Source organism: Caenorhabditis remanei, chromosome II (genome assembly GCF_010183535.1).
Source record: "Caenorhabditis remanei strain PX506 chromosome II, whole genome shotgun sequence".
Taxonomy (NCBI): Eukaryota; Metazoa; Nematoda; class Chromadorea; order Rhabditida; family Rhabditidae; genus Caenorhabditis; species Caenorhabditis remanei.
Genome location: NC_071329.1, coordinates 2,118,410 through 2,233,255, shown reverse-complemented (window position 1 = coordinate 2,233,255; position 114,846 = coordinate 2,118,410). Strand labels below are relative to the sequence as shown.

At 38.8% G+C, this 114,846-nt stretch overlaps 27 protein-coding genes across 27 annotated transcripts; 16 read left to right on the top strand and 11 right to left on the bottom strand.

The window, feature by feature from the left end:
- Positions 1–9,886: 9,886 nt before the first annotated feature.
- GCK72_004034 (uncharacterized protein) lies at positions 9,887–15,885 on the top strand (the record flags this gene model as incomplete). The annotated part of the gene is made up of 3 exons (XM_003098353.2): positions 9,887–9,992; positions 15,126–15,187; positions 15,775–15,885. 3 exons carry the CDS (start codon positions 9,887–9,889, stop codon positions 15,883–15,885), a joined length of 279 nt encoding a protein of 92 aa, XP_003098401.1.
- Positions 15,886–15,959: 74 nt separating this feature from the next.
- Positions 15,960–18,283, bottom strand: GCK72_004033 (uncharacterized protein; the record flags this gene model as incomplete). The annotated part of the gene is made up of 5 exons (XM_053724415.1): positions 15,960–16,055; positions 16,127–16,205; positions 16,259–16,331; positions 17,905–18,019; positions 18,161–18,283. 5 exons carry the CDS (start codon positions 18,281–18,283, stop codon positions 15,960–15,962), a joined length of 486 nt encoding a protein of 161 aa, XP_053588609.1.
- A 10,461-nt stretch (positions 18,284–28,744) lies between these two features.
- Positions 28,745–29,368, bottom strand: GCK72_004032 (uncharacterized protein; the record flags this gene model as incomplete). Its single annotated transcript, XM_003101549.2, has 1 exon — positions 28,745–29,368. The coding sequence occupies one exon, from the start codon at positions 29,366–29,368 to the stop codon at positions 28,745–28,747; it is 624 nt and encodes a 207-aa protein (XP_003101597.2).
- Positions 29,369–29,685: 317 nt separating this feature from the next.
- Positions 29,686–32,856, bottom strand: GCK72_004031 (uncharacterized protein; the record flags this gene model as incomplete). The annotated part of the gene is made up of 4 exons (XM_003101513.2): positions 29,686–29,914; positions 30,972–31,819; positions 32,373–32,689; positions 32,739–32,856. 4 exons carry the CDS (start codon positions 32,854–32,856, stop codon positions 29,686–29,688), a joined length of 1,512 nt encoding a protein of 503 aa, XP_003101561.2.
- Positions 32,857–33,900: 1,044 nt separating this feature from the next.
- On the top strand, positions 33,901–38,366 carry GCK72_004030 (uncharacterized protein; the record flags this gene model as incomplete). The annotated part of the gene is made up of 7 exons (XM_003101557.2): positions 33,901–34,068; positions 34,475–34,810; positions 36,655–36,761; positions 36,805–36,923; positions 37,806–37,957; positions 38,007–38,169; positions 38,221–38,366. 7 exons carry the CDS (start codon positions 33,901–33,903, stop codon positions 38,364–38,366), a joined length of 1,191 nt encoding a protein of 396 aa, XP_003101605.2.
- Positions 37,751–38,372, bottom strand: GCK72_004029 (uncharacterized protein; the record flags this gene model as incomplete). The annotated part of the gene is made up of 2 exons (XM_053724414.1): positions 37,751–37,986; positions 38,309–38,372. The coding sequence occupies 2 exons, from the start codon at positions 38,370–38,372 to the stop codon at positions 37,751–37,753; spliced, it is 300 nt and encodes a 99-aa protein (XP_053588608.1).
- A 371-nt stretch (positions 38,373–38,743) lies between these two features.
- Positions 38,744–39,061, top strand: GCK72_004028 (uncharacterized protein; the record flags this gene model as incomplete). The annotated part of the gene is made up of 1 exon (XM_053724413.1): positions 38,744–39,061. One exon carries the CDS (start codon positions 38,744–38,746, stop codon positions 39,059–39,061), a length of 318 nt encoding a protein of 105 aa, XP_053588607.1.
- Positions 39,062–39,519: 458 nt separating this feature from the next.
- On the top strand, positions 39,520–47,015 carry GCK72_004027 (uncharacterized protein; the record flags this gene model as incomplete). Its single annotated transcript, XM_053724412.1, has 12 exons — positions 39,520–39,608; positions 39,654–39,929; positions 42,703–42,905; positions 42,957–43,032; positions 43,089–43,463; positions 43,509–43,593; positions 44,234–44,332; positions 44,383–44,495; positions 45,657–45,860; positions 45,908–46,106; positions 46,154–46,223; positions 46,723–47,015. The coding sequence occupies 12 exons, from the start codon at positions 39,520–39,522 to the stop codon at positions 47,013–47,015; spliced, it is 2,082 nt and encodes a 693-aa protein (XP_053588606.1).
- Positions 47,016–47,970: 955 nt separating this feature from the next.
- On the bottom strand, positions 47,971–48,324 carry GCK72_004026 (uncharacterized protein; the record flags this gene model as incomplete). Its single annotated transcript, XM_003101522.2, has 1 exon — positions 47,971–48,324. One exon carries the CDS (start codon positions 48,322–48,324, stop codon positions 47,971–47,973), a length of 354 nt encoding a protein of 117 aa, XP_003101570.2.
- Positions 48,325–48,784: 460 nt separating this feature from the next.
- Positions 48,785–49,159, top strand: GCK72_004025 (uncharacterized protein; the record flags this gene model as incomplete). Its single annotated transcript, XM_053724411.1, has 1 exon — positions 48,785–49,159. The coding sequence occupies one exon, from the start codon at positions 48,785–48,787 to the stop codon at positions 49,157–49,159; it is 375 nt and encodes a 124-aa protein (XP_053588605.1).
- Positions 49,160–51,212: 2,053 nt separating this feature from the next.
- GCK72_004024 (uncharacterized protein) lies at positions 51,213–51,929 on the top strand (the record flags this gene model as incomplete). The annotated part of the gene is made up of 4 exons (XM_053724410.1): positions 51,213–51,229; positions 51,278–51,563; positions 51,620–51,800; positions 51,856–51,929. The coding sequence occupies 4 exons, from the start codon at positions 51,213–51,215 to the stop codon at positions 51,927–51,929; spliced, it is 558 nt and encodes a 185-aa protein (XP_053588604.1).
- Positions 51,930–53,363: 1,434 nt separating this feature from the next.
- GCK72_004023 (uncharacterized protein) lies at positions 53,364–53,699 on the bottom strand (the record flags this gene model as incomplete). The annotated part of the gene is made up of 1 exon (XM_003101536.2): positions 53,364–53,699. The coding sequence occupies one exon, from the start codon at positions 53,697–53,699 to the stop codon at positions 53,364–53,366; it is 336 nt and encodes a 111-aa protein (XP_003101584.2).
- A 162-nt stretch (positions 53,700–53,861) lies between these two features.
- On the top strand, positions 53,862–54,191 carry GCK72_004022 (uncharacterized protein; the record flags this gene model as incomplete). The annotated part of the gene is made up of 1 exon (XM_053724409.1): positions 53,862–54,191. One exon carries the CDS (start codon positions 53,862–53,864, stop codon positions 54,189–54,191), a length of 330 nt encoding a protein of 109 aa, XP_053588603.1.
- Positions 54,192–54,320: 129 nt separating this feature from the next.
- Positions 54,321–54,662, top strand: GCK72_004021 (uncharacterized protein; the record flags this gene model as incomplete). Its single annotated transcript, XM_053724408.1, has 1 exon — positions 54,321–54,662. One exon carries the CDS (start codon positions 54,321–54,323, stop codon positions 54,660–54,662), a length of 342 nt encoding a protein of 113 aa, XP_053588602.1.
- A 3,124-nt stretch (positions 54,663–57,786) lies between these two features.
- GCK72_004020 (uncharacterized protein) lies at positions 57,787–61,031 on the top strand (the record flags this gene model as incomplete). The annotated part of the gene is made up of 4 exons (XM_003101553.2): positions 57,787–57,870; positions 59,013–59,202; positions 59,330–59,385; positions 60,402–61,031. The coding sequence occupies 4 exons, from the start codon at positions 57,787–57,789 to the stop codon at positions 61,029–61,031; spliced, it is 960 nt and encodes a 319-aa protein (XP_003101601.2).
- An 892-nt stretch (positions 61,032–61,923) lies between these two features.
- GCK72_004019 (uncharacterized protein) lies at positions 61,924–62,575 on the top strand (the record flags this gene model as incomplete). The annotated part of the gene is made up of 2 exons (XM_003101545.2): positions 61,924–62,180; positions 62,233–62,575. The coding sequence occupies 2 exons, from the start codon at positions 61,924–61,926 to the stop codon at positions 62,573–62,575; spliced, it is 600 nt and encodes a 199-aa protein (XP_003101593.2).
- A 159-nt stretch (positions 62,576–62,734) lies between these two features.
- Positions 62,735–63,336, bottom strand: GCK72_004018 (uncharacterized protein; the record flags this gene model as incomplete). The annotated part of the gene is made up of 2 exons (XM_003101550.2): positions 62,735–63,114; positions 63,282–63,336. 2 exons carry the CDS (start codon positions 63,334–63,336, stop codon positions 62,735–62,737), a joined length of 435 nt encoding a protein of 144 aa, XP_003101598.2.
- A 393-nt stretch (positions 63,337–63,729) lies between these two features.
- GCK72_004017 (uncharacterized protein) lies at positions 63,730–64,104 on the top strand (the record flags this gene model as incomplete). Its single annotated transcript, XM_003101554.2, has 1 exon — positions 63,730–64,104. The coding sequence occupies one exon, from the start codon at positions 63,730–63,732 to the stop codon at positions 64,102–64,104; it is 375 nt and encodes a 124-aa protein (XP_003101602.2).
- Positions 64,105–64,257: 153 nt separating this feature from the next.
- Positions 64,258–64,925, bottom strand: GCK72_004016 (uncharacterized protein; the record flags this gene model as incomplete). Its single annotated transcript, XM_003101502.2, has 2 exons — positions 64,258–64,612; positions 64,663–64,925. 2 exons carry the CDS (start codon positions 64,923–64,925, stop codon positions 64,258–64,260), a joined length of 618 nt encoding a protein of 205 aa, XP_003101550.2.
- Positions 64,926–66,552: 1,627 nt separating this feature from the next.
- GCK72_004015 (uncharacterized protein) lies at positions 66,553–68,248 on the bottom strand (the record flags this gene model as incomplete). Its single annotated transcript, XM_053724407.1, has 3 exons — positions 66,553–67,367; positions 68,020–68,180; positions 68,232–68,248. The coding sequence occupies 3 exons, from the start codon at positions 68,246–68,248 to the stop codon at positions 66,553–66,555; spliced, it is 993 nt and encodes a 330-aa protein (XP_053588601.1).
- Positions 68,249–69,564: 1,316 nt separating this feature from the next.
- On the bottom strand, positions 69,565–70,146 carry GCK72_004014 (uncharacterized protein; the record flags this gene model as incomplete). The annotated part of the gene is made up of 2 exons (XM_053724406.1): positions 69,565–69,769; positions 69,821–70,146. 2 exons carry the CDS (start codon positions 70,144–70,146, stop codon positions 69,565–69,567), a joined length of 531 nt encoding a protein of 176 aa, XP_053588600.1.
- Positions 70,147–70,179: 33 nt separating this feature from the next.
- On the bottom strand, positions 70,180–71,128 carry GCK72_004013 (uncharacterized protein; the record flags this gene model as incomplete). The annotated part of the gene is made up of 2 exons (XM_003101510.2): positions 70,180–71,005; positions 71,061–71,128. 2 exons carry the CDS (start codon positions 71,126–71,128, stop codon positions 70,180–70,182), a joined length of 894 nt encoding a protein of 297 aa, XP_003101558.2.
- Positions 71,129–71,645: 517 nt separating this feature from the next.
- Positions 71,646–73,822, top strand: GCK72_004012 (uncharacterized protein; the record flags this gene model as incomplete). Its single annotated transcript, XM_003101505.2, has 2 exons — positions 71,646–71,879; positions 72,521–73,822. 2 exons carry the CDS (start codon positions 71,646–71,648, stop codon positions 73,820–73,822), a joined length of 1,536 nt encoding a protein of 511 aa, XP_003101553.2.
- Positions 73,823–74,718: 896 nt separating this feature from the next.
- GCK72_004011 (uncharacterized protein) lies at positions 74,719–76,555 on the top strand (the record flags this gene model as incomplete). The annotated part of the gene is made up of 8 exons (XM_053724405.1): positions 74,719–74,772; positions 74,823–74,911; positions 74,961–75,018; positions 75,745–75,839; positions 75,891–75,981; positions 76,035–76,174; positions 76,234–76,390; positions 76,433–76,555. 8 exons carry the CDS (start codon positions 74,719–74,721, stop codon positions 76,553–76,555), a joined length of 807 nt encoding a protein of 268 aa, XP_053588599.1.
- An 8,240-nt stretch (positions 76,556–84,795) lies between these two features.
- Positions 84,796–88,914, top strand: GCK72_004010 (uncharacterized protein; the record flags this gene model as incomplete). Its single annotated transcript, XM_003101516.2, has 4 exons — positions 84,796–84,888; positions 87,020–87,182; positions 87,227–88,380; positions 88,816–88,914. 4 exons carry the CDS (start codon positions 84,796–84,798, stop codon positions 88,912–88,914), a joined length of 1,509 nt encoding a protein of 502 aa, XP_003101564.2.
- Positions 88,915–102,684: 13,770 nt separating this feature from the next.
- On the top strand, positions 102,685–105,908 carry GCK72_004009 (uncharacterized protein; the record flags this gene model as incomplete). Its single annotated transcript, XM_053724404.1, has 2 exons — positions 102,685–103,037; positions 105,677–105,908. 2 exons carry the CDS (start codon positions 102,685–102,687, stop codon positions 105,906–105,908), a joined length of 585 nt encoding a protein of 194 aa, XP_053588598.1.
- A 3,370-nt stretch (positions 105,909–109,278) lies between these two features.
- On the top strand, positions 109,279–110,486 carry GCK72_004008 (uncharacterized protein; the record flags this gene model as incomplete). Its single annotated transcript, XM_053724403.1, has 3 exons — positions 109,279–109,374; positions 110,151–110,289; positions 110,344–110,486. 3 exons carry the CDS (start codon positions 109,279–109,281, stop codon positions 110,484–110,486), a joined length of 378 nt encoding a protein of 125 aa, XP_053588597.1.
- Between the last annotated feature and the right edge of the window lie 4,360 nt (positions 110,487–114,846).

Genomic DNA, 114,846 nt, shown 5'->3' with positions numbered 1-114,846 from the left:
CAGACATGTTTTTGAAAAAAGTTCAAACTTAAAGCTCCGCCCCCAGAACAGGAATCGATATTCTTTTTTTTCACGACAAACCACTTTGAAAAGTCTTGAAAATTTCATTATTCAAGTTTTTTTGGAACGGACATCAGGACACATTGACAGACATCTTAAACTCAACAAATGCTCAATTTAGCTACTGGACATTTGGACATCCGGACACACAGACAGAATTTAAAAAAGTAGTTGGTTTTCTCATCGATATGTTCTACTATTTATACCAAAATTTCGCGCCAAAAAAACTTTCAAAATGACGAGTGCTCCACACAAAACTAAAGCAAAAGTGGCTCCCCATCATTCGTATATATACTTGAAAAATTTCAACAAAAAACTTTTTCAAAAAACTAGTAAAAAGTGACATGATTTACGGCCGTTTCGTGTTTTCAGTGTGTGTCAGATTAGTAGTATACATGTCTCTTTTCTTTTTTCATGAGAAAACGAAAAAAATTTGGCTGGAAAAGGACTGACATCATTTGGTAGTCAAGTCATGACTAGTACTGGTGGGAATGGGGGCAAAAATAATGAAAAATAATTTTGAATCATGGGACATGTGGGAACACTTTTTTTTAGGAAAAGGGGTGGGAAAAAAGTATAGAATAATAACAAGGTGTCATTTGATACGAATAATAATAAGGGGAAAAAGAGAAAAAAATACCAGATTTTTTGATTAGATCGGAGGACTGGAAAGTGCAAAATTAGGGCAAAATACGCATTCGAAAAATAAAAAAATTCTTTACGATTGAAAATTGGCCAAGTGGTGGTCCCCTGGTTTCAAATTTCTGGTATGCTACAGACCAATTCTAGATCTCCATTTTTGTAGTTGACCACTTTTTTATACGGGCGGTCCCTAGAGAGTTATAGCACTCCGACCCACCAGAGGTTTCAGCTAGATATGAGTAACTTCGGAGCCCTATAACTCTATGGAGACCGCCCGTGCAAAAAAGTGGTTAACTACAAAACTAGAGCTCTATGGTTGGTTTACACAATGAATTTAAATTCAAAGCTCAAAAACTTTAGATGAGACTGTTAACGGGCTCTCAAAGTACTAAATTTTCAAGAAATTGTTAAGATTGCTTGGAGAAAGTCGTTGACTTTCAAACCCTTGTATCTTGTCTCAAGTTGAACTTATCAAAATTATTTAAACAGATTCAAAATCCTTATAATTTCAGCTTTTTAGAAATATACATTTTGCTATAACAATGCTTTAAAAAACCCAACTTTTAGGACCTAACCACTGAGAATTTGCTGCTTTTCAAATAATGAGATATAGAAAAGTGACTAACTTTTAAGAACCCGCCACTGCTTTACTAATTACTGTAATTATTCCAAATTTATATTTACTGTGTAGATCAAGCCTAAACCTCCATTTTTGTAGTTGACAACTTTTTTGTACGGGCGGTCCCTGGGGCGCTCCGAACTACCCGACCTCAGGAGGTACCAATGGGGTGTCACCAGCTTTCGAGCGCCATGTCTCCCTGGGGACCAGCCGTACAAAAAAGTTGTCAACTACAAAAATGGAGCTCAATTCTTGTTCCTTAACATACTAAAACCTCAAATTTAAAACTTTAGAAAAAAACTCGAAAATCGGGTGAAATCGCATTATCACCACTAGTGCTTTATCACATGAAAAAAATCAAATCTGAATAGGCATTTAATTGAACAAAATTTTTGAGAAAAAAAAATTAGAGCTATTCAAAAAATGCAATATTCAAAAAAGAGCATTGAACCAACATTCAAACATCTTGGATAGGCTCCGCCCACTTTTTGCAGGGTCACACACTATCATAGTACCTGCAGAACTGTGATGACACCAACACCTAAAAAGAAACCACGCGTCAGAATTGCAAAAAAAGGGGGCGGAGTCAACGTGAAAACACCGAAACTGCTAGTTTTACATAATTTATGAAAGTTTTTAAAAAGGCTAAAAAGGTGTCGTCGTCGTTGCTCCCACAATAAGAGACCGCCATCAAAAATTTGTGAGCCGCGACGCGCGTGCTCACGTATGATCTACCTACCAACAAAACGGAAATGAGATTTCGGGGGATTAAGCTAGAAGTGGGCGGAGCCTATTATCACGAGGCGCAGTTTTTGACGTTTTTCCGGGACAAGGAAGCAGAGTAACTGAAAGAGGAGACTGTGCTGCAATTTTATGTTTCATGCATTTTCGATTAGGAATTTCGTTCGTTTTTTTTGGAAATGAGAAAAAAAAACAAAAACAACACACAGAAAAATGGGTTTCGGAGGAGGTGTGTCATCCTTAATCTTGTCGGAAATTTTTTTGCAAAAAAATTGATAGCCCCCTGCAAAAAGTGGGCGGAGCCTATCTGAGATGATTGGTTGTTGGTTAAATGCTCCTTTTTGGATGTTTTTGAAAAAAATAGACTCCGATTTTCGGATTATGTCAGGGTTTTAAGTTTGAATTTTTGGTATGTTATAGAACAAGAACAGGTCTTCATTTTTATAATTGACCACTTTTTTTAACGTTCGGTTCCTGGGGAGATATAGCGCTCCGAAGGTGTCTGCGAGAGGTGAGCAACTTTGGAGGGCTGTATCTCCCTAGGGACCGACCGTATAAAAAATTGACTAACTACAAAAATATGGTTCTAGACTTGATATACACAGTCAATATAAATTCGATATAAAAACAGTAATTAGTGAAGCAGTGATGGGCTCTCAAAAGTTAGTCATTTTTCCAACTTTTCAAATACTCTTATTTTTGAATATGAGCGAATTCTCGTAGGTGAGGGCTTAAAAGACGGATTTTTTAAAGCAATTTTATAGCAAATAACTGTTTTTTCAATTGTCAACCTCAGATTTTCAGCCTAAAATAACTGAATGCTCTGCCGCGGACCGGGATAAAGTGACAAAAGATGCAAACTGTCTAGAAATCTATTCGAACCCGGCGCGCGGCACATTAATGACTACCAATCCGGCCCGTTGTAGGTCATGAATATAGAACTCGTTGAGATCTACATTTTGGTATATTTTTCAGCTCATAATATTCATTTTGACGCGAGTTACGCGGCGATCTGGATGAGCAAGAATGATAAAACTGATATGATTATCTTTTTCAGCATTTTCAACGGAAATTGGAAAAAGAGGCACGTAGAACATCCAAAGTGATGTCTTCATATAACTTATAAAACACATTTCATATATTCTATATCTATATGAAGAGACACCATAAATGAAGCCATAAAACAAACCAATATCACATTCACACGCTCTCACAAGCTAGTGGGAAATGTTAGTCAGCAGTTTCAGATGTCTCTTGGAGTCGAGACTCCCATTATATACCCTTTCCCAAAAAACATCACCAAAAACCGTCCCGAAAAACTAATTTCATTGAGTCTCCTCGGAATATGACGTGGAAAGTCTATGAGAGTTAGAGAGAATATGGGGAAGTGTACTACTTGTCTGAAATTCTCCGAAAGATATATCTGGAATTTCAGAATTTCAGAATTTCATGAGGGCAGAAAGGCGGAAATTCTAAGGAAATGTTCATGACGGATAGGAAAAACAAGGAAAAGTTAATAAGAAATTGAAATTAAGAATTCATATCGAGGAGTGTCTTATATGAAAAACAATGGACATAATATGTACGAACGGCGGTGAGAAGGAAAAACGTGAAAAAATTAAATTGAAAAAATTCAGAAAATTCTAGATCCGGGATGACACACCAGACCCGAGACCAGGAGAATTCAACATTTTTTGCGATTTTTTGACTTTTACCGCCGGTATCTCGAGAAATTGGAGTCTTATCAAAAACGGTAAACAACAAAAATGTAGCCCGCAACTTTTTCTATATTTACGAAAAAGTTGATAAAATCGGTCATTTCCAGAGACCCTAGACCCTAGACCCTAGACCCTAGACCCCTAGACCCTAGACCCTAGACCCTAGACCCTAGACCCTAGACCCTAGACCCTAGACCCTAGACCCTAGACCCTGCCTAAAAACGCCTAAAACTTGAAGCCCAAGTTTCAAGACCTCCTACAGTAATCCCGTCACAATCACAAAAATGTCTTTTTATTTACAAATATATGTATATTTTATTAGTCACTACCACCACTACCAAGCTAGCAAAAAAAATGACATCAATCATGTGTCTGAATAGAGAGTAAATCAGAAAAAAAGAAGATTTATATGTGTGCACACTGACTCCTCTAATCCCCCATTCTTCAACAATACATTTCTAATCAAGTGATTTATGAGATGATAGTATTGAAATAGGCTGAAAATAACTTGAGACTTTTGAACTCGTGATTTGGTCTCAGAATTTTTTAGAATTTTCAGGTTTTCAGGGATTAAAAGAATTTGGGGGGACGTCTGCAATTTTCAGACTAAAACCTCTGTAACTCTGTCGAATATTGTCCTAGAAAAAATCTGACACCAGATTCAGAATCCTCACGTCTTCAGCCTTCCGATGGCACCCAAAATTGACTACGAGAAGTACTGTCGGATTACTGTACCCGCTAATTTATCGCGAAGACTTTTTGCGCTGGAAAATGTCGAGCCGAATCCTTCAATCGTCTGGTACCGTTTCGAGGGATAAATTGTCAAGTGAAGTGTGCCGACTGAAAATTTTCTGGTAGTTGAAAACGTGAGGATTCTGAATCTGTATTCAGATTTTTTCTAGGATGAAATCTGACCGAGTTACAGAGGTCTCAGTTTTTTTACTCAAAATTCCAGAATTTCAGACTGAAATTTCAGAGCGTCATTACTCAGTCAATTTTCACCCCAGAAAAATTTCAAATATAGATTCTGAATCCTCACGCCTTCCGCTTTCTAATTATATAAATTTTGATGCAAGTGTGCTCTATTGACAACCCAATTTTTCAGTTTTTATATCAGTTTCTTTATGTCCCGGTTTCGAAGTGTCCCTCCATTTCAAAACGCCCCATGTGCTCCCGTTGAACTTTTAATTTCCCTCTCGTTTTTTGACAGACACACAACATCTTGCCTCTGCAGAAATAAATAAAAAACACACATTTTGTTCATTTTCCCGGTTTTTTTTTTCTTTTTCTTGCTCTTTTGACTCTTCATTTGCTCACTAATTCATGGTTGACGTCAGAGAGAAATAACGAGAAAATGGCCTCAAAAAATCAAAATAAATTAGCAAAACATATTTTCTACTAATACAAAAAAAGAAAAAAATCTTCCGTTGCGGGGAATCGAACCCCGGCCTTATGGGTGAGAGCCATAAATCCTAACCACTAGACCACAACGGAGCGTGGAGAACCAGGTCGGTGAGGGCGTATAGGAAAGTGGGGGAAGTCGCATCTGGCGCACTACCTCATGTCTTCCTTCGGTGACCCAAGTTTCCTACTTGGAGGTTTCTAGGCCACGGAAGTTAGGCCATGATGGTTTTCGAAGGTTTTTGGGGTTAAAAATCGCTCTTAGAGCGCACTTTTCCAAGCTCATTCCTCCCCGGAAGCAAATTTCCAACATTCCTTCTTGTCTTCTTCTTCTTAATCCCTTTTCCCATTCAACTCCATAAAAAAAGAAAAAAGAAGAAGTGGTGCTGTCCCCCCTAGGGGAAAGGACATTCGACGCAAAAAGTGGGTATTAGTTGGTGGGGAGAGGAGGAGAGAAAACGGAATGTCACCTAGAAAATAAAAAAAAGGCTTTCTTTTTTTTCTTCACTTTTTTTTGTTGTTGGAGATTCTGGAGTGGTGGAGCTAACAAGAAAGCTAAAACATGTATGTGTTATGCTCACTGTTCGTTTGTTTAATGTGGGAAGAATTACTTCCGTGTTAATTTTTTTTTTTGAAAATTCGCTGACTTTTTAAAACTGACCAATTTTGAGATCCCGTCACGACTTCCGTAATTACCCTAATTACCCCAAATTTATATTCGTTGTGTAGACCAAACCTAGATCTCCATTTTTGTAGTTGACAACTTTTTTGTACGGGCGGTCCTTGGGGAGATATGGTCTTTTAAAAGACGGGAACGTTTCTACCCTTGCCAATCGTCTCCCCGCCTCATTTCAGAACCTCTAGACCGCCCGTACAAAAAAGTGGTCAACTATGAAAATATGAAATTAGATGTAATATATTTATAACATAATAAAAACTCAATAAAATGCTGTTAAATCATGAAAAAATCATGAAAAAACCCTAAACATCCTAAAATATGAAAACACGTTTTTTTTGTAATTTTTGAATTTTGGTACTTTTCTAACTATGCCAGTTAACATTACACAAACACAAATTTTTGATATGTTGTAGATCAAACCTAGATCTTTATTTTTGTAGTTGACAACTTTTTTGTACGGACGGTCCTTGAAGAGTTATAGCGCTCTGAAGTTGCTTAACCGAGAGGGTTGGCGTTTATATCAGTTAGCGATTTTTAAAGGCTATAACTTTCTAGGGACCACCCGTACAAAAAAGTGGTCAACTACAAAAATGTAGATCTAGGTTTGATCTACACAACGAGTATAAATTTGAGGTAATTGGGGTAATTAGAAGAGTCGTGACGGGATGTCAAAGTCTCCCTAACCAAAAGTCCAGTTGTATGCTTTTATTTTTCTGTTGCCCCATTCACATCTCATCTCTTTTTTTTTGGTTGAAAATATTCCAGAAGACTCTCCAGACAAACAAACAGATGAAAAATAGGCATAGAACTACTACTGACAATTCTTTCTCTTCTTTTTTTTCTCTCTCTCTCTCTCTCTCTCTCTCTCTCTCTCTTTTTCCGCTCCACACAAAAAGTTAGAAAGTTAGTCACCAGAAAGCAGAGTTGGGCTAGAAGGCGTCAATTCGATTTCTATATAAGTTATGTATACTCGATTTGTATCTCCCCATTTTTTGGTTTCTGGGGTCTCTTGGTTTATAAAATTTTTTGGGTCTCCACCGAAAAAAATATGGTGCATCGACTAAAAAATTCGCAATTTTTTGTTTTTTTAATAGTTTTATTGGTGTAAAATACTCTTAAGGGGGGGGGGGGTGTACCCTAGGGTCTAGGGTCTAGGGTCTAGGGTCTGGGGTCTCCTCAAGTTCAATGCCTTTCAGTCTTAGACTTAAAATCTTAAAATCTTAAAACAAAATTTCGCTCTATTGATAACTATTATCGAAATAAAAAAGTTCCGACATTTTTTCCTCGTCGGTGTTTGCGGACTCAAGCCAAAATTATCAAATTTTGGCTTGAGTCCGCAAACACCAAGGAGGAAAAAATGTCGGAACTTTTTTGTTGCGACAATAGACGATTTTACAAGGACATGTAAATACAACGGCTCTTGTTTTGGGAGGCGGAGCTTAAAAGTTTAATTTAAAAAACATTTAGTTCTAACAAAGCGTATTACCGCTAGATTTCCAAACTACAAAATTTGACAAAACTTCAAAAACTATCAATTTCACTGGTCCACGAGGACTACACTGTGTTGTTATCAGTAGAGCGCGGTTGCAACCCGAAAAATTCAATTTCCTTTTTTCAAAAGAATCGCAAAAACATTTTCGGATATCCGTTTCTTTTCTTTTTTTTCTCTTTTTTCAAAAAAAAAAGAAGAAGAACGAACTTTGTGCAGCAACCAACAAAGAATTATTACACTTTCTCTATTTTTCTTTTTCTTTTTTCTCCCTCTCTTCTGGAGTAAAACAGAAGTTGAAAAGAAACTTCCTCACGTTTTTTTTTCAACAAGAATAAGATAAATAGTTATAAATTCTGAAAATTTTAGTATTTTTTTTGTAAATGGTGTATGTAGCCATGATTAAAACATGACTTGACTCATATCAGCAACATTTTAAGTACTCTTGTGATCTGCTGATGGTTTGTGATGCATATTTCAATATTCTGAGTTTTTACTCATATTTTAAGCTTTCCAGTTGGAAAGCTGAAATTGTCAAGGTTCTAAATCTCCTATAAAAACTAAAATAAGTAAATCGTAAAAATCGTTAATTTTCGACCCGATGCACCATTCCTTGCATTGTTGCATCATATTTTGGTTACTTTTTTCAAAGCTGCGTAACTCTGTCAGATTTCAATATTTTCAAGTTTTAAAAACAGATTCAAAATCCTCATAACTTCAGCTTTCTAGTCGTATAAATATCAATTTGACAAGTATTCATTAATAATGGCTAAATTTAGTCCCAAACTGACAAGGCTTCTTGGAAAACCAGAAATCTTCCAAACGTTGTAACTAGGTCAGTTTTCAATTTTTCAAAATTCTAAAAACGGATTCAGAATCCTTAGAATTCCAGCTTTTTGATTATGTAAGTATCAATTCAAAAAGTTTTTATAAACCATGTCAGATTTCAGTCCAAAATTAATAAACTGTACTGACCTGGCTTCAAAACGCAGGTACTTCTCGACCAGTATGAAATTTTTCAAAAATTTGAAAAGATATCAGAATCATTAGCTTTTCAGCTTTTTATTCATATAAATATATTGTAAATATTTTGAAAATTTTCAAATCTAGGGGGTCCTAAGGTCATAAGCCTATCATCTATACTTCTGCAAAAGGCACCCTGCTTAACTATGCTCAAAATTTGATCTACCCGACAATTTTTAAATGAATAGTATATCATTAAAAAGCTGAACTTCTAAGGATTCTGAATCTGTTTTCGTATTTTTAAATTTTTAAAAATTACGTGAGATCCAGGGATTTGAAAGTAGGAGATTTTTCGAAAAATTTTCAAAATTCTCCGATTTTTTCAAACCCTTGTATCTCGGTGGCGTTTGCTTGTATATCAAATTTGGAACCATATTTAGAATCCTTAGATTTTCAGCTTTCTATTCATATAAATATAAATTCAAAAAGGTTTTATGTTGAAAATCGGTTCCGGGCGTCAGAACCCTGTCACTTTCAAGCCGTTGTACATATCTCAGTTCCGTCTTTTCAACTTTTGGCATACTAAAGCACAGATTCCTAAAATGATACTTACATAATCAAAAACCTGAAATTTTAAGGATTCTGAATCTGTTTTCAAGTTTTGAAAATGTCAAAAATTACGTGAGATACAGGTGTTTGAACATTTTGCAAAAAAAAAAACAAAAAAAATTCCTGAACTTTAAAACCTCGTAACTCGGTCAGTTTCCAACATTTTCAAAATCAATTAAGTGATTCGAAATCCTCATTTCTTCAGCTTTCTAATCATATAAATTTCAATTTGAAAAATATTTAATAATCGTGGCTAAATTCAGTGCAAAACGGGCCACTTTTTTTTGTTGGAAACCCACCTAATTTCGAAGCCTCGTAACTCTGTCAAATTTCAACTTTTTCAAATTTTGAAAATAGATTCAGAATCTGCATAAGCGCAGCTTTTTTAATTATATAACTTTTTTCAAAAAATTTCAATTTTTCTTGGTGAAAACACCTCAATACCTCCTCCAGCAAGTAGTTCCCCACCTACCGTAACCGTTAAACACCTGACACCCGAAAATTTGGATTCTACGTCTAATTTCATATAAATATGAAAAAATTAATGAAATTTTACACCTGTTTCCATTTAGGCCATACACAACACCTCCCTCTTTTCCACCCTATTTTTTTCCTTCTGGATTTTTTTCTTTGATGGGAAATTGTATTTATTATTATACTATTATTCATCTGTTTTTCGTATCCTTATATATGGAAAAAAAGGAAAAAAATCTCATTTGTATTTCTTTTTTCTCACGATCACCTAGCAACTGGTCGGCGGGAGAAATAGGAAAATACGGGCGGCTCCTGACAAAAATTATTGGAGTCATCGATATTTTGGCAAATTTTGAGAGAAAGTGCGCTCCAGCGAAATAAAACTTAATTTTCGATAGAGCGCACTTGCACCGTCTTATTTCTCCTCATTTTTTTTGTGGATTTTTTGTTTCAATGTCCCCCCGCATTACCGTATCCCATATTTCCAGGAAATGGGAGATCAAATCGAGTTGGTCCGCAACGGTGGGAACTCCTCAGAGCAGAGACCACCTTTAAAGGCGCAGCTGAGCAGGCAGACGACGTTGGGAACTGGACATGGTGAGTTTTTATTAAAACTCTGTTTTTACAGAAAAAATCCGTTTAAAAATAGCAAATTTTTGACCCGATGCACCATATTTTGGTTACTTTTTTCAAAGCCGTGTAACTCTGTCAGTTTTCAACTTTTTTGAAATCTATTAAGTGATTCAAAATCCTCATTTCTTCAGCTTTCTAATCATATAAATTTAATTTGAAAAATATTTAATAATCATGACTAAATTTAGTCAAAAACTGGCAAGTCTTCTTGTGAAACCCGGAACCATTCCAATCTTTGTAACTCGCTCAATTTTCAACTTTTCTCAAATTTAAAGACGGATTTGAAATCCTTATTACTTCAGCTTTTTAACAGTATAGCAATTATAAAGAATATTTTTCGAATTAGTACCCAAAATTAGCCTCCAACATCGGGGATGAGTTTCTTCACCCTCCCCTTTCTCTCTCCTACGGTCTCTATCCCCTCCGCTTTCATATACGCCCTCCCCTCTCCACTCCGGCGTGCAGTCATGTCCGAGTGGTTAAGGAGATTGACTAGAAATCAATTGGGCTCTGCCCGCGTAGGTTCGAATCCTGCTGACTGCGGATTTCTTTTTTTTCTTTTTTTTTTTCTTCGGTTTTTGGTGTATTTGATCACTTAATGATCACTCAACAACCTAGATGAAAAGAAAATGAAAAGAGAAAAAATGTTGAATGACAATGTAAATATTTGACCACTCTGTCTAAGCAATCTTACTCTCTTCTTTTTTCTTTTTCATTCTGATTTTTTGATACTACTATGGGTGCCGATAAGGAGAAAGAAAAAATGATGATGGCTATGAAGAAAAGTGAGTTTTTTGTATTTCTTAAATTAAAAAAAGGAAAAGTGAAAATATGTAGAACGATAAATTTTTGGTCCTACATTTCGTTCAGAAATATTGAACTTTGACACCGAATTTGGGATCCCGTCACTAGCACAATTATTTCAAATTTATATTGATTATGTAGATCAAGTCTAGATCTCCATTTTTGTAGTTGACAACTTTTTTGTACGGGCGGTCCCTGGGGAGATACAGTACTCCAAAGTTGCTGACCCTCGTCGCAGACACTTCTAGTGGTCTCATGGTTCGGAGTCCCATACCTCCCCAGGGACCGCACGTACAAAAAAGTTGTCAACTACAAAAATGGAGATCTAGATTTGATCTACACAATGAATATAAATTTAAAATAATTACAATAATTAGGGAAGCAGTGACAGACTTTCAAAAGTTAGTTTTTTTTAAGTTTCAAATTTTCTGATTTTGGAAAAAGCGCTAATTCTCCCTGGTTAGGCACTAACAATTGGTTTTTAGGGGATTTTTATAGCAAAATGTTGTTTTTTTCATGCTGAAACTCCAAAATTTCAGTCTCAAATTAAAAAAAGGATAAAAACAATTGTACCTGCCTAACCAGTACCCAACTTTGGCCTTCTGCTTACCAGGAAAAAAGGTTCCAAAAATAATTTTTCATAATTTTTATTTTTATTTCTAGAAAGCTGAAATCATAAAGGTTTTGAATCTGTTTTCAAAATTTTGATAGGACCAAGTTGAGCCAAGTTACGAGGGTTTGAGTGTCAACGAAGCTTAGCAAGATTCAAACCACTGTGTCTCACGTCGATTTCAACATTTTTAAAATTTGAAAACATATTCAGAATCCTTGTAATTTTAGCTTCTTAGTCATATAACATTTGTAATGAAAAAGTTTTGGTAAGTAAATAAAATGGCGGCTTGCACAAGGTCTCCCAAGGCACTCTACCTAACTTCAACGTGTCATATCTCCCCAGGGACCGCCCGTAAAAAAAAGTTGTCAACTACAAAAATTGAGATCTAGATTTGATCTACAACATATCAAACATTCAAAATCGTAGTACAAAATGGGATGATGTGACGGAATCTCAAAATTTGAAAAAAAAGTCAAAAAAATTTTTTTTTGAAAAATTTGAATTTTTTAAAGGCGCATATCTCAAAAGTGGTCGGAGCAGTCAAAAAGTGGTCAACTACAAAAATGTAAATTTAGGTTTTATCTACACAATCAAGATATATTCGAGGTGTTAAAATGCTATAGAACGCGAGTGGCGGGCTGTCAAAGTTAACTCCTCTCTAGTCATGTGTTCCAATAAAAAAACCTATTAAACTAGCAGCTGTTCTTCACAAGATATGTCATCCCTTTCCCAATTTTTCAATTTCGAAAATTTCTCTCAATTTCCATTTTTATTTTGGAACGACTTATACGAAAAGGACCCTTTTCCAATTTTCTTCCCCCTCTCCCTCGGTTTTTCTAATTTCTCTGCGTCTCTCATGTTCACACACTCTCTCACTTTGAGTTTACCTCTATTTTCCGGAAGAAAAGAGAGTCAAAACATCTGGATGAAGACGAGAGATATGTGTTTTTGGGTTCTTACCCAATTTCTTTTTTTTCTTTTTTCCAAGGCTCACTTTTTTAAATGGAAAAACCTAAGGAACACTTTTAGTAACTTTTGACCCTGAATTTTGTGTACTTACCAAAAGTTTTAATATGAAAATGTTATATGACTGGAAAGCTGAAATTACAAGGATTCTGAATCTGTTTTCAAATTTTCAAATTTTTGAAATCGGCGTGAGATACAGTGGTTTGAAAGTCGTCGACACTCAAACCCTTGTAACTTGGCTCAAATTGATTTTAGCAAAATTTTGAAAGCAGATTCAGAATTCTTATGATTTCAGCTTTCTAGAAATATAAATAAACGTTATGAAAAATTATTTTTATAACTTTTTTTCCTGGTAAGCAGAAGGTCAAAGTTGGGTACTGGTTAGGCAGGTACAATTTATTTTATCTTTTTTTTTTAATTTGAGACTGAAATTCTGAGGTTTTAGCATGAAAAAAACAGCATTTTGCTGTGAAAATTCAGAAAAAATCCGCTAAAAATCAATTGTTAGTGCCTAACCAGTGAGAATTAGCGCTTTTTCAAAAATGAGAAAATTTGAAACTTTTTTGGAATGACTAACTTTTGAGAGGCCGTCACTGCTTCACTAATTACCGTAATTATCTCGAATTTATATTGGTTTTGTAGATCAAGCCTAGGTCTCCATTTTTGTAGTTGACAACTTTTTTGTGCGGGCGGTCCCCGGAGAGCTACAAACCACCCGACATCAGGAGGTACGAAATGGGGATCAACGGGTTGCCAGTTTTGGAGTACTGTATCTCTCTAGGCACCGCCCGTACAAAAAAGTTGTCAACTACAAAATTAGAGATCTAGGTTTGATCTACAAAAAAATATAAATTTGAGCCTAAAAATTCATAGATGAGACTGTTAGCGTGCTTTCAAAGTACCCTATTTTCCAAGATTTTTTTTCCCTTAGGTCCTCTTTTTCCCTTAGGTTCTGGACCACCTATTTCCATTTCCCTCCATTTCCTTCATGTCATCCATAATTCACAAACCCAAAAAATATATATACAGAGTCCAACGACTTTCATTTGACATTTACTGGAATTTTTTCATTTTTTGAGTTCCGGAAGTCCGACTGACTACATACATACATACTTCATGCCTTCTAGACACGCGACTAGAAAATACTTTTTTTTTGAAACTTTTGGTTTTTTTAATCGTATTTTACAAATATGTATAGGTTGTAATTTTCAGAAACTTGAAGTTCTGGCGCTGCTGAAAAAATGAGCGGTTCTGGTGAGAGAATGATGGGAAGAAGTAGGTTTACTGAATAAACAGGCCGAAATGGGTCGGCGTGTAACTCGGTTCATACTGAGTTTTATGAGCTGAAAAACAAGCCAAAATGTAAATTTCGGCGAGATCTGTATCTGTGACCGGCTCTATTCCACTTTGGATGTCCTTCAGAGATGTTGGGAAGTGAAAATTTTCTTATCCGGAAGTCGGAAGTTGGAAGTGATTTTTCTTATCAGGAAGTCGGAAGTCGGAAGTCGGAAGTCGGAAGTAGATTTTTTCGCAAACATATCCATGTTTCTGACATGAAATATATGTATTCATATATATTCAAAACGAGGGATAATCCCCTTTTCCAGCAGTCCCCCCCATCTCTGCTCTCATTAATCCTGAAAGCTCTTTCCTCCCCCCCCCCCCCCCCCTCCTCCTCCACACGAAATAGCATGAGAAAATGAGAGAATTAGAGAAACCAAGAAGATACATCTTCTTGTCATCACATGATTACTTTTGACATATTCTCTCTACGGAAAATAGAAAAAATTCCATTTTCTTCTTGTAAAAATGGTTCAAGGTGCCGGGCATGCGGCGCGTAGACCTACTCGTGAGTTTTTGAGCACGAATTCGTAAAAATTTTCGAAATGAAAATTACATGGTTAGAAAACTGAAATTCTGAGGATTCTAAATATGGTTTTAAATTTGATCTACAAGCAAACGCCACTGAGATACAAGGGTTTGAAAAAATTGGAGAATTTTGAAAATTTTTGAAAAATCTCCTACTTTCAAATCCCTGGATCTCACGTAATTTTTAAAATTTTCAAAATATGAAAACAGATTCAGAATCCTTAGAAGTTCAGCTTTTTAATGATATACTATTCATTTAAAAATTGTCTGGTAGATCAAATTGTGAGCATAGTTAAGCAGGGTGCCTTTTGCAGAAGTATAGATGATAGGCTTATGACCTTAGGACCCCCTAGATTTGAAAATTTTCAAAATATTTACAATATATTTATATGGATAGAAAGCTGAAATTCTGAGGATTCTGAATATGTTTTCAAATTTTCGAAAAATTTCATACTGGCCGAGATACACCGGTTTTAGAAGTACCTGCGTTTTGAAGGCAGATCATTTAATTTCGGATCGGATTTTGACATAGATAATAAAAACTTTTTGAATTGATATTTACATAATCAAAAAGCTGAAATTCTAAGGATTTCGAATATATCTTCAAATTTGATTTACAAGCAAACCCCACTGAGATACAAGGGTTTGAAAAAATCAGAGGATTTTGAAATATTTCCGAAGTTCAAACCGTAGTATCTCAACGGGTTTGAATGGTAGATCAAATCTGTAAACAGATTTGGAATCTTCAAAATTTCAGCTCTCTAAAGATATATAATTTGTTTTTTTAAAAACATTTGAGTAGATTTAATTTTGATCATAAAGTTGAAAAATAATTTAATTTCCAGAAATCACTCTTGGCACTGATCAGGATCCTTATAACAAGGAGGAGCTCGTCAACACTCTGAAGGTGAGTGAAATCTGGGGATTGGGACGTTTTGAAACCGGGGACACTTCAAAACCGGGACACTTTGAAACCGTGTTGTTTCAAAACGTCCCGGTTCTAAAACGGCCCTCAATTTGAAAAAAAGAGATAACTGAAACTTCTGAATCCGTAAAATTTCGCAAATTCAAAAAACAACGTCCCGGTTTTAAAACGGGTGCACAATATCGGAAAACTAGTCGTTTTGAAACCGGGACACTTTAAAACCAGGAAATTTCGAAACCAGGATGAGCGGTTTCAAAACATCCCGGTAGTTTTAGAACAGGAGAAAAATCCGGTTTTGAAACGGGTGGTTTACAAATGTATTAAAAACTGGAACGTTTTGAAACCAAGTTGAGATTTTTCCGATTTAAAACAGCCAGTTTGAAACTGTCCGGTTTCCAAATGTCCCAAAGTTCCGAAACCAGGCGATTTTGAAACCGCACATCGAAGGATCTTAGTTTTGAGGTTTCAAAATGTGTCGGGTTTTAAAGTGTCCTGGTTTTGAATCGGGGGTCGGTCAGTTTCAAAACGGTTTCAAAACGTCCCAAACCAACAATTCCGCCTTATTCTAGGGCCGTGAACTCGGACTGTTCGTCGTCTTCTACATCTGTGCCGTCATGTTCATCGTCATGACTTTCGAGTTCTTCAAACCAATCTTCTTCACCAATAATTACCCCAATTAACACCAACCCAATTAACAATCAATTAAACGGGTACTCATTTTATTATTAACCTTATTACATTGATTTCAATAGAATTATAATGTGTATTTGTCCAAAAATTGCATAACTGTCTCGAAATTCTTCTCCTTATCCATTTTACGGATCATTCCAGCCGGGTTACGGTCATGGACCTGGAAAATAGGATTGGGACGTTTCGAAACTTTTTGGGGACGCTTCAAAACCGTCTAATGCTCTAACCCACCACATATGCAATATTATCATCGTCGAAAAACAGTTCACCCGTCGACCGAACCCTGTCTAAGACACGCGGCCAGATTGGTCTGAAATTTGGGAGGGACGTTTCGCAACTGGTTTCAAAACGTCCCTAACTCACTTCCCCGCCACATATCCTATCGGCTTCATGTAGTCACCCTGCCGAATACGAGAGTCGAACGTGTTACGGGTTTCTGGAAAAAAAAACATTTTTTTTCAAAAATGATTTTTTTTTGAAAATGTTCAAATTTTAAGATTCCGTTACACCATCCCATTTTATTGTACAATTCTGAATTTTGGATAAATTGTAGACCAAGTCTAATTCTTTACTTTTGTAGTTGACCATTTTTCGCTTGCTCCGCCCAGTTTGGAGATGCGAGTTTAAAAACTCACAATTTTCGAAAAAAAAATTGTTTTGAAAATTTTTAAATTTCAAGATTCCGTGATACCATCCCATTTTATTCTACCATTCTGAATGTTCGCTACGTTGTAGATCAAGCCTTGATCTCCATTTTTGTAGTTGACCACTTTTTTGTACGGGCGCCACCTAGGAAGATACAGTACTCCGAACCATCAGAGGTGCCATTTGATGGTTCGGAGTACTGTATCTCCCGAGGCGCTGCCCGTACAAAAAAGTGGTCAACTACAAAATTGGAGATCTAGATTTGATCTACAACGTATCAAAAGTTCAGAAATTTAGAAGAAAATTGGATGGTGTGACGGAATCTTGAAATTTAAAAATTTTCAAAAAAATTTTTTTTTTGAAAAATTTTTATTTTTAGAGGCGCATTTCTCAAATGTGGGCGGAGCTGTCAAAAAATGGTCAACTACAAAAATGAAGATCTAGTTTTAATCTACAACAAACCAGAAATTCAGAATTGCAGAATAAAATCAAATGGCGTAACGGGATCTTAAAATTTTCAAAAAAAAAACTTTTTTAATTTCAAAAAAAATTTGAACTTTTTAAAGGCGTATATCTCAAAAGTGGGCGGAGCTATCAAAAAATGGTCAACTACAAAAATGAAGATCTAGTTTTGATCTACACAATGAATATAAGTTTAACATAACAGAACATTCACCTTGCGCATACTTCAAGTGGTCCAGTAGGTCCTGTCTAGTTAGGGAATGGGTTACTGTAACCAGTAGCAAAGTCAAAATTATTGAAGAAATCGATAATCGTTGCATATTTTTAGTGGAAGGACTGGGAATGATGTTAGTCGAGAACAGAAGAAGATTCTCGATTTCTATCTTCCTGGCGAGGAGGGGGGGGGGGGGCACTGATAAGAAAACTGGCTATGGATAGCCATCGGGGTCTCGGAGATATGTATTTTATGAAAATAATAGAAAGTGAACGATTTGAACTTAAAAATTTTAGGATACAAGGGAGTCAGACATGAAGCAAGTGCGCTCTACTGAGACGCTATATTGATACTGAGAAAAGTTGAGAGCGAAGTTCTTTTCTTCACTAATTAACTAATATATTCAAGTTTATATGCATTTTGTAGATCAAGTATAGACCTTCATTTTTGTAGTTAACGACTTTTTGAAAAAGGAAGAATTCGAGTATCGACTGAGAGAATTCATCCGTTTTCCTTCGACTTTCAGTATTCTTCATCTTCTCTGTCTTCCAATTTCGACGGATCCACTTTCAGCCGTTTAATCTCTTAAGCATTGTCGCTTTACACTTATCAATTCTCCATCTCCACTCTGAAATAATTTCTCATTTCATTTTCAGCTATATCCACCTCACCTGTAGTTATTAATAACCGCCAGTGATTTGATCGTCAGTGGTTTGTTTTTGCTCCTCGTGTCGTTGGAACCACGTCAAATATTTAGTGTGGAAGCGCCAAGATAGTTTCTTGAGGGCTTTTGCAGCAAGAAGCTGAGCTCGAGTGCCATTTAATTGAAAATAAAGAACAATGTATCGGAACAAAACGAAGATAATATTCAAGGTTATCGGATGTATTTGGAGCCGTCTGAAACGTTAGAAATTTAAACAACTTTCATGACAAACAGTACTCACTTGTCCATACCAGCTTGACATCTTTGACGAATAGATTCTCGGTTTCTCACTGTCCAAAGGAAAAGTTGCTTTCGCGAAAGCCAGCTCCAACGCAGCCATCTGTCCGTCGAATTCTTGTGTCATCGATGTGCGTCCGAGAGGTGATGCCTCCAGCCAAGCATGAATTCTCCAATTGAGCCATTAAACGAGTCACGTGCACTTCCATTATGGCTTCGTTCGTGCTTCGAAACTCTTTTCCGCCTTAAATAATCATTTTTAGACACACCTCCCGGAAAATGAAACAAATATGTTTCATATTGAAAACCTTTCGCTAAAAACGGACAAACCAATGCTTTACTACTTAAAATTTGGCTTATTACCAAACTAGATAATGCGTGCGCTGTTATTGCTAAAAACGCGTGTCCGGGTTGTAATAATTTCCGTGCGTCTCATTGGCCGCCTCCGCCCCTTTTTGTGGACTAACTTTTCAAAACGCACCGTGTTCATCTGATTGAATTCCTCCAGTTTCCAGTTGCCTTCATCAGCATTCCTTCTGCTTTGTCTTCGTTGTCTTCCTATACTTCTGTCCTCTAATTCGCTCATAATCGTAATCACCGGATCATTCCGCGTGGATGTAATCATCGCGAATTGTGCGTGCAGAACTTACTCCAAAACGCATGGAACAGTAGACAAGCCACTGATCCGGAGATGTCTGATTAACACGCGTGCGAAGACCTCGCGTAAGAGGATCTTCGACTTTGCGAACGGGTTTCGCATATCTTCTGTGCGTGCAGAACTTACTCCAAAACGCATGGAACAGTAGACAAGCCACTGATCCGGAGATGTCTGATTAACACGCGTGCGAAGACCTCGCGTAAGAGGATCTTCGACTTTGCGAACGGGTTTCGCATATCTTCTGTGCGTGCAGAACTTACTCCAAAACGCATGGAACAGTAGACAAGCCACTGATCCGGAGATGTCTGATTAACACGCGTGCGAAGACCTCGCGTAAGAGGATCTTCGACTTTGCGAACGGGTTTCGTATATCTTCTGTGCGTGCAGAACTTACTCCAAAACGCATGGAACAGTAGACAAGCCACTGATCCGGAGATGTCTGATTAACACGCGCGCGAAGACCTCGCGTAAGAGGATCTTCGACTTTGCGAACGGGTTTCGCATATCTTCTGTGCGTGCAGAACTTACTCCGAAACGCATGGAACAGTAGACTAGCCACTGATCCGGAGATGTCTGATTAACACGCGTGCGAAGACCTCGCGTAAGAGGATCTTCGACTTTGCGAACGGGGTTCGCATATCTTCTTTGCGTGCAGAACTTACTCCAAAACGCATGGAACAGTAGACAAGCCACTGATCCGGAGATGTCTGATTAACACGCGTGCGAAGACCTCGCGTAAGAGGATCTTCGACTTTGCGAACGGGGTTCGCATATCTTCTGTGCGTGCAGAACTTACTTCAAAACGCATGGAACAGTAGACAAGCCACTGATCCGGAGATGTCTGATTAACACGCGCGCGAAGACCTCGCGTAAGAGGATCTTCGACTTTGCGAACGGGGTTCGCATATCTTCTGTGCGTGCAGAACTTACTCCAAAACGCATGGAACAGTAGACTAGCCACTGATCCGGAGATGTCTGATTAACACGCGTGCGAAGACCTCCCGTAAGAGGATCTTCGACTTTGCGAACGGGGTTCGCATATCTTCTGTGCGTGCAGAACTTACTCCAAAACGCATGGAACAGTAGACTAGCCACTGATCCGGAGATGTCTGATTAACACGCGTGCGAAGACCTCGCGTAAGAGGATCTTCGACTTGAAAAAAGCTAGAGTGCTTGTTGAATACACTCATCGTGGCCTTTTTCTTCAAGTTTCCGAGAACTATTTTTCGTCGGTTCTGAAAATGAGAATATTGAAAGAGATTTTAGAAAGAAACAAGAAAGATTATAAGAAAAGACGCGAGGAAATTACAAGGGAACCCCAAGACCATGCAAATGCTTTTTTGGCTGAAACTTTCAGGATAGGTTAAGAATGGTCTGAAAAGACGTTCCTGAGATTTTTGAAATCCGCCCGACACTCTCAGCCGAGTTATGAGCTCTCAAAGTTTGGCTCAGATTTAACACAGGAAACCTCATTTTCTCGCTCGGAGAAAGTTCCCAAAATGTCACTTCCCTCCCTTTGCCACGTTTTCGTCTGGCCGAGTGGCCGAGGGGATGTGCGCTGGGGTGGTAATCAAAGTGTTGGGGGTTCGTTTCCCCTTTTGGTTTGAATTTTTTTGTTTTTCTTGATAACACTTTTACCACCGTTTTCGACATTTTTTTGAGTTCTTTTCTTTGTTTTCTAGGTCAAAATATCACAAAAATTCAAATTTCAAAGTTTCAAAATGTTTTATTTTTTCATAAAATCTTCATCTTGCGGCCAGATAGATAGCCAAATTTGAGTTTTTGGTGAAAAAATGAAATTTTTTGAAACTTCGAAATATGAGTTTTTGTGATATTTTGACCTAGAAAACAAAGAAAAGAACTCAAAAAAATGTCGAAAACGGTGGTAAAAGTGTTATCAAGAAAAACAAAAAAATTCAAACCAAAAGGGGAAACGAACCCCCAACACTTTGATTACCACCCCAGCGCACATCCCCTCGGCCACTCGGCCAGACGAAAACGTGGCAAAGGGAGGGAAGTGACATTTTGGGAACTTTCTCCGAGCGAGAAAATGAGGTTTCCTGTGTTAAATCTGAGCCAAACTTTGAGAGCTCATAACTCGGCTGAGAGCGTCGGGCGGATTTCAAAAATCTCAGGAACGTCTTTTCAGACCATTCTTAACCTATCCTGAAAGTTTCAGCCAAAAAAGCATTTGCATGGTCTTGGGGTTCCCTTGTTAGTGAAACGGATTTCAGCGAAAAAAAACATTTCATAGAAAATAAATAAAGTTTCGGATGAGCAAGCAGGAAAATAGAGTTGAAACTGGTGTTTGGCAGAACATACGAGCAAAGTACAATATTACAGCAAGCGAGAAAAAAACTTTGACAAAAAGAACTAGAAACGGCAGAAAACGGAAGAAAGCTGTTGCCAAAAAAACAACAGAACTTCAACGATTTAAAGCAGAAAACTAAAGTTTTCGATTACAATGAGGATAAATCTACAAGAACTTTGAATTTCAAAACTTTAGAGCTGAGAAAATGAGATAAACAAAAGGCATTCGGACGAAAACTCAAAAATTCGTGACTGCGAGAATGATCCCTGGGATAAAAAACTGGGAAAACTTTGCAGTAACGAATCCATAGCATCACGACTACCAGACGCGGCCACGCGCCCACTAATCAAACGTGAATCGCGAGTCACACGAATCATCCGTTTACGAGTAATAGGAAAATTACTCACAGCTCGCAAAAATGGAACTTGTAATATGCATAATCGCGAAACTATACGCTAATCTATTCCGCTCATTTGAGGAAGTCTTCCACCAACTCTTCCGCTCATCTCTGATGACGAATGGCTCACAAGGGAACCTTTTTCATACACCGGTTGAGAATTGGCTGAAACTTCGCACATATATACTTTCTAACCTGCTCTATCACATGCCGTTCTCAAAAACTGCGCAATACGGCTCGTTGGCGAGAAAACTGGGTCTGAAAATGCCTGAAAATCTCCGTGTCAAATTAAACGCGTGACGCCCCTTTCCTTTTCTCTATAGAAAATATGAGCATCGGTGGTCCAGTGGTAGTGAGGGGGTGTCTTGGTCGGAAGGGTGTGTGTTCGATTCTCGGCCACGTTATAGTTTTTTTTACATTTTTGTTATGATTTTTCAAAGTGCTCTTATTGGGTCTGTATAGCCTTTTTCCGAGATTTGAAAAGTGTAGCAGACCCAATAAGAGCACTTTGAAAAATCATAACAAAAATGTAAAAAAAAACTATAACGTGGCCGAGAATCAAACCCACACCTTTCCGACCACGACACCCCCTCACTACCACTGGACCACCGATGTTCATATTTTCTATAGAGAAAAGGAAAATTAAGAAAGGGGCGTCACGCGTTTAATTTGACACGGATATTTCCAGGCTTTTTCAGACCCAATTTTCTCGACAACGAGCCGTATTGCGCAGTTTTTGAGAACGGCATGTGATAGAGCAGGTTCGAAAGTATATGTGTGCAAAGTTTCAGCCAATTCTCAACCGGTGTATGAAAAAGGTTCCCTTGTCAGATTCCTTCAACTGCAGCTTTGCCAAAGGAACAAAATGAGATAAGCTCGATAAAAAATTTTCTCGTGATATTTCTCGAAAAACTCCTATACCACACACTGATAGGAAGGAACGGAGATTAGTGAAAAAAGAGACAACAATTTTTGATTCACTTTCAAACATTTTTCAGTTTACACTTTCAAAAGTGATGGACACTTCTGACAATGAACGATTTAAAAGCAACGGAGAAGCAGCGAAAAGTAATAAGCATTATTTTAAAGCTCTTTAACTAAACTCGGCAAACCCTGAATTAAAAACGATCGGCGAAACGTTAAAAACAAAGAAGAGTCTTGATTGGAAGGATAGAATATCACAAAAAAAATTATCGAACAAAATGCAAAAAACAGTTTGAGTTTGAGAGATAACCAGTACTATCGAAAAAATAAAGTTTTGAAAAGGATTTTCAAAAAAAAAATCGCGCGCTGAAACGCGCAAGCGCATAAAGTTTTGGGCGGAGCTTAAACTGCAAGCTTAATTAAGCGGCGCGGTTCTAATTCCAGTTGTTTTTTCCAAATTAAGAACCGCGCCGCTTGCAGTTTAAGCTCCGCCCAAAACTTTATGCGCTTGCTCGTTTCAGCGCGCAAATTTTTTTTTGAAAATCCTTGTCGAAACTTTATTTTTTCGACAGTATACACCTCAACGAAAACTCAAAATATCAAAATTTCGAAGTTCTGCATTTTTAAGTGATCGGCATCTCAGAAAACGAACATTATGATCATGAAAAGCAACAGAGAAGCAGTGGTCAGTAATTAATATTTAGAAGGTATATATTCTCTGATTAAAATCAGCGAAACCTGTGTAAAAAACGGTCGGTGACGCGTAAAAATGAGATAAACACGATCGGAAGGAACGAAAATTAACAAAATAGTAAGCAAAATGCACAAAAAGCGTCGAAATTGAGCAATTTTCAGAAAATTTCAGCGAACACTATCAAAAAATATAAAAATTTTGAAGGCCCGCATTTTTGCGTGACGGTGTTTACGACCGTGTCGTCACAATGTCTCATATCCTACGACAACTTCTCATTATTTTCTGTTTCTACTCTAAAAGTGATAAACATCTTAGATAATGAGTATTATGATTATAAAAACCAACGAAGAATCTGCGAAAAAGTAATAATCAATATTTTGAAGCTCTCTAAATAACTAAACTCGACAAAGACTGAATTAAAAACGACCGGCGAAAATTCACAAATCAGTGAAAAAAAGCAGAATAAGCGTAAAATTTGAGCAGTTAAATTTCAATAAAAACTCAAAAAAAATGCCAAAATTCTTTTTAGCTAGTTTTCAGTTATAAAAAATGATCGATACTTCTGACAACGAGTATGATAATCATTAAAACAACGAAGAAGCAGCGAGAAAGAAGTAATCAATACATGACTATCAATAAAAACAACGGAGACGCGGCGGACAAAAATCAATAAATTTCAAAATATTCTCTGATTAAAACCAGCAAAAACAATGAAAAAACGGCCGGCGAAACGTTAAAAATGAGTAAATCTCGTACGAGAGGAGTGAAAATCGAAAAATTAGTGGAAAAAATGCACAAAAAGCGTCGAAATTGAGCAATTTTCAGAAAAATTCAGCGAAAACTTTCAAAAATCATCAAAATTTTGAAAGTCCGCATTTTTGCGTGACGGTGTTCACGCCCGTGACGTCACAATCAGGGCTGTGCGAAAAAATTTTCGGACGAAAAATTTTTTCGGTGGTTTCCGAAAAATTTTTCGTTCTAAACTTTTCGAAAAAGTTTTTCGGACGAAAAATTTTCGGATAATTTTCGAAAAAAACCGTTCGAAAAATTTTGGAAATTTCTCCTAAAATTTCAAATATAAGTTACAAAAATAGTGATTTTTCGATTTTTCCTGAAATTCTGTACTCGAAAACAGGTTTCTATCAGTCTTTCTTCGAAATACTTACAGTTTTCACACAAATTCAAGATTTTTGGCCCGAAAAACACATTTTTCAGACAGTTTTCTGGAAACTTTTTTTTTCGAATTTTCCGGTTTTTTCGGTCAAAATCTTTCGAAAAAAAAAGTTTTTCGATTTTTTTCGGTCCGAAGTTTTCGAAAAAAATAAGTTTTTCGGTTTTTTCGGTACTGTCGAAAAAATAAAGTTTCGACAAGGATTTCAAAAAAAAATTTCGCGGGCTGGAACAAGCAAGCGCATAAAGTTCTGGGCGGAGCTTAAATCTGCAAGCGGCGCGGTTCTTAAGTTTGAAAAAAACAACTGAAATTAGAAATGCGGCGATTGCAGTTTAAGCTCCGCCCAGAACTTTATGCGCTTGCGTGTTCCAGCCCGCGAAATTTTTTTTTGAAATCCTTGTCGAAACTTTATTTTTTCGACAGTATATTGTCGCAACAAAAAAGTTCCGACATTTTTTCCCCCTCGGTGTTTGCGGACTCAAGCCAAAATTTGATAATTTTGGCTTGAGTCCGCAAACACCGACGAGGAAAAAATGTCGGAACTTTTTTATTTCGATAATACACCTCAACGAAAACTCAAAATATCAAAATTTCGAAGTTCTGCATTTTTAAGTGATCGGCATCTCAGAAAACGAACATTATGATCATGAAAAGCAACAGAGAAGCAGTGGTCAGTAATTAATATTTAGAAGGAGCGAGAAGAAAACGTAAGAATATCGAAGCAAAGCACAATTATTATTCATTTTTTCGCAATAAAAACCCGAAAAATCGTTGAAAATCGATAAAATTGATGATAATATTGCTTGAAAATAGGAGAAAAATATTTGATTTAAATTTTCCCGCACAAAACTACTGTCGCACTCGTTTCGGCTGTGTCCATTTTCGTGGCGAAATATCGGGGTCGCGGAGTTGTCGTATCCTAGGCCAGGACTGTCAGCCTCTCAGATTGGGATAATACCAAGATTTCGAAAAAAAAGTTTTTCGAAAATTTTTCGGAAACTTTTTTTCGCACAGCCCTGGTCACAATGTCTCATATCCGACGACAACTTCTCATTATTTTCTGTTTCTACTGTAAAAGTGATAAATATCTCACAAGGGAAGTTCATGAAGAGGCGGGTTGAACTTTTTCTAAAAATTTTACCCCTGGTACTTTCGACTCTGCTGATTCCAAAACTACAAAAAAAATCAGCGAAATGCTCACGTGGACCGAGTTATGAGCCGTCAAACTTTTTGGTTTTTTTCCTATGGTTAAGAATTTCCCGTGAACTTTTCACATACCGAAGAGTGTACGGAAACATATCCTCTACATTTTCATCGGTGGTTTGGTAAAGTGGTAGAAGGTTCGGCTAGTGGGTGGGAGGTTGTGAGTTCGGTTCTAGTCTATGCCAACGTTTTTTGGTTTTTTTTCTATATTTTGGTTTTTTTTTTCAAGTCATAATATCTAGTTCCAGTCAACTTTTTTTGAATATTTTCAACATTTTTTACTTGTTTTAGTATGTTTTCAAACGTTTTTTAACAAAAATATCACATTTTATTTTTGAAGACATAATCACAATTCTGCCATCAGAAGATAGTGAGAATTTTTTCCAACATTTATTCTGGCTCAAACACATATGTGTTGCTCAATTATCATCTCTTGAAAGCAGATATTTGTGGAACAGAACGGGCACTGAATCATTGAAAGCCTTTTGCATCCTGGTGATTCGCATTTTCCGTAGACTTTGCGATTGAAACAAAAGTCTGTTGGTTTATCAGCTCGAGGTGGACAACTATCAACATATCCACCAGCATACCACGCATATAAGCGCCACTCTTGAAATATAGGAGAACCCAACATCCAATAGTTTGGCTCAGCATCTGGAAATGAAATTATGAGTCGGAGTTCCACATTATCTGTTTACCAGTATGATGCTGTTTCGTTGATGGGGAAGAAACTCCGGGTGATTTCGTTGAGCATACTCCGTTAAGTTCTTCATGAACTTCTTGAAAGTTCGGAAGATCCCAATATCCAGAGGTTGGATTTGTCCAGTGGCACCAGGAGGAATAATTATGAGTTTGATCTTCTTCTGTGGGGGTCGGACAGAGTCGATGATGTCATTTCTCCTCCAACATGGCCAAGAGTCACCCATACAAAGAATATCATCCTCCACATCATCGGCAAATACTACACTGTCAAAAAAGTCAGCCATCAGGTCCTTTCCCATAATATGACCCTTTGCCGCTCTCAATACCAAATTGTCGGTGTCCACTGGTGGATTGTTTCTCGGAAACTCCCCAGTGGGTTCAGCAAAGACTACGTACAGCTTAGGATGTAGCAGTCCATCCAGTCGAATCATTGGCAACACGGTATAGCTATGCGAAATCCCAGTAGCTGAGCTGGTTACCACTTCGACTGTCTGGACGCCTGTAAAAACTGAAGTAATGGAATCGACTTGAAAGATTAGTACCAGTGTTTGTCAGGGTCCTTTTGGTGTAGAGTTCCTTTTGGAAACCGCTTTGGTCCATATTGTAGACGCGAAGTGGGTCGTACTTTTGGAATTCTTCACGGGCGTGCTTCACGAATGCATTCATTTTTTCTTGTCACGAGAGGTCAAAGTCAAAAAACGAAAAAAAAAATATATATTTAGGAAAAATGTTGGAAAAAATTCTCACTATCTTCTGATGGCAGAATTGTGATTATGTCTTCAAAAATAAAATGTGATATTTTTGTTAAAAAACGTTTGAAAACATACTAAAACAAGTAAAAAATGTTGAAAATATTCAAAAAAAGTTGACTGGAACTAGATATTATGACTTGAAAAAAAAAACCAAAATATAGAAAAAAAACCAAAAAACGTTGGCATAGACTAGAACCGAACTCACAACCTCCCACCCACTAGCCGAACCTTCTACCACTTTACCAAACCACCGATGAAAATGTAGAGGATATGTTTCCGTACACTCTTCGGTATGTGAAAAGTTCACGGGAAATTCTTAACCATAGGAAAAAAACCAAAAAGTTTGACGGCTCATAACTCGGTCCACGTGAGCATTTCGCTGATTTTTTTTGTAGTTTTGGAATCAGCAGAGTCGAAAGTACCAGGGGTAAAATTTTTAGAAAAAGTTCAACCCGCCTCTTCATGAACTTCCCTTGTCAGAAAATGAGTATTATGATTATAAAAAGCAACGGAGACGCGGCGGACAAGAATCAATAAATTTTAAAATATTCTCTGACCAGCAAAAACAATGAAAAAACGGCCGGCGAAACGTTAAAAATGAGTAAATCTGGAAGCGACCCAAAAACAAACTGCGAAGGAAATTTAGTCGTAATAAACAATTAACAATCAACGATTTTTATCAGAAAATGTGCAGAAATTTCTGGAATTTTCTAGTAAAATCTATTATATGCATTGTTGGGTAATCGTATATTTTTACAGTCTCACATACTGTATACGTTAATGTAGGTCAATCGAATCAATCGATATTCTATAGGGCTGACCTATCTCACTCCATTCACACATTCCCATTGTGTGTCTCACTACTCTTCCATTCTTCTCGTCATACACATCCAAATCGCAATGCCACCACCACCATCAGCTCTCGTCCCATTCTCTACTTCCCCAACTATCCTGACTGGCCACCCGCGTACCGATCTCGCCACTCTACTCGATTTAGCCGAAGCTAAACAAGCCGTCTTCCGGAAACAAGGCGTGTCCTATCGATTCGTGCTCAATGGGAATTTCTATAATGATTTGTGGAATCGATTGGAGACGTTGCCGTTGGATAGGAAACGACGAGCCTCATTGGATAGCATCCCGGAGGCGAAGAGACGGAAGACGATTTTCAGCACGATTTGGAACAATTTGAGAGCCATTTTCAGATTTTTTGATTTAAATGTGTGACTATTAGTCACTGACTAATGATTTTAATTGTAATAATTTGTTTTAATAAATCTTATTAATTTCGAAAAATTTCTTGCTATCGAGCGTTTGGGGAGGACCGCTATTAATGTGGTGTTTTGAAACCAAATTGTCTCGGTTTCAAATCTCAAAACTTAAACATTTCACAATGTGTGAATGGAAGGCTAGGTCAACGTCATAAAATATCGATTGACCTACTTTTATATCTAAGACTGTAAAAGTATAAGATTAGCAAACAGTTGTCACGGAAAATTGCAGAAATTCTGCACATTTTCTGCCGAAAATCGGGGGAAATAATGGGAAACTAACAAAGTTAGAGATTTTCGAAAATCAACTTTGATTTTTCCCAGAATTCAATTTTTATGTGTTTTTTGAGTTCTGTCCAATTTCAACTTCCAGAAATGTAACCTTGTGTTTTTCTTGGGAGAGTTCAGTTTGGGGGATTCTTCTGTAACCTTCTTGACTATGGTTACAGTAATGTGTCAACCTTCAACTTTTGAAAAAAATTTTTTTTTCAAAAGTGTTCAAAAGAGATCAGACAGTAATGTCTATAAGATCATTCCAATTATCAGATGGATTTCCGAAGAAAATGTTATCCAGAGCGACATCGATCTCATTGAGCCCATGAGCTTCATCAAACTCCTTGAGCCAGGCTCCAAAATCTTCAATTGGCTCCAAGTCTGTTGGATTAAGATTGGCGGCTGGAGCATCGTATTCTTTGATTTCCAGCGATCCATCGTCAATCGGCGATGTCTTAGAAGTTCCTGCTCCTGGATTCTGCCATAAGATCTCAGCTGGATCCATCAATAACATTGGCTTCTCAAAAAGTGAAATATCGAATGGTGATCCAGGTGATGCTCCTGAAACTGCTTCAGATCCCAACTCTTCATATGCCTTGGCCTGCTTTGCAGTTGGCGGAGCGAATTCTGAATCCTCCGAAGCTCCACGCTTCAAGGATTCTGGAGTCTTCTCAGAACAATTTTGAAGTCTCTTCCAAAGACTATGGTATAGCTGACGATTCAGCGTGTTTTTTTGGAGCGGGAGCTCTTTGAGCTTCCCGTAGATCTCATGTTTGGCTATTGCCATATCCATAAGCATTGTGATATCCTTTCGTTCGTTTCCAGTGAAATATTGATCAATTTCCAGGTGTGAAAACATTATGACTGAAAAGTATACTAATAAATAATAGAAAATTGCAATAAAACGCAATAAATCGTAATAAAAAGTGGTAAAAATAAATAAATGTGACGGTGCGACGCTGAGAATCAATATTTCGTATACACAAAGGTCCCACCACGAAAATTCCATGGGAGCCTTTTCACCGTAAACCGTACCCAGATGACCCTACCCAGATAACTAATAACAAATAAATCTTATTTTAGGTTACAATTATAAACATATCATTGAGGGGCGTTCTAGATAACTAAACAGGAAAAACTACATTAAAAATACAGAAAATTATCAAAATAAATAATTTAAAATTTGAAACCAAAAACATGCATAAGTTTGGATTTCAAATTATTCTGCGATGAAATATTCGAAGATCGACGGGACACTTCCATTGAGATATTCGACGTCGTGTTACTGTCATCCGACTGTTGATGTCCTCGCATCGTGGCGTCCTCCAGGGTGTCCGCCGCTTCGTACTTTCCTTGCCTACGGTAGACGGCCGCCAAATTTTTGACGGATGTGATGATGTCAGGACTGGAAATAAGAAATTTGAATACCAAAAGTCCTCGAATTGATTCATTGAGACTGAAAACAGGTTTTTCGACCAATTTTTGAAGAATTTATGCCAGAATTTTCAATTTTTCAATAGTTTTCTCAAGAAAATTGCAAAAATAACTTTTTTAAACCAAAAATTAGCTGAAAAATGCACACAGAATACATTTTTTCCGAAAATTCATGCTAAACATTCAATTTTTGGGGAAACGACACCAAAAAAAGTTATACTTTCAAAAAAAAACCGTCAAAATTACAGAACTCGCTTCAAAATGAATATTTCCGAACCGAAAATATACCAAAATGTAGATCTCAGCGAGTTCTATGTCTCTGATATAATACGGGCCCGATTAGGATTTACTACTGCACCTCGGACCAGTCGTATTATAGCAAACACATAGAATTCGTTGATATCTACATTTTGGTATATTTTCGAATTGGAAATGTTCATTTTGAAGCGAGTTCGGAAATTTTCGCGGGTTAATTTTTGAATATATAACCTTTTTTTGGTCGTTTCTCCCAAAAATAGAAAGTTTAGCATGAATTTTCGGAAAAAAATGTGCCGAAAATTCAGTTTCGTGTATTTTTCGATCGATTTTTGGTTAAAAAAGTGATGTTTACTTTTTTTTTCTTGCGAAAACTATCGAAAAACTGCAATTTTCAGCATAAACTTCTGAAAAACTGTGATTTTCCGATTTTCCTATCTACAATACTTTCTGCCTCTTTCGGTGTTAAAAATCAGATTTTCAGCTTATTAATACGAGTTTTTACCAAAATTTCCAGACGATTTTTGGCAATTCGTATATTTTGGGTAGTAAAATCTCGTTTCCAACTTCAAAATGACAATTTTAGCCAAATTTTTTTGCGAAAACAATCAAAAAACGGTAAATTCTGACACAAATTCTTCAAAATTTGGTTGAAAAACCCGTTTTCGAGGACTTTTGGCATCTATTTTAGAGTGGAACTCAGATATTCGTTTACTTTATGACGTAAAATATCGATTTTACAGTCAAATTTCAGGCGAAACCCCTCCACTAACTTATCCAAATACTCCAACTGCCTCGTCTCCATCACCTCCATCTTCTCCCCTTTCTCCATCTTCCTCTGCCTCTCCTCAGCCACCTCCCACAACGATTTCCCCTCAATTCCACCCGATTTCTTGTGAATTTTCGTCAGAATCGTCTTGTACACGCCCTGCGCCTCCTCATACTTTCCCTGCTTCAACAAGATCGACGCCAGCTGATTCTGAGTTTTCAGGGTGTTCATGTCATCAATGACGTCAAGTCTTTCCAGAATTTTCAGCGCTTTCCGGTGACAATCCTCAACTTCTTCATACTTTCCTTGATGAAGACATAGCAACGCCAAATTGTTCAACTGTTTCGCCACATCCGGATCGTTTTCTCCAAAAACCATCTCTCGAATCTTCAAAGCACGTCTACAGTACCCCTCAGCCTCCCGATATTTGCCACGCTTTCCGAAAACTATCGCCATATTGTTAAGAGTCGACGCGACCAACTGATCCGTCTCGCCGAAACATTTCTCGCGAATCGCAAGCGCCTGTTCCAGATATCCACTCGCTTCCTTATACTTTTGCTGGTCACGATACACCATTGCGAGCACATTGAGCATCGTCGCCACATCCGGATGCTCTTTTCCACTTGTGCTCATCAATTCCTCTAGTGCTTGCTTACAAAGTGGACCGGCGATCTCTGTTCGACCTTCTCGAATATACTGGATGACGAGAGCGTTGAGAGTTTGAAGACGGCTCGGGGCGGAGTTGGATTGCTCATTGTTGTGGTTGTTCATTTCCTCCTCCGGGTCGAATCCGAGATCCAGAACGTCAATGATCGGGATTCGAGAGCTTTCGTCGGCGAGGCTCGCGGTATTCTGGAAAAATGAGATTTGAGGCTGAAAATTGGCAAAAAACCGATTTTTTAGCAAAAAATCGCTTATTTTACAGATTTTTAGTGCGAAAACCCGTTTTTTGTTGGTTTTTGAACTTTTTTCAGCTTTTTCTTGTTAAAAAACGTAGAAAAATCGATTTTTTGCTGGAAAAATTGAGATTTTAGAGTTGAAAATTGTAAGAAAAAAAAAACTGGAAACCCAATTTTTGAGCAAAAAAATCGCTCACTTTACAGATTTTTAGTCTGAAAACCCGGAAAAACGCTGGAAAATCAATTTAACATGAAAAACCGATTTTTCAGCTTCTCCTTATTAAAAAGCTCCGAAAAAACAAGATTTCCAGGTGAAAAACGCTAAAAAATTGATTTTTCAACAATTTCGTGACAAACTTCCATATTCTTAAAAAAACCATTTTTTAGTGAAAAATGGCATTTCCAGGTGAGAATTTGTATATTTTTCGGATTTTTTCTTTCGGAAAACCACTGAAACTGCTGAAAATCGGAAAAATACCGATTTTCGCGACGAAAAACCGCCGTACCGTGTCACAAATCACATTCTTCATCGAATCCAAGAATCTCAACTGATTCAGCTCTTCCTCTAGCCTCGCCACAGCAGATTCCGACTCTTGAAGTCGTTTCTGAGTGTATGAGAGCTCCTCACGAAGCCATCCGTTCTCCTCGTTCAATAACTTCTGGAGATCTCGCGTCTTCTGATTTCTGAGGTCATCTGATCTCATCATTTGAGCGACGAGCATCATCAACGACGTCTCATCGATCCCGGTCATCAATTTCTCGAAATTCTCGTTGACTTGAGCGTTTTTCTCTCGAGGCAGAGAGATTTCGTCGTCGTTGAGACCTAAAATCAATTCTATAATAAAAAATATATATATTTCAGACGGTTTTACCAGAAGTAATCGCCTCCAAAGTCCTTGAAATCGTGGAATGCTCGTCTCGAAGCAACGAGAGGCCTTGTTGCGCGGTTTTCAGGATCGTTGTCATTTCTTCAGTTGAAATTGTAGTCATTTTACCTGAAATTTTATAAAATTGAGCTGAAAAATCACTAAAAATAACGGAAAATAGAGATTTTTACGATGAAAATCGGAAAAAATCGTCAAAAATTCAAATTTTCAGCTTTCCCGCCGCCGTAAATCAAACTTGGCACGTTGCCAACTTCTCCCACCTGCACATCTAACTCCTGCCACGACCAAAAGTACTGTAGAGATTTTGATTTACGGGAGGCGCGAATTTCCGAATTTTCTTGTTTTTTTTTCTGGAAAAATGATTTTTTGTTCATTTTTTGTGATTTTTAACTTGAAAATAAAGATTTTTGTTAATTTTTGACAATTTCAAAGCATGAAAACCGTCGGAAAACGTCCAGAAATTAGCTTTTTTCCAGTTTTTTATAATAAAGAGATGTTGAGTTTTTTCCGCGTGAAAACATGCAAAATACAGTGCTATTTTTGGTCGAGAGAACGGTTTTCCAGGGGTAATTGTGATTTTTGCAATTTTTGCATCGAAAAATTGAATAAAATATGATTTTTGTCGATTTCTTGGGACTTTTAACTTTAAAAATAAAGATTTTAAGCTAGTTTTTGACTATTTTGAGTATTTTTTACCGGAAACCGTGGGAAAACTCCCTGAAATGTGTTTTTGAAAGAAAGTATGATTTTTTGGTGAAAATGTGATTTTTGAGTTTTTTCCGTCGAAAAACCGAAAAATAATCGGTTTTTCCTGTTGAAAACTGATTTTCCAGCGTTTTTTCGGGTTTTCAGACTAAAAATCTGTAAAATGAGCTATTTTTTTGCTCAAAAAATTGGGTTCCCAGTTTTTTGAAGAAAAGAGCGAAAATTAAAAACAAATTATGACTTTTTATCGTTTTTATGCGACTTTTCATGCTTTTCCCTCAGAAAACTGTTGGAATCTCTCGAAAACTGTCAATCTTCGATCGTTCCCCGCTAAAATCTCATTTGATCTACTTTTCCCCCGCCAATTTTCATTTTTTTCTCTTTTTTTCCCCATTTTTCCCCTTTCAGCACTCATTATCCCGTTTCCAGGCGTCGAATCAACATGTCATCGTATGAAGAACGACAAAGGAAGCGAAGCGGTGAGGATATCACCTCAGATGACGTCTCACTGCCGAAAAACGTGCCGACGGGCGGTTCGAATCGTCTGGAACAAGTGAAAATCGTGATTGAGGACGAGTTGCAGCCGTCTGATAACTCATTGTTTGGAAAGGTGTTGATTTTCAGAGATTTTTAATGATTTTTGATAATTTTTCTATAAAAATGATAGCACAGTTCTTACAACTGCGCCCCATCGCAAACGAGAGAGCACACAGATTTTCATAGTTTTGACCTATTTTCGCTATTTACCATAATTTTTTCGGAAAATTATTACGAAAAATAGCGGAAATAGGTCAAAAACTGTGAAAATCTATGTCGACGCGAGAAAAAAAACTCTGCGTCTCTCTTTCCGATACTCTCTCGTTTGCGGTGGGGCACAGCACAGTTCTTACAATGTGCGCTCCACCGAGATGCCCTTGAAAAATGTGCGTCTTTTTCCTCTAAGTCTCTCAATTTTGCACACAATTTTCTTTGGTTTCGGTAGAGCGCGGTTTAAAGAAGCAAAAATCCTTTCTCAGTACCTCCTCCACGGCTCTCCAATTAACGACGACCAGGCGGAATTCAACGAATTAGTCTACGCGTACAGAGTCCATCAACGTATGATGCAACTGTCCTTCTCCACCATCGAACAATTCCTCGAAGAGCACAACGAAGGGCAGAAACTGCGAAAATGGGAGCCAACTGATGTGAAGAAGCTGTCGGAGGTTGAGTTGGTCGGACTCCTCTACTGGATCGAAAAGCAACGGCCATATAAGGAACTGCCGAGTGAGGACAAGTCGGCGTTGCTCATGAGATATTCTGTTCGCAAACTCAGCTTGGACCATTTTTACAGTGCATCGAAGCATCCAGTACATGTGAGGATATAATCCTATTGGGAAAAAACACCAGAATTTGGAATTTTTTCGCGTACAAGACTTGAAGTGCCGCATTGAATTGTGGGCGGAGCTTAAATCTCCTGATTTTTTTTTAATTAAAAGGTATTAGCAGTCCACCAGAGTTGCGCGGAAGTGATTTTTTTCTAAAACGGAAGTCGGAAGTCGGAAGTAAAATTTCTAATCCGGAAGTCGGAAGTCGGAATCAAAATTTTGAAAACGGAAGTCGGAAGCCGGAAGTCGGAAGTGAAAAAACGCCCGGAAGTCGGAAGTAGATTTTTTCGCAAAGATTTTAACTCCTAGAAAAAGTTCATAAAATTCGCGAAAATCAGTGGAAAATTAGTTTTTGGCTGAAGAAAAGCTCATTTTCTGTCTTTTTAGACCATTTTTCCTTCTATTTCTGCGAGATGTACTTTTCCGAAATCCCACAATTATGGAATGACGGAAGTCGGAAGTAAACATCCGAAAACGGAAGTCGGAAGTAAAATTTTGAAAACGGAAGTCGGAAGTCGGAAGTAAAATTTTGAAAACGGAAGTCGGAAGTCGGAAGTGAAAAACAGCCCGGAAGTCGGAAGTCGGAATTCCGCGCAACTCTGCAGTCCACCCTCCTCTTACAACTGCGCCCCATCGCAAACGAGAGAGTATCGACACGGTTTTTCTGAGTTTTTGACCTTTTGTCGCTGTTTTTCATGATAATTTACGAGAAACCATTTCAAAAATAGCGAAAATAGGTCAAAAACTGTGAAACTGTGAAGAGTTGCACGGAATTCCGACTTCCGGGCTGTTTTTCACTTCCGACTTCCGTTTTCGGATGTTTACTTCCGACTTCCGTCATTCCATAATTGTGGGATTTCGGAAAAGTACATCTCGCAGAAATAGAAGGAAAAATGGTCTAAAAAGACAGAAAATGAGCTTTTCTTCAGCCAAAAACTAATTTTTCACTGATTTTCGCGAATTTTATGAACTTTTTCTAGGAGTTTTTGAATCTTTGCGAAAAAATCTACTTCCGACTTCCGTTTTCAAAATTTTTCTTCCGACTTCCGGCTTCCGACTTCCGTTTTCAAAATTTTGCTTCCGACTTCCGGATTAGAAATTTTACTTCCGACTTCCGGATTAGAAATTTTACTTCCGACTTCCGTTTTAGAAAAAATCACTTCCGCGCAACTCTGTTGTGAAAATTTGTGTCGGATACTCTCTCGTTTTCGATGGTTGCGCAATTGTAATAAAAATATTGGGTTAATAATGACTTTCGAGAGAAATTCGATTTTTACATTAAAAATACACAAATATACTGCAGAAAACAATGCAAAATCGATTAAAACACGAATTTTTCATAAATTTCAGTATTATCGGAACAAAAAGTTCTTTAATTTCGAAGGTAAAAATTTTGAAAAATACCACTTTTTCATCAAGTTTGATAAGGAAAAAAGAGTAAATTTGATGGAAAAGTGGTATTTTTCAAATTTCTTTCCCGCGAATTTAAGTAAATCGAAAAAAAAATTTGAATTGAAACTTTGCCCTGAGCTTGCGGAAGTAAATCCCAAAGCGCGAATTTTGCGAGCCGTTGAAAAATTTCAAAACTTTTTGTTCCGATAATAATGAACTTCAATAGAAATTCGTGTTTAAATCGATTTTTCATTGTTTTTTGTATGTTTTTTCATGTAAAACACGAATTTCTCTCAAAATTTTTTACCGCTCGTTAAAAAAATCAGGAGGAATTCTATGCGCGACGCTTGCGTTTCAGCTCGTAAAAAATTCGAAGTTCGTGCTGAAACTTTACTTTTTTAAATTCAATTTATCAACCTCTAAACTCAATAATTTTTCAGTGCGACAATAGGGAATTCGTCATGAACAACTACACGTTCGTTCCAGAAGACCGCACTGGATTCGAGCTCCCTGAAGACGATGCACATCAGATTGAAGCAAAGAGAGGGTCAGTTAATCTTGCGATTCCAAAAAAAAAGGATCATTTTCAGAGCGTTCTCCAGAACTTTCAACCGATTCTGGAACAACGTCATCGATCGATTCGTGCAATTGAAGATAACCGATGCGGAGATTGTCTTTCTTCACTGCATGCTGTTGTGGAGTGAATCAAGTAAGGGATTTGAAGAAGAATAATAGTTGCGAGCTCAGTAACTCGCTTCAAACTCAATATTATGAGCTGAAAAATATACCAAATGGTAGATCTCGACGAGTTCTATGTCCGTGACCTACTCCGAGTCGAATGGCGGAGGTGCATGGTGGTGTGAAACAACATTTTCTGAAAACGTATACGAGACACAGACGAATCGGTTTCCATTGCGAAATTTTGATTACGATGGGCTGAAGTTTCAGAAAATACAGAAATTCGGCGAAAAATTTGGCCAGGGAGATGGCCTAGGTGGAGAAAGTGAGTCCCTTCGTTAGCCTTTTTCACTTTTTTGAACAAGTTTCTTGTAGTATTCTGTGATTAGTCAAGTTCCTTACAGAAATGAATGTCATTTGTCAAGCATAGCGAAATTTGTGAGTAGAATTTTCAGGAAGCGGAGTTTTAAGCGTCTCTTTGAAATAAATTCTTGGCGACGCTCAAAACTTCGCTGACTGAAAATTGTGCTCACAGGTTCATGACATTCATTTATAAAAGGAATACGGCTAAACGCAGAAAACTACAAGAAACTTGTTCAAAAAACGAAAAAGCCTGAGGGACTAACTTTCTCCATCTAGGCCATCTCACTAACCAAATTTTTCGGCGATTTTTTTTCTTCTGTATTTTCCTTCAGCCCATCGTAATCAAAATTTCGCAATGGAATCCGATTCGTCTGTGTCTCGTCTACGTTTTCAGAAAATGTTGTCTCACACCACCATGCACCTTTAACTATCCCTCATCCGTAGGGTCAGAGACGCAGAACTCGCTGAGATCTACATTTTGATATGATTTTCAGCTCATAATTTAGAGTTTGAAGCGAGAAGGTGCTGAATGAAAACTGCAAATTTCCAGACAATTCTCATGTGACCGAGGAGACCGTCAAGAAGATGGAACAACGTCGTGATTGGGCGACGATTCGACTCTGCACCTGGTATAAAGACCATAACCTCGAGAATCCGGACCTCCGACTCGAGAAGATTCTCTTGTTGCTCGACGAGATTGAGGTACTGTAATCCACAAGTCTCTCTCAATGCTATATATATAAATTTCCAGATAGTGTGCGATATGCACTGTCAAGACTTCATCGTCGCCAAGATGTATGAGTTCTGCGACATGAGTCAGTTCTTCTACGAGAAACTGTGCTATGCTCCGTGCAATACGAACATCGACAACGTCGATCCGGATTTCTTCGAGAAATTCCGACAATATGCGAAAGGTGAGAAGACTGAGAAGGAAGACAGTTAATGCCTTAACAAAGAAATTTCAGCCTCTCCCAACGAGGAATCGGAAGCTGACCAGCGCCGTCGAGGAGAGGAGAATCTGCAACAAGTCGATATGGATTCAGTTTCACTCACTCTCAATCCACACCTTTTGCCATGCGTTCTGGCTCCACTGCCGGATGATAATCCTTAATCTCATTTGTATATATTGTTTGATTATATTGATTTATGATAGGCTAACGTTTTTTTTTCTGTAAAATGACTTCCCCTGCTGAAACTATGTATATTATCATCGATTAGAGATCAGCGCGTCCATAAATAACCCATTCCTGGTTTTTATTGATTTAGTCGCGGACCTCATCTAGCTATCCCTGGGACAGATGGTCGTGCAGGGCCACTTTCCCAATGGGGAATTCCCATACAACCATCTCGAGATGGTTTTGGCGAGCAGTTATTGAGTTTTTTTCTGTTTATTTTCCATTATTTTTTACCCTTTTCTAGCGTTTTCTATTCTTTTTATTCATTTCGTTTTCTTTTTTTATCAATCTCTCTTTCCAGACCCCTCTTATAATGCAACTTCCACCTCTTCCACCTACCAACCCACTCGCAAAACTCTACGCACTAGCGAAACGGAAGACAGTAAAATTGCAAAAAGATAAGAAGCTCCCGCTGAGAATTCGATGCATCAATTGGAACTTTTATGAGAAACTCCGTCTGGAATTCAAAGGAACTGCTCCTGCCAGAAAGAGGAGGAGTCACGACGAGTCAGGGGGAGGATCTCCGGTGAAGAAGCAAGCGAAAATGGAAGACGTCGGGAGTCAGAAGACGTCGGAGACACCGGATGTGGCTGAGCAGGAAAACATCAACTCGGCACCACTTTGGGACTAATTATGATACGCTTTAATTACCATAGTTGTCACCGGGCGGATCCGGGCCTTGTGCGGGCATTGAGATAACTCGCTTCAAAATGACAATTAGGAGTCCGTCAACCTGTCAAATTGTAGGTCTCGGTGAGCTCTACTCAAATATATTTTCATTTTCACTATGAGTTTAGTGAGAACCGCTGTTCAAGGCCCGGCCACTAAATGGATTGTACAGCGGTTCTCACTAAACTCACAGTGAAAATGGAGAAAGAATCGAGTAGAGTTCACCGAGACCTACAATTTGACAGATTGATCGACTCCTAATTGTCATTTTGAAGCGAGTTATCTCAAGGCCGGTAACAACTATGTTAATTACGAATATTTCATCAATCAATAAACTTCATGCATTTTTTGCAACGTGAACCCTAGCCTCCTCCGTTGTAGAACAACTCATTATTTCAATTCATTTTCTAACTTATAATTATGACTAGCTGTGCAATTATCAAATCTCGAGAAGATCAACAATTAGAGGACTGTGTAAAATGGGTTAATTTATTCCTGAAAGATTTCAAGTGAGCGATTACAACATTCAAAAGTGACACCTACTTGATTTCCAGCGAAACAGACGTATTTTACGATTCGGGGTTTCTGGATTTTAGTGATGAAAAAAGTCTGGCTTGGGATATGCATGGAACAATGATTAATTACGAGAAAATTAGAAGTGTCGGTGTCTGTGTCTATCATGATCCATGGCCATTCCACGCGCAACAAGGAAATCTTAGAGATTGTTGGTTGATAGCTGCGATGATGACGATTCCGAGGAGAAGGAAACTGATGGAATGGATATTACCGGAGAATGAGTTCTCGTTGAAGCATGGATTGTTTTTCGTTAGGTTAGTAAGTAGGACACGAGAATGATATTAGCGCAGAGCACACTTCTTACAACCGCGCTCTACCGAAACCGAGGAAAATTGTGGGCGAAATTGAGAGACTCAGAGAAAAAGAGGCAGTTTTCAACGGCATTTCGGTGGAGCGCAGTTGTAAGAACTGTGCCAAGCGAAAAATGACTAATGGTGACCGTGGAGTTATGGAGCGTGGCCTATACTCCTTCGAAATCTGAAAAAAAACGCTGATTCCAAATATATACATTCAGTTTCTGCCCTTGAGTTCTGAGTTTCGAGAAAAACAGGGTCAAAGTTCTGAAAAATGGCAAATTATTGCCTTTATGGCACGCCAATTTTTGAACTTTGACCTGGTTTTTTGTCGAATACCAGATCTCGAGGGCAAGAACAGAATACCGTAAAAACTGTATTAGAGCGACACCTCTAAAAATACTCAGGATTCATGAATATGATTATCCCAGTGTGTTATTTTCTTGGTTCTGATTAGAAGCAGCGTGATAAGTAACCTCTAGACCAACAAATAAAACTTTCAAAACAGTTTTCGGCTCAATAGGCAAAGAATGGTCCCAACTGCAAAGAATGGTTCCAAAATTTTGGGTAACACGAATTTCAGAATTGAATGGTCCCAACCAGAGTTGCGCGGAAGTGATTTTTTCTAAAACGGAAGTCGGAAGTAAAATTTGTAATCCGGAAGTCGGAAGTCGGAAGTCGGGAGTCGGAAGTCGGAAGTCGAAAGTCGGAAGTCGGAAGTAGATTTTTTCGCAAAGATTCAAAAACTCCTAGAAAAAGTTCATAAAATTCGCGAAAATCAGTGAAAAATTAGTTTTTGGCTGAAGAAAAGCTCATTTTCTGTCCTTTTTGACCATTTTTCCATGTATTTCTGCGAAATTTACTTTTCCGAAATTTCACTGTTATGTAATGACGGAAGTCGGAAGTAAACATCCGAAAACGGAAGTCGGAAGTCGGAAGTAAAATTTTGAAAACGGAAGTCGGAAGCCGGAAGTAAAATTTTCTAAACGGAAGTCGGAAGCCGGAAGTCGGAATTCCGCGCAACTCTGGTCCCAACCCCAAAGAATGGTCCCAACCGCAAAGAATGGTCCCAACTCAAAATTTTCAAATTTTTCAGCAAAACTAATTTTCACTCCCCTTTTTACCTAGGCGGGGTGGGCCACTCAAAAATTTTTTTTGGGGGGATTCCGAATCAGTGTGCTGAAAGAGGGACAAAGCTTACACAATGAGTGTGATTCTTGTGAGGGATCACTTTTCACCATATCAGCCAAAAAATTCGAAAATTTTAGTCAATTTTGAGGGACCATTCTTTGCGGTTGGGACCGTTCTTTGCGGTTGGGACCATTCTTTGCCTTTTGAGCCAAGTTTTCTTTTCCCGTTTAACTTTAATGAGTTTCTGAAACCAAACCAGCGACACGTCGCTCTAATACAGTTTTTACGATATATATTTGGAATCAGCGTTTTCTCAGCTCTCCAATGATACAGGTCACGTCCCATACAGCACCGTCCAAAAGGTTGTAAACTTTGCCCGTTTTTAGTTGAAATTCGCCAACTTTGAGAGGGTCTTACGGTATCACTGATTGTCCCCACAAACTAAATTATGTATAAACCATACAGACCAAAGGTAGAGCTTCATTTTAATAGTTGACCACTTTTTTGTACCGACACTCCCTAGCAAGTTACGTATCGACAAAGTACTTAAGTCTAGCTGACCCCTGTTCCTCAACTTTAAAGGCGCATATCTCAAAAGTGGGTGGAGCTATCAACAAGTTGTAAACTACAAAAATGTAGATCAATTCTTTATGTATGACAAACTAAAAATTCGAGTACATCAGACTACGTATAAGTGACAAAACTTTAGAAAATTCAAATTTTTTGGAATTTTATTTTGAAAAATTTTGATTTTAAGACACCGTCAAATCATCCCAATTTATTCTACAATGTTGAATTTTTGATATGTTATGAATTAAAACTAAATCTCCATAATTGTAGTTGATCTTTGTTTTTGTACGGACATTCCCTAGAGAGTTATGGTCATTTTAGGACTTTTGAACTATTTTGCACTGAAATGGGTCCATTTGAGGGAGTAATTCCTTTGTCGATATGTAACTTTCTAGGGAGTGTCCGTACAAAAAAGTTGTCAACTACAAAAATGAAGCTCTACCTTTGTTCTATATGATTCAATTAAAACCTACTAGGTGTGACAGTCAGAATTACTATGACACTATCTCAAAGTTGGTCATTATATACAGTACCGTCCAAAAGGTTGTAAACTTTGCCCGTTTTTAGTTGAATGTCGCCAACTTTGAAAGGGTCTTACGGTATCACTGATTGTCCCCACAAACTTAATTATGTATAAACCATACAGAACAAAGGTAGAGCTTCATTTTTGTAGTTGACAACTTTTCGATACGGACACTCCCTAGCAAGTTACATATCGACAAAGTAATTTGTCCCTCAAATCAACAAATTTCAGTGTAAAATAGTGCAATTTTTGAGCTTTCTCCTTAAGATGACCATAACTCTCTAGCGAGTGTCCGTACAAAAAAGTTGTCAATTACAAAAATGAAGCTCTACCTTTGTTCTGTATGATCCATTAAAAATCTACTTGTTGGGACAATCAGTAATACCACGACACACTCTCCAAATTGAGCAATTTCAACTGAAAACGGCCAAAGTTGACAACATTTTGCCCGGTACTGTACCTCCACAGTCACCTGGAGGCCTTCCCTAGTGAATACACTTGAGGTTCCAGACTGTACATCAAAAACGCCTGGACAGTATACGTTGTTGACGGCCATTTTCCTCGCCAGGAATCCAAATCCCGTTCCGAGTTTGCACGTCTAACTCGCAAGGAACTATGGCCTGCATTGATTGAAAAAGCGGTCGCAAAAGTGTTGGGTGGGTATCATATGCTTAACGGAGGAAAAACAATGACCGCATTCAAGTGTTTAACGGGTTGGTTCGGTCGGAAAATGAGTTGTTACAAAAAACAGGAAGAGTTTTTAGGCGACAGTTGTTGCTGGTATGAATTGGATAAGGAGACGAATCTCAACTTGTTATGGAGAAGGCTTCAACAATTTCAGTGGGGGCTTTCGATTCGTTGTGTTTTCTTTGAATCAATGAGTTTTTTTTATTCAGATCTTCCGGATATCTTATGACAATCTCAACTCCCAAAGTCCCCGATAGAACTCGGTTTGATGAGAAAAATCTAGGAACAGGACATGGGTACTCCATACTGGACACTGGTATCCACGAAGGCCATCGACTGGTTTTAATTGGATCCACTAATAACAGGAAGTGGAATGGAAAATGGTCGGAGTTACCTGCTTACAACGAAGAAGTGACAAAAACGTGGAATGAGTCCAGAATGAAAAAAGTCAATAGGCGATTTTTCTGGATGGAGATAGATGACGTATGTGAATGGTTCAACGGCCTAACAGTTTGCAAGTTTCGAGAAGGTTGGAATGAGTTGAGAACTGGCAGGTGTCGATGGAAGGATCGAAAACAGGAAAGGTAAGGAATAACAGGCAAGCGATTTGTTTCAATACTACTCCCCAGAGCGATTCGTATTCGTATCAAAGAGCGAATCAGGATGACTGTCAAATTGATTGTTGATTATGGGAGTGAGGACACAAAGTATATCGTAAGTTTTCTAGTTTCCTTAATAACTTCTTAAAGAAGGACTGGAGTCATATTTTTTTTGATTTCAAATTTTAATACTTCAGAAAATTCTGAGCAACTTTCATCATTGGATCATGTGCTAAAAAATCGCTCTAAACGCTCTAAATTTCCGTTTTCCAGACTCAAAATAAGCCGTCGTAAAAGAGTTTTCAAAATAATTTCTCAATTCCTCGTTTCCTCGCTTTTTCAACAAGATTTTACGATATAAATTGAAAAAAAACGGCATTTTATTGAAGAAATCGAGAAAACGAGAAATTGAGAAATTATTTTGTCCGGGGGGACTACACGATGGAGAAAAATTCGCGTGGGAAAACTCTTCCACCTAGGCTCATTTTGAGCCGAGAAACGGGAATTTAGGAATGCTCCAATGATGAAAGTTGCTCAGAATTTTCTAAAGTATCAGAATCTGAAATTTAAAAAATATGACTACAGTCCTCCTTTAACGATCCGCCATCCGGCCTGTAGTAGGTCAAGGAGATAGATCTCGCTGAGATCTCCTCTTTGATATATTTTTCATCCCACAATATTGATATACGCGCCGGTCCGTGTCGGCCCGGTTTGCAAGTATGCCAATATCTTCATAATCTTTCTGTTTAATACAGGGTATCGGCTTAATCAACATTCATACAATCAACAAGAATAATATACCCGAATCCATTGTTTTCTCTCATAGTGTCGTGATGACTTTCTTTGAAAAACAAGTAAGTTGCGCCTGTCTGCTCCAGGACGTTAAGCTATAACTTTCTTTCAGGGGCAGGAAATTGAGGAAAGCGATCCGTTTTATTTAGAGACTGGCGAGTATCTCATTGTGTTCAATAACTTATTCGATACATGCGTGTTTGATTATGAATTGATTCTTCGCAGGTTTGTGTATTGAAGTGGAATGGGGCATAATTATGGGTGTCCCCTAATTAAAACTGCCCGAAATAAAACTACTACAAATTTGGATCGTCAAAAATCTAGATGAAATGGTTTGAACCAGACTTGTCACGGGCCGGGCCGGGCCGAAATCGAAAATATCGAATAAAAATTTAAAATTCAATAAAAAGGTAAATATGTTTGATAATTTAATCATTTTTAGTCTAAATTTTCGAGAAATTTCAGAAAATTGTGTTACAAAATGAGTACACATTTTTGAATCCGGGCCGGCCCGATTTTTGACAAGTCTGGTTTTAACATAGCTTTTGCCCAGCTTTTAGTCGGTACGCGCTCTATTGATAACCGCGAGCATTAGGGTTACGGTAGGGGTCATAGTTGTACGGAATGACATTTTACATTTTCCGGAATACGGAATCCGGAATGACGAAAAAACTCGGAATTCTGAAATTTCGGTTTCCAGAATTCGGAATTTTTCTATAAATTTGCAAGGCCAAGTCCATTTTTTCGAGTGTTTTTGATGATAAATAAAGTTTAAAACTACTTTTGAGAATCAAAACCGAAAAAGAAGTACTATAGCTGTCTTTTAAACTCAAAAAATTTTTCAATTTCAACTTCTGGATTTCGGAAAAAGGAAACTCAAAAAACCGGAATCCGGAATCCGCATACCTGTCAACCGGGCCGGGGCGTAACTCGCGTCAAACTCAATATTATGAGCTTAAAAATATACCAAAATGTAGATCTCGACGAGTTCTATGCCTGTGACCTACTACGGGCCGGATGGCTATTCGTTAATGTGCCGCGGGCCGGCAAAAATTGCCAAAAAACGCGAAAATGACCAAAAAAGCCATTCTAGCACAGCCCGCGACATATTAACGAATAGCCATCCGGCCCGTAGTAGGTCACAGACATAGAACTCGCTGAGATCTACATTTTGCTATATTTTTCAGCTCATAATATTCATTTTGAAGCAAGTTACGCGCCGGCCCGTGTCGGCCCGTTTCGGCCCGGTTGACAAGTATGGGAATCCGGAACCAGAATGAAATTGTTCATTTTACGGAATCCGGAATTACGGAATCCGGATTCCAGGCAACTATGGTAGAGGTGGTCAACCTCACAATTGGTGACTCAAGAAAAAACGTGTTTCAGCCCAACTCCAATGAATAACATCTCCTACGAATATCTAACATTTGAAAACGATGAAGCTTCCGATCGCTCATTTCAGAGGATGATCACCGACGGGGCTCGACCTCCTATAGAACTTCGAAACGGCTTATTTCTTCAAGAGTATTCGAAAGGGAACTTGCTGATTTTGATTGCGAAGAATCACACCAAGGAATCGATCAATATGAGGTAAGCTATTCGTGCCCGGACTCCTGGGGAGCATTTTATTTTTTCAGTCTCATCGCTAAGCCAGATTTCAAAGCCATTATAACTATCAGAATGAATATAGATAATTGTTTGGCTAGAGACAAAACGTTAATGCCAGCTAAATACTTGAAAATTCGTCCAAAACGCCTATATATCCTCGGCGTCATGTGGTCATTTTCGATGAGTTTGGAAAACGAGTCGCGGTTGAGTTGTTTGTATTGCGTTCGGGTTAGTTATTGATCGAGTGTTGGGAAGAGTATTTATCAATATTTCAGACTCAGGAAGAGAAGATCAAGAATGATAAGGAGACTAACAAAAAAAGAGTAATAGAATATTGGAAACAAAGTCAGTTCTGAATAAGTGTCTTCTTTATCTGAACTTCTTCTTCATACATGAATAAAATGTCTTATTTTCATCTTTTTGTTTTTTTTTTAGTTTCTCACAACAACACAACGTCTTCCTACATGTGGAGCGCGGTTACACAACGTATAAAATGACCTGATTCCTCATTCACACCTCGTTTGTCATCCTTCCTAAACGACCCAATTCTTATTTTAACCTTTTTTCCTTTGTTTCATATTTTTCCTTTTTTCTAATTCTAATTCTTATATTTCTTATATTTTCAGCGACATGTCTTTCCCACCAGCCACCCCGTCATCACTCTCTAGCGTATCTGACATCCGGAGTCTGATCCTGATGTCTAGAACCAAACATTTCAAGCTCATTGAGCAAGAGGATTACCCATGGAGACTCGTCGCCACCAACAGAGCATTCCACGTGGATTTATGGGAGAGACTTGAGGAGATTGAAGAGGAGTAATCCAATAAACGACCATCGTCTGCAGAAGAAGAATTGGTAGGAGCGAAGAAACAGAAGACGTCGGGGGATTCAGAAGACATTGAGGATCCCCCAAGGCCGGAGGGATCGAATGAGTTTAGTGACGAGTGGCTGAAGGATATCGAGGAGTATGATGGATTCGAGGATTCAGAGTATTCAGAAGCCGACGATCAACCAAGAAATGGTAACTGTGACCTAATTGCTCGATTTGAGGAGTGGATGAGAGACAACCAAGATAAGGAAATCGAGGAATACGAAGGATATCAGGATCTTGTTGCTATTTTTAAATTTTATAAGTGAATCATGTGTCATAATTATCATTACAACAATAAACCAATTTTTTTCTTTTTCAAAATCAGTTTTTTGTCCTAAAATCGATTCCAATTCTTAAATACTAAAATTCGCTTGAAATTTGAAATTTTCGGATTTTTAACTTTCCAATGGTATAGAATATGTCATGATGAGTTCTGATATAGAGAATTTTTGTGAAACTGAAAATTTCCACTTTTCAGATTTTTATCAACTTTGAGAGCCCGTCACGACTTTCGTAATAACCAAATTAATCAAAATTTGTACTTATTGTGTAGATCAAATTTAGATCTCCATTTTTGTAGTTTACAACTTTTTTGTACGGGCGGTCCCTGGAAAGTTACAGCACGTCAAAGCCGCTGACCCTCTCGTGGGAACTAACAGAGTCATAGTGGTTTGGAGTGCTATAACCCGCTAGGGACCGCCCACACAAAAAAGTTGTCAACTACAAAAATGGAGATCTAGATGTGATCTACAACATATCAAAGATTCAGAATTTTAGAATAAAATGGGATGGTGTGACGGTATCTTAACATTTAAAAGTTTTCAATTTTTTTTTTTGAAAAATTTGAATTTTCTAAAGTTCTGTCATTAAACGTAGTCTGATGTACTTGAAATTTTAGGCTAGACATAAACCCAACCACAAAAACTACAGTACCCCACTAATTATTAATATTGCATCAATTATCTACTTGCTTCACCCTCAAATTGATTTAATTACAATTTCAGGCAAAGACCCATCAGTCAACTTCGAGAGCTTGCCACGTGGTTCCGTTTTGCACAATTATATCAAGTTTTAAATATTTGTGCAGATAAAACCTAGCTCTTTGTTTTTGTAGTTGACTTCTTTGTCATACGAAGCTTTCCTGAAAACTTATGTAATAAGACAGTTTGGAAAAAAAAGAAAAAGTTTATTATCAAAAGGTTATTATAGAAAAGTTATTAATTAAAACAAAGACACACTTTGCATATTTTCCAAAACCTCCTCAACATCTTCATCCTCATCGTCATCCGGGCACTCGAATCCATCATAATCTTCAATATCCTGAATCCACTCGTCAAACTCATCCATTGGCTCCTTGACTTCCGATTTCTTGACGATCATCTCATCAGTCTCCTCGAATTCCCGAGATGCCGTTTGCATTTGGGTGAAGCTACGTTTCTTGGATTGACGTGGTACGACTTCTGGAGTAGCGTGGGGTACTGTAGATGTCTTGGTCTTCTTGGTGGGCGGGGCGTCTTCAGTGGTGGAGATGGGGCGCTTGTGGGAACGGCTCACTTGGTAGGTTGAAGAAGACATAGTTATAGCTGAAAAATGTTATAACAGAGATAATAAATAAAGAAGTCGTTCACAAAATATAAAAATGGGAAAATATAAGAATTGGGTAACTGGGCAAGTGGGAGAGGAGGGATGTGAGAAGGAATGAATGAGTTGTAGATGGGGGAATCAGGTCCTTATATACCAGGTGGATGGTGGACAGATGGCGGACGCATCTTCACATATTTAAGACTTTCTTCCCAGGGTCTTCCCCAACTCACACTGCTCTCTGGGTCCTCCCAATTGTTATTCCCTGTCACTCATCACCCAACTACCCGACGCAGTGGGAAAGATAATTAAATAATTATCATCACATATTCAGGACTGTCGACCCAACTCACACTGCTATCTGGGTCACACTATTTTCCATTTGATCCTTCTCCCAACCTCCCTATTACCATTACCTCATCACCCCAACAGCATCCCTTCTTTTCAGTGTCCCATGTCTTCCAATGCCCCAATGCTCACTGGAAACGGGCTCACCGACCTCCCGAATCTCATCGAAATGGCCAAATGCAAGCATTCAAAGTTTATGAAGAAAGAAGAACGCCCATGGAGACTCATCGCTGTCAACAGAGCATTCCACACGGATTTATGGGAGAGACTTGAGGAGATTGAAGAGGAGGAATCCAATAAACGACCACCGTCTGCAGAGGAAGAATTGGTTGGAGCGAAGAAGCAGAAGACGTCGGGGGATTCAGAAGACACTGAGGATTCCCCGAGGCCGGAGGGATATGATGAGTTTAGCGACGAATGGCTGAAGGATATCGAGGAGTATGATGGATTCGAGGATTGGGAGGATTCTGATGATAATTAAATAGTTAGTCATAATAAACTAATTGATTCTCTAATTGTCTTTGTTGGATTAGGCTTAGGGGATAGGGGAAGGTGCAACCGCGCTCCACTATATTTAGCATACTTGCAAACCGGGCCGAGACGGGCCGACCCGGGCCGGCTTGTAACTCGCTTCAAACTCAATATTATGAGCTGAAAAATATATCAAAATGTAGATCTCGACGAGTTCTATGCCACTGATCTATTACGGGCTGGATGGCTATTCGTTAATGTGCCGCGGGTCGGGCTAGAACGGCTTTTTTGGTCATTTTCGCGTTTTTTTTGGCACTTTTTCCAGGCCCGCGGCACATTAACGAATAGCCATCTGGTCACGGACATAGAACTCGCTGAGATCTACATTTTGGTATATTTTTCAGCTAATAATATTGCGTTTGAAGCGAGTTACAAGCCGACCCGGTTTGCAAGTATGATATTTAGTTCGCAGCAGAGTAAACCTACATTTGAGAAAAACTCGTAAATCCGCATTTAAAATCTCGAAAATTTGTACAAAAACTTTGTAAATCTACACTCGTAAATCCACATACCTAAAAGCTCGTAAATCTACACATAGAACGATCTGTAAATCCATACAGCGGTTGGAGAAACTAAAATCGTCGTAAATCAATGCAGAACACCTCGTAAATATACATCCAAAGTATCGTGAATTTACATTACTGGTAAATCTACACATGATGCGTTCTCAGAAGCTGTATTACGTTCCTTATTATATTTTCAGACACAAATGTTATTATACTCCCAGAAGACACTCTCCATTTTGAATAACAAATCATTATTTTCAAGAATTTCTCCTACACACTCTATTCCTTTGTATCCTCAATAAGGAAGTATATATCAATGCTGACCTTTGAATTCTGGAAGTCCTTCCTTCGAACCATCCAATGGGGTGGGGCCTTTTTAGCAGTCCTTCTCAACTCCATTCTCATCATTTTAATCGTTTTTCGATCCCCCAAACACCTCGGAGCATATAAATACTTGATGTTTTACATTTCTATTTTCGAAATTGCCTACTCTATCCTGGACGCTATCGTCGAACCAAATGTATTCTCACACGGGCCCGCATTTATCGTATTCCGAAACTTCAAGCATTCTTACTTTGGAAGGAACCAAGGATTCTATCTAATCATGATGTATTGTGGCAGTTTTGGATTATCGATCGCACTGTTTGGAGTTCATTTTATATATAGGTATAGTGCGGTGGATTGCGTGTTTCGGAAGAAGTATCTGGAAGGGAGGAAAATGACAGTCTTATTTTGGATACCGGTGGTTTATTGTGTCTGGTGGTCGATGGTGGTGATGGTGATGTTTCGGTCGAGTGGCGAGACGGATATGTTGATGAGGTGGGAATGTTAGGCCACGGGAAAGTTGAACCATAGCATAATGAGATCATAGGAAAATTGAAATATACAGTACCCTACAGTAAGACATTCAATTGATCCTTTTTCAGTTGAAAATAACCAACTTTGAGACGGTGTTACGGTATCACTGATTATCCCCACAAAGTAAATTATGTATAAACCATACAGTACAAAGGTAGATCTCCATTTTTGTAGTTGACAACTTTTTTGTACGGACACTCCCTAGCAAGAGACATACACCAAGTAATTTATCCCTCAAATCGACCGATTTTAAAGCAAATTAGTGTGATTTTTGAGCTGTTGTCTTGAAATGACCATAACTCTCCAGGGAGTGTCCGTACAAAAAAGTTGTCAACTACAAAAATAGAGCTCTACTTTTGATCTGCATATGTCATTAAAAATCTACTAGATGGTACAATCGGTATTACCATGGCGTACTCTCAAAGTTGGACAATTTCAACCGAAAACGGAAGAAGTTTGCAACCTTTTGACCGGTACTGTAGGCCCCTGTAGGTCCAGGAATGTGCGGAACAAAAATTGGAAATTCCGAAACTTTCGACTTCTCTCGGAATCTTTTCCAGCCGGAAAACTTCCGATTTTTTGGAAATTTCGCACATTTCCGATTTCCGGTTTCAACAAAAAAAAATTTGAAAAATTTAAATGAAAGTGCATTCCATGTTAGTTAGGCCACCTGCAAATGTTCGGCCACCATACCTAATTTTCAGATCCCCCCTACTCCACGGCTACGACAGCCGAATCGAAGACATCTCCTACGTCGTCGCCGTTTTCTACACCACCGACACTCCAAACACCCACCAACTCTCTCCTAATTGGTCAGCGTTCCTCGGAATGAGCAATATGTGGTTTATGATCTCCACTTCCTTGTTTTGTGTCATCTACTTTGGTATCAAGTGTTATTGGAAATTGACCAAGTCATTGGTCAAGTCGAAAATGTCCTCGTATTATAAGAAATCTATTCAACAGCAATTGTTTCAGGCGCTGGTTATGCAGGTATCTCATCTCAGGTCTCAAATAGTAAACTCTATAAAAATAATAATAAATTTCAGACCCTAATTCCAGTGGTCCTCATGTACGCCCCTATCGTAATTCTATTCATATTCCCAATGTTTAATATTGAAGTGGGATTTATTAGTAGTTTTATCACAGCCACTATCGCTATCTATCCAGCTGTCGATCCGCTACCAACTATGTTTATTATCGAGAATTATAGGAAGACATTGTGTTGTTGTGAGAACGGAAAAACCCCTGGGGATGGGAAATTAATGAAAATAATACATTTCAGGTCTGTGGATGAGGAAGAAGAAGAAGGTTGCGAAGGCGGCGGTGGTGAACAGATCAGTGGATATTCAGAATTGAATCTATACTATAATTTTACCTAACGTAATTAGGTCCCCAGAGTACCTGCGTGCAACCATCGATGCCTACCCTAGACGTCTTCGTGCTGTCATCGAAAAGAGAGGAGGTCGGATGGAACAAAATTAGCTGATAATTGTTGCTATGATCATGAAAAAACTTTTTGTTGATTCTCATGGTTTTCTGACTTTTAATTTTTCAGATAAAGCACTTATAGCTTGTGCGGGTAATTCTGCGCCACCCTGTACGAATCTCCAGTGTAAAATTTTTGACCTACCAATCGACGTTCTGATGCCACCTCGAGATTTCGTTAGTCTTATTGAATTCTGGGCAAAGTTTGAAAAACCAATCGGGACATGCTACTCACTTGCAATCGATTCACCTCAAAACTTATGAAAATTGTGAATAAGACTGCTCGCAAGTTCAAGGCGAAGAAAAAGTTTGGAGGGCGGTAAGTGTGCTCTATTGAGAATTCCACCCTGACTCTTATTTTCAGATGCATAAGAATCCCGTCAGTTCTAGGAAGAGTTATTCGAGTGATTGTGGAAAGAAGATTTGTGGAAGATGGAAGCGAAGGGGAAAAATGGATGCTGAAGTTGGAGGTGTTGGGAGTCTGACTCATTTTCCTGTTTGTTCTTTTTTTGATAGTAATAATGTTTATTATAATAAAATTGTTCTTTCTATCTACATATTCAGTCGTCCGGCCCAAGAACTACAGTACCGGCCAAAAGCATATCATATTTTGCTGTTTTCAGTTGAAAAAGGCCAACTTTGAGAGTGTGTCATAGTAAAACTAACTGTCCCATAAAATGACTTTTTATGGGATCAAACAGCCCAAGACTAGAACTCCATTTTTGTAGTTGACCACTTTCTTGTACGGGTGGTCCCTAGCGAGTTATAACCCTTCGAACTATTAGGACTCTGGTAGTATGTATATACGAATGGCCAGTGGTTTTGACGTGCTATAACTTTCCAGTGTGACGTTGTACAAAAACGTTGTCAACTACAAAAATGAAGCTCTATTTTTGAACTGTATAATTAATTGAAAATCAATTTGATGAAACAATCAGAATTTCTATGACACACTCTCAAAGTTGGGCAATTTCAACTGAAAACGGCTGAACTTTGTATCTTTGTGCACGGTATTGTAGAAGATCTACGTTTTGGTATACTTTTTAGGATATTGCGTTTCCGAGCTGGCCCGGTTTGCAAAAATACAGTTAGGAACACTTGGTAAGCCTTAATAAGGTCATTCACGTCAATATCCGAAAATGAAAACACGAATTTTAAATTTCTGACCCGTAAAACACTATTTTTATAAATAAATCTATTCCACCAAATCTCTTCCCAATAGAGCGTACATGAAACAAAAACAAGTCGATATTATTATTACTGATTTATTAGGCAAGATTAATGAATTATTACAGGTTAGGACAATCAATAGTAATGAAAAGAGATAGTAGCATTGAAGCAGACCCGTTTGATCTGGATCTTCTTTGATTCTGAATCCGAATCCTTGACAACAAATGGATTAGGCACTAGATGAACTTGAGTGATCAACGGCTCCTTCCATTCCGACTCATCGCGAAGACGTGGAATCTGACGACGTCGTTTTTTGGCGGCAGGGATGTTGTTCTCCTTGGCGTAGTCCCCCCAGGAACCGAGCGAGTTGAACACGTCGTCGGGAGTAGCATTGGGGAGGGGTTGGGGGGAAACCGTAGGAGAAGGCTTAGAAGTCTCAGAATATTGAGCAATTGGAGGAGAGGAAGACATGGTGGGGAGATGGTACAGAGTGAGTAGTAAGGAGTAATGACACAGACGGTCCCATAGGGGGGTCAGGTCAACCAGAGCGATAAATATCTTTCTTCCCAGAGCTTTTCTTCCCAGAGCACCTACTGTCACTAGTGTTCACTATTTCCTACTCAACTTCCTATTATGCCCTTCCCAGCTCACGCTATGCTCAAACCAAAACAAGAAATCGATATTGTTGATATACTGGAAATGACCAGATCTAAACATGAAGAGCTCCTTCATCGAGAGGATTTGAGATTGGCATGTCTCAATCAAAATCATTTTGTGTCTTTGTGGAGACGCCTGCAACAGGACTCATCCAGGCCTGTGCCAAGGCTTCCGGTGGTGAAGACGTCTTCCCAGAAAGCTGTAAGACCACTGAAAGCTAGCGAACCCAGCAAATCGACGACTTTTGGATCAGTTTGGGGATTCTTCAGGGAATTGTGTCAAGGGTTCAGAAACCGGTATGACTAGTCACAGTGGTAAGAGGGTGCTCTGGGAAGAAAAGCTCTGGGAAGAAAGATCTTTATCGCTTTTGTTGACCTGACCCCCGATGGGACCGTCTGTGTCATTACTCCTTATTACTCTGTACCGTCCCCCACCATGTCATCCTCTCCTCCAATTACTCAATATCCTGAGACTTCTAAGCCTTCTCCTACGGTTTCTCCCCAACTACTCCCCACTGCTACTCCCGACGACGTCTTCAACTCGCTCGGTTCCTGGGAGGACTACGCCAAGGAGAACAACATCCGTGCCGCCAAAAAACGACGTCGTCAGATTCCACGTCTTCGCGATGAGTCGGAATGGAAGGAGCCGTCGATCACTCAAGTTCACCTGGTACCGAATCCATTTGTTGTCAAGGATGTGGATTCGGATTCTGAATCAAAGAAGATTCAAATAAAACGTGTCTGCTTCAATGCTACTATCTCTTTTCATTACTATTGATTGCCCTTACCTGTAATAATTAATTAATCTTGCCTAATAAATCATTAATAATAATATCGACTTGTTTTTGTTTCATGTACGCTCTATTGAGAAGACTTTTAGGTGAATAGGTTTATTATAAACAAGTTAGATATTAAAAGTTTGTGAAGTTTTGTAAAAGTAATGCCCTCCGAATCAGATATGTATACAAACCCCCTCAGTGCCAAGTTCTTGTCTTCAAAGACTCGTATCTCAAAATCTGAAAAAGCTATTGGAAAATTGTAAACTACAAAAATAAAGATCAAAGTTTGTTGTGTATGTTCCTCAATTTTGGCAATTTTTAAAGAATCTGGGGAACCATTACAAAGTTTCAAATTTTGGAGTAATTTTTATTTTCGTTTTATTTGATTTGGCCAGCTTCAGGACGTTCAACTGTAGCTGTTAACGTCATCACTAAAAAAATTTTTTAGAAATTTTTATAGTATCGGAATGTCCCATATGACTTCAGCAATCTCCTTTAACTATATATAAATTTAATTGCTGTCACTTTCACCAATTATAATTTCTCAATTATTACCACTTTTTAATTACGCTTTCAAACTTATGAATTAGCTATTTTTAAGCTCACCATCAAGCCATAAAAAATGGAAAAAAGAAGAAATGTTCTCTCTCCTAGAGAAAAAGAAAAACGAGTGACCTTCTATCTCTCCAATTTCTCTTTTTCCCGTTTTCTCTCTCTCTCTCTCTCTCTCTCTCTCTCTCTCTCTCTTTCTTCAAAAAATAGAAGAGACCGGGGGACCGGGAGACAAGCCAAGCAGCAGTGTAAAAATTTCTCTGCTTCTCTATCTATACACTATCTCGTCTTGTTTCTTGGTTTCGAAATTATTTCTCTCTTTTTTCTCATTTTTTTCTCATTTTGTGGCGAAAAATTCATTTCATTAAAAGCTTTCCTCAATTTTTTGATATTTGAATTCAGTTAAGCCACGCCCACTTTATAAGACAATTTTTTTTCATGTGGAGAAGGTCTAATTGGCATACTTGTCAATTTTTTGAAATTTTTTCAATTTGTCATCAAAAATGTAAAATATTTTTAATGATTTTTTAGAATTTCCTCTAATTCTTAATAAAATTAAAAATTTGACTTTTTCGAGAAACAATTTCACAAAAATTCAAAAAAAAAAACGGAAAATTTTGGCGCCAGTTTAATTTTTTATAACACGATATTATTTTAAAGGTTTCAAGCCCCGCCCACTTTTTGAAATTCACGAGAAGCAGTAGTTTTATCAATTTTTTAAAAATTAGAATTAACATTTAGTTAAGCCACGCCCACTTTTTACGAAACTTAAAAATCTGTCCAGTAATGCGAAAATTTTGGAAAAAAAACTTTTTAAGACTGATTTTTGTCGGTTTCAATGAAATTTGAGAAATGTACTTAAGAAAAAAACAAATACATTTTTCAAAAGTAATGTAAAATGTTGAAAAATTCAATTCAAATTTGATCAAGCCACGCCCACTTTTCACAAAACTTAAAATAGTTTTAATTACTAAAAATTAGCGTAATTACCAATTAACTACGAATCAACGAAATATCGCTTAAACCCATAGTTGTCAAAGCCCGGGCCTGCTCGGCAAGGACCGAAGGCCCGGCTTCAAAATATGACCCTTTTTTTTCGAAAATGTGACCATTTTTGACGCTTTTTCAGACTTTCTTCTAATTCTGAATGATAGTCGAAAATTTGACTTTTTCGCGTAAAATTTCAAAAAATTTGAAAATTTGTTTGACAACTATGCTTAAACCTCGTCGCTCTATTGAAATTATTATTTTTTCAAAATTTGAATTTTTTTCCCGCGCTTTTTTTCTTCCCACAGCTCTTTTTCTTCTTACCTCTGTTCTCTATAGACAATAGGCAATTAATTTTCTCTGTGACATACGGAGAGATTACCGCAGTAGATATACACGTCACTCACTTTCTCTTCATTAGGTCTTCTTCACGTAGTATTTGTGTGTGTGCATATAATGTGTCCCCCTTCCATTTTTTTTCTCGTATTTCTCATCTTGACCAGTACGTCTTATGTGTTTTCTCTGCGTCTCTGGGTGGGAAAAATGTTACTTTTTTCTTATTTCCACTAGAACTCCTTAGGCGCCGCCCGTACCAAAAAGTGGTCAACTACAAAAATGAAGCTCTAGGTTTAATCTATACACCCTGCAAAAATTGGAATTATGGGATACATATAAGCAGTATAACTACTGTCGAAAAAATAAAGTTTCGACAAGGATTTTCAAAAAAAAATTCGCGGGCTGGAACAGGCAAGCGCATGAAGTTGTGGGCGGAGCTTGAACTGCAAGCTTAATTGAGCGGCGCGGTTCTAATTCCAGTTTTTTTCCAAATTAAGAACCGCGCCGCTTGCAGTTTAAACTCCGCCCACAACTTCATGCGCTTGCGTGTTCCAGCCCGCGAAATTTTTTTTCGAAAATCCTTGTCGAAACTTTATTTTTTCGACAGTAAACCTCTGTACAAAAATCGTTTTTTTTTGGGTTATTTTTTGAAATCCCTTCAGTTTTTACTGCGAGAAATACCCTTTAGATTCATTTTCTATGTCTGCAAAAAAAAAAAAACCTTTTTACCCTGGGGGACTCGAACCCGCGTACCTCCGCGCGGGGACACACGGCTCCGAAAATCCGCACTGCGCCACCTGGTCACTTTTCTTCAAAGATGCTCAAAAACTCATTTTTGTCGCATTTAGGTTAAAATTATGGGTTTTTGGACCTTTTTTCACCTTTAAAACCTTATTTTTTGTGTTTTTTTTGGTCCTACTTTACATAAACCGCCCATATCTCCTTAGGAGCCGCCCGTACCAAAAAGTTGTTAACTACAAAAATGGAGCTCTAGGTTTAATCTATACGCCATGCCAAAATTGAAAATATGGGATCTCAAAATAATGCAGTATGACGGTGTGAACAACTCAACACCTTATTAAACCTGTCAGTCTCCTTTGTACACCTGTCTTTTTAGATATTTTCTCATTAGCACTATGCTCCCCTTTAATGCATTTTACTATGTATGTGCTATGTATGTATTCCGTCTCTTCTTAGCCCTCTCCTCCCCGTCAAATCCAAAAGTTTCATGTTTCAGGGGGAAAAGTGATGTCATCAGATGTCAAGCGAGCCATCGGAAGGCCAAGGAAACATTTGAAGGAGTCACCGACGAAAATTGGTCAGGATCATACGGTAAGAAGGGAGTCTTTGAGTTTGAGATTACTGTTCTTGGGCTACTGTAGGTTACTGTGTTGTGATGTGCATACTTGACTCTAAAAGTTAGGATACCGTACTAGGGTTACTGTTTTTAAATCTAAGGTTACTGTACTTGAAGCAAAGGACACTGTATTTGAACTGATACTGTAATAAGATTCTAAAAAACTCTCAAAATCAAGGGTTACTGTCATTTAGTCGTAGGTTACTGTAACTTTGGATTACTGTACTTGAGTCTGCGGTTGGTGTGTCCTTGGTTACTGTACTTAAACTCTAGGATACTGTACTTAAGGTTTTTCTAATTTTTGTATAAAAAGTTGGTGAAAACTGTCCTAAAGATTATCAAAAATCGGATGAAAACCACCAAAAACTGCTTTTGACAAAAACGCGTCAAAGGCGCGCCAGACTTACACTTTTTTTGAAGTTTTGGCAAAGATTTGTTCAACTTTTTGAATTGTTTTACAAATTTCTGATTTTTTTATGAAAAAATCATAAAAGCCGTCCCAAAATTATCAAAAATCGGATAAAAACCGCCAAAAAGTGATTTTTGATAAAAACGCGTCAAAGACACACCAGCCTTACAATTTTTAAGTTTTTGGCTATGATTTGGTCAATTTTTTCAGCTTTTTTGATGAATTTCAGTTTTTTACAAAAAAAAAGGGAAAACCGTCCGAAAATTATCAAAAAACGGATGAAAACCACCGAAAACTGCTTTTGACAAAAACGAGTCAAAGGCGCGCCAGTTTTTGTAATGTTCTCATATAAATTAGACACAAACGTCCTAAAATTATCAAAAATTGTTTCTGATAACCCCCGAAAAACGCGTCAAAGGCACGCCAGAGTTTTAGACTTTAAGTGATTAGATGATTTGACCAACTTTACGGATTTTTTGGGACGGTTTTTAGATTCACAGATTACTGTTTTTAAATCTAAGGTTACTGTAGTTGAATCTAAGGTTACTGTAGTTGAATCTAAGGTTACTGTAGTTGAATCTAAGGTTACTGTAGTTGAATCTAAGGTTACTGTAGTTGAATCTAAGGTTACTGTAGTTGAATCTAAGGTTACTGTACTCGAACCTATGGTTACTGTACCATGGATTACTGTACACTCCCTTATTCCAGGTAAAATCCGTGGACGACGTGCGCTGCCGTAAAGGCATCCTCCAATTCCAAGTAAGCTGGGACCACTTGGATCTAGCCACCTGGGAACCCATCGAGAGTTTCGCCCCATCCGGAATCCGTCATTGGAGTATCAAAGCGTATTTGACGAGTGAGGAGAATAAGCAGAATTATAAGAAGGCGGTTAGGAAGTGTGAGTGATTGAAATGTCAACTTCGCAAGTGCGCTCTATTGATAACGGCGGTTTTACGCGAATTCTCATTAGAGCGCAACTGCAGACTTGTGGTGATGACATGAAATTGGAATCTATGGGTTTTCAGATAAACAGCACCTGAAGGACAAGCAGGCCGCCGAGAATCTGGTGTATGATGAGATGGTTAGTAGAAAATAGCTTCTTTTTTTTCAAGAATTCTAAAAATCCGATTTTTTTGAAAAAAACTCAACAATTTTCAAAAAAATTTAAAAATTTTGCCTGAAATCCTAACTCTGGCGTGCCTTTGACGCGTTTTTTGTGGTTTTCAGAAACAATTTTTGATAATTTTAGGACGTTTGTGTCTAATTTATATGAGAACATTACAAAAACTGGTGTGTCTTTGACGCGTTTTTGTCAAAAGCAGTTTTTGGCGGTTTTCAGCCGATTTTTGATGATTTTGAGACGGTTTTTACCAATTTTCAATAAGAGAAATCGTTGATTTACCAAAAAATCCGAAAAGTTGAACAAATCTTTGCCAAAAACTCAAAAAAAAAGTGTAAGTCTGGCGCGCCTTAGACGCTTTTTTGTCTAAAGCAGGTTTTGGTGGTTTTCATACGATTTTTGATGATTTTGGGACGGTTTTTCCTTTTTTTTTATGAAAAAACAGAAATTCATCAAAAAAGCTGAAAAAAATTGACCAAACTAGAGCCAAAAACTTAAAAAGTGTAAGTCTGGCGCGCCTTTGACGCGTTTTTGTCAAAATCCCTTTTTGGCGGTTTTCAGCCGATTTTTGATAATTTTAGGAAGGGTTTTATTAATTTTTCATAACAAAATCAGAAATTTGTAAAAAAGTTCAAAAAATTGACCAATTCATTGCCAAAAACTCAAAAAAAGTGTAAGTCTGGCGCGCCTTTGACGCGTTTTGGTCAAATACACTTTTCGGTGGTTTTCAGCCGATTTTTGATAATTTTGGGACGGTTTTTATCAATTTTTTAATAGAAAAAACAAAAATTTATCAAAAAATCTGCGAAAAACTCAAAAACTGTAAATCCGGGGCGCCTTTGACGCGATTTTGAGTCTCAGCCAGTTCTAGACACAAGAATTTCTATCTGCTGAACCTTAAAATTTCAAATTTTGGAAATTTCCGAATTCTGTATTATGGACTCCGGGTTTTTCATAAAATTCTTTATTCATTCCAGGAGAACACCCTCAGCACCGCCGGTCCATCGTCCACCCGTCGCTCCCTCTCCAGATCGCCCACAAAATCCCTCCGAAATCCAGATCTCACGACTCCTAAAAAGCATCTAACCGACCCGCCAACTCGCTCCTCGCCCCGAAAATCCGCCAGCTCCACGCCTTCGAAACGTGATGCCCGTCTTGCCAGTATCCATCGATCGTCTCCAGCCAGAAGTTTGTCTCCGAAACGGTATATCCCTCGGGTGCGGACGGCGATGTCCCTGCCGCCAAGTGATATTTTGACATCTCCAGAGGTCCCTGCCACCACCACGGTCTATATGATGACACCGGTAAAGGAGGAGGAGCCAGAGGAGAAAAAGGATCCGCCTCCTGTCAAAAAAGAAGAGAAACGGAAACTTCTGAAGCCGAAAATCGCGCAGGACCCGCGGAAGCCTGTTAAAAGGAATATGGACCTTCGTGACAAGAACAATCGAATCAAGTTCCGGTCGAGTTTGTTGAGTAAGAAGGACAGAGCATGGAGGGATTCGTCGTGGGAGACAGATGATGATGATGAGGAGGGGGCGGAGTTGAGTGGAGTTTCTGAGAAGGAGGTCAAGAAGGAGGATGAGGATGATGATAAGCAGAGCGCTTAGGAAGAAATTAATTATTATTTTGACAATTGTTTTGTTTTGACTTAAATATACATAAAATGAACTTGAAATTGAAATCAAGTGTCTCATATTGGAAAGTTGTTATCCGGAACTCGGAAATGAAGGCGGAAGTCTGAAACCAAAAGGGGAAAGGCAGACATCCAATATCGGAAGGACAATACAGCTCCGAGCTATATTTTAGGGATTTATTGTATGATAATCGTATTCAGCAAAACGAGAGCTTTCAGAAAAGTATAATCATGCCATGGTTTGAAAAAAATTGGGTCTCGACGCGAAAACTACAGTAGTCCGGGTCGATTACTGTAGTTTCCGCGTCGGGACCCAATTTTCTTCAAACCCCGTCATGATTATACTTTTCTGAAAGCTCTCAACCAGCCGAATTTGACTATCACAATTAAAAACCGTTTTATTATCCGAAATACGGAAATCCGAATTCCTATCAACTCTGGTCACGACGCTTATTATCTTCAAGAAATTGTGGAGTTGAAGAAGTTCTAATCCGGGCGGTACTTATACCAGGTATGAGCGGTGCTTTTGACAAAGGATTCAAAAAACAGCCAACGGGATATCGAATCATCGTTCAGACACGTTTCTTTTAGTATTCTGGCTTTTCAATTTCTTTTAAATCTGTCTCAGGTTTTCCCACCGTAACCTTTACTCGTAACCATACCAATTATGGTTTTATGTGTATACGTGTAAAGGAGTTCTGCGCGCGTCCCAGGAGACGAGCTCCTGGGAAGATCAAATCACACATTTTATTGAGTTCGCGTTGTGGTTGCGTTGCGGTTGCGTTGCGTCCGCGTTATAGATCTCCATACTCTCATAGTCAGTCTACCCCCACCCCTCATCGCTCGTACCGTTACCTTCTCTCAACATGTCCCCATCACCCCGTCGCGAGTACACTTTTGTCGAGCCCCCAATCAATTCTAGCCATTATCTGCAACTGGCTCAATCTACACTTCTAAAACTCCGCAAAAAGAAAGATAGCAGTTTGAGAATCCGGATACTTCACAAAGAACTCATTAAGAGTATTTGGAAGTTGCCGGTTAAACCAGTGAAGACGCGTAAGATTCCGAATATTCTTAGAAGACGTGGAATTCAGAAGCCGAGAGCTCGTCGTGGAGTCGTTGCGTAAGTTTGAATAAATCAAACAATAACATTCATCAAATGTTTTCTGTTTCAGCAAGCCACTATCCGAGTACATTGAGCAATTGGAAAAGGAAAGTGCTCTCCGAGAAACGAGTCTCCACCACAAAATGCTCCGTCAAGTCAAAACCATCAACAGGTGCAAAACAGTCACGGATCTTCTCAAGACGTCCAAAAAACTGAAATTCGAGTGTGACCGTCTTGTTGCTCAGAGGAGTAAGGACAACCAGGAATCGATGTGGTCGTGCGAGAAGTGTGACAGAGGATTCAAGGACTTCTCGAGCTACAACCATCACATGGAGTACCACAGCAAGGTCACCAGTTTTATGGAGGATTCGGAGCCAAAGATTGTGGAGCTAATGGAGATGTCGTCCAAGTGAATTAAATATTCTTGTAAATCTGTCAATCAGTATCATTAAATGATAATTTCTGTAACATTTTAATAATTTGTCTTGATTACTCTACCCATCAGCAGCTAATAAAACTTGAAACTTAAAACATCACAAAATTTATAGACCACTATCAAATAATGCATATACTTATCCTCTAATCTTCTCCTCTTGCGTCGGCTCGTTTTCCTTGCTCTCCTCCTCTTTCTCCGTAGACTCCGCCCCCTCGTGCTCATCATCAGTCTCCCACGACGAATCCCTCCATGCTCTGTCCTTCTTACTCAACAAACTCGACCGGAACTTGATTCGATTGTTCTTGTCACGAAGGTCCATATTCCTTTTGACACGTCTCGTCGTGGCGTCCCGCGCGATTCTCGGTTTCAGAAGTTTACGTGACGGTGGTGTGCGGGACGATTCGACGATGGTGACTTCTGGAGAATTGTGGGCGGAGACTTCCGGTGACTCGGGGGATTGGATGGGATGTTTGCGGGGCCGCCCGACTGATCGCTTCACAACTGTTGACATTGGTTCTGGAAAATTTAAAGAGTTGCAGAGTTAAAGGGGATGAAGTCAAAGGGAAGGCAAAAATTGGTCGAAAAACGGCTTTAAAAGTCAATAAAATGAGGAAACCCAACTCTAAAAGACAAAAAACTAAAAAATGGGCGGTCTGGTAGATCAAATCAGGGAAGCGACTTACCAAGCGGGCCTGAGAACCATTTGTATTCACATGCAACGACGGGATGTCGGAGCATCGTTTGGATGTTTTTTTTGTGAAGCAAAAAATCGGGAATAATCGATAAAGTAAGAAAAACAAAAAAAAGAGATTTTTGTGTAATACACGTGGAAAACTCGTGAATTAAAAAATTTTTACTTGAAATTTTTGACCAAGTGGCCTAACTTTCTGTCGATGGCCTAGTTTTCTCAGCGTGGACGAGTTTTTGAATACGTGGTCTAGCTTCATTTTTTCATGTTTTAGACCTACTTTGTGTATCTATATAGATTCGCTTTGATCTACCGGTGGTCCGCCTGTTTTTCGATATTTTTTCCTCATTTTATTAACTTTTAAAGCCATTTTCGACCAATTTTTGCCTTCCCGTTGACTTCATCCCCCTTAACTCTGCAACTCTCTAAATTTTCCAGCACCAATGTCAACAGTTGTGAAGCGATCAGTCGGGCGGCCCCGCAAACATCCCATCCAATCCCCCGAGTCACCAGAAGTCTCCGCCCACAATTCTCCTGAAGTCACCATCGTCGAATCGTCCTGCACACCACCGTCATCACGTAAACTTCTGAAACCGAGAATCGCGCGGGACGCCACGACGAGACGTGTCAAAAGGAATATGGACCTTCGTGACAAGAACAATCGAATCAAGTTCCGGTCGAGTTTGTTGAGTAAGAAGGACAGAGCATGGAGGGATTCGTCGTGGGAGACTGATGACGATGAGCACGAGGGGGCGGAGTCTACGGAGGAGGAGAGCAAGGAAAACGAGCCGACGCAAGAGGAGAAGATTAGAAAATAAGTATATGTATTATTTGATGATGGCCTATAAATTTTGTGATGTTTTAAGTTTCAAGTTTTATTAGCTGCTGATGGATAGAGTAATTAAGACAGATTATTAAAATATTACAGAAATTATCATTTAATGACACAGATTTACAGACTTTCAAGAATATTAAATTCTCTTGGACGACATCTCCTCCTGCTCTACACACTTTGGCTCCGAATCCATTCCCTCCATAAAACTGGTGACCTTGCTGTGGTACTCCATGTGATGATTGTAGCTCGAGAAGTCCTTGAATCCTCTGTCACACTTCTCGCACGACCACATCGATTCCTGGTTGTCCTTACTCCTCTGAGCAACAAGACGGTCACACTCGAATTTCAGTTTTTTGGACGTTTTGAGAAGATCCGTGACTGTTTTGCATCTGTTGATGGTTTTGACTTGACGGAGCATTTTGTGGTGGAGACTCGTTTCTCGGAGAGCACTTTCCTTTTCCAATTGCTCAATGTACTCGGATAGTGGCTTGCTGAAAAAAAACATTTGACGAATGTTATCGATTGATTTATTTAAACTTACGGAAGAGCAACGACTCCTCGACGAGCTCTCAGCTTCTGAATTCCACGTCTTCTAAGAATGTTCGGAATCTTACGCGCCTTCACTGGTTTAACCGGCAGTTTCCAAATACTCTTAATGAGTTCCTTGTGAAGTACTCGGATCCTCAAACTGCTATCTTTCTTCTTGCGGAGTTTTAGAAGAGTTGATTGAGCCAGTTGCAGATAATGGCTAGAATTGATTGGCGGCTCTACGAAAGTGAACTCGCGACGGGGTGAAGGGGACATGGCTGGATAAGAGAGAAGGCAACGGTACGACCGATGAGGGGGGGCAGGGGTAGACTGACTGTGAGAGTATGGAGATCTATAACGCGGACGCAACCGCAACGCGGAAGCAATTAAATATGACCTGACCTTCCCAGGAGCTGAAACCGCCTGCGTTCACACTGCCATTGGTCGGACATGTATTGATTCTGTCGGACAATAGAAGAATGCTAGAGATAGTAAAATTAATGTGGAGATTTAGAAAAGTCGTGGATGGTGTTCAAATAGTAAACAAAATGAATAGACAAATTGATATGAGTCATGGAATTGTCCTTTTCTGCAAGCGGCGCAACACACGGAGCGGCAGTCTGACGTCACCAGCTGATGTGTGCCCCCAACGGAATTTTGGAGAATTGTCAAGATAACGGTGGCAATACCTGAGACAGATTCAGAAGAAATCGATAAGCCAGAATACTGAAAGAAACTAGTCTGAACGATGCTCTGATATCCCGTAGCCTTTTTTTGACACTTTTGTCAAAAGCCCCGTCCATACTTGGAATTAGTGTTGTCCGTAATAGAACTTCTTCAACTGCACAATTTCATGAAGATGATATGCGTCTTGACCAAAGTTAATAGAAATAAGGATTTCCAATGTCCAGAGCATTGTTTGTCAACACAGAACGGAAAGTTCTACTTCTAAATCATGTGAAAACTGTGCAGAGCGGTTCTTCTGTGAATAAATGTTGCCAGAAATCAATTAAAAATGATTTATTTATTATAAGAATATTGTCGGAATAAAAATGTCGGAACTCTTCTTTGTTTCAATAGAAAAAACTTCAATAATCACCAAACAAGTCGAAAAACATCTTCTCTTCAAACCCATAGCATGAATCCTTGGCACTCCCTATCTCCATAATCTGGAATTTGAAGTTGAACCGAATCTTGCCAATTCTTGTTTTCTCGTCAATTTCCTCTCCGAAAATGTTTAATTCCGATGACTCATTAATAGGGATGCTTACGACATAAGGGAACATCTGGCATCTGAAATTAACCAAATTAGGAGCGCTCATGAACTCAGTTTGGAGTTACAGAATGTGTCATATATCATTGGAAACGTGAGAAAACACTGATTCCAAATATATATTTAGTTTTTGCCCTCTAGGCCTGGTATTCGAGAAAAAAACTAGGTCAAAGTTTCATAGCACAATTACTTGTTATCTCAATTCCTGCCGGACACCAAGGTGTTTTGGAGAATTCCGACAGTACGCATGAAAGAAGTCTGGATACAAAAGATCGTACTATATGTGTATAGTCACGATTGAAGATTGCTATATTTCCAGATGATAAAACTGATAGCCTATTTGGAATTATCTTTTTTTCCAGATTTCCAATGATATATGGCACATTCTATAACTCCAAACTGACTCGGTGACCTTCTCAAGCTAAAAAATATTACTCATCCTGATCTTCCAAGGTTGCTAGCCTAGCACCTGCTATTTCCTCAAGTAACACTTCTAGAAATAACTCCACAAATTGCTGCCGGGAAACGCCAAACGAGAAACTCGACCCGATTTCTCTTCCACTTTCCGTCACATGAATCACAAAATCGAGAGCTTCCCCCACATTGAATATTCCTCTCCTCCAGATAACCTCATAGTTTCTCATTCCTTGCAGCGAGTGTATCAAGCATAAAATCCACACCTTGACACCAACATGTCAAGATTACCTTCTTCGCATTTTTAATAGCGGGATGCTGAATGTCTTCTAGGGTGTACTCGCGGTCTGTCATTTCGATGGTGTCGAATGTGGAGCCCATGACTGGTTGAAGAGCGTCGAGAGTCTTGACTAGGTTATTACCGACCAGAATTTTCCGTATCGTCAACTTGAGGCCTTGAGGGACCCGTAAGATCCCTCTGTCAGCACACTTGAAATTTTCGACATCGAGGTTCTTCTTACGGTTTCCAAGTATCATTGTGAGCAAATGCTTCATAGCTTCTGGGATTTTCTTAGCGTAGATTACCCTTTTTATGCGCTTTGAGCTCTCCGAGCCCTCCGTGCCTATAGTAAGCTGTAAGTAATTCTCGAACGGGTATACCCCACCATCTTCTTGTAATTGATGCGGTAGAACACTCCATTGATTACTCTCAATAATTCTACAATCCTGGGCATAAACTTCATCGTTCTGCACCGCTAGGGGGTTCTCTGGGTCTTGCTCTAGTCCCTGACGGATCATAGCGCCTCTCAGAATAATACGGCGGTATTGAAGCTCACCAACACGACTCCGCTCGTCACCTTCTCGGTCTTGATCGATAATGATATCTCCTGGTAGCAAAACGTATTCACATGAGTAATCACGGCTGCCATATTCATTCAAGTCATATGTGAGTCCACCGGCAGTGTTATCCTGTTCGACTTGGTCTGGTTCACGGTGTTCCAAACAGCGAATCCAGTTCAGCCTATCGGTTACTGACGCGTTTTACGTGCAGCCCGCGAAGCTTCCCGCGTGAATAATTATTGTGATCTCTAAAAATCTTTTTGATCTAAAATTCACGTGGGAACGCTTTTTTGACACATGAAGCACGATTTGAGCTTTTTGGCTTCAAAAAAAGCTTTTAACGAAAATCCAAAACGACCATCTGATAGGAAATGTTGTTTGCTTCATTTTAAGCTATCTTTTGTTAATTTTGGTTGTCTGGAAATGCCGCTGCGGCTCAGAATGTAGTTTTCAGGAAAAACGGTGTTTTCGGAGCAAAAGTATAACAATTCCTGGCTTTTCTGTGCTGAGCAATCAAATATCATCAAGTTGCACAATAAAAAACAGGTCTCGGTCCGCAGATTCGCGATTTTTTATATGAAAACACCAATTTTTGTTCAAACCATAAAAAGAGCCGCATAAAATCATTGGGACGACAGAAATTTTTCAAATTGTGCTCAAATGATAGGCATTGAGCCAATCTATCAGACTGTCGTTGCAGAAATTGCGAAAAATTCGAAACAAAAGCACAAGAGCCGAAAAACAGCATTTTCAGTGCAAAAAATAATTTTTCCATTTTTGTAATTTGCAAATGCGCTCTAATGAGAAAAATCAGGAAAAATTCCATTTCGCTGTTTGGAATACCGTGTGGTTTGTCATCTCCATTATAGATCCGGATAACACCTAGCTTGTATTGAGTGTTATTGATTTTAATCATGGTGCGGTCCAGTTGAAGATTATCGATTTTCATGGGCGTCGCCTTCTCAGCAAAACGGATAGCGGGAGAGTGAAGGGATAATTGGATTCTGAAAATGGATTATAGATGGAGTTTTTGAAATCTGTCATAGATAACTAACCGCAGATTTGGTTCCATGTGTTCCAAAACGGTTTGTAGACTGGGGTAGGAGAAAGGGCTAGTTGTCATCATAGCAACGGCTAGCTACGGACTACTGTCAGAGAGAAAGAGGAGAAATTTAGTGAACGCACAGCGAAGACGGTGTACAATTCATTTGTACAGCTGCCACACCAATTAGCACTTTAGACAATAGGGCTATGGGAAACTGGAGATAAGGAGGATTAGTGTGAGGGTGAAGGGTCAGTAGGGCAACGATCTTATTTTATGACAGTTGCTATTTTGGTTTGTATTAGAGAGTGTAGGCTTAGTTAGTTTTATGTAACATTGATTGATATGCAAGTCTGTTAAATATAAATTTTCGGGTCCAAAATGTTACGGTAGCGCTCGTTTCTGCTGTGTGGAGCGATACCACGGTATTACCACGATGACCGAGTTGACAGATCCTAGGCCACGCCTTATTTTTAGTCATTGTTCCGTTATGGGTTAGGTAAAACTTCTTCTTCATAATGAAGGCTAACAGGAATGAATAACATATCTTGGCTGGGCCAAAAAATACACCAGGGTGGAATCGAACAGATTAAGTATCCGCTGCACAATCATTGTGCTACGAGTGGGCCCGAAATTGACTCTTTTTTTGAAAACGGAAGTCGGAAGTCGGAAGTCAGAAGTGAAAAAACGCCCGGAAGTCGGAAGTTGGAAGTCGGAAGTCGGAAGTAGATTTTTTCGCAAAAATTCAAAAATTCCTAGAAAAAGTTCACAAAATTCGCGAAAATCAGTGGAAAATTAGTTTAGTTTTTGGCAGAAAAAGGCTATTTTCTGTCCTTTCAGACCGTTTTTCCTTGCATTTCTGCAAAATATACTTTTCGGAAATTCCACAATTATGGAACGACGGAAGTCGGAAGTAAACATCCAAAAACGGAAGTCGGAAGTCGGAAGTCGGAAGTAAAATTTTGAAAACGGAAGTCGGAAGCAGGAAGTCGGAAGTTAAAAACAGCCCGGAAGTCGGAAGTCGGAAGTCGGAATTCCGCGCAACTCTGGAACAGACCATTCTCTGCCGATATGAACGCACAGTGTGCCATAGAGCGCATTAGCTGTGACGTTTTTCTTGAATAACTTTTTCCAAAAAAAAATCGTACCAGGTTGATTGATACCTAAAAACTTCAAAGATGGTCATCCATTAAAAGCAAATTCAATGTCTTGGTACAATTTTTATGAAAAAAGTTATTCAATAATAGGCTCGGCCCGGTTGACAAGTATGAATATGACAAATTATAGCAAATGTGAATTTTAGAAATACTTTATTTGTAGACGAAAATAATTAACAATCACAAGTTTCAATATCCACTGAACAAGTCGCAAAACATCTTCTCCTCAAACACATATCCTGAATCCTTGGCAGTTCCAATCTCCATAATCTGTACCTTGAAATTGAACAGAATCTTGACACTCCCAATTTTCTCATCAGTTTCCTCCCCGAAGATGTTCAGCTCAGATGACTCATCAATAGGAATGCTGACAACGTAGGGGAACATCTTGCATCTGAAATTTCAAGCAAAAGAAAAATTTAAGGGCAATTCAAACCAAACGTACCCATCCAACGCTTCCAAAGTTGCTAGCTTAGCACCGGGCACTTCCTGGTGCATGGCTTCCACGATTTCCTCTGCGAATTCCTCCCGTGAAATTCCGAACGTGAAACTCGACCCAATTTCTCTTCCACCCTCCATCAAATGTTTCACAAAATCGACAGTCTCCCTCAATGTGAATGTTCCATACCTCCAAAACACCTCGAAATTCCTCAATCCTTGGAGCAGCGCTAGCATAGGAATCCCGAGACACTCACGAGTCATTATCAACGTCTCCGCATGTTGTATAGCGGGGTGCTGGAAGTTTTCTAGGGTGTGCCCGTAGCCTGTCATCTCGATGGTGTTGAAGGTGGAGCCGGTGACTGGTTAGAGAGCGTGCAGAGTCTTGGCTAGGTTCTTGCCGACTTGAATTTTCAGAGTCGTCAGCTTGAAGCCTTGAGGGACTCGTAGAATCCCTGTGTCAGCAGGCTTGAAATTTTTGACATGTAAGTTTTTCTTCCGGTTTCCAAGTATTTGGTTGAGCAAATGCTTCATAGCTTCAGGGAGTTTCTTCGTGTAGGTTAGCCTCTCCAAGCTCTTGGAGCTCTCCGAACCCTCCGAGCTCTTAGTAAACTGTAAGTAATTCTCGAACGGGTATACACCACCATCCTCTTGCAACTGATGCGGTAGAACACTCCATTGGTTACTCTCAATAAATTTGCAATCCACGGCATCCATTCGATTCCAGATTTCATACTGACTGTCTACCCAAGCAGCGTTAGGCTGTATGACGTCATCCTCTTGTACCTCTTGTACCTCTTGGGGTATCGGAGGGTTCTCGGCTCTTTTTTCCAGTCTCAGGCGGATCGTAGCGGCTCTGAGAGCGGCTCGCAGATGTAGAAATTGTGCAGCACGTCGCTGCTCGTCACCTTCACGGTCTTGAGCGATAAGGATGTCTCCTGGTAGCAGGACGTCCTCGAATGAGTAATCGGGAACTCCATGGTTATTCAGGTCATAAGGAACCCCACCGGTACTGTTATCCTTTTCAATTTGGTCTGGTTTATCATCTCCATTGTAGATCTGGACAACACCTAGCTTGTATTGAGTGTTATTGATTTTAATCATGGTACAGTCTATTTGAAGATTATCGATTTTCATGGGCGTCGCCTTCTCAGCCAGTCGGATTGAGGGAGCGTGAAGGGAGAAGCTAATTCTGAAAATCGATTATATATAGATGGAGTTTTTGAAATCTGTCATAGATAACTAACCGGAGACTTGGTTCCATATGTTCCAGCACGGTTTGTAGGCAGGGGTAGGTTAACGGGTGGGTTGTCATTATTGGAAAGGAAATGAAGACTGTCAGAGTGAACGCACAACGAAGACGGTGTACAATTCATTTGTACAGCTGCCACACCAATTAGCACTTTAGACAATAGGGCTATGGGAAACTGGAGACAAGGAGGATTAGTATGAAGGTGAAGGGTCAGTAGGGCAACGATCTTATTTTATGACAGTTGCTGTTTTGGTTTGTATTAGAGAGTGTAGGCTTAGTTAGTTTTTTAGTAATATTGATTGAATTGGAAGACTTGCATACTAAGAGCCGTGATATTAGGTAGGCCAGCTTACTCAGGTATTTTTGGGCAATAAGGAGAAAAGGACCACCGATAAGATAACAGATTACCCATTCTCGCATATTGTAGATAGTGAATGTGTGATTTAGTATTAGTCGATTCTTCTGCTTCAATTAAAGCTCAAGAGACCGCTCTTCTGCTCCAACTCTACTGACCTTAATTAGCTCAGATAAAGCTTCTCCATGTCTTAACTGTACTCTTTCCAGAATCTCTAAATCGATAATGGCTCTTAACGGAAACAACAAGAGAACATGCGCAGACATGCTCTGCTGTGACATCGACCCATCCATCCCGAGCACTTCACAACCAAAGGACAAGAGGAAGAAAGGGGATAGCCTCTTGCGGATCGTCACATGGAATATGTTTGCGGAGGATGTGACGTCGGAGAAGAAGATCGCGCAGATAAAGAAGATGATAGGAATGATGAAGGCGATGGGATCGGAGGGATTTGAAAAGGTGAGACTGAGCTTAGATGTCATGTATAGCATAATTGCAAACCGTGGCCGGCGCGTTACTCGCTTAAAACACAACATTATGAGCTGAAAAATATACCAAAATGTAGATCTCAGCGAGTTCTATGGCTGTGACGTGCTACGGATCGGAGGGATATTTTAAATGCGCTGTGGGCCGGGCTAGAATGGCTTTTTTGGGCATTTTACCATTTTTTGGCGTCTTATCTCGGAACCGCAGAAGTCGGTGTATCAGACAGGTTCAGTTTGAAACCGCCGGACTGAACCGGCTATGTCTGAGAACCGCCCATGTTAGAACGTACCTTGATTCAAATAGATATGATTCAAAACCAGCAGAACCGCCTGTTGTAGAACTGATTCTTGAAGCCGTGTTAGAAAACTAGTACAAATTGTAACTGTCCGAATCAGAACCGTTCATAATATCACTGGCGCAAATCCCATTTCATAACAGCTCTTTTTGAAACTGAAACGCGTTAGCCTTAATTGGTGCAGAAGATTTCTTGAACAAGAACGGAGACGGTTCTATACTGCTTTGGTTTCAATCTGACGTTAATTTGATTGTTCCCATACTTCACTAGACGCCCCAAGACTTTACGAGACCTATTACTAAACCTCGCATTTTTCCAGAAAGTCGTCTGCTGTACCAACCAAGACACCCAGTTCAACGTCTCTAACCGGTACTGCCTGGCGAATGGCGAGTGTCGCATTCCTCCAGGCTCAAAGTACATGTACAAGAAAGGAGAACGCGATGTGGCAAACTACTGTATCCCGTGCTACGACACAAAGTTCCCGGTGCATGGAAACAAAAGGGATTGGAAGATGGCGGAGAACATCAACACGGCATCCGATGTGATTCTGAAATGCTCAAAGTGCCAGGAGAAGTGGCATAAGACGTGTGCCCTCTTCTTCAATCCAGACGCCTCGAAATTTGTATGCATGGAGTGTGGTGGTGGACGGTCCGACTTGAAGACAATCATCGACACGAAAGAGCACGCACACGCCGCTGCATTCATGACGGAGAAGTTAAACGAGCTGCTTAGATCCAGGATCGGGATTACTGTAGCGAGAAAGGATAAAATCCGGGTGTGTGGGCTCTCGGAGGAAAAGTCGATTTGGACGAAGGCTTTGGTCCCAGCGATAGTTGAGGCGGAGTTCAAAAAGAAGTACTCTGGAAAGTTCAAGTACGTCAAAAGAGCCTTCCATGTCTTCCAAAGGATCGACGGAGTGGATGTAATACTGTGTAGCTTGTATACACAGGAGACACCGATGGGGAAGCGATGGATGATAGATTATTTCGACTCGTTGCCCTATTTCAAGGTTTACGACAACCTGAAAAGCGGAGAGTTCCATCAAGAAGTGTTCCATGCCTATATTGAATACATGAGCTCCATAAACTATTTGAATGGACACATTTGGTCGGCACCACCCAAACCTGGAGATGACTTTTGCTTCAACATTCACCCAAGTGCCATGAAGTATCTCGATAGGAACGGGTTGATCGCCTGGTACCAACGGATTCTCAAAACTGGAAGGAATCTCGGAATCATCAAGGAGTATAGAAACTTCCGAGAGGAATTGGAGCATCAGGGCGGCTCCATTGAAAAACCAAGCGACCTCCCGGTATTCGTCGACTCGCTGTGGTGTCAGGTGATGAAGGAGGTCAATTTTGAGCATCCGAATAGCCCATCGGAATTCATGGAAGCTCTCCAGAAGCAATATGAGATCCATGCCACTGATAACTTTGTTATCGAGCTACCTGGATCAAAGACACCCCGAGAACGCGATACCTGGTACTATAGCCATCCGATACTTGGGGATCGAATGGGTTTCTTGAAAAAGTGTGTGAAGGAGAACTGGGAGTTTTCGACGTTGGCAATAGCGATGTACGCGTCGGTGGCATTGATTCAGTATCTGCCGCGGTATGAATAATTGTGTTTTGTTAATTTTGATAAATTAGTTTATTATAGAATATGTTCTTTTATTCACTTCTGGCAAATGCGAAACTGAGATGAGACTGAGATGGGATTGAGATTCTACTGACACCAGAGTTGCATGGATGTGAAAATTCGTTATCCGGGAGTCGGTCTCATCCCGGTCTAGCCATCCGTAGGTTCACACGACCCCATATCTGCTACAGCACACTAACAAGGAACCTCAAGGAGTCGCAAGTTTGGAATCGTTCCAAATTACTGAAAAACCTTCTTCACCCCAGTTTTTAAGCCATTTTCTTGCATTTACAGGGCTTAACCACATGGATGAAACTTTGAGACAGTTTTTCTCACAATCGACGGCGACTGGGATCTGCTAATCAAGTTGTCCTTAATACCTGGCAGTAATTTGGAAAGATTTCAAACTTGTACTTGAAAATATACTTGAAGAAAAAAAAACAGGAAATCCAGCCAGTTCTATTTCGGGCGGTTCTGATTAGGGGAAACACTCACTAGGGAAGGCCTCCAGGTGACCGTGGAGTTATGGGTCGTGACTTATATTATTGGAAAGCTGAGAGAACGCTGATTCCAAATATATATTCAGTTTTTGCCCTCGAGGCATGGTATTCGAGAAAAACGGGGTCAAAGTTTGGACCCCCAACAAGTTAACGTGTTAAAAACATCGGCAGCGTGGCGCAGGTGGTATCCATTTAAAAATTCTATTTTCAAAAATCGAAATTTGAACTCCCGCGCGACCCCCTTGACCTCCCACCTTTCCTCCACTACCCGGGTAATCTCATTCCCCCAATTTCCCTCATTTCCTTATTAGCATAAACCGATTCCAAACTTGCAATCATTTTGTTGTTGCTGTTTTCTTGTTGACATAACAAGACACACATGGAATACTTGAATAAACCGACACGTTGGCCCGCCGGATCCGATGAAGCTGATGTGAGTTTTTTCACGGAAATTTTTAAATTAAAAAAATCAATAATTTTCAGCTCGAAAACGGTGGCGATGAGGAGGAGGACGACGCGCCACCACCGCGGTCTGTGTCTGTGGCAAGGACGCCACGACGGCTCACTTTTGAGTAAGTCATTAAATTTTTAGGACCCCCTAATTAAAAATCGATAATTTAGTGACCGAAGTATTCGTGCCGGATTCGTGAGACGTGTGTTTGCACTGGTTACATTGATGGTGAGTTGGTGGCCTAGGAATTGCAGGAACTAGGCCATTAGTGTAGATTTCCGTGGGACCGAGTTTTTGCAAAAACTCGGCCACGAAGAAATTCTGTGTAAAATTAACAATTTCGGTAAAGATTTACGGCGCAAATCGACACTGAAATCAGTTTTTGAGTGGTGGCCTAGGAATTGCATAAACTCGGCCACGACACTGTTCTGTGCCAAAATATCAATTTTGGTGTTGATTTACGGCGTAAATCGACACTAAAATCAGTTTTTGAGTGATAGCCTAGGAATTGCATAAACTCGGCCACGACACTGTTCTGTGTGAAATTGGTGTAGATTTACGGCGTAAATCCAAACTAAAATCAGTTTTCGAGTGGTGGCTGAAAAAAAGCAAAAACTTGTCCATGACACAATTTTGTGTAAAATTAATAATTTTCGTGTTGATTTACGGCGTAAACCGACACTAAAATCAGTTTTCGATCGGTGGCCGAATTTTTGCAAAAACTCGGCCATGACACAATTTTGTGTAAAATTAACAATGTTTGTGTGGATTTACGGCGTAAATCGACACTAAAATCGGTTTTCGATTGGTGACCGAAGATTTGCGAAAACTCGGCCACAACGCAGTTCTGTGCCAAAATGTTGATTTCGGTGTGGATTTACGGCGTAAATCTACCCAAAATTTTCCATGGCCGAAGATTTGCGAAAACTCGGCCACCAAATTTGTTTTTTGCAGTTCGCCGTCACCGCCGGCTTCTCCTCCGTCCCCATCTTCAACAAAAAGTTCAAGGACTGGTGCCGCGAGTACTGGTGGGGTGTCTACGTGGCAATGTAAGTGGATTTGTGTAGATCACAAACTTTTTCTGAAATTCTGAATTCCAGGGCCGTCTTCTTCATCTTCTACATCACGCTCATGTGTTGTCAAGGAGTCCGCCGTTGCTTTCCGTGCAATTTGATCATTCTCACGTTTTTTGTAAGTGTACCACGTACCTGCGTCGATTTCTCACTGCTGCGAGTTTTTTGCAGACCCTCTCCGCCGCCGTCATGACAATGTTCATCACGGCGTCCTATTCGGTGGAATCCGTGATGATCGCGTTGCTGATCACCACCGGTTGCAGTGCGTCGATTATTTTGTTCGCGGCGACAACCAAGAAGGATTTGACGTCGTGAGTTTAAAAAATTTCACTGGAGCGCGTTTGCTCACTCTACTCGAATCTTGTTACAGGTGCCTCGGTATCGCGTACATCCTTGGCATCTGTCTCCTCCTATTCGGTCTGATGACATGTATTTTTGTATTGATTTTCCATTGGTACTTCCTGCATATTGTCTACTCGGCACTTGGCGCACTGCTCTGCATGTTCTACTTGGCTATTGATATTCAGGTAATGTGCGCTCTACCGTACTTTCTCATAACCTATTTTCAGCTTATTATGGGCGGTCGTCGTGTGGAAATCTCGCCGGAGGAGTACATCTTCGCCGCCACTCATGTGTTCGTCGACATTTTGACAATGTTCTTCCATATTTTGGGAGTTGTTGGAAGAAATTGAACGAATATTGAATGTTGGTACTATACTGGGTCAAAGAAGAAAAGAAAATAAAGTGTATTTCTTATTATTCTGATTCGTCTCAGTACCCTTGTCCACGTGGAATACACAGACTAGCTATCTGTAGGTTCATGTGAACTACAGTACCCTACACTAACTGGTTAGCCGTATTAAAATCACAAATATAAAAAAGGAGAAAAGTTATCTATATAGACAAGGACACCGATTTTTTTTTGTTTTAAAGTCAAAAATCGTCGACTTGACAAAAAAAACTGGAAATTAGGAAGTTTTTTTTTGAAGATAAGTTTGTGTGACCTTTAAAAGTGTGATAGATGTTTGACTAAGCAAAAAAAAACTATTATTGCATTTTTTCTAACATTTCAATGAAAAATTGTCAGTTACGGTGTACAGCAGGTTTTAGTTAAATGCAGTAACTTGCCAGAAGCGTCTTGTACAAAAGATTTGTCAACTACAAAAGTGGAGCTCTAGGCTAGATGAATAAGTACTACAAAAATTGACATAACGGGTCAATAAATGACACTTCTTGATGTCAAGATTCAATATTTTAGATAGAATATTCAGCGTCTAGAATCCAGTATTTTGAGTTTTTGAGCTCATGAATTTAGAAAAGTAAAATTTGAAAAAAATAAGAAAAACGTTAATTTTGGGAGTCTTAAAAATGCTCATTTTTACACTGAGAAGCCACAAAAACGCGAATAACTTTTTTTTCGAGATCGTTTAGCAAAATTGGAATACAGATTTAAAATCAGCGCAAAATTTCGGTTCTACTGATATATATCTCGACCTGTAACTCCATCTTGAATCGGGATCCTTCCCTAGTTAGTTGAAAATAGTCAACTTTGTGAGAGTGACACGGCCTCCCTGATAGTCTCACAATATTGATTGTTTATGGAGTGTATAGACCACAAGTAGAGCTTCATTTTTGTAGTTGACAACTTTTTTGTACGGGCACATCCTAAAAAGTTACAGGCAGTCTATGTAACCAGCTCAAAAATTTCTCTGTTTAGCACTGAAAAAGGGCAACAATTGCGAGCAATTTCTTTGACGATTGATAAGTTCTTAGGATGTGCCCGTACAAAAAAGTTGTCAACTACAAAAATGAAGCTCTATATGTAGGGACCGCAATGAACGTGGGCGGAGTTTTTCATTTTCTTCTCTTGGGGCGTCATGAGGAGGGTATTGAAATGTTTGGCGGTCTGCCCTGAGAGCCCAGAACGCTAAAACAGAATGAAAACTTTTGACCCCTATGTAATCGAGTACGTAGAATCCGATGAACACACTTTCGTTTCACCCAAATGTTTATTTTTCTCAGAAAACTGAAAAAACATTTTGCTTTTTTCAGTAAAATGTCACGTTTAGGTTGTTCTAGGTCAGACTCGCATTGTTTTTTTACTGTTTCTAGTAGTTCTTGACATACTCTAATAGGTTTTGAAAGAAAATTAAATTTTCGTGTTGTCGAATTTTTTTGGGAGCCAGCTGAACTTCGAGGCATCACTTCAAAAATTTACAGTGATAACCGATCTATTTTCTGACATATTGTTTTCGGAAATCTCTTCAGGTACCTGGGGCCAAAATTTTGAAAGCCGTTGATTCGTAAAATGTGGTTTTTTCGGTGTCGGAAGACAACAGGCTCAAAAAGAAAAGTAGTTTTATCGACAGTTCAGGTTAATGCAAGTCAGACTCGCTTCGTTTTTCGACGGAATCAGAATCTACGCAAAATTTCGATCTAGATCCACTTTGAAATTAAAAAATCCGTATTGTAGAACTTTAGATATTTGATGTTTTATCTCGAAATAAGCTGAAAATCCTTCAAAAAATTCTCTTCAATTTTTAAAAATCACGTCAAAAATATATTTTCCTATTATCAGCGTCACATTTGTACTCATTTAGTTCAGTGGATAAGACGCTGGGTTTTTAATCAAACGGTTTCTGGTTCGAACTTTCCCAAATTTTACAAAAATTCGACGGATTGAACGTGAAAACAGAAAATATTTTTTGCGTGGTCAGGAAAACAAAAGAATTCCCCAAGAGAAATTCAGTAGAAACCATGGCTGACTAAAAGGTCCTGTAACTTCGGAGAGAGTGAATATTTTCAGAAAAAAATTTGGGAATGTACTTCCATTTACCTGAAGAAAAGGTCAGGATGAAAATTTTAATGGAAAATTGAGTTTGAAAAAAATGTTGCGGTCTCTATCTATATGTGATGCAAGTGTCGCATTCTTTATGGCCAGTACTGTACCTTATTACACCTATAAAGCCATATTAGTCTTCTGCTTCTCAAAAAACACATCACCATCCCTATGATGTGATTTCTATTTTCTTACTCCTCAACCTGTGCTCCTGTTAAGCTTCTGTCTCAAAGTCCAATCCCCACTTAACAGCTGCCCAGTCCGTCTCATCTATTACTTCCCTCTTCCTCCCTCACCTCATTTTTCTTTTTTTAAAGTGAATCGTTCGATATCGAAGAGGGAGTATTGAACACTTTTAAAAGTTGTCTGCCAACCCCGGTTATCAATCAAAAGGACCAATTGTTGTTTTCGACAGAAAAATGGGTGTTTTGAGGGCATTTTGAGTGCATTTTTGAAAGAAATTGGACACTTTTTGTCTATATGTCCGTATGTCCGGCTATCTTATCTATACAGAGTGTCCAAGTGTCCCCAACCATATTCTTATCTTTTCTGTTATGTACAAAGACGACTAATTTGTTTGACAAATAGAAAATGAAATGGAATGGACACAGAATGAAAAATCAGATGACTTTTAAAGGAGAATTGAAGAGAAAATTGGACAAAAAGTTGGAAAGATGAGAAGAAAAGAACTGATGACGTAGTGAAATGAAAGAAAAGGAAACAACTTGGTGCTAACTAGGGAAGGCCCTCGACTCGGTCTGGAGTTATGGTACGTGACCTATATCATTGGAAAGCTGAGAAAACGCTGATTCCAAATATATATTCAGTTTTTGCCCCCGAGACCTGGTATTCGAGAAAAACAAGGTCAAAGTTAGAAAAAATGACAAATTATTGCTTTTTTAACACGCGAAAATCGCAAAAAAATTTCAAAACATTTTTCGCGTGTTAAAAAGGCAATACCTTGTGGAGTGTATATGGAGTGTATCTTTTTTTTTCTAACTTTGACCTCATTTTTCTCGAATACCAGGACTCGAGGACAAAAACTGAATATATATTTGGAATCAGCGTTTTCTCAGTTTTTCAATGATATAGATCACGTACCATAACTCCAGACCGAGTCGAGGACCTTCTCTAGTAAGCATGGAACTTTCAGAAAAAATTGAGTTTTAGTGCATAACTCTCTAGTCAGGACTCGTACAGAAAAGTGGTCAACTACAAAATGGAGATCTAAATCTATAGCATATTAAAAATTCAAACTAATTGAATCACTCCTAACGTCACAGCACCCTATTTACTGAAAAACAAAAATATTCGAAAACATTTTTTTTGAAAACCGTCAAATTTTCAGGGCTTCTAACAAGGTTAAAATAGTATGTTCATTTGAAACTAACAGTTTCTGTGTAGATCAAATTTAGATTTTCATTTTTGTAGTTGATCACTTTTTTGTGCCGGCGGTCCCTGGGGAGATGCACCCGGCCTAGCTACCGTATCTCTCAAAGGACGGCCTTGTACAAAAAGTTGTCAACAACAAAAATAGAGTTTCAGAATTGGTTTATAATACAGTAAAAATTCAGATAATTTGAACCATTCCCAACACAGTAGCTATTTTTCAAATTAGACATATTTTCTAAAAACCAACAAATTTAAAAAAGTGCGATTTCAAGAGTACGGCACTGTGTCAATTGTTTCAAATTAGTATTCACTATGTAGGTCAAACCTAGAGATCCTTTTTTGTAGTTGACAACTTTTATGCCCGAAACCTCTTTGATAAGCTACAGTACGCCTTACCGTGTACCCCCGTGCCCCTTCACAGACACCCCCAGACCCCAAGTGGTTTCCCCTCTCTATGGTGTGGCATCCAATATTGGACAATCTTCGTTCAGAATCCCCATTTTTAGTCGTCCCACGCTCTCTTCACATCAAAATCCTTCCAGAATCTTTCTGAATCCATAAAGAAACTATATCCTCCCCGTCTCTGTACTCCCAACGTCATTGGAATGCTTTCTCTCCTCGCTACCCCCACGTGGCTTCTATCTCATGTTCCCCCTGTTAAAAGATTCTTTTCTTTTTCTCGTTTTTTCTTCTTTTTCTCTTTGACATTACAACACATTTCTCTTTTCCCCTTATCATTTTTCTTTTCTCCTATCAGTCACCCCCATCAATCGGACGGCGGTACACGCGCACCCGGCCTCTTCTTCATATCGCTTTTTTCAAATAGTTTTAAAACAATTTTCCTGAGTGTTTGCTCGTTCTCTCGGGGTTCTTTTGCACTCCGCATCACACTTTTTTTTAATCAATATTATTAAAATTGTTTGGTTGTGTACAGTTGGGGCTAGAGGACAATAAAATAAGGTACAATGTACCGAAAACGTGGAATTATGGAAAATCGAGAAGAGGGGGAGGGGGTACGAAGAATACGTGTTATTTGGACTATAGACTTTTATCTTATCTCTTTTGGGGAATAATCATAAGACAAATAAGGAAATAGTTGAATTCAAATTCAGTTGCCTGGAGTCTTATTAAGAGTCAACATTTTTTTTCAATTTTATGCAAATTCCTTAAATTTCATTGAGATTTAGTGATTTTTAGGGAAAATTATAGGGGTTTGGCCGTTTTTTTTTGTGGAAAATTCCAGTTTTTTAGTTGAAATTGGTCGAAAACCACCAAATTTCTGTGTGTCTGTTTGTCCGGATGTCCAGCTCTTTATCAGAGCTGAGCGAAATGCGGTTTTTGAAATGGCGTTTTTCAAAAGACGATTTTGACCTAATTTTACTGTAAAAAGCCTCTAAAAAGGGTTATTTTTGGGAAAAAACGATAGCTTTGCTGCAAAAAACCTCAAATAATATCAGTAAATTCGAGTTGGCAAACATTTTTTTCAAGCTGATATCTTCTGTCTGTGTATCGTTTTTGGGGTTTCGAAAGTCTGATCTGTCTGTGTGTCGTTTTATCCGGATGTCCACCTTCATGGTTCAAAACTTACATTCTAGCCATAAATTGACATTTTTCAAATTTAATTTTTTTTTAAAAGTTTTTAATTCCAGGGAATTTTTTTACTCAAAATTTTTTTCCGCCATAACTCAAATTTTTCAGTAGTTTTTAAAAATTACTGTCTGTCTGTATATCCGGGATTCTGGATGTCCACAACTAAATAGTTTTCTACGAATTCGCCATGTCGTCAATATAAGAAGAGTACAATTTCAAACGTTTCCGATTTTCGCGAAAAAACTGTCATTTATGTAAATTTTTAAAGTTTTTATACACTTTCTAAAGATTAGTCTGTGTGCCTGTCTGTCTGTGTGTCCGGTTGCCCAGAAAACGCTTCCCAGCATGATATACTCCAAGAAGGATGTCTGTCTGCGCGTCGGTCTATCCGGATGTCCACCGTCTCTTTATTTCATTTTCCCTTCAATCCTCCTCTATCTCTCTCTCCCCTCTCCGAATCCTGAACAACTGTTCGTTCATTTCTTCACCTTCTGAACTCTGATCACCTTATCACCCTCCCCTATTATCGGCGGTGGGGACCATTTATCACTGATTTCACTGAGATAACAACAATTCGGGAAGAGAGTCTACAAACACACGCACGTTTTGTTGTTTATATTCTTTTCTTTTTGCTGTCAGTCAAACGTAGGTATTGATTAAATTTGATCCATGTCAATCACTTTTCCATGTGACTTATTGTACTACGAATCGTGATGTTTTTTTAGATAATGAGGTAGTCGTAGAAAGTTCCAGTAAGGCGATTCTTATGTATTGTTCATTTTTTGGAAAATGATAGTGTCTAGCGAATGGGAAACTAGATTTTTATAGAACCGGACATTCTTAAGATATCTCTCCTATAAGATATTTTGGTTTTGAAATTTCTTAGTTTTGAATTGTCCTGATTCTGAAGTCCTAAAACGTCCCAGAGTCTCAATTACTGAAATTTTACGTTTTGACACTTTTTGGAACAAACTATTATAGATTTTTCATTATATTTTCTCTTATTTTGAGGTTTCCAAGTGTCCTGGTTTTAAAATGACCCGGTTTAGAAATTTCTTAGTTCCGAATTATTCTGGTTCTAAACCGTCCCAGAGCCGTTCCAGAGTTTTAACACGTTTCAGAGCACTTCAAACCTTTAAATTGGGGTTTCACATTTTTTTCTGTGAAACTCGTATTTTTTAATGAAAAACCATGAAAATATGCTAAAAACCACCAAAAAATTATAAAAATTGTTTCCCTATCTTACGTTTTATCAAACGCGTCAAAGGCGCGCCAGACTCTCAAAAAATTGTTTTTCATGCTAAAATGCAATTTTTATGGATGGAAGTTTAATTTTAGTATGTTACAAACATGTTTTAGAAAAAAAAAGTATTCTTGAAAATTTGAATTCCTGAGGATTCTGAGTCTGTACTCAGTATTTTCTAGTGTCAAAATAAACCGAGATGAACCAGTGTCCATTCCAGCCACCAAATGTTTAATTAAATATTTAAACACATTAAATATTTAAATAGCGTGCTCTAAGCTATCTTACGTTTTTCAAACGCGCCAAAAGCGCGCCAGACTTTCGAAACGCAAATTTTATGTTTGGAAGTATGTTACAAACATGTTTTAGAAAAAAATCTTTCATTATTAGAAAATTGAAGTCCAAAGGATTCTGAATCTGTACTCAGTATTTTCTAGCGTCCATTCCAGTCACCAAATGTTTAATTAAATATTTAAACACAGATCTACCTAAAAGCCTAATTATTTCCTCTTCCATCTTTTCTACAGTAATCCCCATTGTCTTATCAATTAGATCTCTGATTACACCAATCACTTTTTGAAGGTTGTGTTTTTTTGAACCAAACATATGACCCCAAGACAACTTTTTCATCGGTTCCTGTCTGATTCCAATTCATAATATTTACCTGTTTATGTTCTATTAATATACATTTGCCTTTGGCAAACATGTGTCTGAAGTTTTTTCAAAAAACTTTTTTTTTAATTTTTAGGTCTCTCAAAATTGTCAAAAGCCTAACAGAGCACCCGTTCAAAGTCCACTCCACCTCTTATCACCAATTTTTTTTTGTTCTTTGATAAAAGTGGGCGGAGCCCCACCTGTCTCTCCGGAAGACAGCATGGCGATATAGGCCACGCCCACTCGCCGATTTTTATAGGTCGAGTGTTTCCTTCCCTATCAGTAAGTCAGTGTCGTGTGTTGTCGACGGCAGATTGGGAGGACATCTTTTTGTTTGTACGATTTTATTTTTTTTGAGGGAAGACGGTTTTTGAGGAATAAAAATGGTTTTTTTAAAAATTTTTGTTCTAAAATTTTTTTGTCCGCTACGTTTTGGGTGACCCAAGTTCTGAGGACTAGGTTTTTAACGTATGAAAGTCAGGCCATGACTTTTGGGCCTAAGTTCCCCCCAAAAAGCGATTTCTAGGCCACGGAGAGAAAATTAGTCCGCGTCAATGCATTTTTAGGCTATACTTAGGCTAATTGTCATTTGACGGATTCCTACGGGGTCTAACTTTTCCTTGGCCACGTAAAAATGATAATTTCTTCTATTCCAGGTGTGGCCTATTTTTCCAAGCTATGTAAAGCTAGGCCACCGAACTTATAAGATAATCGAACAACTTCATTTTTTTAACATTTGTGGTAGCCTAAATTATCATTTAACAACTATGGTCTAGTTTTTTCTAGGCCACCAAAAATCTGTTCCACACTCTCAACTTTGCTGGCCTAAAAATCCCGAGTGACCAAAACTAGTCCCCAGCCCTCTTTCCTGAAGTTTACTTTTCTAGAATCTTCTGTTGTCATGCCACGTGCCTATCATTCCTATGACTAATTATTTATTATCACCTTGTCATAATTACAACAATCAAAACAAGAAATTCGTCTTTCCTTTTCCGATCATTGTACACTTTTCATTGTTTTCTGATGATCACAAGGAGAGAATAGAAATATTTAAATTTCCCGCCGTGTGTCCTTTTCACGTTTTCCTCTCATCTTTGATCTTATCAACTTTTCATTTTTCATTTTCAGAAAAACAAAAAAAACCCAGAAGAATCGAACAAATAATTATCATACGTCATTTCTACATTGCCAAGAATTTCTGAAATTCTGAAAATATGGTCCTCCTGTCTGCAATCGATCAAGGCACCTCGTCGAGCCGCTTCCTGGTTTTCGAGGCGGACACTGGAGAGTTGGTGACCAGTCATCAGGTACAGTAAGACTTTTTAATTTGGAAGAGGGCGTGGCTAGAAGAGGTCTCTCTGTATTTCCTGAGTACGGGAGCATAAAGGCCACATTAATTTTTCAGAATTTTGTAGACCACGTGAGGCCAGTGAGGTTTTTTTCACCGCGTGTTTCCCACTTTTTTGTTCATTACCAATTATTATGCTTGCCATGGAATGTGAATTCCAACGAAGAAACGCCCAGAAGCTTGCTCTCACCCCGCGCCTTGGCTTAGGACCCTGGAAGTAGCGATTTCCTTAAAACATGGACACCCTGGAGCTTGCTCTCGCTCCGCCCCTAGGCTCAGCACCCAGGAAGTAGTGATTACCTTAAAACAGGGACGCCCAGAAGCTTGCTCTCGCTCCGCCCCTAGGCTCAGCACCCTGGAAGTAGTGATTACCTTAAAACAGGGAAACCCTGGAGCTTGCTCTCGCCCCGCCCCTAGGCTCAGCACCCTGGAAGTAGTGATTACCTTAAAACAGGGAAACCCTGGAGCTTGCTCTCGCCCCGCCTCTTGGCTAACGACCCCCGGAAGTAGCGATCATCTTTAAATAGGGACCCTCGGAAGCTTTCTCTTCCCTTCTACTCTCTTTTTATCTATTTGTATACTTCAATTTAGTGAACTCAATAATTGCTCGCACAACATTTTGTTTCAAATGTGACAGCGGGATAACTGAGCAAACCAGTGAATCGATTATGAGAAAATAATGCTGCGTGAATTTGGTTAGTTATGAATTTCATGATCTTAAAACTCAGGTTTGGTATCGGGAAACATTGTCTATCATGTAAAATTCTTGGAAATGAAAAAAAGTATTCGAAAAGTGTTTTGCGGGTCTCACGTATATTATTTTAATTATAATTTTTATTTCAAACTTGGCCGTTATGCTCCCGTACTCGGGAATTACGGGTGCGCCTAGAAGAGTACTGAAGTGTGATATTTCCTTATCTAAGTTGTCAAATGCTAGTTAAAGTACCTTTGAGATCCCGTCGCATTGTTCAGAGATGTTAAATTTAAAAAAAAATCAATTCAGTCGTGTAGAACAAATCAAGGGCTACATTTTTATAGTTGACCACGTTTTGGTACGGGCGGCCGCTAGAGAGATACCGTCTGTTTTATCTGTGTCAGCTCGGGCAGAGTTCTCCCTCTCCAAGGGGCCTGGCCTTAGACCCACCGTATCTCCCTAGCCAGGACACGTACAAAAATGTTGTCTACTGTGAAAAAAATAAAGTTTGGCCAAGGATTTTCAAAAAAAATTTTCGCGCCCAAAACACTTTAGTTCACAAATGCACTAAAGTGTTTTGGGCGCGAAAATTTTTTTTGAAAATCCTTGGCCAAACTTTATTTTTTTCACAGTACTACAAAAATGGAGATCTAGACTTGTTTTATAAAATATTGAAAATTTAAACTGATTGGATTACTCCACACGTCACAGCACTTTATCAAACTTTATTTTTTATTGAAAAAAAAACAAAAAAAATAATTTCAAAACTTTTTTTTTGAAAACACCTCAAAAACAAGCTCAAAAACAGTTTGTTTATTTTAAATTACTATTTGCTATGTAGATCAAATCTAGATCTTCATTTTTGTAGTTGACAACTTTTTGTACCGGCTGTCTCTAGGGAGATGCGCCCTGCCTAATTTGAGCTACCGTATCTCCCAAGGCACCGCCCGTACAAAAAAGTTGTCAACTACAAAAATGACAATCTAGTCTTGTTTAATACTTTACCAAAAACTCAAATTAATTGAACGGTTCCTGACACTATGGATCTCTTTCAAATTGGGCATATTTTCGAAAACCAACAAATTTTTTTTTCAAAATTTGACACTTTTTTTGAAAAAAATGCAATTTTAAGAGTGGGGCACGATGCCAAATGTTTCAAATTTATAGTTGCTATGTAGGTCAAGCCTCGTTCTTCATTTTTGTAGTTTATACCTTTTTTGTACGGACCGTCCATAAGGAGATGTGGATTCCCAAGCTTTGAGCTACCGTAACTCCCCAGGATTTACTTTTACAAAAAAGTTGTTAATTACAAAAATGGAGAACTAGACTTGCTCTATAACATATGAAAAATTTAAAACTTTTAGCATAGTGACACCTTTCAAGCTCACTTTTCCAGATCGAAGTCCGTCAACTGTTCCCAGCGGCCGGATGGGTCGAGATGGATCCAATGGAGATCTACGATACAGTAGTCACGTGCATCAATAAGACAATCGAGAAACTTGAAAACCTTGGTATCACGGCGGACGAGATTAAGTCAGTGGGGGTGGCTAATCAGCGAGGTACAGTACCCCCCGATCCCACGGCACAACTAGAAACGTTGCAGAAACCAGTATTGTGTGGGACCGGACAACCGGAAAGCCGCTCTACAACGCAATCGTGTGGCTAGACACGCGTACTTCTTCACTTGCAGATGAGGCAATTTCTAGAACGAATTCCAAGTCGAAGGACGAGTTTCGTGAGAAGACGGGCCTCCCGATTCACCCATACTTTAGCGCCCTAAAACTCAAATGGCTATTCGAGAACGTGCCGGAAGTACGGAAATCCTACGAAGCCGGAAATCTAATGTTCGGCACTGTCGACACGTGGCTTATCTGGAAACTTACCGGCGCCTATGTCACAGATGTGTCGAATGCGTCGAGAACTTTACTGCTCGATTTGCACAAAAGAAAATGGTCCACACAACTCTGTGAATTCTTCAATCTACCCATGGAGATCCTTCCCGAGATAAAATCCAGCGCAGAGGTCTATGGGCACTTTAATAGTGGCCCGTTGGAGGGTGTCCCCTTATCCGGATGCCTCGGGGACCAGCAAGCCGCGATGGTAGGACACCAATGCCTAAACGCAGGGCAGACTAAGAACACCTATGGCACGGGGACGTTTATGTTGTGTAATATTGGCACCCGGCCAATTATATCAAAAAACGGATTGCTGACTACAGTGGGATTCCAGTTTGGCGCGGACTCACCCGTAGTCTACGCGCTTGAAGGATCCGGATCCATTGGAGGGAATGTTGTGAGATTTCTACGGGATAACTTTAAATTTATATCGGATGCCAAGGAAATGGAGGAGCTATGCAGGAGTGTCAAGGACACTTCGGGTGTCTACTTTGTTCCCTCATTCACCGGGCTGTACACCCCTTACTGGGACTCAACGGCGAGAGGAACCATTCTCGGCCTCACTCAGGTCTCCCAACGAGAGCATATCTGCTTAGCGGCTCTCCGAGCAGTGGCGTTCCAGAGTGCGGAAATGATAGCGGCCGTTGAGCAAGACCTCGAGAACGATACGAAGGTGACAACGTTGAAAGTGGATGGAGGAATGATCACGAACAAGTTGTTTAATGAGATTCAAGCGGATATTATGGGGCGAGATATTGCGACGCCAAAGATTTCGGAGATCTCGGGATGGGGAGCCGCGGTGGCTGGAGGGATCGGTGCACAGCAGATCAGTTTGGATGAGTTCTTGTCGCAGAGTAGTGAGGTGAGTGACTTGTCATTTTTAGAGTTTGGGGCGTTGCGGTCGCGGCGCGGTTGCCAAAATGATTGAATATTGCCTTAAAGTAGCAATCATCAAAGTTTCTCGGCTTTTGAAGCAAATCTAGTCAATTTTCCAATTTGAAAGTCCCGCCTCCTCCAAACTTAAAAATGTCAAGACTCCGCCCCCCTTCGACATTTAACCCTGAAATTTTGACGATAGCTTAAACATGGCCTAAATTTACAAACTGCAAAATTTCATGGCTTTAGAGTTAAAAATGGCTGACTTATAAGCTCTTAAAGTTTTTTCACTCACGCATTGCGGTCGCGTCGCAGCTTTCAAAATTCAAACTGCTATAACTTCGTTGCTCTAAAAAGCTGTCTCTACACTGAACCTTACCCGAATTTTTCAAATTTTCCAACTAATTTTCGTTAATTCCAGGCCAGCCGCTACACCCCACAAAAAGACGAGAAATGGAGAGGCGCCGAACTGGCTCGCTGGAAGGAAGCCGTCAAACGATCGTGTGGATGGGCACAATAAGTGAACCCAGACATTGTTTTCACAATTATTATAATCATTTTCGAAATATTCAAGTAGCTATGATTGATACCTACATGAATTTTCCCCCCCCCCCCATTTGCCTGATTTTTCCAGGCTGCTGTAAATAGCTTATCCTGCTCATTTATTTTATACGGTTACTGTAATACAACAATGCCATGATACACCGCCGACACGTCTGTGAATAAATGTGTTTGTAGTCGGAATTTGGTATTCACCTGGCGGAGACAATTAAGTATATAAAAATAAAAATGAATGGGACAGGTGTAAATAATTGAAAAAGTTTGGGAAATGTGCTTCCTGTGGTCTGGGTACATTAAAAATATCCCGGGATAATTGGGAACTGAAGACGTTTTGAAACCATGAGGAAGGTTTTTGTGGTGAACACTTCTCCCTTGCAAGACTCTAACTCTCGTAGGACCGCGCGTACCAAAAAGTGATCAATTACTAAAATGGAGAACGAGATTTGACCTACACAACAAATATTAATTTGGAACAGTTGGCACCGTGCAGCACTCTTAAAATTGCACTTTTTCAAAAAAAAATTGTTTGTGTGGATTTTTTTGAAAATATGCTTAGTTTGACAGAGGGCCATAATGTCGGGAGTAATCCAACCAGTTTAAATATTTAATATGCTATATAAAAAGTCAAGATTTCCATTTTTGTAGTTGACAACTTTTTTGTACAGGCGGTTCCTAGGGAGTTACGGTAAGTCTTTAAAGTCGCTTGAGTTTCTAGACTTACCTCCGTGTGTCACGTTGACCTACCGGCACGCGCGCATTTCTCGTCGCTGTTTTGTCAATTTTGCTTTCAAAATAGAGAATTTCGGGGACTCTTGGGCTCTTTTACTTCTAGTTTTGGGTTTTTGACCATTTTGCTCAGATTTTAGAACTCTAACCGTGTCAGGGCACCTTTTTTGTTTTCCTTTACCTCTTCCGCTGGGGGTTAGTACGGTTTTGGGAGTTTCATAGTGTGTCGAATTAAAAAAAAAAGTTTTTTCAGTAAATATATCAAAAGTTTGATAGTGCGCTGGGACTTTTTGAATAATCCAATCAGTTAAAAAACTTAATATGTTATGAAACAAGTCTAGATCTCCATTTTTGTAGTTGACCACTTTTTTGCACAGGCTGTCCTTTCAAAGCTACGGTAGGTTTATAACTAGGCCCCTCAGTGAGAGAGAGAGAGAGCTGGCTGCCCACGATAAGACGGACGGTACCTCTGTATCGGCCGTCCGTATCAAAAAATGGTCAACTACAAAAATGTAGCCCTTGATTTGGTCAACACAGCGAAATCCAATTTGACATTTTTGAACAATCACTGTGACGGGATCTCAAAAGTACTGTACATATGCTTACAATTTTCTAAAGCCTGGAAGACACCGCGGTCGTAAAATTCAAGGGTCTTCAGCACATAGTTTATGCCCACTCTCTAGGTTACTGCTCCTTGTCGAACCGCCCGTTATGTCAACGACCTTCTGGTCGGTTTTGATTAGTACCAGGCAGGGGGGGGGGGGGTTCCAGTCAGCTACATGTATATCATTCCACCAAATTCTAAGTTTTCTGACTGCTCTGCTAAGCTTTCAAAATTTCTCTCGAAATCAGCCTTCAATTCATCCCCCCCCCTTTTCCCTCACCTCATTAGCCACATATTAATACTTTTCTCGATAATACCTTCTCTCTCGAGTCCCCCCTTCCCTTCCCTAAAAGAGCACTCTTCTTCACCTGTCCGTCTCTACCACCCCACACCTTCCTGCTGCCAGCCCTCTTCCCCCCTAACCGACACCAATTTTGGGTAAACAAGAAGACACCCATTCTCTCTCTCTGTCTGTTTCCCGTTCATAATATATATTGTGTGTGTGCACTTTTCACTCCCCGTCCCCTTTGTTGTGTATAAGCTTTGGGGAGACGGTGGTCTCACACGGTTTATGTTGTGGTATGGTGTGAACTTTTTGAGGTATACCTAGCCGCTTTTTGTATAGAGTTGAAAGGTTTGGTATTGTTCTGTTCTTTTTTTGGAACGTTTTGTGACGTTTTTAAATAATCTTAGACCAGACTGTCGCACGTTTGACGCCTTTTCCTGTTCGTAATGTGAAATATGAGCTTAGCTCTTTGTCATGGAAATTAAAAACTAAATTAGAATCGCCTGTCGTGTCTTTGACGCTTTTTTATTTATTTCGTTTTGAACTTTTTGTAATGTGAAGTAAGTGTTTACTTAAGAATACTTAATACACATCTGGAGGATATCAAAAATTATTACGGCGAGTCGTTAAAATTTTGGATCTTGACAAAGTTTTCATTTTGAAGAAGGTTCCTGGTGTTGGAATGATGTGACGTTTTGGAACGTCAAGACATTTCGAAACTTTTCATTTTATTTTATTTTTAAGTTATTTTTGAGATGTGTTCGGTTTCTTAGCGTTTTAAAAAAGATATTTCAGATTCGAGCGTTTCAAAATATTTTGAATCTGTGACGCTCATTAACGGACTCATTTTTGAAACAGATTACTAAAAAAGCAAAGTTTTTTTGGTTATTTGTAGTTTCTGACTCCGGACTTTTTGAAAATCGATCATTTTAGAACCAAGACGTTTTAAAACCGGCACGCTTTGAAATTAGCAAAACTGTGAGCAAAAACGCCCTGATTTTGAAACGTTCGGTTATAAAGAATTTTGATTTTTAGCTTTTCAGTTTGTGACGATCCGTAGTTTTCAAAAATTATGTCATTTCACGTTTTTTTCGAAAAACGTTAGTAAAATCGCAATTTTTTTGAAACTGTCCCGCAACGTTACACAAATTCCCAAAACGCCAGTATTTTAGTGGTATTCAAACCAAATTAAGGGCTTCATTTTTGTAGTTGACAGTTTTTCTGTACCTCTACCTAAGTACGGGTAAGTCTCACTTCCACTTGTTATACCTCACTAGTGATAGTCCGTACAAAAAAGGTGTCAACTATGAAAATAGAGTTCTAGTCTTGTTTTATAACTTAACCAACAAATTTTTGGAACAATAGGGTACTGTGGGGATAAGCTGAAAAAGAAAAAACATTTTTGGTTTTTAAGGCGTATCTCGCTAGTAACCGCCCGTATCAAAAAGTTATCAATTACAAAAATGAAGGTCTAGGCTAGGTCTGTAACACACTAAAAATCTGGAAAAAAAAGAACTACCTCGGTCGCCAAGACAGTGTCTCAAGTATTTTAGTTTTAAGGCTAGAAAATTGGAAAAAAGGTCCTGAGAAAAGAGTTTTGACCGTAGGAAAGTTCTCAGGCTCACATTTTTAAATCCAAATTGCATAGGAGGATCAAAAGTGGTTCTGTAGGGGTATTCTGTGAATTTTAATAACAAAATTCAGGTTTTCACCTTAAAACTCAAATCTTTGCTCTCGCCCTCTTTTTCTATCTTCATTTCCATCACACTTCCACCCAATCTCATCTTTCACATACCTCCCCTAGGTGTTCCCTTCGTTCCCCCGTGCTGACCGAGACCGGTTGGTAATCCGAGCCATTTGGTGTATGCAACCAGTTGATCCCTCTCCCGCCCGCCATCCCCTCCGTTCATCATTTTCCCGCCCGTACAGTGTTTCTATTGTACACGTGTGTCTGTACCGCCCGTGTGTGAGCGCGTCATGGGAAGTGGACCGCCCTATTGTTTTGACAAAAGGAATCAACCTTCACGGGTGGCTCTTAGATAGATGTTGGTTAGACACCCCCACAATTCGAATCCTTGAACTTTTTTATCGACCAGATGTCTTTTGGATTTGAAAACTTTTTTTAATTGTTGCCTGAACACTACTCCACTTTTTCGTGTGTTGGATTAAATGTTGAAAAACCAGTAACGGTGTTTTTTGGAGAGAGGATGATGAAGTAGGTCAGAAACGAAAAACGGAAAAGTTCTATCTAGATATGGCAGGAGGGAGGTTCTAGGTTTCGCAACAATTGACACATCAATTTTTCGAAAATATGTTCCGTTGGAATAGTTTCATTTGTTTAGAACGGCAATTTTTTCCCTTAAAATTTTTTGTCAGACTTTGCCTACATAGCTACTTTTAATCCTGAATAACAATTAAAATTATAAAAGTGAGGCTGGGAGCTTTTCTAAGGTCAAAATTCTGTTCGCAGGAGCTTTTTTCTAATTTTTTGAGCCTTAAAACTACAATATTTGAGATACTGTCTTGGTACCCGACGTGGTTCTACTTTTTCAGATTTTGAGTATGTTATAGCCCTAATTTAGATCTCCATTTTTGTATTTGACGGCTTTTTTATATGGATACTCCCTGAAGAGTTATGGTCATTTTAAGGGACAGCTTAAAAATCACTGTATTTTGCACTGAGAGGGAGAAATCACTTTGTCGCTTTGTAACTTGCCAGGGAGTGTCCGTACAAAAAAGTTGACAACTACAAAAATACAGATCTACTTTTGCTCTGTATGGTACATACATAATTTATTTTGTGGGACAATTTGTGATACCGTAACACCCTCTCAAAGTTGAACATTTTCAACTCAAAGAAAAATACATTTTTCGGCTATTTTAACTGCTGGAATCGTTTTTTCGGTGAAAAACTTAATAGGACTCACAAAATTTACACTATAAAGCTATTTTGATCTTTATTAACAGTTTGGATTGAGCTACCTGAGCTTGAGAACTTCCCTCAGAGCAAAATTATTTTCGCGGGACCTTTTCCCAGTTATAAAATAATTAAAAATAATCTTCTCATAGTCTTAATCGTAGGAATCTGATCTTTATTCAATTTGTTCACTTATTCTCACCGAAACTTATATAATAAGAGTTCCCGCAATACCTTCTTTTATTATTTCACGGGGGTCAGAATTAACCTAGAATAAATCTGTAGCTCCATTTTTGTAGTTGACCACTTTTTTGTACGGGCGGTCCATAGATAGGTAGATATAATTTTGGACGTCCATCCGTATAAAAGAGTTGTCCCCTATGTACATAACATTTGACGTTCTAAGACTATCAGGAGGGACGCTGTGGTACCCTTTTTAAAGTCTGAGCCAAAAAAACTGCTAAATATTGTCTTATGGTTTGTTTAACCACTATGATATTAGCCAGGTACCTCCTAACACCCACAATTTTTCCCGCGTAAACTAGAAAACGCATTCATTCTCATAGTCAGTTACCAAACAGTTAGCCATTGTCTTCTAAGTTTCCTCCTCTCTTCCTCTATTCCATTCTTCCTTATTTCCACACGTGCCCGCAACTTCTCCTGCCGGACAGACACAGACCGGTCTCATTTTCATCCCTCGATTAAATGGAAAGAGAGAGGTTTTTCTCACTTCACTCATCCCCCTTCCAATTGTTATTTCATATCGAAACACGAGGCGCATCCCCTGCGCACCGCGCACTATGATGATGGACAGCTCTCCGCATTGCGCACCTTTCTTTTTTTGTTTGGGTGTCATCCGATCATGTTTTTTTTCTTGCTCTGCCTTCAGAAAAGTTTCCATGTGTTCCGAAGCTCATATTGGCATGAAGGCTAGTTTATGAAGAAAAGGGAAGAAGAGCATCAAAGAAACATGGAAATGGGGGAGATGTTCCATGGTTGTTAAGACTAGGTTGCAATAGTTGTATGACATTTTTGGATCCGCCCTTCTTGACATGATTTTGAGATTTTGTAATCATAGTTGCAGGCCGGGCCGACACGTAACTGTCTTCAAACTAAGTTTTGCAAGCTAAAAATATACCAAAATGTAGATCTTGACGAATTTTATATCCGTGACGTACTACGGACCTGATAGCCGTCCGTTGATAGTGCCAAAAAACGTCTATCCTAGTCAGAATATGTTGGAACATGATTATTGTAACATAGGCCAGGTTTTAGGGTCCGCCCCGTTTTGAGTTAATCAAATTTTCTCTAGTCCAAGTTTTCCATGTTTTGGAATTATCAGAGCGTTGGGCTTTCATTTTTGTGTCTTCTAGGAGTTTAAGGTCACTGAATTTGGGTTTCTAGATTATCTGTGAAAATTTTTGAGTCTGAATCATGGTTTTTTGAAAAAATCGTCCAAAGTTCGTATTTTGAGTTTTTTTTAAAGAAGCTGTGCTAAAAGCCAGAAAAATAATATTCGTTAGGCTAATAGTAAGACACAGGCGGTCTCTAGTGAAATATGGCTAGTCACATTTCCACCTCTCTAGGGAGTGTCCGTACAAAAAAGTGGTCAACAATGAAAACAGAGGTCTAGTCTTGTTTAAAAAAATCACTAACATTTTGGGACGATAGGGTGACTTGTGATACTGCTGGGATGGATAACCTTTCAAGAAAGACACCTTTAGGGAAGCCGGCATACAGTGTCAATCCGTATCTCCTTTGGAACCGCCCGTATTAAAAACCCGTCAACTACAAAAATGAAGATTTAAGTTAGGACTATAACATAATTAAAACTTGAGGTAATGAGCCAGTGCCACGATCTCAACATGTTGTATTTCAGCCAAAAAGATTACTGCAAGAGTGACGCCCTGTTTTCTGGAAGGAAATATTTAGAATTTTAAAAATCTTGGCCAACTTTAAGCCCTTTCCACGAAAAAATAACTTAGGTCGAGTTTTTCCCCGAAAATTAGTTCTAGCTCTACTTTAAAAAGATAAATAATGCAAACGCGCATTATTCGAAGTTTTATTATTCCGAGTTCTAAAAGCGAATATGCTCTTGCTGAAAAAATTTGGGATTATAACCATTCTTACCATTCGGAGACAAATTTTGAATACCGATTGCCTCTGGGATTTGAGGGACCAATATTGACAGCTATTCAAAGTTTTGACCGCGGCGCGCCCCAAAAAAAACTCCACAACCAACATTTTGACCTACCTGTCACATCTCATTACCCCTACATCATGCTTCCACTGTCCATCATATTTTCACCTCCCCCCTCTCATAAGTCCTTCCGTTTATCCGTCCGTTTTGACCGAGAGGGCAAAAGAAGAACGGTTATATAAACACGTTTGACACACATCAAATGTTTACCCGGAGGAGACCGTTCAGAATACGTCGGGGGGAGAAGAAGTTCATGGAGATGTGAGTGTGTGGCGCAAAACTAATTATCGGAAGGTGTCTCTGCGTCGTCTCCGCCTCCTCCCCGTGAGAGAGATGGAGAAGTGAAACCTAAAACTTGGCCCCGATATTCAGATGAAGATGACAACAAACGGTAGCTGAGGAGAAGGAGGCGTAATAATTATTCAAATTCCTTGTATATGCGTAATAACACTTCTTCCCCCCTATTTCTTCTTCTTTCTTATTCTCTTGTGTGGTGGTGGTGTACAGTGTTTACAACATCATCATCTGGGGAGAAGCTTCGAGAAAATTAGGGGTAGATCATGATGTGTATTACAACTTGAATTCAGGTTTCTTTGAGGTTTCTTTTTTTGGGTTTTTTGCCATTTTTTAAATGTTCACCTAAGTTTTTCTCCTAAGACTTTGAGTTTTTTTCTTAAGGTTTTAAGAAAATCAATTTTTAAAAGTCCCATTAACTTATTTTTCTTAGTGTTGTTTCCACGTTTCAAAACGTGACTGAAATTTTAGGCCGTAGCGCCTCGAAATTATGTCAGAATGTCTTAAAATCGCTGAAAATTTTCAAATCCTGAACAAGTCTGACTATAACTGTAATTTTACGGAAATGAATCCAACTGCCTTCAAATTTTGAAATAATGTCAAAATTCTACAGATACTAAAGAAAATCTGACGAATTTGAGCCATAGCCGTGACGCGACTGCAACGCGTAGCTAAATTCAAGGGAAGCAGCAGTTCTGAGACCTTCATAGTTGGTTTTTTCTAAAACGGCGCGACGATACCTGTAGTTTCACTGGAAGTCAGTCCCCTAGAGTCCCTCAAATCCCAGAAAAAAATTCTGAGAATTCTGAGAATTCTGAGAGTCCTAAGGTCAAAAAATTTGTTTCCCAATGGTAAAAATGGTGGTAATCCCAAATTTCAGAAGAAATCTAAAAATGTTGAGCCGGAAATTTGACTAGACGTAATCTCACACGATTTCAACCAAAACTTTCATATTTTCTGAAAAATTTGGCAATTTTGGTGGAAGAGTTTTTTCCGCGCGGCCGTGTAGTCCCCTCGGAAAAGATTTTTCTTCAATTCTTCGTTTTCTAAATATTTCCTATTTTTTCGATATAAATGTTTTTAAAGGCATATAGCCCGATTTTTTTCAAATTTTAAGTTTCCAGTTGGTCAAAACTATTATTTTAGCGCATTTTTAACCATAAACCATGTGTCTCTTTTTTTCTCAAGTACTACTCTACTACTCCTATTTGCACTTGAACACAACCAGACCATAACTAGACCACCCAGCTTCTTTTCTTTTTTCCGTTATTCTTTCTCGCCTTGCCACGTCTTCTGAATCCATCTTCTCCAGAATTCTCTTGTTTCCCATCATGTCCTTTTTCTATCCCCCCTTGCCTATATATGGCGGCACTTCATTTTAATGTGACCTGTTGTTGTGTGAGAAATGAGAGAGAGATGTGTTCACCTATTCGACAGCTTTCACCTTTTTCCGCCACCCTTTTCTGACAAATTATTGATTTTTTTTCCGGATTTCAGGAGCCAGGAAACGCCAGAAACAATTCGAGTCAAGGAGGAAGTTCGGGATTTGAAATCGGTTAGTTTTTTATTCAAAATTTGGAGAAAAAAAAAAAACCTCTGAAATTTGTGTTTTTGAACGAAAATCTCGGAAAAAAAACCATTTTTTTGGCATTCCGCAACTTTTTCCTGTTCCAGATAAAGTAAAATTGTAAAATATCTCTGTACAAAAAAATCGGTCACCTGGAATCTTTCATAAACTGAAAAAGTGACGAAAATTTTTTACCGGACCAGGTCGGACAGGGTTTCAGTAATGTTTTTCCAATAAATGTCGAATATTCAACTACGTTTTCAAATTTCGATTAAAAGTCGAGTGCACATACTATTTTTTATTAAAATTTCAAAAAATGCACACTTTTTTTTGATTCGGGTCTACCGTAACCCTGAACCGTTCAAACCTGACTATGAGTGGCAAGGTAAACAATTTTTCAGCATCTGGCGTGCCTTTGACGCGTTCAAAAACACGTTGAATCCATTTTGAAAAATAACTCCAATTGGCAAAAAGATTCACCCGAAAAAGCATAATTTTGGCAGTTTTGAGCGAATTTTTCTGAAGTGTCTGGCGCGCCTTTGACCGACCAACCGGGCCAAAGTTTCGTAAGTATGCAAAAAAAGCCATTCTAGCTGTACGCGCGGCACACTAACCGATAACTATTCGGCCCGTAGTAAGTCACACACATAGAACTCGTCGAGATCTACATTTTGGTATATTTTTCAGCTCGTAATATTGAGTTTGACGCGAGTTACACGCCGGCCCGGATTGTGCTCCACATTTCTATTACCGAAATTTTTGAAATTTGCGTCACGGTCAGCGTCGCGGCAATCCATGAAGTAACAACTCACAACTTTTTTTGATCATCTATCAAAAATCCTTCAAAATCCTCCTCTTTCCATTGAAACGCCACTTGGCAGTTATTCCCTCCATAGTAAAACCGAAAATCCAGATTGATGTGCAATGTTGCGTGCCATCCTCCTATTCCTCCTCCGATTAAAATCATTCTCTGTCAGGAAGTGAAAAAGACAAGCGTATAGTATAGGAATGAATGGTCAGAATGCTTGTACTATCTTTTTCCGCTGGACTTTTTGTTGTGATTATGATGATTCTGATCCCCCTTCCGCTTCCTGTAAAACATTCTGTGTAGCCCTCCGTCATCATAATTACAGTTTGGTATAGGTAGGTAGCCACTCTAATTGTCTTTCTTTTCTTGTAAACTTCTTCTCAAATCTAGTTTTTTTTCTCTGGTGTCACCTAATTGAGGTTCATTTCCGAGTGTGTCTTCCTCTCTCTCGAAACATGCCAATTACCTCTCCGCACCGCCCGTCCCGGTAGGAGAGGAAGATATTGATGGCATGTGTATGACCTAACATAACAACATGAAAAAAATGAAATATGGCCGGGATTAGTTAGGGATTAGGACGGTTTGCAACTAGGACAGTTGGAAACCAAGACGTTTAGAAACCGGAAGTTTCCAAGTGTCCTGGTTTCGAAATGTAACGGTTTCAATATTTTCTTGGTTCTGAATTGTCCTGGTTCTAAAGTTCTAAAGCGTCCCAGATTCTTAGTGTCTGAAATTGAATTTTGACACGACGTTACTTAAGTTTATTGCAATTTTCATTTCTCAAAGTTCCTTAGTGTCCTGGTTACAAAATGTCTCGGTTTTCAAAATGCCTTGGTTCTAAAACGTCCCAGAGCCTTAATTCGGGTTTTCGCAAGTTTGTTCTGGAAAACTCGCATTTTTGAATGAAAATCCTCGAAAATGTTTTAAAAGTTACCAAAAAATCATTAAAATCGTTTCCCTTGACCAAAACCCTAAACTTTTATACGCGCCAAAGGCGCCCCAGACTTTCCAGAACTTTATTTTGTGCTAAAAATTTCTGAAAACTTTTAAAATTACGGCTCATTTCACGATTTTCCTATTTTTTCTAAGGGGCGCGCCAGACTCTTCAGAAAAATTCGCTCAAAACTGCCAAAATTATGCTTTTTCGGGTCAATGTGGAATGTTTTTTCAAAATTGAACGCGTCAAAAGCACGCCAGATGCTGAAAATTTTTTTACCTTGTCGGGACGCGGGTTACGGTAGATCAAACATTTTTTCATCATCGCGTGTGTTTGTGTGTAGATCAAAACAAAATATGAGCAATCAGAATCCAATTTTTCATTTTGTCTGTCTGACGTATGTAATCCTTCCCTTGTGACTCTCCAAGAGTACAAAAATTTTTTGTATAATCAAATAATTTTTCTATTTTAAGTGGTTAGAACCAAAATTTCACAATTTTTTTCGATTTTTTTTCAAATTTTTCCCTCAAGAATGTGTAGTACTTTCGCTTTTTGAACTTTTCCCCCATCTTATTACATATTCATATACATAAATACATATCGTTTCGGAAATTTAGGCTGTCGGGTGGGAGGAGGGGACACACACATAGCTTCCGTAGGGGGAAAGATAGTGACATACCTATAAACAATCTGATAAAATCCGGATTTCCAAAATTCGGAAGGCGAACAATACATAGTTAAGAATGAAGGCGAGAAGAAGATAACAATCGGAGACCCCCCCCCCTCCTCCTATATTCCGCGCGGACACCGTTTCCTATCCTATCCTGCGGAAAATAGGAAAATGCTTTCATCTCTCCTGAGAAGAATTTTCTCAATAGACCTTTTCACTCATTTTCTCCCAGGGTGCTCTAATATGGGGCCACTCGTGATGGCCGCCCTTTTTATACCTCATTGATTCTGATGCTTTCGTTTTGACACTCGCCTCTTTGCAAAATTTTTTTAAATTGTAGATTCCGTTTTTAGGAAACTTTTATTCTTGACGCATATACTTAAGATTGCTCTAAACAATTCCTGTTCTTCTGACGCTTTCGTCCACTATGTCGTGTAGTCCTCTCGGACAAGTTTTTGCGTAATTCCTTGTTTCCTTAATATTTTCAACATTTATATCGTAAAAATAGGAAAAAGTGAGGAATCGAGGAATCGAACAAACATTTTGTCCGAGAGGACTACACGGCTTGGAATTTTTGAAAGTATCGAAATCTGTCCCCTTTAATGTTTTGTTTACCCTCATTAACTTTAACTTGTGACCATTTTCTCCTTTTTTACGTTAAAAATTTTTGAGAAAAAGTTTTGAGCCCTCATGTTTTGTTTTAAGCCATTGTAAGACATGTACTCTTTTTTTCCGTCTAAACATTTTTTGATTCAGTTTTTTTCTTATGGGACATCCTTAACCATTCAAATCGTACAATTTCTATTTTTCTAATTTTTGAGCTGAAATTTACTGTTTTACTATTGTAGGCAACTACGTGGTACTTAGTGTTTGTGGACTTCAAATTTTCGCTCACATTTTTTTTAGCTCCGCCCCCAAAACAGGACCCCTTGCACAGGTTCCTGTACTTGAATTTTTTGAGATCCGTAAACATAAAATTTCTGCAATATTCCAAAAACATTATTTTGCTATTCCCAACTTCTACCCCATCTCAAATAACTTATCTACCTGTTCAAATTTCCTTAATTCACAATGTCTCCGGAGACTCCGCCCCCTTTTTCTTACGTATTATTCTATATGACGTTGTTATGTGTGAGGGTGTGTCTGGTTCTCGTGCTCCGTCTTTTTGTAGGCCAGATCCCACGGGACACCGATGCCCGATGTCTTTCTTACTTTTTTCCTTTTTTCAAACAAAAAAATTCTGACCAACTAAATAGATGGACCAAAAATCGTTGTTTTGTTTTTGTTGTTGTTTTCTGTGTTTCTACTGTAAACCAAAGTGTTACCAATTCCCTGTTGACTCTGAAATAGCGTGATCCTACTAAAATAAAGTTGCAAAAACTATTGGGCCTATAGGGGAAATGAACCCGGGACCTTTTGAACCATAGGAAGACCTCTTACCACCTGAGCCACCCAGTGAGCGTCGCCGCCGCCACCACGCGCGTTATCACCACCTCCTGTTTCGCCCGTCGAACTCGCCCCTGTGGCGTAGTGGTTAAGAAGGTAGACTACCATCCAAACGGTCGCGGGTTCAATTCCAAAATCTCAGAATAGTTTTTGCTTTCTTTTTCCCCACCCTAATAGTCATCATCATCATAATTAGGTAGGTATTTCATATGTCTGTCGGTTCCTGGACTGGGGGCCTTGCGTGACCTCCATTTCACTACTACTCGAGAAGACAGTTGACTCTCTGTGAAGGATCGGATTTATGAATGAGAAATGGTTGGGGGTGGGTAATTACACGGCCCAACGCTTAGCCATCCCCCCTTATGAATTTCTAATGAACGAGTTCTTCGTCTGGAGGGCACTCTGGTGTTTGATGTTGCTTGGTCAAAAAGGAAACAAAAAAGATAAGCCACAACGTCCACTTTTTTTGTTATGAGAACACGAAAAAGCATTTTTTTTCTTCGAAACAAAAAATTTTCCTCAAAAAATAATTGCTGACGTGTGGGATTCGGGCAAAACGAAAATTGGAACAATTGAAACGTTTTTTTCTCCTTCGTGACTCAATTTTTCTTATGAGAGGGAAACTTGGAATGGAATGGATGACGTGGTGGGGAATGGATGACAAAAATATGAAATGAGGGGAAAATATTGATGGCCTAACTTTCATGGCCTAAGGGAAGATTGGGCAAGGCCTTCCTTTTACACAATGTAAAAAAACCGGGGTTTTGAAATTTTTTCAATAATCATGAAAAAATTTTATGGCCTAAATTTTTACCGTTTGAAGCCAATACTGTCTCAAATTGTGACCTACCTATCACACTAGAGCCTTTTAAGTGTTTTTCATTAAATTTTAAAATTCGTTCTATGACCGAATTTTTGGTGGCCTAACTTTCCCACAGGTCTAAAAAATCCACCTGGCCTAACTTTGTCGACTCAGGTGGCCTAGCTTCCCAACCAATTTTTTTGCAGGCCTAAAAATTAGCAGAAACCTAGAGCGTCCTTAAAAAATTTAGGGACCCAAATTTTTTTTCGCGTAAAAAAAATTTTTGTTCCAAAAACCAAAAGTTCTAGATGTTGTTATCTATATATAAGTAAACTCTCGCTCCATCTTTTTTTGTCCTCTCCTCCGGAAAAGGAAAAAGAGACGCCAGGAGGCTCCGCCCACTTTTCATTGGTCTCTCGCTCTCTCTCTCTAGCGCCCCAAAGGCTCAAGCGTTTCGTTTTCCACACCAACGATGTTCATGACGGATTCTGATTCTATTCCTTGCACTCCTTCTACTTCTAATCCGACGTCTTCTGCAACAATGCGATTGTGTTATAATGGGGCGACGAGTCTATTAGCGGCGACTGCTTGCCCGGCGGCTTTTGTCGACTTGGATTCGATTAGAGAGGAGCCGTCGACACCGTCGAGATACTCTGTCGACGAGCGTGACTCGGATTCTGTATTCTTCCGAGAATCGTGCTCCTCGTCGACTTTCGGGTCACCGGTGACAGAAGACGTGCCCACTTCCACTTCCTCACCATTCAAATTCATGGAAAGTATTCAACGGAAGCGGAAGAGTATGTTTAGAAGGAATCAGTCGAGCAGGTATGATGATAATCCGTGGGCTCTGCGGCATAATCTAATCCTATCAGGAATATGTAGATGTCATGTGGGGGGATAATGTACTGGAAAAGTTAGAATGTCAAAAAAATGAAGGATAAGGAAAAAACGGGCCTGAAAATTTGAAAATTCCCAAAAAAAAAGACTTGGGACGGGATCTTAGAAGGACTGTATAGAAATTTAGTACAGTTGGGTGTCTGTCTGTGTGTCCGTATGTCCGAATGTCCACTTCTATCATCTCCTTTTTGATATGGTTTATCATGAGTTTGTAGATTTTTCGAAATTTGGAAAAAAACATTGATTTTTTAAAAAAATTTTTGATTTTTATCACGATTCGCGTTTTTTCCTGAAGGTTTTTTTGGATTTGCGTCTGTCTGTGTGGCCGGATGTCCAGATTTCCACACTAAAAATTGTCTTAAACATGCCGTAAAACGTTCAAAACATACAAAGATTTTTGAAAATTTTGAGCTTTGGCTATTTTCCGAAACTGGCGTTTTTCTGGGAATCAAAATTTGTGTCCTCCTGTCTGTCTGTATGTCCGGATGCCCGGATTTCCAAAAAATCAAATTTTCCTGCATTCTCACGATAGTTTAGACGTAAAAGTATTCAAATGTTCAAATACGATTTTTTTTGTTCGATTTGCGTCTGTCTGTGTGTTCCGATGTCCGATGTAATTCTAAATTTGATTTTTACTCAGCTGTCCGCGTGGTTGTCTATCCGGATGTCTTTAATTCTCAGTATTTTTCAAGGCATTCAAAATTTCTTTTTAATTTTGGAAAAACCTATTCTCTAGGACATGTTTGTTCTCCACAAATTTTTTTTGTGATCTACCCGATTTTTCCATTTTTTTCCCACGATTTAGTACCATTGTTAGAGGAAAAGGATATCCGTTCTTTCACCATGCTCTCCCGGTTTTGCTCTTTTTGCGTCATCCTCTTTTTCCCCTTTTTTGTGCCATTTGATTTGATATTGAATTCAAAAAAAACGGGGAAAAGGAGAAAAGAAACAGAGTGCAAATATTGCGTGTCATCTGCAGGGTAGATAGAGAAAAAATTGAAAAAAAAGTGGGGGAAATTAATTTCCGAAAAATTGTTCGCCGCCTTAGGCGCTTCGAGAACGAAATTTCTAAGATATGGATACACATAGTTTTTGATCTTTAAAAATTTATAGATGTCTATATTTGGGGGATCAGAACAACAAAAACATTTCTTATGTATTATATAGGGAATGTACAAGGACCGAAAAAACAAAAAATCGAGGGTGAAATAAAAAACTAAAAAGAGTTCAACACTCTCTCTGTCAAAAATAACTTGAATTTTCAAATTCAGACGGTCAAGACGGTTCAATTGAGTATAATCATGGCATACTTTGGACCACTTTGGGTTTTGGGCCCAAAAGGTGCCAAGATATTGTCAAAACCCAAAAAAATTTTAACAGGTCATGAATATCCTCATTCGAACCGCCTTGACACGCTGATTACAATTTTTCAAAATTCATAGCGTCAAAATGAGTTTTGACCGAGATACAACGTATTTAAGAATTGAAGGAACCCTGAATTTTTCGCCTTTTGTGATGTAATTTAGCAGGATTTGGTTGTTTTTGAAAATAACTTAAATTTTCAAATTTAGACGGTCAAAACGGTTCAAATGAGTATAATCATGGCCAACTTTGAACATCTTTTGGTTTTGGGCACAAAAGGTGCCAAGATATGGTCAAATCTCGAAAAATTTTGAAACAGATCATGATTATATTCATTCAAACCGCCTGGGCACGCTGATTACAAATTTTCCAGTTTCACAGCATAAAAAGGAATTTTGACAGAGATACAACGTATTTAAGAATTGAAGGAACCTCAAATTTTTCCACTTTTGTGGTGTAATTTAGCAGGGTTTGGTTTTTGTTGAAAATAACTTAAATTTTCAAATTCAGATGGTCAAGACGGTTCAAATGAGTATAATCATGCCCAACTTTGAACATATTTTGGTTTTGGGCCCAAAAGGTGTCTAGCTATCGTCAAAACTCAAAAAAATTTGAAACAGGTCATGAATATACTCATTCGAACCGTCTTGCTACGCTAAATTCAAATATTCAATTTTTTTGAGCATTTGACTCAATTTTGACAGAGTTACGGTGATTTTAAGTCTTTAAGTTTCCCTGTTTTTTTAAAAAATTTTTGGAAAGTAACTGAAAAATTAAAAAATTTTGAAAAATAAGCGCGTCGTGATTATATCTGTTCATTACGTTTTGACGTACTGAACCAAAAATTTGGGTCTTGTATCATTCAGATCAAATATGACAGAGTTATGAGGTTTCTAAGGTGTTAGGGTCTCCCTAAATGTGCAAAAATTAATTTTCGAAAAAATGTTTTAACATGTCATAGATATACTGAATCAAACCGCCTGGCTTCGCTAAATTCAAAAATTTAAGTCTTTAAGCATTTGACTCAATTTTGCGGGAGTTACGTTGATTTAAAGTTTTTAAGTTACCCTGAATTTCGAAAAAAAAATTTTTTTTGAAAGTGCTCCCAGAACTGAGTAATTTATACAACTAACAACCTATGCGCTCTCTTCGTTTCCTCAAGTTTAAAAAGCTCCCATTCCCAACCGAATCCATTGAATTTTCAGCAGTCTCCTAAGCAACGAGAAGCGTCGAACGTGTCGAAGGCCATCGCTTCCATCGATACCGCCAACAATCGATGAGATGAGTAGTAGCGTGGGACACGCGCGTAGCAGACGTCCGTCGCTTCATAACGATTGGACCAACGAGCCGCATAATGGACGCGGGATGATGGGAATGATGGATGTGAGCTTTTTTTTGTGTGGAAAAATTGAAAAAAATTGGTCTTTAAGCATTTGACCCAATAGAGTTACGTGGATTTCAAGTTTTCAAGATACCCTAAATTTAAAAAATTTGGTCTAAAGTCTTTAAGTTTTTAGGGTCTCCTTAAATATTCAAAAAATTGACCAACAACTTTTTTGTTGGTTTTTTTTGCGTTTTTCTCAATAACAACACTTTCCCTGTCAAAAAACCTAAATTTTCAGATTCAGACGGTCAAAACGGTTCAAATGAGTATAATCATGCCTAATTTTGGGCAACTTTGGATTTTGGGCTCACAAGGTGTCTGGAAGGGGTGAAAACTCAAAAATTCTTAATACACTTCAAGATTATATCCATTCAAACCGTCTTGACACACAGAACCAAAAAATGTTGGACTTGAGGAATTCAGGTCAAATTAGACTGTAATATAGGGTTTTTAAGTTTTTAGGGTGCCCTTAAATGCTCAAAAAAATTTAAGGAAAAAACCTTTTTTGGCATTGAAAAAACAGCGTAGTAGCTGATGACTCTGGCCGAGTTTGTTATCCTGAGAGATTTCTAGGCCACCTGTGAAAATTTTAGGCCACATGTCGGGATATAGGCCACTGGGAACATTTGAGAGTTCCCAGTCACCCTGATACCGCACTTGCCAAGACCGACTTTTTCATCCTGAGAGGTTCCTAGGCCACGTGTCGGATCCTAGGCCACATAACACCTTTTGATCTACTTACCATTTCACATAGTTTAGCCCCGCGCAGGCTTTTAACCATGTCCATTTATTTCCTCTCCCCACGCCGTCTCCTTATCAAGTATTCCTCTCTCCCTCCAATTTTCGTGTTCATAAATCGTCGCGCCAACCCCCAAGAGTAGCATTTTGCATTCTCCTCTATCCGTCGGTTATTTTTTATTTTTCAAATCGAATGCCATCAATTTTTTCGAAAAGATGGAGATAACTTCCAAAAAAAAAGTTGGAAGGGTGAACTTTGCGCTTTTTGGCGAGAAGGAACATTCTGGGGTGGAAATTTTGGAAATTTTTCGAGAAAAAGGAAAAATGGACATCTGGACAAACAGATAGACAAACAGATAGACAGGAGGCAGACAGTCTGAATGTGAGGGCGCTTTTTTTTCAAAAATCTGAGAAAAATGAACATTTTTAACGTTTTCAAGTGTTTCTGGACATCCGGACATGTGGACATACAGATCAACAGATAGACTAACCATCTTACTCAAGAGTTTTTAAAAATGCGGATATCTGGACGTCCGGAAACACGGACAGACAAGTGGAATTCAAAAATCCTGACATATAACCACACAGACAGACAAAGAATTGGTGGCCTAACTTTTCGAAATCGCGTAAACTTTGGCCACCTCTCGTTTACATGTTCTAACGTTAAAAAATGTGATTTTTAGGTTTTTAAATGGCCTAGAAAAAGCTAGGCCATGTTAAGAAAACAAACATCATCATGCCTAGATTCCGCTACTTGGGGTGCAAACGACCATACAAAAAGCGAAAGGGGTCATGATGAGGTACTTGAAAATGCGTATTCTCGAAAAGCAATCCGTTTTCTTGCCCGAAATCCCTCAAAAATTTGTTCCATCTATTTTTTGCAGCTTCTCAAAATTCTCTTGCGTTCTTATAAGTCAGCATACCTATATCAAATTTCATGTTAATTGACACTTATATAATTAGACGGAGGGAGGGGGAATCGTATTCTGAAATGTATCACCTATTAAGGCATAGTAATTGATTGATATTATAGAAAGTTCTATGGTGACAGACGCAGTGAACTGTTGTAACAATATATGGGAGGGGGGAATGGAAACAAAAAAGAAACGATATTTTTTCTTGTTTCTTTTTTTCTTGTGTTTGTGTCTAGAGGATTCTTTATTTATTTTCAACTAGGTAGACAATATGATGTTGGTTTTAATAAGATTCACTGAAAGTTCTAGAAGAAAACACACGTTTTTTTGGTTTTGCGGCGTCTTGGGGGATATACATAGGGGAATATGCATAGGATGTCTAAAATTTAGGAAATTAAGTCACAAAAGCACGGTTTTAATTTTTTTGAAAAAATAATTTAGTCGGCTCCAAAAATAGCAAATTATGGTGACAAGCGCAATTTGTTACCTATAGAAGATGTTTACAGTACCGCTCAAAAGTATATTAAGTTTTGGTTTTTTTTCAGTTGTAAATGCTTAACTTTGAGATTGTGTCATGGTAATACTTATTGTCCCATCAAGTAGATTTTTAATGGATTACACAGATCAAGAATAGAACTTTATTTTTGTAGTTGACCACTTTTTTGTGCGGACACTCCCTAGCAAGTTACATATCGTCGAAGTAATTTTTCCCTCAAATCGACTCTTTTCAGTGCAAAATAGTGAGATTTCTGAGGTGTCCTCTTAAAATGACCAGAACTCTCTAGGAAGTGTCCGCACAAAAAAGTTGTCAACTACAAAAATGGAGTTCTACCTTTGATCTGTATAATCCATTAAAAATCTACTTGATGGGACAATAAGTATTACCATGACACACTCTCAAAGTCGGACCTTTTCAACTGAGAAAAACCAAAACTTAATATACTTTTGAGCGGTACTGTACTTATAGAGGATGTCTATATATCTGTCTAGTTTTAAAAAATGTTGAAAAGTTGTATACTAAAACCCAAATTACCCACATTTCTAAAATACCACCGGAAATCTAAAGTTGTAAGAATTCTAAAGGAATTCAATGAGCCGAGATACAGCGCTTTCAGTTTGAATCCTTGTATCTTGTTTCATTCACATTTTCAAAAAAAAATTGAAACCAGATTTAGAATCCCCATGACATCAGCTTTTCAGTTATATCAGTTTTTTCCAAAGAACATGAATGTAAGCGCCAAAAAAAGCAATTCTGGAAAGTTTTTATTGAGCAAAATAACTGAAAACGTAAGGATTCTGAGTCCGTTTTCAAATAATTTAAAAAATGTAAACGATGCGAGTTCCTAGAAAAATGCCGAGTTCAGATTCAAAATCCCCATGACGTCAGCTTTCCGGTGGTATTTTAGAAATGTAGAAATTTCACGTTTTGGTAGGGGAACTAGGCAGATATAAACATCCTGATTTACCAAGACGCTTTAAAAAGTTATAACGTGTCCTGGCCTAGGAAAATCCTAGTCCCCGACCTCGTTTACATAATTTATCTATCACATGTCTATAAAGTACAATCATTACACCTACCTTTTCCCTTTTTTTCCCGACGTCTTCCCCCTTTTTCTAATTTTCAATTTCTCTTCTTCTTCTTCTCCTTATCAAATCGAATCACCACACACACTTTGACACAATTTCATTTCATTTCGTTTCTCCAATTTCTCCTATTCTGTGTCTTTTTGTTGAAAAACAAATTTTGACAGCTTAAAACACCGCATGTCATATGCCGAGTGTCAGAAAACAGTCGTCGTTCCATCGGGAACGCGTTCAGAACGAGGCGGCCAGCATACGTATCAGATCCCATTCGGCTAAGTGTAAGGTAACACGAAATTAGGGGGAAAATGAATTGATGGCCTAGAAATGTTTTTAAAAAAGTTTAAATATGTATCAAATACCAAAAAAAAATGCGGCTCCAAAATATTTGTTTGGAGCCAAAACTCAACTCATGGCCTAGAAAACCAAAAATGGTGAATCGGAAAAGTTAGGCCACCCTGAGACCTCTAGGTCATCATAAAAAGTTCGGCCACGAAAAATTTTTTAAAAATTAAAAAAAAATTCTGTTTAGAATTTTTGAGACGCTGGACTAAAAAATGGTGGCCTAGGAACCCAGAACTGTGGCCTAGGAACTCGGATATCATGAAAATAGCTTAAATTGAAAAAGTCAGGCCACCCTGAAATTTCTAGGCCCTCCCCCCAGAATAATTCGGCCACGATAAATATTTTGCTATCGCGTTTTAAGTCATTTTCATGACCTAGAAACGTCAGGGTGGCCTAAGTTTTTTTTTATTTAAGGTATTTTCACGATACCTCAGTTTCTAGGCCACAGTTCTGGTTCCTAGGCCACCATTTTTTTCACAAGGTCTCGAAAAAGGAAAATAAACAAAAAACGCGATTTCAAAATATTTTAAGTGTCCGATTATTCTTTGATGGACTAGAAATCCCTGGAATAGAAAGTAGTGGTCTGACTAATAAAAATGACTGAAAACTTGAAATTGAAAAATTTAGGACACCCTGAAAATTCTGGGCCTCAATTTTACAAAATTGTCAAAAAAAACTTTTTGAATTTTTTTTTTCCAATTTTCCAATTTTTTGCAGAATCGCATTCACCACATCGACATCGAACCGCAAGTCAACTATTTCATTGCGGTCTTCCAAAATTTGGACGATCGACGTGAGGATACTGTAGAACACATTCGATTCGACAATAACCAGCGGATTTATGAAGTTTTTGAGCGTGAGTGGAACAAAAAATTAAATTTGGGGAAAAAATTAACAGACATTTTTTCAGCCTACCTCCGGTGCCGTGGTCTCACCACCAACGATGTCGAGTTTTTTCTGGAGAAGAGCTCCACACCGATTCCCGAAGGTTCTGGAGCACACTTTTTGGCTGGACAGAAAATTTACGTGAGAGGTATGTTTGATACCAAATAGGTGTTCTCATTCTACTCCTACACATTGCTCAAATATTTTCGTTATACTCTTTTCCGCCATCTAGCTTTTTTTTCGTCGGAGAAAGCAAACATGATGTCCTTAGGGGGTGTAAACATGTACATAAACCAATGGAAACTGGATTTTTTTATTTTTCAGCGGTTTTTTTGGTTGTCAGATTGTTAACTGTGCTTAAAAATGGGTTAACTTAGGTAGGATTATGAATTTAAAACTTTAAAAACAATTTTGAAAACTTTTTTTTTAGCAAGTACCAACCTTTAGAAAAACCACGACCTTAGAAACATTTTTATCAAGCGGTGTGACCTAGGATCCCAAAGTTTTTTTTTGAAATTTTTCTTCCAAAAATGTGTTGCAAGGTTTCTTTCCACAAGTACTGCAAACCTAGCGAAATTTTGATATAAACTAGTGACATGGCCTAACTTTCCAAAAAAAAGAACCTAGGCTTTTTCAATTTTTAATTTATAAAAATGCTCTGACGGTGGGCGTGGCCTAGAGAACCCCCAAACAAATTTTTTAAAGTTTGTTTCCCGTAAGTGTAATATTCGGAATTTCTAAAACCAAGATTTGAAAATTTAGGGACAGGGCCTAACTAATGCAAATCAGGGAAATCTAGGCCACAAAAAAATTTTCTGGCCCAGGACCCCAACTTTTTTTCTAAAGTTAGGCCACGTCACTAAACCTATATGACATTTATAACTTTTGAGTCATCCCTTATATTTGACCTCCTTATCTTATCATTTTTGGTTCCGAAAATTTTTTTGAAAAGTCCGAATGATTCACACAAACATGTAAGCTTAAAAGTTGAAAACCAAACGGAAAAATAATACTAATTCCTTGAAAAAAACGTTTCTTGATCACTTCCCTCTCGTTCTCACTAATCCCCTCACACCTTTTACGTAATCACAACTAGTATAAGACTAAAAACAACGAGAGAGATGAAATAAAATAAAAAACAAAATATTATTTATCTATTATATATCGAGCAGTGTGTGTGTGTGTGTGTTCATTATCAGCTTCTTCTTCTTCTTCTTTTATCACATGTTTTTTTCTAATCTCAGTATCAGTATACTAGTGGAGCCGTGTGCTTGTATAGTGCGCTTTGCCAAATTTTTTTGTTGGAAAAACGATGGCCGAGGAAGTTTTCTAGGCCATCAAATTGACTATGATCTAGTTTTTTTTTAAATTGGTGGCCTAACTATCTGGCTTAACTCTCTAAATCGGTTTAGCTCAAAATCAAATGTGTCTGACCGAAAGTTGCGTGGCCTAGCTTTTCAGTGTGGCCTAGTTTTTTTTTTTTTAATCAGGTTTTGGATTTCTAGGCCACGGTCTTTAAAACTTGAATATTGTCATTTTGGAGACTAGATTCATAGAGATGGACTATTTTTTGGGTCTCTTTGCCACCGCTTAAAAACTAGTCCCCCTTCCAAATTTTTGACCAATTCCTTGTATTAATCACCACCTCAATGTCAATCCCCCCGAGTACAAAAACACATTTTGTATTTTTGTTGGTCATTCTCATTCTGTTATTGTGCCGCCTCCTCACCATCACCACAGACACATACAAAAAATTGGATTCTGGTTTGTGTAGACAAAAAAATGAGCACAGATTTTTCTGACGTGTCCCACTCCCATTTTTTGGTCGGTTCTAGAAGAAGAGAGATATTAAGGCATCTGAAAACATGAAAACATGACAAAAAATGAGAGGTGGCCTAGGTTTTGGATAGGGTGGCCGAACTTTCTCTAGGCTTGAGCCTTTAAAACGTGCTCTAGAAACTTTAGGTTTAGTCTTAACGGGTATCTTAGGTTTAGGCTTGACTGCTGCATCAAAGGTCTTTGGCTTAGGCTTAACCGGTCCCTCAGAAGCTTTAGGCTTAGGCTTAATGATTATCAGATGGCCTAGGTTCGGAGAGGGTGGCCGAACATTCTCTGGACTTAGGCTCTTGAAAGGTGTCTTAGAAGTCTTAGGCTTAGGCTTAACGGGTATCTTACTAGGGAATGACTCACACAAAGTATGGAGATACACAACATGATATATATCGCTGGAAAGCTGACGTTTCCCTGATTCCGAATCTATATTCAGTTTTTGCAGTGGCCCTCCCAGTTTTGAGAAATCCGGCTCCAAAGTTTGGGTAAAATTTAGTGTTAAAACTCAAGTTGCCAACCCGCGTGTTGCCCCAACACGTAAATCCATTCGAGGATTAGTTAAATTAGCGGTTGAATGGCCTAGGGGGTTACAGGTGGGGTAGTATGTGGACACTCTATGGTTCGACTCCTTGCTTTTTCTTTCTTTTTTTTTACTTTTTTTAAATCCTCGTTTTTGGGTCACTTGGTCATCACAATGTGTCAGAAATAGGGTTTTGAAGCTTTTCCAGTCCATATTGATTTCCTACGACGTTTTGAGAAAAAAAAATATATTTTTCAAGAAAATGTACTTTTCTGTGACCAAGTCCATGGTGAGAAGGCAGTCGGATTTTGTTTGAAAAAACTTTTTTGAGTTAGAAAAACAATAGTAAATGTCATAGCAAGCTATAAAATGATTTTTCCGAAGTTTACTTGTCTTGTTACGCCGGTAGATTTTTTTTTGAAACAACTACTCTGCTTCTTATGTGGTGATTCGAAGTTAAAGTCGTAGTCTGAAGATATCAATCATGCATACATGTTGGAATCAAAATTTCTATTGTTTTTCTAACTTTTGAAGGAAAGTTTTAAAAAATAACTCCGACTGCCTTCTCACCATGGACTTGGTCACAGAAAAGTACATTTTCTTGAAAAATATTTTTTTTTTTCTCAAAACGTCGTAGGAAATCAATATGGACTGGAAAAGCTTCAAAACCCTATTTCTGACACATTGTGATGACCAAGTGACCCAAAAACGAGGATTTTAAAAAAAGTAAAAAAAAAGAAAGAAAAAGCAAGGAGTCGAACCATAGAGTGTCCACATACTACCCCACCTGTAACCCTCTAGGCCATTCAATCGCTAATTTAACTAATCCTCGAATGGATTTACGTGTTGGGGCAACACGCGGGTTGGCAACTTGAGTTTTAACACTAAATTTTACCCAAACTTTGGAGCCGGATTTCTCAAAATTGGGAGGGCCACTGCAAAAACTGAATATAGATTCGGAATCAGGGAAACGTCAGCTTTCCAGCGATATATATCGTGTTGTGTATCTCCATACTTTGTGTGAGTCATTCCCTAGTTAGAAGGCTCAGACTTTGATGCCTATACCATTTGGGATGACCCCCCGGGACCCGATTTTCGGAATTTTCCAATTTTCTCATCAGCATCGAATATAGTATCTAAAATCAGGTCAAAACACCCTTTCCTGAAATTTTGACAAATATCAATTTTCTCAATTTTTTAAGGCTTAGGCTTAACGGATAACTTAGGCTTAGACCAAACTGCTACTTTCGAATCCACATGTCCTAACTTTTTTTGCAATCATCTCTACGTTTTCCCACACAGACAACACCAACGGCAGCATCACAACAAATAATAATTATATAATTTATTTGTTTCCTTCCGCCACCGAACTGGAAGATTAGTTCCGAATAGAGGAACGGATTGGTTTTGGCGGGAAGGGGATGAGGGAGGAAATTGGAAATACTATAACTGGTGGTATAGGGAGGGGGGCAGACGGGAATGTGGCATTCCGTGAGAAGAAATTGGTGGCAGATAGATGGATTCGGATGGGATTTGTGGATTTGACAGTTTTATAAGTCCGTCTGTGTGTCCAGGACACTCCAAAATTTTTTATATTTTTATTCCTATAGCGTCTTTCTAAGTCTGCAAACGTACGGATGTCCAGATTCCGCATGATTCTTTTTGTCTCTCTGTGTGTCCGTGTGCCCGGATGTCCCAATTCCGACTTTTCTGAAGTTCATAGCTTTGGCTTCCCAGATTCCAGATTTTGAACCCTGTATGTCTGTCTGTTTGTCCAAAATCCGGATGTCCATATTCTTGAATAATCGACTGCTTTCTTGAGCTTACTACAGTAGCCTGTCTATCCCAATTTGATTTTTTGGACAAAAAAGGCATTTTTCAAAAAAACAAACATTTTGCAAGCTCGAAAATTTTCATATTATGAAGAAAAACGTGACAAAAGTTAACTTTCTCAAATGTTGCCAGATTTAGCGGTGTATTCAGTTTGGACAGCGTGAGAAAATGAGAAATATTTATTTTTTGACTATGGGTACCTTAGACGGTGTGATTTTGACTAAGGCACACGTTTTTCTAAGAAAGTTTTATTGTTGACGCACATGCTAAAATTACTTTAAACGCTACAATTTCCGTTTTCTAAAACTCACAAAAACTAGTCCCTCCGTTAAAGTTAGGCCATCA